Below are 130491 nucleotides of genomic sequence, written 5' to 3'. Positions count from 1 at the left end.
TTCTGCCCTTGAGAACGTTCCACGTGCACTTGAGATGAGTGTGTCTTCTGCCCTTGAGAACGTTCCACGTGCACTTGAGATGAGTGTGTCTTCTGCCCTTGAGAACGTTCCACGTGCACTTGAGTGTGTGTTCTGCAGTCTTTAGGGATTGTTCTCTACATACATATAAGTCACTTAAGTCAGTGTGGTCTAGTTTCTCGTTTAAATCCTCTTAGTTCCTTGTTGACTTTCTGTGTGATCTGTCCATTGGTGTAAGTGGGGTACTGAGGTCCCCTATTATTATTGTGTTGTTAATATCTCCTTTTAGATTTGTTGATAGTATGTACTTTGGATTATGTACTTTGGTGCTCCTGTGTTGGGTGCGTGTATGTTTATAAGTGCTATGTCTTCTTGGTTGGGTGTCCCTTTGATCATTACTGTCCCGCTTTGTCTCTCTGAACCTGTGTTATCTTGAAGTCTGCTTTGTCTGATACAAGTATTGGAAGACTTGCTTTCTTTTGTTTACCACTATCTTGGAGTATCTTCTTACATCCCTTCACTCTGAGCCTGCATTTGTCATTGGAGCTGAGACATGTTTCCTGGAGGCAGCAAAATGTTGGGCCTTGTTTTTTTTTTGTTTTTTTTTAAAGATTTTAATTTTTTCCTTTTTCTCCCCAAAGCCCCCCGGTACATAGTTGTATATTCTTCGTTGTGGGTCCTGCTAGTTGTGGCATGTGGGATGCTGCCTCAGCGTGGTTTGATGAGCAGTGCCATGTCCTCGTCCAGGATTCGAACTAACGAAACACTGGGCCGCCTGCAGCGGAGCGCACGAACTTCACCACTCAGCCACGGGGCCAGCCCCTGGGCCTTGTTTTTTAATCCATCCCACCACTCTGTGTCTTTTGATTGAAGAATTCAATCCATTTACATTTAGGGTGATTATTGATATATGAGCCCTCAATGCTTCCATTTATTGCTCATTTTCTTCTTCTTCTGCATTTCCTTTGTTTCTCGTCCCTTGTATTTTGGACTACCAATTCAGCTTGGTAGTTTGTCTATGATGGTGTTCTTACTCTCTTTGTTTATCATTTGTGTCTCTGTTCTGATTATTTGTTTTGTGGTTACCATGAGGTTTGTATAAAAAATCCCATAGATGAGATAGTCCATTTTCTTTCTTTTTTTTTTTTAAGTTTTTAAAGATTGGCACCTGAGCTAAAAACTGTTGCCAATCTTTTTTTTTTCCTGCTTTTTCTCCCCAAAAACCCCTAGTGTATAGTTGTATATTTTTTCAGTTGTGAGTCAGTAGTTGCTGTGGCATGTGGGGTGCCGCCTCAGCATGGCCTGATGAGTGGTGCCATGTCCGTGCCCAGGATCTGAACCAGTGAAACCCTGGCCCACTGAAGTGGAGCACATGAACTTAACCACTGAGGCACAGAGCTGGCCCCCACAATAGTCTTTTCTGATAGCCTCTCATTTCCTTAGACTAAGCCAATTCCATCCCTCCCCTTTTCCCTTTCTAAGTTATTATTGTCACAACTTATTCCATCTTGTGTTGTGTTTGTAGTTAAAATGACAAGATTATATTTATTTTTCGTGTTTTCCTTCCCTTTATCTTTAATGTTATAACTAAGTGTTTGCTAACCTGTTCTGGTAGAGAACTAGAATTTTCTGATCTTGTCTACCTTTTCATCTTCTTGATCAAGACTTTTAACTCCTTTATTTTTTTTAAGATATGAGGGCCTTCTTGAGCGTTTCTTTTATGGAAGTCTTGTGGTGATGAACTCCCCTAGCTTTTGTTTATCTGGAAAATTTGTTATTTCTCTGTCATATCTGAAGGATATTTTCGCTGGATAGAGTATTCTTGGCTGAAAGTTTTTTTGTCTTTTGGAGTTTTGAATATATTATTCCACTCTCTCCTAGCCTGTAGCATTTCTGCTGAGACTTCTGCTGGAAGCCTGACAAGGGTTACTTTATAAATTATTTTCTTCAGCCTTGCTGCCATTAATATTTTTTGTTTGTCATTTACTTTTGCCAGGTTTACTACTATTTGGCTTGGGAAGTTCTAAACTATTACTTCTTTGAACAAGCTGTCTGCTCTATTCTCATTTTCTTCTCCTTCTGGAATACCTATAATCCTTATGTTGCGTTTCCTAACTGAGTGAGATGTTTCTCAGAGAATCTTCATTTCTTTTTAGTCTTAGTTCTCTCTCCTCCTCCATCTGAAGCATTTCTGTATTTCTGTCCTCCAGACTGGTGATTCATTCCTGCATAATATCAGCTCTGTTATTCTGGGTGTCCAGATTTTTCTTTATCTCAACCATTGTGTTTTTCATCTCCAACATTTCTGATTGTTTTTTCTTTACAGTTTCGATCTCTTTTTTGAAGAAGTTCCTGATTTCATTGAATTATCTGTATTTTTTGTAGCTTGTTGAAGTTTTTTCTGCTGTAGCTTTTTCAAATATTCTGTCATTTAGATTACAAATTTCTGTGCCTTCAGGATTGATTTCTGGGTCCTTGTCATTTTCCTTCTGGTCTGGAGATTTAATATATTTTTTCATACTATTTGATGGCATGTATTTGTGCCTCCCCATCGTGATAGTATCTGGTCACAGCTTCTACCTGTTGCCGCTGGGTGGGGGTCAAGAGCTGTGTATTCTGAGCCCATCACGATCCACAGCTTGCTCGCTCACAGCTGCTACTTTTCTATCTTTAAGGGCACTCTGGCCCACTGGCTGATCTGGAGTGCTGGGCAGGAGGATGGGCACTTTCTTTTGCATGTGAAATCCTAGAGGCCTTCTCTCTGCCCTCACTATCTGCTCTCTTGGGGTGCTGGCTTGATGAAGACTCCCCTCAGTAGCTTAGTTGCCTTTGTGTGGGGCTTTCCCACATCTGTGAGGAAACTTGGAGAGCCAAGGAGTTCCTGCTGAGGTCTGCCCCTCCCCGCTTCCTCTCAGAGCTGTGCAGTCCCATGCCCTTGGCCACTGCCATTGGTGAGAGAGAGGAGATCCATTTATCTCCTTCCACTTCCTCCGAGGGCTCCAGCACCTCCACCTTCAGATATGGCTGTGTGGGTCTCTCAGATGTCTTTTGTGTTGTCTGAATGTCCTCTATTGTTATATGAATGTCCTTTTCATTGTATATTAGCGGGGAGAGTCTGAGGGGAGGGCTCACTCCACCATGATGCTGATGTCACTCAAGGAAATATTTAAGCAAGCAAAAAAGAATAATAGAGGGAAAGTATTCTCACCTGTTTTTTGGCTCCTTTCATTTCAATATTCTGATATCACTTGAAATTAATGTGTAAGGGAAGTTTTTACTTTTATTATTTTATGTTTTCTTTTGAAGAATTGCAGCAAAATACATCATTCATTGATGTGTTTTGATGCAGGGTAATGTGTTGGTTCTGAAATACCACAAGTTGTCATTTTTAGGTTAACTTAAACCCACTATGATATCACTTTAGAGTAGATATTCTCAGCTACTTTTCACAGGCAGGATGAACATTGGCTGGGTGATACTCTCAGGTATGCACTCTGATTACTGGTTGTGATGATAAAATAGAGTACAGAACATACAACTTCCAGATCACATGTCCTTCAGTGAAACTGCAGAACACTACTCATTAAGAACTGCTGCTTTGGAGAATAATAAATGTAACTTTGGGAATATATTTTGAAACTCTGGGTAAAGCATTTTAGTCAAACTTTCTTTCTGCCAGAGGCATAAAATCTTGTTCACATAGTCACCTCAGAAACAGGAGCTGATGGGTAAATAATTTGTATTTCTTAGAATATTTTAGCTATTATTCTGAAGCAGGCAAAAGTTCTTGGGTTAAAAAAACCCACAACTAATGTGTTTTGTAAAGAACAAGTTGCATTTTTATAAGTTCACTCTCAAATTTGTAAAATCTACTATTCTTGGGCAATAAAGAAATTGAATGCCTCCCAGTTACTCATAAGCAGGAATATTATTCTAAGCATTTATAAGTTATATGGACTCTTAATCTTAATGTATCTCTCTTTCTTTTAATATAAATGACTTATATTGAACATGTATTTTTATATCATATTACTTGGTTTACTCTTCAGCAGTTTAAAATTAGAAATCTTACTTTCTTTAAGAGGCTCTCTTTTCTATTTTACAGAACTGAAACCAGAACAAGTGAAGAATATGTCTGCCAGTGAGGTATACTGTTTTACAGTTACTTTTTCTTTGTTCTGGTTCTCTATATTGTAAGACATATCTTTTGTCTGGATTTTTCTAGTTTATTTGATTAGAAACTAGAAAAAATTAACTTCATTTCAAAATACAGAGGCCTATCAAACTAGTCTCATATGGTGTTCTTTGGTAATGGATAGAAAGTAGTGTACATAGTCATTAAATCATTTTCTGTGAAGTCACATTATGTAAATACCAAACAGAAGAAAATTATAGGAAACTTGAGGGTTTTATACATTATGAAAGTAACTTGTAATGGGTTAACCCCCTTGATACTCTGTTTTGTTAGTTTTTCACTGTTTGTTTTCCTTCTTATAAGAGCAATGCAATTACCTTTGTAATTTAACTTATTACATTTTCTTAATATGGTAGGCCCTCTTATGAGATGCTGAAACATACTTTTGGGTAAAATTGCCTGTAAAATATAAAATTGAATATGCAGACAGATCATAGCTATGTGAACAATCTTTTAAAATCAGACTTGAATTATATTTGTAATTTATCTGTCAGATTTTTTTTTACTGCTCCAGTTTCAACAGCTATTGAGGAGACAGTAAACTCTTAACAGAGAGTTCATATATTTGAGTACATCTTGGCAGGATTTTTTTTCAAGCTAAATAAACTCAAGGTTGTCTTCAGTGTCTTGTGCATGGTGGTTAATCAACTACATTACTCAGACAGTCCTCAGTGTTGGCTCAGGGTCTCTTACAAAGCTGTAATCAAGATGTTTGCTGGGGCTATAGTCATTGCAGGGCTCAGCTGGGGAAAATCTACTTCCAAGCTCACTCACGTGGTTCTTTGCCAGATACATTTCCTAGTGGGTTGTTAGGCTAAGAGCTTGTTTTCTCTGGCTGTTGGCTGAAGGCTGCTTTCAGTTCCTTGCCACATAGGCCTCTCCAGCAGAGTAGTTTGCTTCATCAAAACAAGCAAGCAAGGAAGGCAAGAGAGAGTGCCAGCGAGGTGGAAGTCATGGTCTATGTAATGTAATCCTGGAGTGACATCCATCACTTTTGCTGTATTCTGTTCTTAAGTCCAGTCTGCACTCAAGGGGAAGGGATTATAGAACGGTATATATAACAAGAGACAAGAATCATTAGGAGACATGTCAGAAGATGCCCACCACATCTGTAAATCAGTTATAATTTTTTTTATGTTTAAAGGGTCATAGTTAGTGAAATCTGCTTTTATATTAAGATCAGCCTTCTCAATACTACTTCAGAACTTTGAAAAGTGCCCTTGCTTCCTGGGAGCAAGACACGTCTTGAATTTGCCTATCCCAAGACATGGAGTCAGTAACTCTCTAGGAACCCTGGTTCGTTCTAATGGAGAATAATATTAAGACTCTTGGGTATAGAAATGCGTACCACTTTGTTTTTCATTAGTACTGATATTAAGTTAGTCCACTCCAATGACAAGAGCCTGAAAATGCACATATTTTTAAACTATCAAGTCATTCTGATAGAGTACATTTATTTTAATATTACAGCATAATAAATCTACTTGAATTTTTTAATCCCACCCCTAAAAATATAATTGTATCCACTGTTTTAAAAATATATGTCATAACATCATTTTAAACTAAATTTTAGATAGCAGTACTTAAAATTTAATAAAACTGCTAAATGAATTATAGGAAATAACAGTACTGGTGCCTTTTGTGACTATTCCTCTAATTGTGTGGTTACATTGTTATAATTTTTCATTCTCCTATATACCTTTATCCAGTTTGCTTTTAGCCTAATGGTTTTAGTATTAATAATTTGGTAGTACTTTTAACTGTTAGTCCTGATTTGTGAGTTAATATTTATAAAGCACTTAAAATAGTCTGATGGGGCTGGCTCCATGGCCTAGTGGTTAAGTTTGGCATGCTCTGGTTGAGCGGCCCAGGTTCACTTCCCAGGCATAGACCTACACCGCTCGTTGGCAGCCATACTGTGGTGGCAACCCACATACAAAATAGAGGAAGATTGGCACAGATGTTAGCTCAGGGCAAATCTTCCTCCGAAACAAAAAGTCTGGCAATAGTGAATACCATATAAGTGTCCATTAAATAATATTAAAACATATAAATACTCAATAATGGCATTTTATGATAGAGATTAAGAAAATCCATTCTGCCAGTTCCATTTATGAGATGAGAGGAAAACACAAGTAGTTTGATTTCTAAAATTGTATACTAGAATTTTATTCAGCCATTATTTTGTACAACTTTAATAACTAAGTGTATTATCAGGTACTGGTGTATATACACAAATTTAGGTGAGATAAACCCAATTTGTCTTTTATAGTTTATAAGAATAGAAACTCAAATAATTGTTTCAGAATTCTGTGTTTTTAAAAGCTAATACTGAAAATTGTTGGTTATAAATTTAGGGCATAATGTACTTTGCTTTTAAAGGACACAGTTTACGTCCAGTTTAATTTTTTTATTCATTATTTTGTTTTGATAAGACATCTTTACTATTTCTCTTTCCCTCTTTACTGAACTAGCTAACAGTTGCTTTTTCCTGTTGTATACATTAGTCTTGTGCTAACTTTAAAATATCATGTATAAATTTCATATATGTACATACACCAAACTATATACTGAAATTATAATTCCATGGAAAACTTTTAAAACCTTAATTTCTTTAACAAGTAAATTTTATTTGGAAATATCATGGATAATACCCACGCTACATTCATCATTCTTCTATACTTTGGGCTTTAGGAAGAGCCAGTGTGTGTTTTATAGTTAAATAAGAAACATGTAGGGCTCATATGGTGATTGTGTGTTAAAAATATATCCTTTTACTTTTTTGACTAAGATTTTTCAGATTAGGCTACAGGTTACAAGTCTGGGTGATTTTCTTGTTTGCTCATGGAGATATCAGAGAGGATGTGAAATAGTTACGTTGGATTTTATAAGAGTGATAAAAAGAAGAATATAGATAATAAATATTAGATGTTGACATTTTGTTTCAAATCTTCCTTTAACTTCTTATTTTGGGGCAAAATATACCTGTATATGCTAGTGACAATTTTTACTACTGCTTGTTTTGTGCTAAATTCCATTTTGCCTTTTAAAAATCCTTAAGTATATAGATATTAATTAGCTCAGCATTGTTTTACCAATCTACATTCTCAAAGCCAATTAGTAATATCAGAAAATGTGACCAAATTAATATAAAGTGCATTATAAGCAATATTAATATTAGAAAATTTCAGATACAAGCATCCTACATGTTGTAGTTAAAAAGCAATATTTCCTTGAAAGTCCTGTATGCTTCTTGTAAACCCTCATTCTCCTTTCTAATAAACCCAGCATGAATTTAGTTAGAGTATATATGTGGTAAGTGAGACTTGAGAATGCAAAATTCCCTGAAACTATCCACAGAAAAAAAATTGGACACAGATAAGCCAAATAGTGGTATTATATCTGAATGGTGGAATTATGAGTGATTCTATTTTTCTGCTTGTCTGTATTTGTCAAATTTTCTATAGTGAGTGTGTTTTGTTTTTATAATGTGAAAAAGTATACTAGTATAGCATTTTTGTAAGATTTCTTATTTAGTAAACTTGCTTAATTATAGTAACATGTAAAATAAGATGATCGGCATGATTTTCTAAGAATACATCTATTTATATTTATAATATTAGTAAGCAACAGCATCCTTACTTTAAACCCATTGTTGGGTTAACTAGTGTATGTGTTCATCTTTTTTATTGTCATATTTTTTTTTAAATCTAGATGAGAAATATTCGATTATCTGACTTCACTGAATCGTTGAAAAAGATAAAACGCAGCGTGAGCCCTCAAACCTTAGAAGCATACATACGTTGGAACAAGGACTTCGGAGATACCACTGTTTGAGGAAATATATTTGTAAGCCTGCAGAACATTTTACTTTCCAAGAGAGAGAAACACCATCTTAAGTGAATAGTTATCTCTTACAGAAACTCAACCTAAGTTTACAGGACTTTTCAGAGTCTTAACAATTATTTGTGCACCCCAAAAGTTGAACCATAAAACAAATTTGAATAAAATATATAATGCAGATTGAATATTTTGTTTAAGGCCTTCTTGCCTGATGGTCCTGGTTATCCTGATGGACACTGTAAGTTTACAGCACAACAAAAACTGATTCTGGTCGTCTTTGCCAATATAATCGTAATGTAAATAATAATTTGTATATTATGTTGCAGATGAAAGTATTCCAGAGACAGTGAATGGTAGAAGACACAAGAGCCTTTCGTTGTTTGTCTTCTGATATCTTTTCTTAAAATAGTCATTTTTCCCCCTTTCTTTTCCTACTGTTGTCTTCACTGTGGGTGACTGGAACGCCAAACATTCTAAGTTTTTATTTTCCTTTTTCTTTTTACAAATCCAGTGTGCCAAATGAAACTTTTTCCTATGTAATAACAATAGGAAAAAGTATTTTGAAGGTTTTTTTCTTCTTCATAAATCTACAGACATTAAACAGTTGTGTTCTTTTCAGTTTTTATTTTTCTGTTACTTTGCTACCAAACAATTTAGAAAGCAATTTGTTGATAGCAATTAAGCAAACTAGTAAAACAGAAAAAGAGGTTTGAAGGTTCAAGTCACTCTGTCATACAACATGTAGATCAATCTTCATGTGACGTGCAGTATTTTTTTTCTAATGCATTTGTCAGAAATCTGTTGTAGACTGTTAACTTATTCCTAATGGAATTTATTTTCTGCTAGCATTATTCTGATATTTAAGAAAGCCAATTTTAACTGCTGTCAAAGTGGTTCCCATGCAAGAGAAAGGAAGTACTGGGAGCTAAGACATTTCTAATTTATTGCTTATTACTTTCTTACTCTTTACAGAATAATTATAAGCCAGTGAATCAACCATCTTTTATTCTTAATAATTATTAATCCCTTCAATGAAATTTTAAAAAATTACTGAATTTTTATATATTGCATACATTTTATAGGTTTCTTGTGCTCACTTTGTTAACTGAAAAGTTGTAGTCTGTTAACCTGCCTTTTGTTTCCCAAAAATGTACAGTAATTCCGTTTTTTGTTTGTATAAGTATGCCTGGATTTTTATTATAAAAATGTCATTGTAGGAAGTAGAGACTCATAACATGGCCTTTTAAATATTGTAATAAAGGCAAATGGATATTTGCCCTTAGTTTACTGGTTAAAAGTTTGTTTACAGAAATTTTCTTTGGTGCTTTTATGTAAAATGTCGTGGGTGGAAAGAATAATTTTATAGTGGTAAGAAAGATTTTTCATTTAGTAAAAATATCTTTGGTTTTGAGAAAATGCGTTAAAATTTAAAACTTGCCCCTACTAGATAAGAATTTTATAAAGACATACATTCTTCTTAATTTTACTCTTGCTTTCGTTAGAGATTTATCTAAATAGAGAAGATGTATGATTTCTTAACATCCTATGCTGTTTGTAGCCATAACTTAAATCATGTCTCTTCTAATCATGACTTTAGAACTCCCTGGATAATAAAAGTGAGAGCTGAGATAAATAGAAAAAAATTTTTTTAAGCCAGAACCATGCGTAGTAATGTCTTTTAAAAGTCTCAAACATTGAAGCATCAGTTATAACATATTGATAATGAAAAATAATGAAATATACATGATGACAAGAATTGGCAGCATCCCAAATTAAAACATTTTCAGTAAAGCTCATAAGATTTCATTTTGCATTTTCATTTATAAACGGATTGTCATTGATGCTTGGATAACTAGTCAGTCATATTAAAGGTCTGTGTGCTTCAAGCTCAACTTTTAAAATAACTTTAAAGTTGTCATCATTCTGTCTTCAATAATGAAGCTCACTATTTTTATTCGGAAAACTTTTAGATAAAGATTTCAAATGTTAAAGGATATAAAAGACAAATTAATAATCATAAACATTGAAGCAGAGAATTATTTAGTACTGTATGAATATCCATCTGTGTACAGAACTTTCTCTGCTTTCCTGATCAAGTCTGAAGTTGAGCTTGGTCCTAGAGAACTATTTTCTATGACTTACTATGACCAAGTTTTACTTTAAGCTGTGTTTGTTTCATAGAAGGGCCATGAAAATAGGATAACGATATAGTAGGAGGTATAAGGGATTGGTCTGGTCTTTTTCAATTAAGATAGAAGTTGCTGAGGTTTTTCGAATTAATGTTAGACTTAGATTGTGACTTTTTTGCCTTGAGCTCTGTGTCATGTTACTTCCTAAAAGGTAATGCTTAAACATTAAACATTAATGTGTGCTCTTCATGTTAATATGGCAGAGTTTTGTAAACTAAATTAAAACTTAACTGATGATACTAGACTTTGAGCCAAGGGAAAGAATCAATATTCTCTCTCCAGGTCTTTTGAGGGTAAAAGTTTATTCTAAGACAGTCTGCCCATTCAGGCTATTAGATTTCTGACTTGCAAATATGCTTGTGCTCGGGAAGAATTGGAAGAAAAGCAGATACTAGAATTCTAATTTAAGTAAATATACGGCAGTCTTTGTTTATAGTGTAAAATTCTTTATATTTTGTACAAAAACTAATTCTTTTGGTAGAATGAACCATTTACAGTTTCTTTTTGGACTCTGGGTCAAAGAATTTTCCTTTAAATGCTTGTCTCAATTTTAATCTGGTCTTTTGTACTTTTCTTCAGAAGAAATGAATTAAAAGGTTCAGCTGCATAAAGTGGGTTTTTATCCTAATGGATTGGAAATAAATTATAAACTTTATTTTGCCTTTAATTTTTTTATTTGAAACTTTTTGAGATTTCAGAAGTTGCAGTCTGGTAATGAAAGAGTAGCTCATATTGGACTGTCTGGCAAATAACAATGATAAACTCTGAACAAAATATAAAAAGCAATGATTAGAAGACTCTAGGGAGCAATCAGAAACATGCAGAAACTATACAAAATCATATACTAGAAGAAATCCACATTAACTAGCTTTTACCCTGAGAGCAATTTCCAATTGTACAGTGTGCTTGGAAATAGAATATAAGCAGAATCTGACAGTCTTGCTGGGCTAGAGGGTCATTTGGGGCTTCTAGAACAGGTGGAAATTAGAAGGAAAATTTTGGAAAAGAGAGAACTTCAGAGATAGAAGCCCCAACATCTGCCTACAGAGTCCTTTTAAATCTTTGGTGGATTCCAAAATTGTACTTGTGCAGTGTGATATTCAAAGGAATCCAGCAGAAAGCAATAACTGAAGTCTAAGAAACTGAGCAGAGGTAGCAGCTGCAGGGGGAAATACAGAGTTTGAATTCAAATTCCACTAGGAGGGCTTTAGTTTGGGTTCCAAGGGGAACCCTTCCTAAGGAGGAAGGATGACATCCTAGAACTAAGGACTCTACTTTAGGACTAGGGATAAAATGGAAAGAAACTCACTGTAACAAAGCCTAAAATCAAGTTTTCACAGCAGCAAAGTCATCCATTAGTAATTTAACACTTAGCCAGAATGAAACAACATTACTTAGAAGGAAACAGAATCCAGAGTCTTCACAACATACCATCCACAAAGTCCAGTACACAATAAACAATTACTAAGCATAGAAAGAAAATTTATCTGATCCAGAATCAATAGAAAATATATAGAAGCAGACGCACAGATGATCCCTATGTTGGCATGAACAGAAAATTATTTTAAAACAGCTTTAAAATATGTTAAAGAATTTACAGGAAAAAAAGATGATGGATTAACAGATTGGGATTCTCAGCAGAGAAATGGAAACCAAAAGCCAAATGGATTTTTGTGATGAAAAATTAAAATCTGAAATGAAACAGAGTATCTGAAGTAAAAAATTTCACTGGATGGGCTTAATGGTAAACTGCACAGCAGAGGAAAGACAACTGGAAGATGACCAAGCAATTATCATACTAAAGCAGAGAGAGAAGGAAAAGAAACAGCAAAAATTGGAGACCTGTGGACAGTATCAGTCTAATGTACCTGTAATTTGAAGTCCAGAAGGAGAGGAAAGGAAGAGAATGGGGCAAAAGAAATATTTAAAGCAGTAATGCCTGAAATTTTCCCAAAATTGTTGAAAGACGTCAACTTACAGATCCATGAAGTTCAGTGAACTCAAGCAGAATAAGTACAACAAAGATCACAGCTGGGTACATCATATTGCTGCCCCCTACCCCCAATCTTAAAAGCAGCCAGGAAGGGGAAACGACATTACATTCAAATAAACAGCAAAGTGGTGGCTCACTTCATCAGAAATGATGAATCCAGAAAATGACAGAATGACATCTTTAAAGTGCAAAAACTAACAAAAATGTGAAATTCTATATCTAGTTAAAATGTTGAGAATATTAAGGCAAAATAAAAGCTGTTCCAGATGAACAAAAACTGAGAATTTGTTGCTAGCAGACTGACATAGAAAATGCTTTAAGAAATTCTTTAGGCTGAAAGACAATGATCCTCAATGGGAACCTGTATCTCCAAGAATGACTTTTAAGAACTTTGGAAGTGATAAATATGTCAGTAAATATAAAAGATAATTTTTTCTTAATTTCTCTAAACATTGGATATTTAAAAAATTTACAGTTTGGTATTTATAATAATATGTAGAAGTAAAATATAGGACAAAAATAGGACAAAGGATGGGAGAGGGCAGTAAATGGAATTACTTTGAAATAAGGTTATTATATTACCTGAAGTGGTATAGTATTAATGTAAGGTAGACTGATAAGGGTGCATGTTGTAATCTTTCACCCAGCCGCTGAAAAAATAGTATGGTAGATCTAAAAAGCCACTGGAGAAGATAAAGGGGATTATTAAAAACTACTTGATTGATTCAAGTGAAATCAAGGAAGGAGAAAAAAGGAACAAAGAACAGATGAGATAAATAGAAAACAATAGAATAGTAGAGCTGATACACAGCAATGTCAATAAGTAAGTGAAACTTACATGAATTGCTCTCTTACCCTCCTCCTGAACTACTCAGTTTTAAAGCATTAAGTGGTTGCGTCTTGAGGAGTATGTATAGATTTGATGCTTCACTAGGAGCACTCACAGACTCAACATAAAGTCATACTTGCAGCTATGATTTATTATGGCCAAAGATACAAAGTAAAATCAGCAAAGGTAAAAAGGGCATAGGGCAAATTTCAGAGGAAACCAGACACCAGCTTCCAAGAGTCCTCTCCCAATGGAGTCACACAGAATGCGCTTAATTCCTCTGGCCACAAGTTATGACTACATGGTGAAAATGTTAGGCCTAACTGTGTTAGGCACAGTGAGCCACTCTATCAGGTAGGGAATGGTGGGAACTCTCTCCCAAATTCAAGTTCCCAGATGCCAGCCAAGGGCCAACTTTGCAAGCAGGACTTTCTAAGGATAGCAGTTTCAGGCATGCTATTTTAACTCTTTTCTGCAAAGTGGTTCAGAACAGGCTTCACTGTGGGGAGAGGGGACGTGTGGTGGCCCAGCGTAGGGTGTCAGAGACCTCGTGGGATAAGGAGAGTGTCTACAATGATGGGCAGCTTGGTGTAGGGTTTTGGGGACAAACAGAGTGAAGAAGTTTTCACATGGTGGGTAGGGGCAACCTGGAATGAGGAATAAGTGCTCAAGCATAGAGAGGAGAGTGTCTCTGTGCGGGGAAGGTGTCAGCAAAGATGGTAGATTGGTTAGTACGGGAGACTTGATCCAATAAGTCAATATATTAACCATAGTGGAGCCACGTTTCTCACTGTCAGAAAGGTGTTATGAATACAGGAAAGGAGAAAACTAGGATGAAACGGGTGGGGTGGGGTTGGAATTGAATTTAATTGTATGAATTCATGTTATAAGATATATAAAAATAGATAAAGAAATGTAGATGTAAAGATATGAATATACACATATGTGGATGTATCCACATACATATATTCCCTGGTTCTCTCCATTGAGGTGGACTTGGGGCAGTTATACCCCAAAAGCAGTGAACACACATAACACCCATGTGTTGCCTTCTAAATTCTCAACTGTCTTAGTCTACTCAAGCTACCACATTTTTATGTGTTTTTTATAAAGCAGCACCCCACTTATTGGTATCAAAATATGTTTTAGTCTTCTGGGGCTGCCATAACAAAAATTCCATAGACTGGGTGGCTTAAACAACAGAAATTTATTTTCACAGTTCTGGAGGGTGGAAAATCCAAGATGAAGCTACCAGCCAATTTGGTTTCTGGTGAGAGCTCTCACTGGCTTGCAAATGGCCACCTTCCCACTGTGTCCTCATATGGCAGAGAGAGAGCAAGCTCTCTGGTGTCTCTTCTGATAAGGACACTAATTCCATCATGAGGGTCCCACTCTCATGACCTCATCTAATCCTAATTATCTCCCAAAGGCCCTGTGTCTAAATACCACCATGTTCCATCAACATGAATTTTAGGAGGACACAAATGTTCAGTCCATAACATTCACTAGAGGAACCAGGGCTCCTTGGTGACAGGGCCAGTATCAGGATTGGGTCAGAGAAAATACATGAACCTGGAATATCCTGTGCTAGAAAAGAAGGAAATGCTCAAAGAATGATGAGGATAAAACATTGATTTGAGGGGCTCCCACTGGACAAATCTGATCAGTGAAGTAATTAATTATATTAACGGGTTATAACACATCAGATGAAATGAGAAACCATGAGCCAATGTGGATATATAAATAAATACAAAAACAAGTTGAAAGTGTGATGAAGAATTGGATATTTACATTGTTTCAAAATACATCCCCACAAAATATTATTATTTAGAAAGAGTTACTTTATAGTGGAAAAACCCAGCAGATGCCACCTTGATGTAGTGGTGAAAGCTATCTTCATTAATGAGCCAAATTTCACAGAATAGAGTCAATGAGAAATATGCAGTGTCACTTCTATAATATTCCTGTCAAAGACTCATGACCTGAATCTACTCTAGGAGCATTCTACAAAATAACTGGTGTGTAATCTTCAAAAGAGGCAAGGTCATGAAAGTCAAGTAAAAACTAAGAAACTGTTCCAGACTGAAGGAGATTTATATAGAGTGACAACTAAATGCAATTTGTGAGTTAGAACTGGTTCCTTCTGCTTTAAAATACATTATTGGAACTGACAAAACTTGAATGGGGTCTGAGGATTAGATGACAGTAATGTATCATTGCTCATTTTCTGATTTTGATGGTGGTTATGTAGAAATATGTCCTTGTTTTTAGGGAATACGTACATGTTCAGGGGTGAAGGGGCATCAGGTCAGCAACTTCATCTCAATATTTCAAGGAAAACAAAGTTCTTTGCACTGTAGTTCCAGCTTCTTTGCAACGTTCTCACTGTTTTGAAATCTTTTCAAATAATGTCTGGAAGTTTCATGAGGTCTATTTTTCATTTTTATTTAGGCTACAATTTTGAATCTTTGGGTCAGTCGTCCCTTAAAAGATTCTGAAGTTGCCTTATGTAGTATATTTTCTACTTTTCTTTTTAAACTTCTATACAGCTGAGTTATTTAAATCTTCTCTACCCTGTTGGTGTAAAATGTTTTCTCTATCTGAGGAGCAAACAATTAATTGAATTATTTAGTACAGATCTGTAGTCCAGGACATTGTGTCCAAAAAATCCTGATTTCTGTAGCAAATTTTTTGCCTTTCTCTGTAAAGTTTAGGAAAATCTTTAATTTTCATAAACTCCCGGATTTTGGTTCTAGATTATGGCTTTTATTTAACTTCTGTAAATCTGACCTCTGGTCTAGGAAGTTTACAATGTGATTTTGCTTTTCCTGAGAAAACCCTGACGAAAAAGTGTCTCATGAAGAAGGTCAGGTACAGCTGAATAAAACAAGAAAAGTGCAAGGAGGGTAGGTTTCAGAAGGTTGCAAAATCTTTGAGAGAGACTGTCATGGAGTTAGAATTTTATTTTGAAGCCTCAGCATATCAACTAAAGAAGCTGACTGTCAACTGGTGTTTTGTCTTCTCATTTTTAAAATTGATTTTATGTATAAAGTTCCCAAATATTAATATTGTATGTTGACTTTTTCCCACTTATCAAGGAAAATGCAAGACTGGATTATAAGTGATTTTATGTAAGAGGCAGAAGTTCTTCTAGGAAGAGTTGAGACTTTGACATAGATAATCTCATGACACACAAAAAAAGAGAGGCCATGATGGTCATTTGACAGTGTGTATTTTGTTAGTGTCTCAGATTCTCTAACCGACCAGGAAGAGTCTGTATAATAAACAATCACAGACCCCACAGATCGTTGATCCCAGAATATGGACTAATTGAAGTGCTTTTTTTTTCAGAAATTGACAAGATGGGGAGTGTCCTCATGGGTTCTACAGAATACCTAGGCAAAGTTTGATCAATCACTTTTCAACAATTGACCACCAGTCTAATGAGACTTCCAGTTGTTAGTAGCTTTAGGGCTAGCTTAGATTGGATTGAAGACATCAGATTTTTACATCCATCTGTTTCCTACAGAACATTGCCTTGTACATTAAACAGAAGTAAAATAATACAATATAAACAAAACATGAAACAAGACTTTGTAATATGATAAACAATTGTAAAAACAAAAGCAACCAGAAGGAGAATAAGCAGGTTAATGGTAAAAAATATTTTCAAAACAAAATAATGTCTAATGACTTTGTACAAAGATCTAGGTCTATTTACAAAATAGTACACCTCCAAACTAAAAGGTCTGATTACTCCACACAAGAACTTGTATCTGTGGTTCTGTTCCTAGATTGTTGAGTGTTTTTTCAGGTAGGGATGTTGGATTTGTGAAACACTTTTTCTACATCTATTGTGATAATTCTATGGCTTTTGCCTTTTATTAATATGATGTATTACATTGTTTGATTTTCATATGTTAAACCAACCTTGCATTCCTGTGGCAATTCCCATTCATGATGTATGAGTTTTTAAATATGTTGGTGGATTCATTTTGCTATTACAGTTTGCCCTCCATATCTGCAGGTTCTGCATCCACAGATTCAACCAACCCCAGATCGAGTACTATGTTTACAATCTGCAGTTGGTTGGATCCACAGATGCAGAACCTGTGGATATGGTGGGCCAACTAAGGGACTCGAGCATCCACGGATTTTGGTATCCTTGGGTGTCCTGGAACCAGTCATACTCAGATACCGAGGGATGACTATATTTTGCTGAGGTTTTTTGCATCTATATTCATATGGGATGTTGGTCTGTAGTTTTCTTGTCTTTGTTTAGTTTTAGTATCAGGGTAATTCTGGTTTCATAGAATGAGTTGGGAAGTGCTTCCTCCTCTTCTATTTTTTTGGAAGGGTTTGCAAATGATTGGTGCTAATTCTTCTTTAAATGTTTGGTAGAAACCAGTGAAGCCATCTTTGCCTGAGCTTTTCTTTGTGGAAGGTTGTTTGTTTGTTTTAAACAAATTCAATCTTTTGTTATATGTCTAATCAGGTTTTCTATTTCTTCTTGAGTTAGTTTAAGCAGTTTGTGTCTTTATAGAAACTAGTCCATTTCATCTAGGTTTTCTAATTTGTTGGCATACAATTATTTATAATATTTCCTTCTTATCCTTATTTCTGTAAGATCAATAGTAATGTCTCCCTCTTTCCTGATTTTAATAATTTGAGTCTTCTCTTTTTGTTGTTCAGGCTAGGTAAAACTTTGTCAATTTTATTGTTCTTTTCAAAGAATCAATTATTAGCTTTGATTTTCTCTATTTTTTAAAAATTTCTAGTTCATTAATTTCCTCTCCAAGCTTTATTATTTCCTTCCTTTGGTTTGCTTTAAGTTTGGTTTGCTCTTCTTTTTACTGAAGAGGTTGATGAAGGTGGAAGTTAGGTTACTGGTTTGAGATCTTTCCTCTTTTTTCAGTATAGGCATTCAATATAGGCATATAAATCTCCCTCTAAGCACTGCTTTTTGTGGATCCCATAAGTTTTGGTATGTTGAGTTTTCGTTTTCATTTATCTTGATGTATTTTCCAAGTTCTCTTGTGACTTCTTCTTTGACCCATTGATTATTTAAGATTATGTTTTTTAATTTCCACAAGATGTGAATATCCAAAATTTCCTTCTGTTATGGAGTTCTAATTTCATTCCAGTATGCTTGGTGAATACAATCTCTCTGATTTTAATCCTTTCAAATTTATTGAAAATTGTTTATGGGCTAACATATATTCTATCCTGGAGAATCCTCCATGTGCATCTGAGAAGAATGTGTATTCTGTTGTTATTGGATGGTATAGTCTAGAGATTTGTTAGGTCTAATAGGTTTATAGCGTTGTTAAAGTCTTCTATTTCATTATTGATCTTCGGTCTAGTTTTTGCCCAAGATTTTATACTCAATTACCCAATTCCCTGTATTAGATTCTTTTTTTTTCCCTTAAAATAGCTTCAGAGATTTATTTTTGCTACGTATAAACCCAGACTGTTACATTTATCAATAAGGAATTAGTTAAATATATTAAGGCACAAACCTATGACTGACTTCTCTGAGGTCATTAAAACATTATTCTGGAAAAATTAAGATACAAGAGAAAAAAAGTCACAATACATCCTTACATGATGTAGGGAGGCTATAAATATGTACTGTTTGATTCTAATTTTGTTTAAAAAGACTGGAAAGAAACTTCAAAAATCAAGAATGATTTGCTCTGAGTGAATGAGGCAATAGTGCTCCAACTTGTCTTCCTGCTTCTAACCTTGTCCAAGAGCAGTAAGTACAGAGTAGCAGGTAAGGCTTTAGAATCAGGTTGTGTGGTACAGGGTTGCAGTTCTGCCATTGACTAGGTGTTTGACCTCGGCACACGATTTCCCAAGTAAGTGCTAATAACAGTACCTATATCAAAGGGTCATTATGAGGATTAAGTGAAGTAATACATATTGTGCCTACCACATAAGTACCTAAGAAATGTTAGCTATTACCATCCATCTACGTCCATTCATACCACAGCCACAGTGATCTTTTAAAAATGTAAAGGTCACTCCCTTATTAAAACTGTCCACTATTCTCTTGTCTCACTTTGAAAAAGAAATGCAAGTTCTTTACTCCCAGATTAGAAACTCCTGTTTGATGTGGCCCGTCTTTCTTCCCCTCAAGCACGAAGCTCAAGACATGCAACTTTCTTTCAAATCTTAAAATACCGTGCTTGTTTTTGACTTAAGTATTTGCATGGTTTATTATGCCTGGAAAATTTTTCACAAAAAGACTTTTGTCCTCACAAGTCAAATTTCATCCCCCTTAGAGAAGCTTTCTCTGACTACCACTCTAAATTATCAATCTAGTCACTCTTTATAGCATTACCCTATTTACTATATGACACTACTTATCAATATCTTTAAAGGTTTTCCTTCTCTCTGCTTGTCTTCCGTCTCGTTACTAGAACATAATTTTCATGAGACCAGTACCCGAACACACTTGTGCTCCATATTCAGTCTTTATTGAATAAATTCTATTTAATGTTTTGTTTTCCAAGTTTTCTATAATTAACATTACTTCTATAATAAAATTAATTTTATAGAGAATATAAATAGTTATTTCAGAAATCAGAACACAGTACTCTATAATTGGTCTGAGTTAAAATTCAATAATAGGTACTCCAGCAAACTAAATGTTTCTGGGCAAGGTTCTTATACTTACTGTTTCCTCACTTGTAAAATGGGAATACCATCTATTTCATAAAGGACTGCAAAAATTAAATCACACCACATGGTTAAAAGCGCTCCCACACTCAACGAAATTTTCCTAACATTACAAATAAACCCTAATTGCTCTTTGCCTGACAAGAGCCTCGGCTCTCAAGTCTCCACCCACCCTCGACAGGCTTGGAGGGGTAACTCTAGCCACCAATTCGCCACCATAGAACGCAGGGGCAGCCGGGAAGTGGGGGCGGGAACAGGAGTCCAGTACACGTACTTCCGCCCCCGCGATGCTCGCAGCCAATCGTCCCCCGATGCCCCACCCCTTCCGCTCCAGGGAAAAACCAGCTCCCAGAGCGTCTTCCGGCGGGAGCTGTGCTGCTTATTATCATGGTGAGTTGGCTGAGGGCATGAGATTTCCTGTCGTTGGTGTTTCCTCTTGTCTTCTCTCGTCCCGAAGCGGCCTTGAAATGCCTCAGCTGCCCGGAGGAGGGGTTGTCGGATCCGTGGTCGGGCCCCTCGGGAGAGGCTGCTGGCGTCCAAAGATTCCCCTCAGAGCCCTGATGCCCTCGCTCCCTTACCCCGTTCCTTTGCCGCTCGGGATCCCGGCCCGGCTCCGGGCCGAGCTTTCAGCTCCTGGCGAGTTTATGACTTCTGCCTGCCGAGATTTCCTTGATAGAGAGATAAGAGTGTTTGCCGGCGTCAGCGATTACAACCCAGCAAAAGATCTGAAAACAAGTTCGCAGCAGTAACGTCCGTAGTGGTGATGCTTACAGCAATGACGATAAGGCTGGCGTAAATAGAGAGGGTTGTGAGCAGGGTATTGAGGCGGCTGCCTCGCAGGTTGGCTTTATTGAGTGCCAGAAAGCCTGAAATTGCCGCAGCTTTCATGAGGCCGGTGGTGGAGAAAGTCAACGTGTTGGTAGAGCATCTTATTGCACCTTCTTTTCTTCTTTCGTAGATTTCGTGGGTTTGGGGATGTGGTGTTTAACTTTTGTTAGAGGAATTAGTCATTTTATGTCTTTGGAAATCAAATGTATAGCTCTCTGAATATTATCTAAAAAGCAGTTGTCATTTCGTTGTCAAAAGAGGTACATTTCATCTTATCAGAAATAATCATGGATCTCTTATTGATTGCCCAGAAAGGAGAAAAGGACCACTTTTCTGTGCCTAAGCCATTGTCACTCTAAGTTTTTTCCTTAAGGGGATATGGTTGAGAAACGTTATTTTATTCGCATACTTTCTTTGTCTTTTGTAAGTTTTCTGTAATCCCACTTTTACACACACAAAGTGGGTAAAACTACTTTTTTTTGGCTAATGACCAAATAGCCTCCAGCTACATTCTTCTTGAAAACATTCACCACTCTGTAGCCAGAGTTAATTTCTAAAATTTGACCATGCCGTGCCCTCTCTTAAAATCTTTTAATTTTTTTTTCTATAGCCCTCAAGATACAGTCCTGTTTAGCATGGTGTACAAAGCCGTTCATAATCAAGCTTCTTACTTTTACAGCCTCTTTCTACACGTATACACATCCATATTCTAGCCAAAGTGAACAGCTTCTAGATCTCTAAGAATTAGGGCTTTGTATCTAATTTGTACATGCTGTTCTATCTGCCTGAATCGTTCTCCATCTCCTACCCCCGTCCTTATCAGTATAACACTTACACATCCTTTACTCTCTTTCATAAGCCTTTCTGCCATGTCTCAAGATCCCGTTAGATGCCTCCTTTGTCCTCCCATGATAACCTGGTGCTTTTTACCAGTAACGTCTGCAGCCCTTGCCAGACTATGTGAAAATTGTGTATTTACTTGTCTTTGCCACTTCCTAGACTGTAAGCTCTTTGAGAGCAGGACCTATGTATTCACTCTGGTGTTCCCAGGGCCTTGTATGTACCTGGCCCAGAGAAAGTTTTCAATAAATATCTGTTTTATAAAACACTGAATAAATAACTATGGCACTATTTTTTTATGCTTGAAATATTAGTAATGCAGGGAAATAGTAGGATTTAAGGTTTATTTTAGAAGTTTTGGGGAAGAAAGGTTTTATGAGTCACCCATTATGTATTATTTTTTACGAACATGCTATGTGCAATGCACAGTGCTATCTTACAATGTGTGAAGGAAAGAAAGCGCTTGTCATTAGTGAAGTTACTGAAAAATTAACTTACGATGCAAGATGACAAGATGAAGCCTATCCCATGGTTAAGTACAAAGTAAATGTCATAAAAAACACTATAGTTTGGAATAATCTAAGAAGGCTTCACGTAGGAGATGAAACAAGCAACCAACTACTTTGTGCCTTACTCTAATACTCTTAATCTGCTACTCATTACTCTCATTTAGACGAGAAAACAGAGAGGTCAAGTAACTTGCTAAGTGTTACATGGCTATTAGAGCTTAGGTTAGACAAGTTTGGCCTTTTTGCTCTAGAGTAGTATGATCATGAGATTTGGGTACACCAGTCTAGTTGGAGTTGGGGATTCCTGTCTGGAGCAAGAGATCAAACTGGAAAGAAACTGAGGCAAAGTCATTGAAAGCTTTGAATTCTAGATTGTAAAATTTGGAGTTAATCCTGATAGCAATGGAAAGCCAATATAATTTTGGAAAGATTGACATGAACATTAGAATTTTAATTTTTCTTCAATATCAGAAATAGCCCTCTGCCTTTTATAAACTCCTTATTGATTGTCTTAACTTAAAGGTTAAAGTAACTTAAATAATTTAAAGGGAGTTAGAGTTAAAAGATGTCGGAGGATGGGGCTGGCCCCGTGGCCAAGTGGTTAAGTTCGCGTGCTCCACTGCAGGCGGCCCAGTGTTTCGTTGGTTCGAATCCTGGGCGCAGACATGGCACTGCTCATCGGACCACGTTGAGGCAGCGTCCCACATGCCACAACTAGAAGAACCCACAACGAAGAATACACAACTATGTACCGGGGGGGGGCTTTGGGGAGAAAAAGGAAAAAATAAAATCTTTAAAAAAAAAAAAAAAAGATGTCGAAGGATAACCGTATCAAGCAGAATTTATCTTTGGGACCAAAATGTCCCACACAATTCTTTAAAAAGAGAGGATACTCATTAACTTTAGCATTTATTAACATCTCAAAGGAAAATAGTATATTGCTCCGTTTCAACTGAATTGGGTAGCAGAGCTTTAGGGTTACGCACATACACTGGTCTTTATTTGCATACCAGAATTAGTATGCAAATAACACTTTCATGCTTTATTTTTACATTTTAAAGTATTTTTTACTTTATTGCTTTTTTATTATGGGAAATTTCAAGCATACGCCAAAGTAGAATATGGTGAACCCTCGCGTGGCCATCACTTGGGCTCAACAATTATCAATGTTCTGCTGTTTTTCTTATGCCAGATTTCTAGTGCTCAGCCTTATTTTCTCACTTTCCTGCGTTCCATGCAGTTAATGACGTATCTAAGCTTTGAAGAAGTGGGCTATACCTTTTTATAACAGATGAGATGTTTCTAGATCCTAACTGTAGGAAAATCATACCTCTGCTTGAATTGAATCTGAAAGTTTTTCACATTTTTAAATCTGACACCCAGTTCTACTACTTTCTGTGGAGCTTCAGTGTTTGAGTCAAATAGGCCAACTTTAGTGAGGTAGAAATGTAGTATGGTTGTTATGATGATTGTGGCTTTTACTGTTTAGGAAAGTATTTTGTTAAAATTAAAATCCAGTTATTTAAGTACATGGCACTTTAGCAATCATGTTGTTATGTATGACCATTGAAAATTGTGAAGAATTTTTTTCCCTGGAAACAATTACTCTGCTTCTGAAATAACAAAATTTTTTTCAGTTTATCTTTCCAGGGATTTTTTTTTTTTTTAGGATATTGTATTCCCAATGTGAAAGTATATAGTAAAATTGAGCAATTTTTTGTGGCCTCTTGGTTTTATATCCTACTAAGAAAAAGCTTCTCCAACTCCAAGATTATAAAGTTATGCATCCATAGTTTCTTCAAATACTCTATAGATTTATATTTTAATTTTAAAATAATAAAAAATTAAAGTAAGGAGTGCAGTAAGAATCTAACTTTACCTTTTTCCAAACACCGTTTATTGAATAACTCATATTTTCTCTCTCTGATGTTAGATACTGCTGTAATCCTAAGCTCATTTCTCATATGTGCTTGTACTCTCCTTTATGCTAAGGCTGTCTCACATGGTTTCCTGAACTTGAGTGGTAAATCCCACTCTAGTCCCCACTCAGTCTCTTCTCTCATGGATAACCCCACTGCCAGGCCCTTTCTCTGCTATCCCCATACTCTGTACTAGCAGGAGTCACAGAGGCTAGCTGGGATGTCAGATATTTTGAGTGCCTAAGAGAGAACCTAGACGTTTTACTATGGTAATAGTTGCCAAACTTTTCAATATATAAAGCTTTGATTAGATAAATTGTAATATTTTCTTTCCAGTAGAGCTATTTGACAAACTGTTTGCTTTTCTGGTTCAAAATTGCGTTATCCATTTAAAAATAAAGAATGTGGTCTGGAGCTAAAATGCCTCGATTTGAATTCCTGCTCAGCTATTTACTAGCATTGTACCCTTGGAAAACTTACTAAAAATTGTTTCCACCTCATAGGATTATTGTGAGTATTAGATAAATATATGTAAGGTGTCTAGAATAAGTGCTTGGCGTGTATTGAGCATTCAATAAATAAATGTTAGTTGTTATTACTGTATTGCATCACAGGAACTGTGAAGAAGATTAGATACTTAGATGCCATTTTATTTATATTTTGTTTGTTTTAAAGGGGACAATTCATCTCTTTCGAAAACCACAAAGATCTTTTTTTGGCAAGATATTACAGGAATTTAGACTTGTAGCAGCTGACCGAAGGGTAAGTTATTTTTATTCTTTGACCCTAATTTTAATTATTTCACAAACAGCATTATAACACAAAAAGTTAATTTTTAAGGCAATAGAAATCACTCTTGATCCCACCACACTTCATTTTTTTATGTTGGATAATTTTTTAATGTACAATTACAATAGTTTGGTATACAGTTGTTTTGCTTGGGAGGAAGCTGGGTTTCAGTTAAAATTTTTATTCTAATTCTAAAGAGTTTTAAAGAAAAACTGTTTTGTGACTGCCTTATTTTTATTTATTTTTAATTAAATGGGTGTAGTCTGAAGCCGTGTTTTCTTATTTTTAATGTAAGGCAGGAAAATATGCTTTGAGACTGTAAATCAAAAGATATAGTAGGCTTTCTTAAAGAAGAACAAACAAAGCACAAAGGCAGCAGAAGGAGAGAAATAATAAAAATCAGAGCAGAAATAAATGCTATTGAAACAAAAAAGGCAGTAGAAAGCATCAATGAAACAAAGAGCTGGTTCTTTGAGAAGATAAATAAAATTGACAAACCCGTAGCCAGACTTACAAAGAAAAAAAGAGAAAGCTCAAATAAACAAATTTAGAAATGAAAAAGGAGAAATAACAACAGACTCCGCAGAAATACAACAGATTATAAGAGAATACTACGAAAAACTATATGCCAGCAAAATGGATAACCTAGAGGAAATGGATAAATTCTTGGACTCCTACAATCTCTCAAAGCTTAGTCAAGAAGAAGCAGGCAATTTGAACAGACCAATCACAAGGAAAGAGATTGAAACAGCAATCAAAAGCATCCCAAAGAATAAAACCCCAGGACCAGATGGCTTTCCTGGGGAATTCTACCAAACTTTCAGAGAGGATTTAATACCTATCCTTTTCAAGCTATTCCAAAGAATTAGGGAGGATGGATCACTTCCTAACACATTCTATGAGGCCAACATCACGCTGATACCAAAGCCTGACAAGGACAGCACAAAAAAAGGGAACTGCAGGCCATATCACTGATGAACATAGATGCAAAAATTCTCAACAAAATTTTGGCCACCCGAATTCAGCAATTCATCAAAAGGATCATACATCACGATCAAGTGGGATTCATACCACGGACACAGGGATGGTTCAACATCTGCAAATCAATCAACGTGATACACCACATCAACAAACTGAGGAATAAAAACCACATGATCATCTCAATAGATACAGAGAAAGCATTTGACAAGATCCAACAGCCATTTATGATAAAAACTCTGAACAAAATGGGGTTAGAAGGGAACCACCTCAACACAATAAAGGCCATATATGACAAACCCACAGCCAACATCATACTCAGTGGGCAAAAACTGAGTACCATCCCCCTGAAAACAGGAACAAGACGAGGATGCCCTCTACCACCACTCTTATTTAACATAGTGCTGGAGGTTTGGGCCAGCGCAATTAGGCAAGAGAAAGGAATAAAAGGAATCGAAATAGGGAGAGAAGAAGTGAAACTCTGTTTGCAGACGACATGATCTTATATATAGAAAACCCCAAGGAATCTATTGGAAAACTTTTAGAAGTAATCAACAACTACAGCGAAGTTGCAGGGTATAAAATCAATTTACATAAATCAGTAGCATTTCTATACTCTAATAACAAACTAACAAGAACTCAAGAGCACAATACCATTCACAAATGCAATAAAAAGAATAAAATACCTCGGGGTGAATTTAACAAAGGAAGTGAAAGATCTATACGACGAAATTACAAGGTTTTTCTGAAAGAAATGGATGACGACATAAAGAGATGGAAAGACAATCCATGTACATGGATTGGAAGAATAAACATAGTTAAAATGTCCATTCTACCTAAAGCAATCTACAGATTCAATGCCATCCCAATCAGAATCCCAATGACGTTCTTTACAGAAATAGAACAAAGAATCCTAAAACTCATATGGGGCAACAAATGACCCCGAATTGCTAAAGCAATCCTGAGAAAAAAGAACACAGCTGGAGGCATCACAATCCCTGACTTCAAAACATACTACAAAGCTACAGTAATCAAAACAGCATGGTACTGGTACAAAAACAAGTGCACAGATCAATGGAACAGAATGGAAAGCCCAGAAATAAAACCACACATCGACAAAGGAGCTGAGGGCATACAATGGAGAAAAGAAAGTCTTTTCAACAAATGGTGCCGGGAAAACTGGAAAGCCACATGTAAAAGAATGAAAATTGACCATTCTTTTTCACCATTCACCAAAATAAACTCAAAATGGATCAAAGACCTAAAGGTAAGACCTGAAACCATAAGCCTTCTAGAAGAAAATGTAGGAAGTACATTCTTTGACATCAGTATTAGAAGGACCTTTTCAGACACCATGTCTTCTCAGACAAGGAAAACAATAGAAAGAATAAACAAATGGGACTTCATCAGACTAAAGAGCTTCTTCAAGGCAAAGGAAAACAGGATTGAAACAAAAAAACAACCCACTAACTGGGAAAAAATATTTGCAAGTCATACATCTGACAAAGGGTTAATATCCATAATATATAAAGAACTCACACAACTCTACAACAAAAAATCAAACAACCCAATCAAAAAATGGACAGGAGACAGGAAAAGACATTTCTCCAAAGAAGATATATAGATGGCCAATAGGCACATGAAAAGATGTTCATCATCGCTGACCATCAGGGAAATGCAAATCAAAACTACACTAAGGTATCACCTTACACCCATCAGAATGACAAAAATAACTAAAACTAATAGTAACAAATGTTGGAGAGGTTGTGGAGAAAAGGGAACCCTCATACACTGCTGGTGGGAATGCAAACTGGTGCAGCCACTATGGAAAACAGTATGGAGATTCCTCAAAAAATTAAAAATAGAACCACCATACGATCCAGCTATCCCACTACTGGGTATCTATCCACAGAGCTTGAAGTCAGCAATTCCAAAAGTCCCATGCACCCCAGTGTTCATTGCAGCATTATTTACAATAGCCAAGACGTGGAAGCAACCTAAGTGCCCATCAACAGATGATTGAATAAAGATGATGTGGTATATATATACAATGGAATACTACTCAGCCGTAAAAAAGAACAAAATCGTCCCATTTGCAACAACATGGATGGACCTTGAGGTAATTATGTTAAGTGAAATAAGCCAGATAGAGGAGGACAATCTTTGTATGACTCCACTCTTATGAGGAATATAAAAATGTAGACAAAGAGAACAGATTAGTGGCTACCAGGGGAAAGGTGGGGTGGTGGGTGGGCACAAAGGGTGAAGGGGTGCACCTACAACACAGCTGACAAACAATAATGTACAACTCAAATTTCACAAGATTGTAACCTATCATTAACTCAATAAAAATTAAAAAAAAAGATATAGTGGGTTCTCTTTTTGGTCACCAATGTAGACCTTCTAGTTATTGTTCTGTTTTCATTGTTGTCATTATTGTGTAAATTGTGCTGTAACTTCCTTAGGGCAGTGACTATGTCTCTTTTGCTCAATTTTTAATAAAAGTACAAAATAAGCACCCAATATATATTTGATGAATTTTAAGTAAACCTAGCTTCAATGGAATGTAATAAGCAGTACCAATGATATTGATCATGTGTTGTCGTACTAGACGAGAGACGACTTTTTTTGTTCTTTACCACTATATTTTCTGTTTTTAAAACTTTGGAATATAGTCAGAATTCAGTAATCCTGGTATTTGGAAATGTTATCGTGCCCTGAATGTTAAACTTCAAGAGCCAAGGTTAAGGAATTCATCTGCTTCTTGTGTATCTAGTCCATTTGAATGACCTCTTGAGAACAGAGAGATATAGCTCTATGCTGTTGATGGAACAACTATATTGCAGAATTAAACAGGAAGTTCTTTAAACAGTACACTTCATTGAAGCACAGTATACCAAAGAATGGGTAATTGGAACAAAACTAATTTAGTAACACCTGAATTGTGCAAATAATCTCTATTATAATTTAAATCTTAAGAGATGTATCTGGCTCATCTCTCTTCCCTACTACTCTTGTCTTGGTTCTCAGTGATTTCATATTTCATGTGGAACATCCTTACTTCTCAGTTCCTTACTTCCAGTTCACCACAAATAATCTTGTCCTCCTCCCCTCCCAGCCATCCACTCCTGTGGTCATACCATAGACCTCATAATTTATAATAACTATATCCTCTCATTGTCTCTCAGTTTCAAGCATTTCACTCAACAGTCACCATCTCTTCTCTTTCCAGGTCACTTCTTCTGTTACCCCAACTCCAATAATTCTTCAGTTTTACTAGGACCTCCAATCTATTGACTTCCGTATTTTCATTTCCCTTATCCTCATTTGCTTTCTTATCCAATTTAGATTCTGTGGTCCATCATTATCATTTCCTTGTATATGCCTTCAACTCCTTTGTGCCCCACCTTCTGTCTATCATTCTTCCCTGGAAAATCCTTAACCTTATTAAGTCTACTTTCTTTCTACTCTTTACCTGCACCCAAATGACTGAATGTAGACTGAAACACAAAACCATGCTGCCTGGTCTGGCTTTTAATTCATGATCAAGTGTGCCATTAGTGCTGCCCATACTATGTTTCCCTAGTTCATTCAGTTTCCCACTTTCCTAGTGACTATTTCATACCATTTTCTTTCACTTATATCCTCAAACTTTCAAAATCTTATCCATCCTCACTCTGACCTGTTGATCTTGCTTCCTGTTTCACTAAGGGAAAAGAGGTAATGAGAAGAAAACTTCCACATCCTATCGTTAGCACATCAACCAAGACACTGCCTTCCCTCCTATTTCTGTGAATGAACTATCTAGTCCGCTAGATAAGGCCAGTCCCTCCACTTGTTGCCTGTTCAAAGTCAGTGTTCCTGTAATTGTTCCTTCTTACATCATCCTCCTTCTGTTTCTTGCATCATAATTACATGCTGTATATTCCACTCTCATCTGCTGCTTCATTTCTCTGCTTCCTTTTATAGCAAAACTACTTTCAAGAATTGTCTTAACTCTCTTTGCTCACTTTCTCTTCTCCCTGTCTATGTTAAACATGTACTAGTCTGGCTCTAGTCCCCTATAATCCACAGAAATAGCTTTTACAAGGTAACTAATAACTTCTTTGTTGCCAAAATCAGTGGTCATCCTCATTTCTCATCTTACTTGACCTTCAACAGTGTTTGACAAAAATTGGTTACTTCTTCCTTAAAGCACTTTATTCATTGGACTCTGAAATACCACTCTTGGTTTACCTCCTACTTAATTGGCATTATGTTTTTAGTCTCCTTTGTCAGTTTTCTCTCATCTTTCTGACCTCTAAGTTTTGGAGTGTCCCAGGGCTTAGAGCTCCAGCCTCTCTTGTTTATGTTTATTATATCTAGGTAACACTTTCACTACCATCTATATACTGATGATCCTATATTTATTTGTTTATTTATTTTTTTAAAGATTGGCACCTGAGCTAAGAACTGTTGCCAGTCTTCTTCTTCTTTTTTTTTTCCCCTGCTTTTTCTCCCCAAATCCCCCCAGTAAATAGTTGTATATTTTAGTTGTGGGTCCTTCTAGTTGTGGTATGTGGGATGCCGTCTCAACATGGCCTAATGAGTGGTGCCATGTCCGCGCCCAGGATCCAAACTGGCAAAACCCTGGGCTGCCGAAGCGGAGTGTGCAAACTTAACCACTCCACCATGGGGCCGGCCCCAATATATTTATATTGTAATCCCTAACTTCTCCCCTACCTCGGATTCCTGTATATCATGGCCTTCTCAACATTTCCACCTGGATATCTAATAGGCATCTCAAATTTAATATTGTCAAACCAACCTTTGATTTTTTATGACTTCCTCACTAAATAGCTACTCTCTTCTTCCAAATGCTCAGGCCATAAACCTTGGAGTCATTCTTAGCCTTCTCTTTCCCTTCTCACATCCATTTTATAAGTAAATCTTGCTGGCTCTATCTTTGGTATAATACCAGAATCTGACTCTTGTCACATCTTACTGCCTTCAAAGCCACCATCATTTCCCACATAGCAATCACATTCCAAATGGTCTTCCTACTTCTCTCCTTGCCCATATGCAGTATATTGTTCATAGAGAGGATGAATGATCTCTTAAGAATGAAAGCTAAGGCACTTTCCATCTCATTTGGAATAAATCACAATTCTTTTCCTGGCATACAAGATACTACTTTGTGTAGCCCCTCACTGCCTCTCACCTCTCTCACCTAGCTGTCTTTAGCCAGGTACTCTTCTACCTCTGGGCATTTGCACTGTGGTTCTCATTTTCTCTCCCAGATAGCTGCATGCTTAGCATCTTTGCTGCTTTCAGATTTCTGCTGACATGTCACCTTACCAAAGGGGTCTTTTCTGACCACTGTATCTAAAAGAGTAACTCTTCCATATGTCCCATTCCTGTGTTCTTATCATACTTTATTTTTTCTTCTTAGCACTTGTCACCACCTGATTATAGTCATGCATCGCTTAATGACATGGATATGTTCTGAGGGATGTGTCATTAGATGATTTTGTCATTGGGCAAACATCATAGAGTGTACTTATACAAACCTAGATGGTATAGCCTGCTACATGCTTAGCTATCTGGTACTAATATCATGGGACCACCATTGTATATGTGGTCTCTCACTGACTAAAACATTGTTATATGGCGCATGATTGTATGTTTGCTTATTGTCTGTCACTGTGGATTATAAGGTCCATGTTTTTTTCAGTACTATATCTCCAGTGCCTAGAATAGTATCTGTTGCAAAACAGATGCTCAAATATTTTTTGATGAATAATTTGATTCAGTAGTAGAGCTTCAGAGAGTGTCATTTTCAAATTACAGGCTTTATCTTCCGTTTCTGACTATTCCTGAGTCCCTGTCCTGACTAGACCCATGACCAGTCATTTCATTAATGTCTTCACCAGTATTGGAGTCCCTTGTTCTGTTAACCTATCATATCAGCTCTCAAATCTCTAACATCCCTACCTCACCTGCTTGTCTGGTTTTGCTCTCTGGGTATAGAGGAAGTCTACCATAAGTTCATGGTGGTAATTCTTGGTCTTCTCTTTGATGATGCAGTAGTATACTTTCCATAACAGCTCTTCTGCAGATGCAGATTCTCCTGTGGATTTAAGTTTCCAGTCCTACTTTACCATATCCCTTAATTTTAGAAAATGGCCTTGCTGCTTCTTTTCTAGAGATTTATAGGCTGTTAACTCTGTGCTACTTTCCTTCTTTCTACCTGACAAGTTCTCTGTCCCTTCAGTCACCTTGTTCTTCTCACCTTTCTCAAAGGTGTTGTTCTCCCTTTCTGTTGAAACCATCCTATCCTGTACCACACTTGACCTTTGTAATTATAATCTGTTTAATTTTAACATCTCCAAATAACTGCCTTTTTCCTAATTTCTTTCACATCTACTGTCAAACAAGCATAGGTCTCCCTTCTTTGTAGGGAGTGGAGCAGAAAAATAAGAAAATGCTTCACTTGATCTCTTTATTTTTAGAATGCCCTTCCTCCTTCCTCTGACTAAATCTTAGCTATTTTCAAAGTGTATCTCAGGTCCTCCTCCATCTTCTGTGAACTGCTAAACCATGGTATTCTTTCCCTCTTTTGCAGTCCTATTTCATATGACTTATTAGGTAAATAACCAGGTACTGTCCCTTTTTTGGGGGGTGGGGGCATAACTGTGTTTTCGTATAATTTCAAACTTATAGAAAAGTTTCCAAATTAGTATAAGGAACTCTCTTATGCCCTTTACTCAGATTCACGAGTTGCTTTACATTTTGCCCGATTTGCTTTGTCATTGTCTCTATATACATACTTAGGGAGACAAAATGATATTCAAAGGGAGACAAAATGATATTCAAATATATGCATATTTTTCTCAACTATTTCAGAGTTTGTGTTTCAGAATTTATTTTCTCTTGAATAATTCCCCTTCTGAAGTGATTCTTTTAAATTTATATATTATAATTAGGACTTGGTTGATGATAATTTTGGTAGATTTAGAAAATGTGACACTGACTTTTTGAAGGAAGTTGTGCTTACTCCTTTGAATATCAGAGTGTTGAGTATTACAGCAACTTGAACAGACCCAGTGAAGCTTATCAGCACTATAAAAATAAGAATGATTTTCTTTTTCACAGTCCTGGAAGATATTGCTCTTTGGTGCAATAAACTTAACATGTACAGGCTTCCTGCTTATGTGGTGCAGTTCCACTAACAGTATAGGTATGTCACCATTCTTATTTTTATGAAGTTAATTATTACTTTCACTTTTATTCTGATTTTTTTTTTTTTTTTTGAGGAAGATTAGCCCTGAGCTAACTGCTGCCAATCCTCCTCTTTTAGTGAGGAAGACTGGCCCTGAGCTAACATCTGTGCCCATCTTCCTCTACTTTATATGTGGGATACCTGCCACAGCTTGGCTTTGCCAAGCAGTGTCATGTCCTCACCCGGGATCCAACTGGAGAACCCCAGGCCGCCGAAGCAAAATGTGCACGCTTAACTGCTGCGCCATCAGTCTGGCCCCATATTCTGATTTTAAAGAAACATATATCTTCCTTTGCATAGAATATATTATTCTGAAATATAACTCAAAAGATTTAATGAGAGAATCTATTTAAAAAGTGCCTTGTAAACTATAAAGTTTGGTTCAATTGTTAGATATTATCATTTTATTTTATTACTATTTTTGGTGAGGACGATTGGCCCTGAGCTAACATCTGTGCCAGTCTTCCTCTCTTTTGTATATGAGATGCCACCACAGCGTGGTTTGATGAGCGGTGTGTAGGTCCACACCTGGGATCCGAACCTACAAACTGCAGGCTGCTGAGACGGAGCGTGTGGACTTAACCACTACACCACTTGGCCAGCCCCTAGGCATTGTCATTTTTGTTGTTTTTTTAAAAAAAAGACCTGTTATTTTTTTTTAAAACTTGAAATCCATTTGAAACACTGAGATTCCTTTTTAATCTGCTAGATTAGTACTTTGATTTATGCAAAGTATAAGATCTTGAGATTATTGGATTTTCCTTGAAAAGGGAAATCTTTAATATTTTTCTTGCGTCTTGCTTGACCTCTTATATTTTTATTACCATTTTTTTCATTTTGCTATTTAAAGAATACGTGTAAAATAGTACGCAGATGACAGAAGAAGGCAAAAAAAAAAAAAGGTCATAGGGCTTTTGATCATATGCTGCTTCATTTTTCCTGATGGAGAAATAAGGTTCTAAAGTAAGCTTTTGTGTTAACCAACTGGCTATATATATTAATCAAATTTACTAGATAATTACTAGCAAATGAGGTTAATCAGTGAATCATAATTTTTTTTGGTAATGGATACCCCTGGTATGAACAGTTTTGGTGACTTGCTATATTTCCTATCAATAGATTCAGTAACATTTTAACAATCTTTTTGTTGTTTTGCAGCTTTAACTGCCTACACTTACCTGACCATTTTTGACCTTTTTAGGTAAGTTTTAAAAAATTTCCGTAATGTTTTGAAGCTGGTAAGTTATTTCTTGCACCAAATTTATGAAGTTTCTTTGCTTAAAGGAAAATAATCTGTGAAATATGTAAAATTATCAGCATACAACATATACACACTGTAACAATTAGAAGATAGACTGGAAGAAAATATCCTATTTATATAACAACAGAAAAGATAATAGCCAGATATTAGGTCAGGTGTTTCAGGTGCCTACTTGTAGATGAGTCAGCTGTGGCCAGGGAGCAGGGTCATGTAAAAACATACCAATTCCTACTGTGACTGTGTAGATGGGAAAAGAAATGAGGGACATTAATAACTGAGAAGTGAGTAATTGTGAGCTAGGGAGACAACCTATTGGCTCCCTGCTTCATAGAGCCTTTCATATTTCCATATAAGTGTTGCAAAATACTTACACCTTGATGTCTTCAGTTCCATGCCATAGAAGTATAAGAATGTCTTTTCATCAATCACGTAACTCAATCTACTTTATTGGTCTAAAACAGATAGTTCCCTGCGTTTCACACTGTAGTAAGTTTCAGAGTGAATCTTCACTATACTTGGAAAATGAACATAATTTTATCCCATCCAGGATGTTGTCAAGGTACTGTTAATATTTAGTTTAACTTTTAACAAAGATTAAATAAAGTTTATCAATGTTAAAATTTATTATGTATGCCCAGAATAAAATATATTGCTATTACTGTGTCATTTTTTGCATGCTCAGTTATGGAAACCATTTAGGGTAGATAACTTACTGAGTAGAGTAAGTATGGGTTTAGGTTCTGTTTAACTGACTTAATGATGTATCGTAACTCCTTGCAGTTTCTCCACATGTTAAAACTGTCACATTAAAATGCTTGTTGTGATTAGATGATAAATTATTAGAATAACTTATTTATTCTGTGCAAACAGTGATAACTTTCAGCAACTTAAGAATTCTGAAAGCTTAATTTCTTTCTGCGTTTTCTCCTCTAACTCTAGTTCTAATGCTAAATTTATTTTCATTTTTACTTAGTTTAATGACATGTTTAATAAGTTACTGGGTAATGATGAGGAAACCTAGCCCTGTCTATTCATTTGGGTAAGTTCAAATTATTTTATTTTCTGCTGATTTATTGCTATTAAAATAGTAGTTATATTAGGCAGTAAAGAGCTAGTTAGGGTATTTCTAGAAAATAAACTCTGCCTAGTCAGTGGAATGGTGATCAAATAGTGAAAGTAGATAGAACAGCATATTCCAAATGGAGTCTAGGTAAGAAACATGAATATTTAAATTTAAATCATATTAAATGTTTACATTAGGTTCTTTTCTATTTTATAAAACAAATATTAACATAAAATGTTCACATTCAGTTCTTTAATATTTTGGTTATCTTTTATTTTAGTTAGAGAAAATACAAAGGATTTTCATGTAAGCGTATCTTAACATTAATGAAGGGGTAGAGTTGTATTTTTATCTTAAGACTGGGTTTGTGATAGCAATGGATTAACCAAGAATTTGAGACTTCTGTTTCTACAGTTTTAGAAATTCCTGAAAATTGAAAGTTGGAAGATAATCTTCTATGTTAGAGGTTTTTTAATATATTAGAAAAAAATGAATTTCTTTCAGGTTCAAGGAAACAAGTTAAAGGAAGAATTTAACTTTGGTAAAGAAACTCTTAGACCCAACTTACCCTTCGTCTCCACCATACTTTCATTGGGATTATGTTCTTTTGAACAAAATCAGATTTTATTTCCTTAAACAATGGGACAAAGTAAATATGAAATTTTAATGCAAAATGAAGATATTTATAAATGTCAGTGAAATTTGATTGAGTTGGACTCTTACTATGATAATCAGCTGTAAAGTATAGATATCTATATATGAAAATCTATTACTCTGAGTCAAGGCTTTTTCTTGTAAATGACAGAAATCCAACTCAAACCATGGGGAAAAAAAGGAAGACTTTGGTAATTTATGTAACCAGAATTTGGGAAGACTGAGGTAACTGGCAGAGGGACTAGAACACTTGGGACATGTCCTTCTATTTCCTCTCAGGCCTCTTTTCTCTGCGTATCAGGTTCAGTTTTTCAGACCACTTTTCTCTACCCTTCTGGAGTGATAAATTCTAGTGACACCTTAACTTAAACCTTCTCACCTTCATCCTAGTGAGGAAAGGACTCTTTCCCAGCTCTAGTTCAGAAAATCATGAGAAAGAACTGTTGATTGGTCCGGCTTGTAATAGATGTTAGTCTTTAGATCATTTACTGTGTCCAGGAGACAAAGTCGAGTAGGGACATGACAGCTCCCCTTGTGACTCACTTGCTTAGAGTGAGCAAGAAAGGAGAGGGCAATTAAACGGTAAAATTAAACATTCAAATATAATTGCAGTCAATCACATAGCTTCAAATGTCATTTATATTTAGTAATTCTAAAATCCAGTTCTTTAGCCCTAAAATCTATCTTGTTTTAGGCTACCTTCTTGACAGCTTCACACATGTCTAATTGGTATCTTAAACTTAGGCTAGAATTCTTGTTTTCTTCCCCAAAAACCTGTTCCTCTGTTTTTCCCATCTCAGTAAATACACCAGCTCTCTGTTGCTCAAGCAAAATCCATGATTATTCTCTCATTACCACAGTTATCCATCAGCAAGTTATGTCAGGGTAACCTACAAACACATCTAGAATCTACTCTCATCCCCATTTCTATCCCCACTGCTACCATCCTAACCAAGCTACCTTCATTTCTTGCCTTAACCAATGTCCAGCATCCTGACTGGTCCCCATGCTTCTGTTCTTCCCCGCATAGTCAATTCTCCATATAGCAGCCAGAGTGTTTTCCTTTTTAAGCCTAAATCACTCTCCTCCTGAAAACCATCCAGTTGTTTCCTGTCATACTTAGAATAAAATCCTGACTCCTTTCTCTAATTCACAAAGCCCTTATATGAGCTGGACTGTGCCTGCTTCTCTTCGTTACTACTCTCATGCCCTCTATACCACACTGTCTTTCTCTCTGTAATTGTAACAGCTAACTTCTTCCTGCCTTAGGGCCGTTGTACAGGCTATTCTCTCTGCTTCAAATGCTCTTCACCTGATCTTTGCAAGATGACCTCTGTCTTGTTATTCTGACCTTAATGTCACTAAATACTAATGTCATTAAATGACTGGGTCCAATCTAAAATAAATTCTAAAATAGACCACCTAGTTAGCCTCTTGTCATGTCATACTACTCTAATTCTGTGTATAGGATTTACCAGAACTTATAAATTATGTCACTCTGTCTCCACCTTTAAAATATAAATTTTATGGTAGCAAGGACCACATCTTGTTCTGTCTTATATCCTTGTGCAGTTTGATGAATTTTAAAAATGAATTTACCTGTATAACTTCTATGTAGATCATAGTATAAAACATTGCAAGTTCCTCAAAAGCCTCTCTTCATGTGAAGTCAGAGTCAAACCTTGACAAAAGTAACTGGTATTCTGACTGCTTTCATTGCAGATTATTATCGCCTGTTTTTAAAGTCATATAAATGGGATTACAGTATATACTCTCATATACCAGTAATTCATTCTAGTTCATTGCGCTAATATTCCATTATATGGATATACCACAGTTTGTTTATATGTTAAACTGTTGAAAGGCGGTTAGGTGATTTTCAGCTTTTAGCTATTATAAATAAAACTACTCATGAGCATTATTGCACGTCTTTTGGTGTGTAAGACTTTATGTTGGGTATATGTCTTTGTGAGAAATTAGTCATAGGATTTGCATATGTTCATCATTAGAAGATAAGATAATACCAAACAGTTTTCCAGAGTGATTTTTCCAGTTTACACTCCCATTGGCAGGGGAGGAGAGTTCCAGCTGTTTCATGTGCTTACCAACAGTTGGTATTGTCTTTTTTCTTTTTTTCTTTTAAGCCATTCCAGGTATGCAGTGGTATCTCATTATAGTTTTAAGTTATTTTCCTGTTGACTAATTGAGCACTTTTTGTATGTTTATTAGCCATTCAGATTACCTCTTTTATGAAATGCTTGTTAAGGTGTTTTACCCATTTTTAAATTAGGTTTCCTGTTTTTTTCTTATTGATCTGTAGGAGTTCTTTATATATAAATATCTTCTCTCACTCTTAGTTGCCTTTCACTCTCTTAATAGTTTCTTCTGATAAATGAAACAAATTCAATTTCAATGACAAATTTATCAGTCTTATCCTTTATGGTTAATATTTTTGTCTACTTGTCAAGAAACCTTGGCCAGCCCCAACGTCATAAAGTTATTCTGCTCTATTATTAGCTAAAAGTCTTATTTTTTTTTCATATTTTTATTTCTAAATCAACTTATTAAGGTATAATTTACAAGCAATAAAGTGCACCATTTTTAAATGTAAAGTAGATGACTTTTGACAAATGTAAACACTCACGTTAACACCACCACATGGTAGGAGTATATCCATTTTACTTTTCTATTCAAAGGCCAGATTTAGGCTCTATCTATATTCTCTTCATACTTATATTTTATTTCTTTTCCTTCTGCTCTTTATTATTTGTTTTTATTATATAGTTCCTTCTGACGATATGAGGGAGAAAGGTTCCATTCCTCTCCCCTAGCATCTGGTGGTTTTCTGGCAATCTTTGGAGTTCCATGGCTTATAGATGCATCACCCCAATCTGTCCTCATCTTCACATGGCATTCTCCCTGTATGTATGTCTGTCTCTGTGTCTGAACTAAGTCTTATTTTTTGACCTTTCTTTTCTTTTTATTTTTTATTTTGTTGAGGTCATATTGGTTTGTAACATGTAATTTCAGGTGTACATTATTATATTATCACTTTCTGTAAAGACTGCATCGGACTTACTACCAGTAGTATAATTTGTATCTGTCACCTACATGTGTATCCTTTTACCTCTTTCGCCTCCCCCGCTTCCCCTCTTGTAACAACTACTCTGTTCTCTTTGTCCATGTTTTTATCTTCCACATATAAGTGAAATCATGCAGTGTTTGTCTTTCTCTGTCTAGCTTATTTTGCTTAACATAATACCCTCAAGGTCCATCCATGTTGTTGCAAATGGGACAGTTTTGTCTTTTTTTATGGCTGAGTCGTGTTCCATGGTATATATATACAGCGTCCTCTTTATCCAATCATCAGTCAGTGGGCACTTGGGTAACTACCAGGTCTTTACTATTGTGGATAATGCTGCAGTGAACATAGGGATGCATAAGTCTCTTTGAATGTTGATTTCATGTTCTTTGGATAGATACCCAGTAGTGGAAGAGCTGGGTCATATGGTATTTCTACTTTTAATTTTTTGAGAAATCTCCATACTGTTTTTCAAAGTGGCTGTACCAGTTCGCATTCCCACCAGCAGTGATGAGGGCTCCCTTTTTCTCCACATCCTCTCCAACACTCACTGTTTCTTATCTTGTCTTGTTAATTATAGCCATTCTGACGGGTGTAAGGTAATATCTCGTTGTAGTTTTGATTTGCATTTCCCTAATAATTAGTGTCATAGAACATCTTTTCATCTGTCTGTTGGCCATCTGTGTATCTTTTTTGGAAAAATGTCTGTTCATCTCCTCTGCTCATTTTTTGACCAGGTTGTTTTTTGTTGTTGAGTTATATGAGTTCTTTAAATATTTTGGAAATTAGCCTCTTGTCAGATAGATGATTTGCAGATATTTTCTACCTGTTGGTGGGTTGTCTTTTCATTTTGTTGATGATTTCCTTTGCCTTGCAGGAGCTTTTTAGTGTAATGTAGTCCCATTTGTTTCTTTTTTTCTTTTATTTCCCTTGCCTGAGTTGACATGGTATTCGAAAAGATGCTATTAAGACCAAGTCAAAAGAGTGTACTGCATATATTTTCTTCTAGGAGTTTTATGGTTTCAGGTCTTAGATTCAAGTCTTTAATCCACTTTGAGTTAATTTTTGTACATAGTATAAGATAATGCTCTACTTTCATTCTTTTGCATGTGGCTGTCCAGTTTTCCCAGCACCATTTATTGAAGAGACTTTCCTTTCTCCATTGTATGTTCTTGGCTTCTTTGTCAAAGATTATGTTTTATTTCTGGGCTTTCAATTCTGTTGCATTGGTCTGTTTATCTGTTTTTGTGCTGGTACCATGCTGGTGGGTTTTTTTGTTTTGTTTTGTTTTGAGGAAGATTGGCCCTGAGCTAACATCTGCCACCAATCCTCCTCTTTTCGCTGAGGAAGACTGGCCCTGAGCTAACATCTGTGCCCATCTTCCTCACTTTATATGTGGGATACCTGTCACAGCATGGTTTGACAAGCAGTGCGTAGGTCCACACCTGGCAAACCCCTGGGTGCCTAAGCAGAATGTGCAAACTTAACCACTGTGCCTCCAGGCCAGCCCCCAGTACCATGCTATTTTGATTACTGTAGCTTTGTAGTATATTTTGAAGTCAGGGCTTGTGATGCCTCCAGCTTTGTTCTTTTTTCTCAGGATTGTTTTAGCTATTCGGGGTCCTTTGTTGTTCCATATAACTTTTAGGATTCTTTGTTCTATTTCCATGAAGAATGTCATTCGGATTCTGATTGGGTGCATTAAATTGGTAGATTGCTTAGGTTCTATGGATATTTTAACTATGTTTATTCTTCCAATCCATGTGCATGGAATATCTTTCCATTTCTTTATGTCTTATTCAATTTCTTTCAATAATGTCTTATAGTTTTCAGTTTATAGGTCTTTCACCTCCTTAGTTAAATTTAGTCCTAGGTATTTTATTCTTTTTGTTGTGATTCTATGTAGGATCGTATTCTTGACTTCTCTCTCTGCTGGTTCTTTATTAGTGTAGAGAAATGCAACTGATTTTAGTAAGTTGATTTTGTACCCTGTAACTTTGCTCTAGTTGTTGATTATTTCTAATCATTTTCTGGTGGATTCTTTAGGGTTTTCTATATATAGAATCATGTCATCTGCAAACAGTGAGAGTTTCACTTCTTCCTTTCCAATTTGGATACCTTTTATTTCTTTTTTTGCCTTATTGCTCTGGTCAAAACTTCCAGTACTGTGTTGAATAGGAGTGGTGAGAGTGGGCACCCTTGTCTTGTTCCTGTTCTCAGAGGGATGGCTTTCAGTTTTTCACCATTAAGTATGATGTTGGCAGTGGGTTTGTCATATATAGCCTTATGTTGAGGTATTTTCCTTCTATACCCATTTTATTGAGAGTTTTTAATATAAATGGCTGTTGGATCTTGTCAAATGCTTTCTCTGCATCTATTGAGATGATCATGTGCTTTTTATCCCTCATTTTGTTAATGTGATGTATCACATTGATTGATTTGCAGATGTTGACCCATCCCTGCATCCCTGATATAAATCCCAGTTGATTATAGTACATGCTCCTTTTAATGTAATGCTCTATTTGGTTTGCCAATATTTTGTTGAGGATTTTTACATCTCTCTTCATCCGCGATATTGACCAGTACTTTTCCTTCTTTCTGTTGTCCTTGTCTCATTTTGGCATCAGGGTAGCATTGGCCTCCTAGAATGAGTTAGGAAGAGTTCCGTCTTCTTCATTTTTTTGGGATAGTGTGAAAAGGATAGATACTAAATCTTCTTTGAATGTATGGTAGAATTCTCCAGAGAAGCCATCTGGTTGTGAAGTTTTGTTTTTTGGGGGGTTTTTGATTACTGTTTCAATCTCTTTATTTGTGATTATTCTATTCAGATTCACTATCTCTTCTTGATTCAGTTTTGGGAGGTTGTATGAGTCTAAGAGTTTCTCCGTTTCTTCTATGTTGTCCAGTTTGTTGGCATGTAGTTTTCATAGTGTTCTGTTGTAATGTTTTGTATTTCTGTAGTATCCATTGTAATTTCTCTTCTTTTTTTTGAATTTTATTTATTTCAGCCTTCTGTATTTTTTCTTAGTGAGTATGGCTAAGGATTTGTCAATTTTGTTTATCTTCTCAAAGAACCAGCTCTTTGTTTCATTGATTCTTTCTATTTGTTTTTAATCTCTATTTCATTTATTGCTGCTCTAATTTGTATTATTTCCCTCCTTCTGCTGATTCTGAGCTTTGTTTGTTCTTCTTTTTCTAGTTCTCTTAGGTGTACTTTAAGATTATTTATTTGAGATTTTTCTTCTTTGTTGAGGTAGGCCTCTATTGCTATAATTTCCATCTTGGAACTGCTTTTGCTGCATTCCATAAGAGTTGGTATGTTGTGTTTTCATTTTCATTTGTTGCTAGGTATTTTTTGATTTCTCCTTTGATTTCTTCATTGATCCAATTGTTGTTAATAGCATATTGTTTAGTCTCCACATACTGGAGACTTTCCTAGCCTTTTTCTTAAGTTGATTTCTATAGTGCTAGTTTCTATAGCACTGTGGTCAGAAAAGATGCTTGATATGATTTCAGTCTTCTTAAATTTATCGAGGCTTGCCTTGTTTCCCAGCATAGGTCTGTCTTTGAGTATTTTCCATGTGCACTTGAGAAGAATGTGTGTTCTGCTGTTTTTTGCTAGAATGTTCTCTATATATCTATTAAGTCCATCTGGTCTAGTGTTTCATTTAAGGTCACTGTTTCATTGTTGACTTTGTGTCTGGATGGTCTATTCATTGATGTAAGTGGGATGTTGAGGTCCCCTACTAATATTGTGTTAGTGTCAATTTCTCCCTTTAGGTCTGTTAATACTTGCTTTATATACTTTGGTGCTCCTGTATTAGGTGCATATATATTCATAAGTCTTATGTCCTCTTGGTGGAAAGTCCCTTTTATCATTATATACTGCCTCTCTTGTTCTCTCACTACCTTTTTTATCCTGAAGTCTGCTTTGTATTATATAAGTATGGCAACACCTGCTTTCTTTTGCTTGCCACTTGCTTGGAGTATCGTCTTCCATCTCTTCACTCTGAGCCTGTGTTTGTCTTTAGAGCTGAGATGTATTTCCTGGAGGCAAGATATTGTTGGGTCTTGTTTTTCAGTCCATTCAGGCACTCTGTGTCTTTTGATTGGAGAATTCAATCCATTTACATTTAGAATGATTATTAATATATGAGGGGCTAATACTGCCATTTTATCTCTTGTTTTCTGGTTGTTCTATATTTCCATTGTTTCTTTTTCCTTATATTTCTGACTACCATTGCAGTTTGGTGGTTTCTGTGATAGTTTTCTCATTATTTATGATTTCTGGCTTTGCTCTGATTTTTTGTTTAGTGGTTACCATGAGGTTTGTATAAAAGAGCGCATAGGTGAGGTAGTCCATTTTTTGATAGCCTCTTATCTCCATTACCCTAAGCAGGTTCCATCCCTTTTCTCTTCTCCTTCTGAGTTATTGTCATCACAAATTGTTCTTTTCTGTGTTGTGAGTTTGTGACTAAATTGAAATGTTTATAGTTATTTTTGATGCTTTCCTCCCTTTGTCTTTCATGTTATAGTTCACTGTTCACTGACCTGTTCTGATACAGAGCTGCAATTTTCTGATTCTGTCTGTCTACTTATCTCCTTGCTCAAGATTTTGTAAACTTTTGCCTTTTAGTTTAAGATGGGAGGGCTCCTTTCAACATTTCTTGTAAGGCAGGCCTTGTGGCGATGAACTGCCTCACCTTTTGTTTATCTGGGAAAGCTTTTATTTCTCCATCATATCTGAAGGATAGTTTCACTGGATAAAATATTCTTGGATGAAAGTTTTTGTCTTTCAGTATTTTGAATATATCATTCTATTCTCTCCTAGCCTGGAAGTTTTCTGCTGAGAAATCCGCTGAAAGCCTGATAGGGATTTCTTTGTAGGTTATTTTCTTCTGCCTTGCTACCCTTAATATTTTTTCTTTGTCATTGACTTTTGCCAGTTTTAATAGTATATGCCTTTGAGAAGGCCTTTTTGCATTGATGTAATTAGGAGTTTTATTAGCTTCATGTACTTGTAAGTCTAGTTTCTTCCCCAGGTTTTGGAAGTTCTCAGGTGTTATTTCTTTAAACAAACTCTCTGCTCCTTTCTCCCCCTCCTCTCCCTCTGGAATATGTATAATCCATATGTTGATTTTTGTAACTGAGTTGGATATTTCTCAAAGAATTTCTTAATTTTTTAAAAATCTGAGTTCTCTCTCCTCCTCCACCTGAAGCATTTCTATATTTCTATCTTCTAAATCACTAATTCTGTCCTCCACGATGTCAGCTCTGTTTTTTATGGATTCTTGATTATTTTTTATCAGGTTAATTGTGTTCTTCATATCGAGAATTTCTGTTTGGGTTTTTTTAAGAGTTTAATCTCTTTGGTGAAGTCATCTTTCTGCTCATTAATTTTATTCCTGAGCTCATTGAACTGTCTTGAGTTTTTTTGTAACTTGTTGAGTTTCTTTATGATAACTATTTTGAATTCTTTGTCATTTAGATTGTAAATTTCTGTGAGTTCAGAGTCAGCTTCTGTAGACTTGTCGTTTTCCTTCTGCTCTGAAGTGTTAATGTAGTTCTTCATGGTGTTTGATGAACTGATCCTTTGCTGGTGCATTTGTGGTAGTATCATATCTCAGATTCCACCTGCCACCACTGGTGGTGGCAGGAGCTATGTTTTCTGATCCCGCTCTGTCCTCTGAAAGTTGTCCCAGTAGGACTTCTTTGCATTTGTGCACTGGCTGCAGCCACTTGGCAGGTCACACATACATGTGCATGTGGGCCTCTGTGCTCCACTGGCGGGTCACTCTGATGTGGGACCACAGCCCTTGGCAGGGGAGCAGCCAGTCTGGTGTGCTAGGTTGGAGGGGAGGGGCACTTTCTTTCATGTTCTGGCTAGCTTGTTGCTTGTGGGTGGCTTGGCTGAGCTGCTGCCCTTGGTGGGGGCTCCTCCATGGGGCCTGAGTCCTGCCACTCAGTGGGGAGTATTCCCACAGGTGGATCTGCTGTGGCGTGGTGGGCACTCCTGTGAGCCAAGCTGCAACTCTGAAAGCATTCTTCTGTGTCGGGCTGCCCCCACCTCCTCCTACAGCCACACCAACTGCTGTGTAAGGACCTATGACCTAGATTGCTGCCACTGGTGAGGGGAAGGGGTGTACTCACCTAGTTCCACGCCCTCCCAGGGATCCAGTCCACCCACCTTCAGATGCATGGCTACATTGATCTCTCAGACATTCTTTTGTGCTGTGCAGGGAATCTTCTCTTGGTTAATGAATGTCCATTTAGTTGTAACTTAGAGGAGAGACAAAGGGAACAACTCACTCCACTATGTTGCTGACGTCACTCTGCCCTTTCACACTTAAGTCTACAATCAAACTGGAATTGATTTTTGAGTGTGGGTTGAGGTACAGGTCAAGGCACATTTGTTTCTATATAGCTATTCAATTGATAAAAAACATAATTTATTGAAAAAACCCTTCTTCTAATGTTTTTATGTGCTACCTTTTTTATGAATCAGGTGACTGAGTATGTGTAGGTCTATTTCTGGATTCTCTTTTCTGTTCAGTTCAGTATATTTGTCTATCCTTACGTTAGTACTATACTACATTAATTACTGTAGTTTTGAAATAAATCTTGATATCTGGTAGTATAGATCTTCTAGCTTTGTTCTTCTTCAACTTATCTTTGCTTTCCTTCACCTTTTGTATTTCCATATGCACTTTAATATCAGCTTAGTTTTCACAGATAGCATTGCCATATTTACGTACTTTTCATACTTTTTTATAACCCATTTTTTTCACTTATATCCTTCCATGTCAATAATATATCTGTTATATTTTTAATAATGCACAATGCTCTGTTGTTCCTTTCAACATTTTTCCTTTATAAAAAGCAATGTGATGAAGATCCTTAATTATTTTATCATCTTTTCTGAAGATAATTCTTTCCTTGAGAATTTTAAAGCATTTATTTTTACCACAAGTATTGAATGCAGTTAAGCTACATGTTATGTAAAAAACTAAGATGAATAAGCAACAGCCCCTTGCCTCCAGCTGATAGGTTACAGATTATAAGACATGCTCATAATTAACTGCAGCTGTGTGTAGAAGTGAGAGACAGTATAATAAGTGGTTAAAATTATGAACTCTGGAGCAAGAGTGCCTGAGTTTGAAAACCTGACTCCTTCACTTGCTAGTAAATGACTATAGTTACTTTTCCTCTTTTGTGTTTCAAGTTCCTTATCTCTTTTTTAAGAAAAAGTGGATAAAGTAACCCTCATAAAGGGGGAGTTGAGATGAGGTAATATATTAAGCACTTTGACCACTGTCTAACACAACATGGGTCAATTGAGTTAGCTATTATTATGATAATGGTTATTTCTAGAAAAATAAGAACTATAAGTGGGTCCTGGGAATATATGTAGTACAAATAGGCACTTTCTAAAAAATTTGTGATGTGCATTGTTTATCATCATTCTAGAAATTCTGTAGTCTGTTCTAACAGTGTTTGGTTTATAGTAGGCATATATGTGTATTAAGTGAGTGAGTAAATAAATGCATGCAAATGTGTTCTAGAGATACTGGTTTGTGAACTGAAAGAATTATGCTGATCTAATTTTCTGATTTCAGATTTGAAAGATTAGAAGTCCTAGCTGTATTTGCCTCCACAGTCTTGGCACAATTGGGAGCTCTCTTTATATTAAAAGAAAGGTACATTTGTATACGATGTTACTGTCATTGTAAAGACCACCTATGCCACCTTTGGGGACATGAAAGAATCCAGTAAGACATATGTGGTTTGAAAGGTATACAAATTAAGATGAGCAGTACTGGAGTTTTTTTGATAGTACAATTTCTTTACATTTCAGATTTTTCTCCCTTCTTTTATTACCCTCTTTAATGCTACTAAATCCAACCATAGGTAGGTGTGAATGAAAGGAAAGGATTCAGGGGCCGGCCCCGTGGCTGAGTGGTTAAGTTCGTGCACTCTGCTTTGGCAGCCCAGGGTTCAGATCCTGGGTGTGGATATGGCACAGCTCATTAGGCCATGTTGAGGTGGCGTCCCACATGCCACAACTAGGACCTACAACTAAAGTATACAACTATGTACTGGGGGGATTTGGGGAGAAACAAGCAGAAAAAAAAAGAAGATTGGCAACAGTTGTTAGCTCAGGTGCCAATCTTTTAAAAAAAAAGAAAGGAAGGGATTCACATGTTTTAATGCTTAGTACAAACCCATTGAAATAGGTTTGATAGAGAAAGATTGACATTACATATTGAGGATAATTACGAGTCTCCTTGCCTCATCACTGCTAATAATCAACAGTTGGTTTCATATTCAAAGATTTTGTGAACTTACTAGATTAATTATATATTTAATAAAGCTTTTTAATTTTATAATTTATAGGACTTATTTAATACATTATTTCTTTCTTTTAGTGCAGAACGCTTTTTAGAGCAGCCAGAGATACACACGTAAGATTTTGCTTTTGACGTAATATATAATTTACTACTAAGTTTGATTCCCACTTGTTAATTGGTGTACTATTAAATAATGGTTACTTTGGCCAATATCAGAGTTCAGAGTGTGGCCATATATGTTTCACTGATATTTGTGTTTCACAAACAAAATGCCCAAATCCCAAGACTCCTTCTCTTCACCCTAACTGTTCCCAAGCTCTTATGTTTTTATGCTGCACAGAAAGGTTTTTCTACCCTGGCTTCATGTCCCTCATTATTTCCAGGCCAAGTCAATCCACTAAGCCAACCCTGTCTGGTCTTCTGTAATTTAAAATTTGATCCCCAAAAATCTTTTAGTAGAAAAGGTGGAATTGTTATTATCTACCACATAATTGCCACCTCTGTGGACTTACTCTGATCACTCTAATTCAGGACAGTCTGACCTGTCCAGTGTGCTGTAAACCAAATGCCGTTAGCATTTATACAAGTTTATAACAGCAATTACCTGTAAGAAGAGACTGTTAATGCTAAGAATATGGGTTTTTTTCTGTGCAAGATGGAGCAACATTAGACAGTACATGGGTTATGGGGCTAGAAACCAAGTTCAGATTCTCCTTCTGCCAATACCAAACTGTTGAAGCAGACCACTCCAGCTTCCCATCTCTTAGTCTCTCTACATGCTGAAATTACATATTGATATTACCAAGAAAAAATGATGAATGTTATTGTTCTTTTTAGGGGAAGATTATTAGTTGGAACTTTTGTGGCTCTTTCTTTCAACCTGTTCACGATGCTGTCTGTTCGGAATAAACCTTTTGCTTATGTCTCTGAAGGTATGTTTTTTATTTACCAGTAATGAAAAATCCAATTAATCGATCAGAAAAACAAGTCTTTTTTTTTCATTAACTCATAAATCAACAAGAAAGTATATCCTGAAGAGAAGAGAGAATTACCCCAAAGGTTCTTGTCTTCTCTAAACAGAATTATGAAACAAAATCTAATTATCTCAAGCTTTAAAATAATGTATTATTTAAAAACAGGCATAACTGACATATATATTGAATTATATGTGATAAAGACCCCATGGTGCAGAAGTTAAGTTTGCACATTCCACTTCAGCGGCCGGGGCTTTGCTGGTTCGGATCCTGGGTGCGGACCTACTACCAATTGTCAAGCCATGCTGTGGCAGGCATCACACATATAAAGTAGAGGAAGATGGGCACGAATGTTAGCTCAGGGCCAGTCTTCCTCAGCAAAAGAGTAGCATCGGTGGCAGATGTTAGCACAGGGCTAATCTTCCTCAAAAAAAGAAAAATTACCTTTGACATTCAAAAATTACCAAATAACATGAGTGAGATTTTAGATGTGTAACCTACCTACAAAAAGTCTATTGCAAGCATTTTAGAAGCATCAGTTTACTTAGAATAGTTGATGTGCTCATTGCAAATAATTGTATTCTGTTATTAAATAAGTTTGTTCCCAAGAGCTTCTCTGGCAGTGGTGGGTGGGCGTATATTTGAAAGTAGCAAAGTTTCATTTTTTTGAAATATTCTTTTATTTCAAAATCTGTATAAATTCAGACTGATTTTTCACTTCAGTGGTCTAAATTATTGGCATTTTTTCAGTAATTTCAGTGTTTTGGAATCCCACTAACCCACAAAGGGTTAACCACTGATTGATGGAGAAGTGAGGTAAAAACAAAAACGGGCTGTCTGCACAGACCCACGCTTTGAAGCAGAGATAGATGAGGGTCTTTTTTATTCTTACTGACTTGAACACCCGGTCAGTGGAGAGAAGAAAGCTTTCTGAAATGCTCATTCAAGTTTAAACAACTTCATGAGTGTCATGAAGTATGACTTGCATTTGTATGAATTAGAGTTTAAGAATTACTGTATGAAGTAGAAAATAATGGTATTTGCGATGACCAGAATTATTTTGAAAAAACTTCATAAATTATTAAAATAGTATAATGCTCACTCTAGAAATTTTAAAAAGATACAAAGATTTAGAGACGATATCTCTCGGTAAAGATCAGAAAGACACAGGAAGGGAAGAATGCTGATAATATCACAGCCTAGAGATAATATGTTAACATTTTTATTCCTTTCATTTTTTTCTATGCACATATATGTATATTTTTACATACTTAGAATTGTATGTATTTACAATTTTATGTCTGGCTTTTTTCAGTTAGTGTTATGTCTTGAGTATAGCCTTTCATTAAATACGCTTTGAAAAAATGACTTTTCAATGCTTACTTAATACTGTCATGAATTTTTTTTTTCTTTTTGATGCGGAAGATTGGCCCTGAGCTAACATTGTTGCCAATCTTCCTCTTTTTGCTTGAGGAAGACTGTCCCTGAGCTAACATCTATGCCAGTCTTCCTCTGTTTTGTATGTGGGATGCCTCCACAGCATGGCTCCGCACCTGGGATCCGAACTCATGAACCCAGGGCTGCTGAAGCGGAGTGTGTGAACTTAACCACTATGCCACCAGGCTGGCCCCAATATTTTTTTAACATTAGTCTATTCTTAAATGTTTCCAACTTTTCTGTTATAATCAGCTTCTTTATATCAAATTTCTTGTATGCATTTCTGATTCTTCTTAGGATAAATTCCCAGAGAAGAAATTATAAATGAGTTAAAAACACAACATTTTTAAGTCTTTGATATATATCGCCAAATTTATTTTCAGAAAGGTTATCTAGTTTGTATTTTCATTAGCTGGAAATGAAAGTTCCCAGCAACATCAAGATTTGTGACATCGGTTGAAATTTGAATGGAAAATAATATTGAGTACATTCTGTCTGCCAAACACTGTGCTAAATGCTTTACATAGAATAACTCATTTAATTCTCCCTCTAACCATATGAGGTAAATAATTTTATTATCCCCATTTTTCGCTGAGGCACTGAGAGATTAAATCATGTGCCCCAGGCCACACAGTTAAGGGCAGAGCCGGGTTTGAAGCCAGATATTCTGGCATCAGAGTCTGCTCTTAACTGCTCTGTTATACTGCTTTTGTATAAGGCTTGCCAATCTTTTTTATATCATGGTACACATAAAAAAATGAATATTCCTTTAGCACCTGGGATAAATGTAATGCTTGAGCCTGGAGGCTACTTATCCGGGGACAGTAACTGGCAGGCATCTGCAGGTAGCCAGGTCCCCACTTGGCCTTTCTGAGAGCTGTGGGAATTAATAGGTGTACCTATAACCCATTCTCAGCACACTGGTTAGGAAGCTCTGCTTTATAGTATACAGAGACTTTAAAACGTCAAATTAATGGTAACGATGACATATGTAAGTTCACTAATTCCCTCAGGTCAGCTATATATTGTAGTTAAAATTCTTTTGATTTAGTATCTTAAAGGCATAAAAGAGCAAAAAGTCTAGATATGAGGAGGAACATGTCCTTTTGTAGTGTTATCTGGTCACTGCCAAATTTGTTTTTTAAATTAAAGAAATCAAGTGTTTCCAGTAGTGGTTTATTCTATATAGATAATTTAAGTGTTTTCTTCTTTAAGCTGCTAGTACAAGTTGGCTTCAAGAGCATGTTGCAGATCTTAGTCGAAGGTAAGATATTATGGGGTTTTGTGATGTACATAATTTTTAAAGGAATACACAAGAAATACATCTGTCATGGGAACTTACATTATTCATTGCTGAGGTTACTAGATGAATCAGGGTCTTATCCTCCCTTTACTTTTTAATTGATGATACAAAAGAGACCTTTACAAGTGAGAAGCTTTGTTTCCAAATCCTCTTTGCTTTCTTTAAAAGATACGTTATATGATACTAAAATATGAGTCATCTTTTATAGGATTTTTATCAGTGTTACTGATAAGTTCTGATTACATGAGTTCTGCTAATGAATACTCTTTTTTGTTTTTTCATAGCTTGTGCGGAATTATCCCAGGACTTAGCAGTATCTTTCTTCCTCGAATGAATCCATTTGTTTTGATTGATCTTGCTGGAGCATTTGCTCTTTGTATTACATATATGCTAATTGAAATTAAGTAAGTATTTTTTATTGCTGTCAAGTGTGTTTCCATTCCTGGGGCCTGACTTTTAAGGGTCACAGTGGAATGGATAGGAATTAAGTTTTTAGCATGTTTGCTTATGACCTGTGTAACTTCCGTCAAGTCTTGTCCTCAAGAGTCTTCATCTGAAAAATTAAGGGAGTTGGATTCATTATTTTTCACCATAGTCTATAATGCAGACTGGAAAACTGTTTAAATTCCCTGCTGCTGACCTGATGAGTGAAACTGAGAAGAGGACAATGAAAGGGAGATAAGCCACAGCTGCTGTTGCTGAGAGAGGGAAGAGAAGAGGAATTAATTAGATGTGAAGTAGTTAAAAACAACAACAACAGTACAAGCATTTTAGGAAATAGACTTTACAGCTTCTTTTTAAGCTTCATATTTTATGACGTATGATTCTTTGACTCCCTACCCTTTAAATATTAGTGTTTACTAGAATCTGTCCTTAATTATCCTTTTTCTTACTCTCCTGGGAGATCACATACAATTATTTGTTTTTTATTTACTAACTCTGTGTGATTCCCAGGCCTTTATTTCTAGTCTAGATCACTATTGAATTCCCAAAGGCATATCTTACTGACTTCTATTCATGTCTGCCTCAACTGAACCTATTTTCCCTATCCCCCAAACTGTTTTTTCTTGTATTTCCCATCTCAGTGAATGCTACTACCATCTATTCCATTACATTCTTTTTTTAAATTGTGTTAAAATGTACAAAACATAAAATTTACTGTTTTAACCATTTTTAAGCATACAGTTCAGTGGCATTTTGTACATTTACACTGTTGTGCAACCATCATCACCATCCATCTCCAGAACTTTTTCATTTTCCCCAACTGAAACTCTGTACCTATTAAACAATAACTTCTCATTTTCCCCTCCCCTCAACCCCTGGCAACCACTGTTCTACTTTCTGGGTCTCTATGAATTTGACTGATCCACATATTTCATATAAATGAAATCATACAATATTTATCCTTTTGTATCTGGCTTATTTTGTTTAGCATAATATTTTTAAGATTCATCCATGTTATAGTATGTGTCAAAATTTCCTTCCTTTTTAAAGTTGAATAACATTCCATTGTATGTACATACCACATATTGTTTGCCAATTCATTCATCAATAGACATTTGAGTTGTTTCCACCTTTTGGCTATTGTGAATAATGCCACTGTGAACATGTTTGAGTCCCTGCCTTCAATTCTTGTGAGTATATACCAAGAAGTAGAATTGCTGGATCATATGATAATTCAGTGTTTAATTTTTTGAGCAAGTCCAATGCATTCTTAAATACCTACTTGTCCTCCCTAGCTCTCTTGCTTCTCCCCAAGCTAGTTCTAATTGGTCACCTAGTTTTGTGGGATTTTTGTTTTGTTTTGTTTTTTGGTTTTTTTCTAGTCACCATGCTGTATGTTACATCCCCAGAACTTGCATGTCTTCTATCTACAAGCTTGTACCTTTTCACCACCTTCACTCATTTCCCTTACCCCACCAACCGCCACCTCTGGCAAGCACCAATCTTTTCTCTGTTTCTTATGAGTTTGATGTTTTTAGATTCCACATATAGGTGAGATCGTACAGTATTTGTCTTTCTCTGTCTGACTTAGTTCACTTAGCATAAATGCCCTCAAGGTCCATCCATGTTGTTGCAAATGGTATTATTTCCTTCTGAATAATATTCCATTGTATATTCATACCACATTTTATTTATCCATTCATTTGTCGATGGATACATAGGTTGTTTCTGTGTCTTGGCTATTGTAAACAATAGTCTTGTCACCTAGTCTCATTTGATCTTTCCGTTTAATATTTATTTATCTGTCCCCTCTTTCCCATTCTCATTGCTGCTGCCCAAATTGAGGCCTTTATCATCATTTCCTTGGCCTAATTAAAATAGTCTTCTGGTTTTCTAATTTTCATTTTCACACATCTCTAGTTAGATTTTGTTTTGCTAGTAATGTGATCACTAAAAATTGCAAGTCTGGACCTAGTATTTTCCTGTTTCAAAATTCTCCCCTTTGCATATTCAAAAAAATTAGGAGTTGTTAGCATGATAAAGCCCCTACCACCCTTACTAGCCATCCATCTATCTATACTTAACTGTTCATAGTTTTGTTGCTGCATCAGGATTTTCATGCCCTTGGACGTGCTGCTTTCACTGTCTACAAAATCTTCCTCCCATCATCTCATCTTTGAAAGCTCAGCTCAAATGTCACTTCTTTTTATATTTAGCCTTTCTGGATTATCCCTATCCTAGTAGGCTTGTCACTTACTACTTTGTGCATCCATGCTACCCTGTAGGACTTCTCCTTTGTACCCACAGTGCTTTATTATGTTTTTCACATGTGTCTCCTGCCATTTCAGAGGCATGGACTGTGTCTTAACCTTGTGAAATTCCTGGGGAATTTGAAAATTTTTTATAGTAATTATTGGAAAGTTATTGTTTACAGGAAAATTGTTAGAATCACTGATGAAGTCCATAGGTCTCTATCAGAAATTACTAGATGGAAGTTTTTATTTGTCACAACAAATGACTATATATGAAATCTTTCCAGTTGAAAAGTAGATTGACTGAAAATACATAGTAGGAAATGCCCACATTATTTTCCTTCATCCTCTCTCTTCACACTAACATAATTATTTGTTATTTTCCGTCAAACTTTGGTGAGAAAGGATTCTGAAAACTTACTTTCCTTTGAGATGTTCCCATTGCCAGTAGTGGTCAATTGTGATAAAACAGTCTTGTTGCTTTAGGTAATTAGTGGATTGAATTATAAGAAGCCCAGTGAGGCATATATTTGAGATTTAGAATTTTTTTTTTCCCTTTAGTAATTATTTTGCTGTAGACACTGCCTCTGCCATAGCCATTGCTCTGATGACGTTTGGCACCATGTATCCCATGAGCGTGTACAGTGGGAAAGTGTTACTCCAGGTAAGGGTCTTTCAGTATGCATGCTAATATCAGCCATGTTCTTTCGCCAGATATAAAACTGTGTGTTCCTCTACCAGATAGTGAAATTTTTAGCCACTAAAGGGCCCTGTTAGAAATAAAACCAAGCAATAATCTGTAAAATTTATATAGTAAGAACCAGATGAAATTATATTGGCCATAAAATAGATACAAATCTTGCTGTATTTATAAGGTAAGACAAAATTAGCAATTAAAACATTTTTGCCTCTAATAATGTTTCAAGTAAAAACAGTTACTTAAAAATTTTTTTAGATATTTATTTTCCCCTAATAAATGTAGTTTGGCTATTGCATAATCTGGTTACAGTTGTTTTCTTATTTCCTGTCCTTGAATCAGTGAGACTTTTGAATTACAAACTTAAAATTAAGTGTGACAAAATGACTACTTATTGAAACAATAGGAACACCTCTGTGCAAGCTCCTGAATAGAAAGGTAGTTTCCCAGGACTGGATGTGTGTGCGAGCACTACTTTTCCTTCTCTCTTCCCCTCATGCCTTTTCTAAAACCTACGGGTAGAATCTTCATCTGCAGAAGCAGTAATAACAATAAGATCATAGTTGTATAGTGCTGTGCCGTATACAAAATGGTACTTTCTTAAAGATTTTTTTGTTGGTTGGTTCTTTAAGGCTTATATGGTTCCAGAGATAACAGCTCCTTTGTGGGATAAAAAATAAGTGTGGGATGATTCCTGATGTTGCCCCACTAGTGGGGCCAGTAAAAACCTCTTTTCCCTACACCAGGATAGGGCACATGTCAAACAAGGCCAAGGCTGGTATAAAATCCCATTTTTTTTGTTTCAGGACCAATATTGAAAAAAATTTTTGTCTCCCTAGATTCATATTTTATTTTATTTTTTCTCCAGACAACACCACCCCATGTTATTGGTCAGTTGGACAAACTTATCAGAGAGGTAAGATGGAATAGTAAATAAAATCATTTTAATTTATAATTAGAGAATGCAAGGAGTGGGTACAAATGATACTTTATTCAGTCCTATCTCCAATTTTATTTTAGGGGAGTTTGTGTTCTTTCTAATAACATAGTAGGATATATAACATAGTGACAGAAGTTGAAAAATTTGAGGAATTGCTCAGGCTGGAAGCCAAATTCACTTGAAATAAATGTGGAAGGTAATGGTCTAAAGACCACCCTATTAGCTATATAAATGCTGTGATTTTTATGATTCTATATTCAAACCTAGGGTTTTGATTAAGTTAATGGGCCACTCTTTTGTTTTTGGTGAGATTGGTCCTGAGCTAAAGTCTGTTACTAATCTTCCTCTTTCTGCCTGAAGAGGAATCATTCTCCGCTTTGTATGTGGGACACTACCACAGCATGGCCCCATGAGTGGCATACAGGTCCACGCCCAGGATCTGAACCTTTGAACCCTGGGCTGCCGAAGTGGAGCAAGTGAACTTAACCACTATACCACCAGGCTGGCCCATAAAGGGACACTTTTATATGTTGATTGCTTTACCACCTAACATCTTCATCTATAGGTTTAGATTTTGTATTGTTATAAATTTCCGCCTGTTAACTAATGAAGGAATAAGATAATTGAAATATTTGGCTGTTGAGAGTATTTTAAACTATTAGTTGTCAGTATCACAAAGGCCACTTTTACCAGTGTAGCTGGCTACTTGTCTCATCTAGTAGAGCCTATGCCTCTGTACCAATGGGCCACACACTATGTATCTGGCCTTGGAATTTCCTTTTGGCCCACATCCAAATATCATCCTATGTTGTGCAGAAATTTGTTAGAAGGAATCCAGAGAAAGAAATGATCGAGAAGACAAAAAACAAAAAATCTGATACCACAAGTGCTGGATATAAATATATGTCATACTGATAAAATGAAAAGAACCATACACTTACTGTTGAACAAGGTGGAGACGGGAGGAGTAAAGACCTGACTCTAGAAGGATTGGTGCAGACAAGAGACTGGGAAAATAAGGCCTAGTCTCAGTACTGAACGAGTAGAAATGGTACCTTGAGTGAGTGATCTGGGACTTCTCTTGGCTAAGTAGTGTCCTTGTGCGGGGTTTGGCCATGTCCTTTCTATGCTTAGAGCAAGTCCATAGTGTGACTGAACTGTGTTGGAATTGTCAAATACAAACAACCCTATTGCTTTCTTTTTGATTAGGTATCTACCTTGGATGGAGTTTTGGAAGTCCGAAATGAGCATTTTTGGACCCTAGGTTTTGGCTCATTGGTATGTTTTCAACATATTACTTTAGTTATAATTTAAAACATAGTTTATCATTTTTAAAACTGAAAGAAGTGTTTCTTTAAAATTTTTATAGAGTCTTTGATTCCCATTTCTGTTCAATAGAGTCTAAAATGTAGATGGATTCAGTAACCTAATTAAGATTAATTGAGGGCTGTTTTTCTTTTTCTTTTTCTTTCAAACTACTATTAATGATCTACTGGGCTGTCTAGATAAAACACATCCATAGTAATACATTGCTAAATATGAAAATGCTGCAAAAGTGAAAGGTGCAATTATTATTTTTTTTTGCAGTTCTAATTTTGGAGATTTTGCTGAATATGTTAAAGAGTTATAATAACACAGATTGCTTCAGCATAAAGTTCCATGTTTTCTAATGCAATTTAGACCTTATTCCCTGAAAGACTTTATTATGGTATAGTTTCATTCCTATGTCAGGAATGATGAGGAAAATTGAGGAATGTACACAGGAAAATAATTTTAATCACCATAATCTTATTATGTAGAGAAAACTGCTGTTGATATTTTGGTATTTATATTTATACCTTTACTCTCCTTAGAAAATGAGATCATGCTGTTTTATAGTTTGTTCTCTTCACTTAATATATCATGAACAGTTTTCTGTCTTTTTTTTTTTCCCTTTCCAAGAGCCCCCCCAGTACATAGTTGTATATTCTAGTGGTGAGTGCCTCTGGTTGTGCTGTGTGGGATGCCACCTCAGCATGACCTGATAAGCAGTGCCATATCCGTGCCCAGGATCTGAACTGGTGAAACCCTGGGCCGCCAAAGCAGAGTGCGCGAACTTAACCACTCGGCAAAGGGGCCAGCCCCTCTATATCATTTAATATTTCTCTTCAACAATATCATTTTTTAAAAAACAAATAGGATTTGATTTTTCTAACATAACACAAATTTCTGAGGTAGCCAGATTAGGCTTGGTCCAACAGCTCAATGATGTCACCACTTTGCAGCCTTTGGTTTCAGCTTTATGCTCTTTTAGTAGAAAAATGGATGCTTCCTCTCTGCCTTCTTCTCTTTTTCCCCTTTCTAGTCATTTTGGATGTCTAAAACTCATTCTTTCATAAAATTCTTAAGGAAGGGCCCTTGGGGAAAATAGTCCCTAAATTCTTGAATGTTGAAAACAGTTTGTGGACATAATAATTAAAAGTCAGTTTGGCTGGATATAAAATCCTGACTATTTTATTTTATTTCCTTGGGTTTCTTAAATATGTTACTCCCTCTACCTCTGACACAAAACATTGCTGTAATAAAGCCTAATGACTTATAGTCTGATTTTTTTCCCTTTTATGTATGATTTGATCTTTTTGCCTGGATGCTCCCCCCCAATTTTTTTTTTAAGTCCTGTAGCTAGAATATGACTTGATGTTGATCATGCTGAGTCAGTTATCTCAGGTATGCAGTATACTCTTCCAATAATGTTATTTCAAAAAGATTTTTTTAAAACTTTCAAGAAAGTTTTCTTTAATTATAGTTCTTAAATATTTATTCTGTTCTCTTGTTCTGATTTCCTTCTTTGGGAACTCCTATTATAAGTATGTTGGATCTTTGCCTTTCTTTTATATTTGTTACTTTCCTTCAATTATTATCTCAATTTATTATATTATCTCAACTTCCTTTTGATTTTTAAAACTTTCCTTCTTTTCACTTTTTATTTATCTTAGACTATACGTTATTTATCTTAGACTATACCTACATATTTATTTGCTTTTATGTTCTTTCTAGTTTAGTCTTCATCTCTGAAGTGCTTTTTTTTCTTCTATTTCTAATTGTCATCTCATTCTGAGGTTTTCTAATTCTGATTTATATTGTTCTTGTTTCATGTTTTTTGGCTGTTTTGGAAAAGTTCATTATAGTTCTCATCAGTTTTTTTCCTTAATTATTTTATTGACATCATATTGGTTTATAATAATGTAATTTCAGGTGTACATTATTATGTATCAGTTTCTGTATAGACTGCATCCTGCTCACTAATTCTCATCAGTTTTGTAGGTAAATCTTTCTGGTCATCTTTTATAATCTGTTCTGTATTCTCCCCCCCCCCCCCCTTTTTTTTTTGGTGAGGAAGATTGGCCCTGAGCTAACATCTGTGCCAATCTTCCTTTATTTTGTATGTGGGACGCCCCACAGCATGGCTTGATGAGTGGTGTGTAGGTCCATGCCTCTGATTTGGACCCACGAACCCTGGGCTCCCGAGGCGAAGCATGTGAACTTAACCACTACACCACCAGGCTGGCTCCTGTATTCTCTTTTTTTAAAATAATTTTGTGTGGGATTTGGATTCAGTCCTTTTTTTGCTCCCTTTTATGTGATAGCAGTTTTCCTGGACTTTATAATAAGGAGGAGTTTAGGGTAGTGTATCTGAATTCCTGGTTTTAGAGCTTTTTCTTCAGTGAGTCTGTGAAGAGAGAGTTTTTTCTTTTTCCTGGCTCTGTTCCTCTCCCGTTTGTATCTGAACCTTCTTTATCCTTTGTCTCTACTGTGCTGCTCAGTTTGGATTCTCTTCCCAGTTGTTTCCTCTTAACGTGGGGCTTTGTACTGGAAGGGAGCTTTGCTTGGTTACTTTTGAGACCTCACAGGGCTCAGACTACTGCAGCTCTTCATATCTTATTGCAGACCCAGTGTACTCACCCACTATTGAAATGTGCAGAACCCCTCCCAGCTTCCCACCTGCCTTTCTCGAATTCACTGTCCTAGATTTCCATTAAGTACTGATTAGCTGCTTTGGGGTTTTTAGGTCAGTCAGATCCCTAATGCTTCCTTCTCCACAGATGCTGATAGGTGGCAGGTCTTATAGCTTTTACTTCTTGGGGTGCCATGTTATTTAGTTTTTTTGTAGATGTTGTCTGTAGGTTTTGGATTTGCTGTCTTAATTTCTCTTTTTATGAGGATATTTGGGGCATTTCAAAAAAGTACCACCACTGCTGCTGTCTTCCAAGAATCCCAACATAATTTTGTTTTGTTTTCTTTTGTTTTTACTGGGGAGGATTTACCCTGAGCTAACATCTGTTTCCAATCTTCCTCTTTTTTTGCTTGAGGAAGATTAGCCCTGAGCTAACATCTGTGCCAGTCTTCCTCTATGTTGTATGTGGGATGCCACCACAATGTGGCTGACAAGTGGTGTAGGTCTGTGCCCAGGATCTGAACCCACAAACCTGGGCCACTGAAATGGAGTGCCCTGAACCCAACCACTGTGCCATGGGGCTAGCCCCCAACGTGATTTTTAATGGCTGCAGAGTTTTGTATTATATGAATATGCTGTAATTTATTTAATCAGTCCCCTAATCAACAAGTCGTTTGCCATTTTTCCCATGTAAGCAAGGCTCAGATTATTTTTGTGGAATAATCTTTGCATATACCCATGATTATTCCTTAAGATTATTATTATTTTTTTTTTTTTGGTGAGGAAGGTTGGCCCTGAGCTAACATCTGTTGCCAATCTTCCTCTTTTTGCCTAAGATTAATTTTTAGAAGTGGTTTTTTGAGTCGGAGGATATTCACATTTTTTATGGCTTTTGATGCAAATTGCCAAATTGCTTTCCAAAAATGGTTATACCAATTTACATTGTCTCAGTAATGTAGTTCATTCCTAATCATTCTTTTCATTGCACTGATATAGTTACTAGACAGGTATTTATTTAGCTAGGTGGCTTATAAACACAAAAAATACAATCATCGCAGCAATTCAGAACTTGGCCATCTAACATCCTGATTAAGACCAAGGAAATTAATAAAACAAGCTTTTGAGCTGCTGAGAAAAGTTGTCACTAAAGCCATAGATTAATGTAAATACCATAATTGTGGGAAACTCTGTTTAAGCTCATGCTTGGAAATGGTTTTCACTTATTTTAATTACTTTGATTTCCATATCAGACTGAAAGAGGATACAATATCTTTAATATTTTATAATTTTTTATAGTGACGACTGTGAGATGGTAGTGGCAAAACAAAGGAGAAATCAAAGATGACTTGATTTCTAGATATGGCTTGTCTTACCTAAAAGCAATAAACTACAAGTCAAATTCAAGCAATATAGACATTTTCTCTATCCCATGATTGACAATTTCCCCTTATTTATTTCTCTTATTTCTTATTTCTCTTATTCTTATTTCTGCTCATCATAGATTCAGGCACATTGTAACCAAAGCAGCTGTTTGGCTAATTTATGTGCAGTTTATGCTTTGTTATAATTTTTTCTTTTTTGAAAATCTGAGTTTATCTAGAAATCAACGTGGAATTTCTTGTAGATATTTTATTTAATTTTGTTTATTACATATTTTTAAGTTTTTATTATATAAATAGTACTTGATTGATAGAAAAATTAGAACTTATAACTCAAAAAAAAAGAGAATAAAAATCCTTAGTAATTCTACCAATCTAGAGATAAGTGCTGTTATTCTTGGCATTTTTCTGTGTGTGTGTATTTTAACCAAAATAGCATCACTATTGTACCTACTATTTTATTATCTACATTAAAAACATGATGTATGCTAAACGTCTTTTCAAGTTAATAAGCATGCTTCTAACCATCATTGTGATGCCTGGTGCTCTCTGTCTTCCTAGTAACCTCGGCTAGAAACCTTGAGATCATCTTTGATCCATCTCCCTCGTCCATTACATCCAGTTGGGTATCAAGTCTTCCCACTTCTAACCCGTGGAGTCTCATGAATCCATCTGTCTCTGTCTGCTTGCACTGTATTTGTCCTATCTCAGCCCTCCTTATCTTTAACCTAGAGTGTTGCACTCATTTCCTGCCAGATTACCAATCAACCATACCTATAATTTTTCTGAACCCTGAGTATTTTACTTCTCTGTGATTGCTGCTGTTCAAACTCCTTGTCATGATTTTTAGAGCACTCTGCTAACCTTTCTTTTTAACCTTGTTACCAACCTTTTTTCTTCTCTCCATTTTTTTTCCCTTCTGTTTCCCCCGTCCTGTAATCTTCCTTCATTCCTTCCTTTTCTCTCTTTCTTTCTTTTTCTACTCCCTGAAATATTTGTACTTCTTTATATGTTAGTAATACTGCTTATTCTTGCCCATACATGCTATGCATTTTAATTGATATTCTCTCAGCTTAGAATCCCTGTCTCCACCTTTTGGAATTTCATTTAACCATCAACGCTAGATCAGATGCCGTCTTCTTTTGAAGTCTCCCTCAATTGGAATTAATACCCACCTTTTCTGCCCTTCCAGTGCATTTTTTGTATAATTCAGTTATATTCTGCCTTGTGTCATAATGTGCTTGTCTTCCTCCTACATGGATTTCTCTCTTTTTTTTTTAGTGCAGTCATGTGTCACTTAATGATGGGGATGTGTTCTGAGAAATGTGTCGTTAGGCAATTTTGTTGTTGTGCAAACATCGTAGAGTGTACTTACACAAACCTAGATGGTATAGCCTACTTCACACCTAGACTATATGGTACTAATCTTATGGGACCACCATCACATATGCAGTCTGTCATTGACTGAAATGTCGTTCTGCAGTGCATGACTGTATTTTAAAAAGTCACGTTTTGTTTAAAGAGTCACAAATTACTTCATTAACTCTTTACATTAATAGTCACTAAGTAGTCTTTAAAAAATATCAAGACATTAACCTTTCTCTTGTTTTAAAGAAAATACCAACTACTGTTATAACCAAATCATAAATAAAATGTTTGTTTCTATTGGAATTTTTAGCGGTATAACTCTAAGCAGTCTCTTTCTTATGATTCTGCCCCTTTTAGGCTGGATCAGTGCATGTAAGAATTCGACGAGATGCAAATGAACAAATGGTTCTTGCTCATGTGACCAACAGGCTGTACACTCTAGTGTCTACCCTGACTGTTCAAATTTTCAAGGATGATTGGATTAGACCTGCCTTACTGTCTGGGCCTGTTGCAGCCAATGTTCTAAACTTTTCAGATCATCACATAATCCCAATGCCTCCTTTAAAGGTTACTGATGATTCGAACCCTGTCACATCAACTCCAGCTAAACCTAGTAGTCCACCTCCAGAATTTTCATTTAACACCCCTGGAAAAAATGTGAGCCCAGTTATTCTTCTAAACACACAAACAAAACCTTATGGTTTGGGTCTTAATCATGGACACACGCCTTATAGCAGCATGCTTAATCAAGGACTTAGAGTTCCAGGAATTGGAGCAAGTCAAGGCTTCAGGACTGGTTTTACAAATATACCAAGTAGATATGGAACTAACAATAGAATTGGACAACCAAGACCATGATGTACTCTAACTTAATTTATTTTTTTTTTTCAGGAATATTGACTCCTTGACTTCCAATTTATTTAGTAATCCAACTTTGCATTGACTGTTCAGAGAATAGTAGGCTTGTTCACATTTCATGAAACCAATGAAACTATATTTTTGTAAAAGGTGTTTGGGGCAATGAGAACCTTCTAAATGTTACAGGCTTTAAATAGGCTTCCTTTAGAAAGCGTGTTTCTCTAAATTTGAATATTGCTATCTTTGGTTTTGTAGTTGATTACAGTGTGATATGACATTTCCTTTATAAGAGAGCCACTTGATAGAGTAGATCTGTCACATTAAAAATATAATATTTTCTTCAGTGAAATTTGTAGACATGCTTCTTGAATAATGATACACATTTCAGGAAAGGAAAAAGGTGTCCATTCTAAAAGTAAAAGTCTCTTTTATAGCTTTTCCGAACTTTTTCTTTGAAGTCCTCTTGCGTTATGTCTTGCAAAGTAAAAGCAAAATTTTTATCGGGAATTTTAGAACATATTCTACTGTCTAGCATAATTTAAAATTTTTAGGTATCAGTTTTTTAGTAGTTTTTCTCATTAAAAAATTTCAATACGTTTGTAAGTAGTTCATGGTTCTCAAAGTGTTTTATTTTGGTTAAATGAATACCAAATTCATTGGTGATGTGCAATGAAAGAATCCCAGTTTTCTGTCTTACATTTAATCAATTAATGACATAATGATGAATTTATCTTTTTTGTCACCTGTTCATTGGTTGACTTTTTAATTTCTCATTAACAAAATATATCAAATATATTACTGAAATATATGGAATTTCCTACATAATATGGAAGTTGATATCTTTTCAAAGTTGCATAAACAATTTGAATTTACTTTATATAATTTTACCAAAACATAATGGATCTTAGGTTATAGAATACAGTATTATTAGATCTGTAACAGGCAGTTTCTAATTTATTTTGTTTTGCTTTGTCAAAATAGTGAATTGTTAACTGTGATAAAGTGTGAGAATCATGTAGCTTATTTTATTTTTGGCATATTTTCCAAATGCAAATGTTAAGGACTTTCCAACACGGCCAGTATGACTTATGAAAAGTATAACAAGCAGCAGTCACAAATTACCTATAAGGTTTTCTTCATTTTATCATGAGTTTTATAATTAGGCTTTGAAAAGGGGATTTTGAAAGTGGATTCACTTCTCCTAGAATTCAGTACTCCTGGAGCTTTATGACTTTTCCGGCTATCAGCCAGCTGTCTAGAGAAGATTTTCGTTTTTGTAGAATTTGCAAGTTTCTCGAATCAACTTACCCTCTTACATATGAGCAGCACTTCCAAACCCTGTTTCTTCACAGTGGAATAACAAACATCCAAGAAGCCATCCCTGTCAAGCAGAATTGTAGTCATCCTGCAATAATAAGTGACCATGTTCCAAATAACTCTTGCTTGGTGAGGAGTTGGTCACTGTCTTTGACATCTGCAGCTCTGTTCAGGCATTTGACCTGCTGAAGAAACAGAGCCCGTACTACATTGACTGCTGGGGAAAATGAAACTTTGTAAAATGTAATAAGGCAACCTTTCCTTGTCCTTTGTCTTATGTTCTCCAACTATTACTATAGCTATTATTGGTCTACTATTACAGGATGATTTTTCCTCCATTGTCCTCATCTAAATGTGAATTCGGGTTACGCATTGAAATCTGAAGGACTGCCATGTACTGAGTGATGATTCAGAGGTATGTGCTGCCACCCTGTGCATGTCTTCACCATTTCCATGGGATTTTAAACTGTCCAGGTACTGAACACAGTTCTGTGTGAGATTAAAGACCTGCTTCCTCCACACCTATTCAGAGGCAACACCTATGCACTTGTCCCACCAAAGGTGCTTTTATACCCACCTACACTATTTGAGAAGTTGCCTGTGGGTTCTGAAGGAATTGGCTCAGTTGCTGAAATTCTATAATGCCAACAGCTGCAGGTGACATTGGTCCATGCAGTATTATATAGAGAAGCCTTATTTGCCAAGCTCTGGCCAGGTTCTGGATATGGAAACAAGAAACTTGGCCAGCATAGGCCTATAGTCAGCAGCCTTACTGGTAAATCTTGCCACAAAGTCACTTGAAACTAGACTGAGAAGGAAGTTTGAATTAAATACTCGGCCCATGGTTTGTGATTAAGAGCAAGCTCCATGGAGTGCGATTAACCCTATTTGAGAAATCACTGTATTATAACGGAAAAAACACTGGACTTGAAGGCAAAAGATTTAGATTCTAATCCTGCTGCTACCATTATGTAAGCAGTTTTGTAGTCATGGACAAGTCATTGAACAACTCTGGGCTTTTGCATCTGTAAAGTTAGGATGTAGAATGAATTAGTTGATTTGTAAACTGTCAGCTCTAAAATTTTATGACTAAATCTGTAGAATATATGCCCACTTGCTATATAGAACATTGTGCCCAGAATTTCTTTCCAGTGACTACCTCAACATGCAGGCCAAGTGTTACCTACACTAACACCCAAGCCATTAATTTGAGGTGCCATGAGAATAGAAGGTAAACCGCAGGCTAACACCATTTAAAATTTTATTTCAGAATTGCCTCGACTTAAATCTGTTTAAACTAAACAGGTTTATCTTAGACTTATTTCTTTGTGGGAAGGATTATGTTTTGGAGTGTTGAAGAAAAGATTAGGACAGGGTACCCTTAGGGTACAAAAGAATGGGGTCTATTTTTTCTTTCTTAATCTCTGAAGTCACAGTTGGAATTACAGACATGTATCAGCAACTGGAGAGGACCTGAATTTCAAGCCTCTGATTTAGCTGCTCATAAACTGTCAATCTTTTGCTTGACTAGAAAATGCTGATCTTATTTGGGGGTCTGATCTTCTTATATAAGAAAATGCTTTTTACATTCCAAATTGTTTGAATTAAACTGTTTGAATAAAGAACATATATTGAGTTTTCTCTCAGATTTTAAATAATGTTGGCTTGTTTTCTTTATTTAATAGCTATTTATCAATAATTTCATTATTTCATATTCAGCAAATACTTGTTGAGAGTCCAGTACATGCCAGGCACTGTACTAAGTAAATATCTGTGCAATATACCAATTTTGGGGACCTGCTATTCTTGACACCCAGGGGAACACAAAGATGAACAAGAGTCCCTTTCAGGTAGCTGATAATCCTAATAGAAGAGGTGAGACACAGAACTATTGCACATGTAATCAAATTCAACTCCCTCCCACTTCCTCCACCTCTTTGGCTTAATTTTCCTGGCATCCTCCTTTCTTCCTCCTTTTTACCTGAATGATGAGACTAAGGAAGTAGATTTTCATGGAAGAGGCCAGCTAAGGAGGTGATGGTGCCACACATCATCCTGATACCAGGAAAGAAAGAGAAAGTTTAGAAGGAGTGAATTAGGCAGTGACTGTTGAGAAGGAGAATTTTTAGGTGTATAATGGATTGCCATATACTTTCAGACTCTTAGACTATATGAGCAAAGATTTTTAAATCACCAGGCTGAAAGTAATGAGGTCCCCAGAGCATTCATGGGCTTAGAGTGCCCTTTATTTAAGCAGTTACTAATTTAAAAGCACCTTTAATAACATTGACATCATCATCATCAAATTGCCACCCAACAAGCCTAGCTTCTTGCAAAAAAGTTAACTTGGATAACACTTGGCTAAGTTTTCTGACTAATACTGCATCAGGTAAAAATCTTTCAGTACTGAAGTCAAAAAACACTAATTGCTTGAGATGCTCAAATACACCCATGAAGGCAAGCCATCCATCACTGCTCACACAATTTCCCGCCAAATCCAACTGCCGGAAGTTTTTCAGAAGGTTCTTTTTAAAAAATGCACCTGAGTAGAAAAATAGAAACAAGTATGTTAGTTGGAAGCAAAACAGTTTTTTAAGAGAAATGGCCGTATTTGAACCAGTGTTTTGCTTCAGAAAGAAATTAGAGTTCTCTATAGATACGACAGTGATCATGAATCTGGTCCATTGTATTTACAAATTATGTTTTTCCTAAAGTGTAAGGGAATCTGATAAATAGTAATTAGTAGTAGTATAGCAAACCAATATAAATTACATACTTTTTCCCTTTTCCTGACTCTTTCAGGAAGATTGCTTAAAAATTGAGGTGTGAGAGATTCTATTAAATATTCAGTATTTGTTTTAAAAATTGGAGTCAAACTGGCAATATTAGGTCATTTCCTCTCCTAGAGAAGTAAACACCACCTAAGTATTATTTCGTTGGGTGTGGAATCTTCCTCACTGTAAACTTCAGTAAGTGAGCCTCCTTTAGTATCTCAAGATTTAAGGGTTTTGGCTTGTGTTTTTTGTGAGGTTTTTTTTTTGCTGAGGAAGATTCGCCCTGAACTAATATCTGTGCCAATCCTACTCTACTGGTGAGTGGAGTAGGCCTGCACCTGGCATCTGAACCTGCAAAACTGGGCCGCTGGAGCACAGCGCGCAGAACTTAAACCACTCAGCCACAGGGCTGGGCTCTTTGGTTTGTTTTTGTTAACCCTCCCTAGACTTTTCACAAACTTCCTCCATTCCTTAGAGAATAGGACATTCTAAAGTACCTCCTACAAAGGTAAAGTGCCTATCCTAGCCATGTCCAGGGAGTCAAAGTTAACACCCTAAGGAATGGAAGAGTAAAAAAAGGAGGTTTCTGAAAGAATGCACAGAGCAACGTCACCCCACCTGCCTGGACTGCTCACCTCTGGACTGTTACGTGAGGGAAATAAAGCTCTGCCTTCTGTAAGCCGTGGTGTAGTTAGGTCTCTTGTTATACCAGTTTAGCCTGTGCCCAGCCTAACTCGTACATAGGGCCTCACTTTCTTCTCTCTTCCTCCTTCCCACAAGGACCCTTCTTTCTTCCTTGTAGGGTGGCTTTCTCCTTGCTCTCTCTTAGAGCTCATGTTCATGTCCTTTCTGCCTCTGCCTCTTTTCCATGTGCTTCTCAGCATGGCAAGCACTCAGTCGAAATGCTGGTTGCCAGGTAGTGTGTCTATATATCAGTCTCCTTCCCCAAAGAGCAACTTCTTTTCTCCTCGACTAGCAGAACAGATTTCACCACCTAAGAGGACCTTAACGAAGAAGAATTTAAAGCCCGTTCTACCCTCCCAGGGCAAGCTATTTATCCAGGCTATCTGCTAAGGTTTAAGAATGATATCCACTTAATGAGAGAGCTTCTTGGATAATTATTAGAATGTATGCAAGCACAGGAGCCAAGGAAAAGCAACATCATCCATAATCCAAGGGCATGCATTTTGTCAGGTTTTTTTTTTGGGGGGGGGGGAAGATTAGCCCTGAGCTAACTACTGCCAGTCCTCCTCTTTTTTGCTGGGGAAGACTGGCCCTGAGCTAACATTTGTGCACATCTTCCTCTACTTTATATGTGGGACGCATATCACAGCTTGGCTTGTGCCAAGTGGTGCCATGTCTGCACCCGGGATCCAAACCGGCGAACCCTGAGCCGCTGAGAAGTGGAACATGCGAACTTAACCGCTGCACCACTGGGCTGGCCCTTGTCAGGTTAATTTTCAGTGTTTTTGTCATCACAACAAGCAGACTAGGTCTGAGAGGAAAGGAATCTGACATTTAGAGCTATAGGCTGTACGTGGGATGTGAAGAATACAAGTGGCTTGATCCAAATTCCAGGCAAAATCTCAAGTGCTCTTGGTATAAGGATTCTGATCCTTGAAGGGTTCCTGCATCCTAAGCAAAACTCTAGTATTGCCGGAGACCACCCTGTAGTTCACCTGACCCAGAGCTCTTAGCATTTATTCATTCATCAAACATTTTTGAGTGCCTACTGTGTGCTACAGATTGTGCTGGGAGCTGAGGATATGTGAAAAGGACAGACATGGTCCCTGACTCTTGGGGTTTACAATATATTGTGAAAACATACATTGTAAAAGTAATTAGATGGGTGACAGGTGCTGTGGTAGGTCAGGGTGCCCAGGGAGCACACACAGGCAATAGGCCTTCCAATCCCACTTTATTCCCAGAACACTGGCCATTGGGCTTATGTGCTCCAGGAGAAAGACTAAAGGATCCTTCTTAGGAGAAATTGAACTGCCTCCAAGAAAAGATACTACAAAAAAAGAGCCATTTTGCTTTTCTGATCACAGTGAAGCTAACCAGTTGAAAATTCACCCCCTCCCTCAGGCACACGGAGCCTCCTGTCAACTTGTGCCCCACTCTAAAACGTGAAGAGAACAGTAGAGGAATACCAGAGACTTGAAAAGAGCCTCCCACAAAGAAGACGGAGACTAAAAATCAAAGAAAAAACTCAAGAAATGAGGCAACATAGGGAACAGGAAAAACAAACTTGAAGAACTTAATTCTTTCCAGAGACCTTAAAAAGTTACTTCATCTACCCAACAAAAGTAAGATGCTATTATTTAAAAAGTGTAATTGGAGAACAAGAAATAGTGCTTGGAAAATAAAAATATGATACCAGGATCTGTGTGGCAGAATGATTGGACCCAGGATTTAACAAAGATTCTAGAACATGAATAGGGTATATGATGGTTCTTTTTTTAAGAACAAACTGGATAATGGAGTTCAGCTGTGATGGCTGTCTTTTTGAGAACGGGATGGATAGAGTTCAGCCTCAAACCTTTACATTGAAAGATGCCATTTAAATGAAGGGTTTTGTTAGAACAGGTGAAATATAGATTCTTGAGCTAGCAACAATTTCTATCTGGTGGTCCCAGATTACTGGTGGGCTAGAAACAAAATTTTGGGAGTCATAATCAAACAGTGGCGATTAAAGCTTTAATATCAAATGCAATCTGTGATGAAGAAGGGCAGAGATCCCAGGACCAAGCTCTAAGGAAAACTGGGAGGATGTAATATCCGGGTGCAGGAATTGCCATTGCAAAGGAGATCAAGAAGTAGCCAAGGTGGCATGGAAATCAAAAGAACATTTCGAAAAGGAGGGAATGTTCAATGTCAAGTATCCTACTCCTACTTGAGTAGGACCTCAAGTTAGACACTTTCAAAAAGTGTCAACTGAAGTAAGACATGTACAGGTGTGTAGAGAGTCAGCTGGAATTAGTAGAAAGAAGTGGATGACAGGGAAATGGAGATGTACTGAGGGTACACAAATTTCAGTCTTGAAGGAGAGGAGAGAGAATGATAGCCATAGGACGAAGACAGGATTCAGGAAGAGTTTTATTTAAAATGAGAGAGATTTGAGTATCTTAAAATTTTATAGGAAAGAGCCGGTAATGAGGGGCATACTTGATGAAATGATGTCCGTATAGGAGAGCAAAGCCAGGATCTCCAACACTGCTAGAGCAGAGACTCCCCTTAGATAGGAGGAGAAGGAGAGAAAAAAATCACATCCACTGTGAAATAGTGAAAGACTGGTGGATTAAGGAGAGTAAAGTTTGAGATAGTTTATGTAGAGTACTGCATACAGAAGCACAGTAAGACTGCCAGGAAATATTGAGAGAGATTGCATTTATTGCTTTAATGGGCCTTGGGTATTCAGAATTGGATCGCTAATTTACCTACTCACTCACTCACTCATGAATCTATCACCCAGCCTGAGAACAAGAACATAGACAAAAACTTGGACCTACTATGTGATATCCCCCTATTCTACACATCCGCCTCATTCCTGACCCAAAGGAACTATTATTCTGGATGTGGAGTTTATCATTCTTTTGTATTTTAAAAAATATGATTTTGACAAAGACTATGTCTAAAATATATTGCTTAGAATATACTTTGTTTTTTGATATATAATCCACATATGCCATAAAATTCACCCTTTCAAAGTATACACTACAATGATTTTTAGTATATTCACAAAGTTGTGCACTATTTAATTCCAGAACATTTTAATCACCTGCAGAAAGAAACACTGTAGTCATTAGCAATCACTCCCATCTCCCAACGCGCCCCCCCAACCCTGACCCTGGCAACTACTAATCTACTTTCTGTCACTATAGATTTGCCTATTTTGGACATTTCATATAAACAGAATCATACAATGTGTTTGATCATACAATAGTTTTTTGTGACTGGTTTCTTTCACTTTGTATGATATTTTCAAGGTTTAGCTATGTTGTAGCATGTTCCAATACTTCATTCCTTTTTACAGCTGCATAATACTCTGCTGTAGGGCTAGACCACATTTTGTTCATCCATTCATTAGTGATGGACATTTGGGTTGTTTCCACTTTGGTGCTATTAAAAATGCTGTAAACAAGTTTTTGTGTGGACATAGATTTTCATTTCTCTTGGGTACCTAGGATTGGAATTGTTAACTCTGTATTTAACCTTTTAAGAACTGCCAAAATATCTCCCTAAGTGGCTGTATCATTTTACATTCCAGTCACCAGCATATGAGGGTTCCAATTTCTCCATGTCCCTGCCAATACTTGTTATTTTCTGTCTTTGTTATTATAATCATCCTAGTGGGTAGGAAGGAGCATTTCATTGTGGCTTCGATTTGCATTTCCCTGATCCTAATGATGTTGAGCATCTTTTCTGGTGTTTATTGGCCATTTATATATCTTTTTTGGAGAAACGTCTATTCAGATCCTTTGCTTATTTTAAAAATTGATTTGCCTTCTTATCAATGTGTTGTAAGAATTCTTTATATATTCTAGATAGTAGTCACTTATCAGGTATATCATTTGCAAAAATTTTCTCCAATTCTGTGGGTTGTATTTTCACTCTGGTTTGTTTGTTTTTTTTTTTTTTTGGTGAGGAAGATTGGCCCTGAGCTAACATCTGTTGCCAATCTTCCTCTTTTTGCTTGAGGAGGATTGTCACAAAGTAACATCTGTGTCAGTCTTCCTCTACTTTATGTGGAATGCTGCCACAGCATGGCTTGACAAGCAGTACTAGGTCCACGCCTGGGATCCCAACCAGTGAACCCCTGGCCACCGAAGTGGAGGGCATGAACTTAACCACTATGCCACCAGGCCAGCCCTGTATTTTCACTTTCTTGATGGTGTCCTTTAAAGTACAACTGTTTGTACGCTTGATGAAGTACAATTTATCTATTTTTTTTCTTTCTTACTTGTGTTTGGTTGTCATATCCAAGACTTTGCCTAACCTGAAGTCATGAAAATTTACTCTCAGATTTTCTTCAACTTTTTTAATAGTTTTAGCTCTTACTTTTAGATCTTTGATGCATTTTGAGTTAACTTTTTGCATATGGTGTGAGGTAGAGGTCCAAATTCATTCTTTTGCATGTGGATATTCAATGGTCTATAAATCTGTCCTTATTGCAGTACCACACTGTCTTGATTACTGTAGCTTTGTAGTAAGTTTTGAAATTGGGACATGTATGTCCTCAGCTTTGTTCTACTTTTTCCAGATTGTTTTAGCTATTCTGGGTTCCTTGAATTTCCATATGAATTTTAGGATTAGCTTGTCAATTTCTTCAGAGAAGCAGCTGGAATCTTGATGGCAACTGCCTTGACTCTGTAGATCAATGTGGGGAGCGTTGCCGTCTTAACAATATTAAGTCTTCCAATCCATGAACACAGGATATCTTTTCATCGATTTCTGGTTTAAGGTTTTCTATTGTAAAGTTGCTATTTTTCCTTTTTAAATTGATAAATATCTTGGATAAGATACTAACATCCTGAAAGTTTTGCCCCTGATTTTAGCCTCCACCAGTTAATGTTGCCGGTAACAATTATTACTACAAGGTTTGCCTAATGGTGAAACTTGCCAAAAATATATCTCGGTTCAGTTTTTTTCTTTATGGAAAGAAGTTCGAGTCTTCAATTTATAAGATAGTTACAGGCTTATTTAGATTTTTCTCCTAATTCTTGAATAAGTTTGGTAAATTGTATTTTTCTAAAAACATGTCTTCTTTGTCTAAGCTTTCAAATTTGTTGGTATAGTTGATGGATTTCTATATCTTTTAAATCTGTGGTTTATCTGTAATTATCACTCTTTTTTTACCTTTGATTTTTTAATCAACTGTATTTTTTAGAGCAGTTTTAGATTTACAAAAAAAATTGCAGACATAGAACAGAGTTCCCATACACTCCACACCCAGCTTCTCCTGTTATTAACATCTTACCTTATGATGGCGTATTTGTTGCATTTAGTCAACCAATATTGATACTTTATTAATGTAAGTCCATAATTTATTAAGATTTCCTTAGTTTTTACCAATGTCCTTTTTCTGGTCCAGGATCTCATTCATGATATCACATTACATTTAATCATCATTTCTCCTTAGGCTCCTTTTGGAACCGCTTGTCTTGTGATGGTTTCTCAGACTCTCCTTGTTTCTGCTTACCTTGACAGTTTTGAGGTGTATTGGTCAGCTATTTTGTAGAAGCCCCCTTAATTAGAACTTGTCTGATGTTTTTCTCATGATTAGACTGGGATTATGGATTTGGGGGAGGAAGATCACAGAGATAAAGCACCATTTTCCTCACATCATGTCCAGGGTACATACTATGAACATGGCTTATCACTGCTAACGTTAACCTTGATCACCTGGCTAAGGTAGTGTTTGTCAAGTTGATCCACTGTAAAGCTACTCTTTTCTCCCCTTTCTGTGCTATCACTGAGGAAGTTACCATGTGCAGCCTACACTTAAGTAGTGAGAATTATGCTCCGTTCCCTGTGGGCAAAGTATTTATGTAATTGTTTGGAATTCTTCTGCATGGGAGATTTGTCTCCTTCACCATTTGTTTATTTATTCAATAATTTATTTATGTTAGTACGGACTCATGATATTTATTTTATGCTTTGGGATATAACCTAACACTGTTTTATTTATTTTGTTGCTCAAATTGTTCCTGCTAGCCACCATGAGCTCTTTTAGTTGGCTCCTGTGTCGTTTTGACATACTCCCATCATTGTAGGTGTTTTTTTGGTTGTTGGTTTGGTTTTTGTTTTCAACATTTCCTTACTTTTCTGGCACTACAATGTGCCCTAGGTTTACCTTAAATATCTGTATTTACTTGTATGTTTATATTTTATATAGCCTTGTCTTATCTTATATATTTCCCCAGTCCTAGAATTAGCCGTTTTGTCAAAGCACCCTGGTTCGTTTTATTGGAGAATGGTATTGGAAACTTAAGATCTGGGTACCATGAGTGCCCATTGCTTCTGAGGTGCCATTGCTTCTAGGCCCTCTCAGCTGACAGAGCAAAGAATATGTGTATGTATAAGTGTAAGAAAAACTCAATTCTGTCTACCTCCTGTTTTTCTCCTGTGCGTCTCCTTTACTGCTCATACAAAACACTTCAAACACTTCTGGTCACCAAATATGTGGAGGTTTTTCCCCACACCAAGCAGGTCGCTGCAATACCAGCTGGTGTCATACAATTTAACTCAGTTCTAACACTAACTGAAGATACTGTCAGCCCCCACAGATTCAGAGCTCTGTCCCACAAGACTGTTCCCACCCTCCTTCAGATGCCAATTACAAGTAGTAGGTCCCCAGGGTACTCACAACTTCTGTCTGATTTGACTACAAATCAGAGGTTCCCATTACCCCGTCCTCAGATTCCATTAATTTGCTAGAGCAGCTCCCAGAAATCAGAGAAACACTTAATGTTTCCCAGCTTATTAAAGGATGTGATAATGGATATAGATGAACAGCTAGAAGAAGAGACACATAGAGTGAGATCTGGGAGGCTCCTAAATGTAGGAGCTTCTGTCCTTGTGGAGATGGGGTGCATCACCCTCCTGGTGTGGATGTTTGCCAACCTGGAAGCTCTCCGAACCCCCTACTATTGAGGTTTTATGGAGGCTTGCTCATATATGCATGATTAATTATTAACTCCATTTCCATTTCCAGCCCCCTCCCTTCTCTGGAGGGTGGGGAGTGGGGCTGAAAATTCCAGGCTTCTAATCATGTTTTGATCTTTCTGGTGACCAGCTCCTATCCAGGAGCTCACCCAGAGTTGCCTCAATAGAGCAAAAGATGCTCCTAGTGCTCTTATCACTTAGGAATTTACAAGGGTGTTAGGAGCCCTGTGTCAGGGATGGGGTCAAAGACCAAATATTAGAACAAGAGATGCTCCTAATGCTCTTATCACTTAGGAAATTAAAAGGGTTTCAGGAACTCTGTGCCAGGAACCAGGGGCAGAAACCAATATACGTTTTCTATTACCTCATAGTATATTAGTATACACATAATATACTATATATAGTATATACTTAAATATACTATATAAATATATTTATATACTTAAAAGTATATAGGGGCCAGCTCCGTGGCCAAGTGGTTAAATTCGCACACTCTACTTTGGAGGCCCAGGGTTTTTGCCGGTTTGCATCCTGAGTGTGGACATGGCACCGCTCATCAAGCCATGCTGCCATGCTGAGGCGGCGTCCCACATGCCACAACTAGAAGGACCCACAACTAAAAATATACAACTATGTCCCAGGGGGCTTTGGGGAGCAAAAGGAAAAATAAAATCTTTTTTTAAAAAAAGTATATACACATGTAAATACTATATATATATATATATATGTATTTCTGTATGTAAATATCTATATCTATATTAAGCTAAACATGAGATGAGTTCACACTGATGTCTCCAAATCTAATCCATTACCGCATGGATCATTCCAGCCTCCTCATCTTGCTGTCAATTCCCACCCCAACAATGAGAAACCTAGTTCCCACCATCTGCCATCCATTTAATGAACTATTCAATACCAGTGTATATGTATAGCAGTATCAGAATTGCTAACCTGTATCCCCATGGGATATAACTATCAGTTGGAGTACAGTGCTAATGTAGTTTGTTTGCCTTTAGTTTTACGGGCCACTCATTTCCAAAGTTATTTGGGTCAATACCTTTCCCTTCATCCTCTTCAGTAAGGTGGTTTTATAGTTTGTAATACAATTGGATTGCTTTGCATTCTGCATTCTATGCTCAGGTTTCCTTGACCTCCTAAACGATTTTTTAGTTTGAATGTATTAAGGTTCACTCTTTGTGTTGTAAAGTTCTATCGGTTTCAACAGATGCATAGTGTCATGTATGCACAATTACAGTATCATACAGAATGGTTCCACTGCCCTAAAAAGTCCCCGCCCTCCTCTCCTCTTGAGCCCCTGGCAACCACTGAGGTTTTTAATGTCTCAATAGTTTTGCCTTTTCCAGAATGTTATATAATTGGAGTCATAAATTATGTTGCCTTTTCAGACTTGCTTTTTTCATTTAGCAATATGTATTTAAGTTTCCTGTACGTCTTTTCGTGGCTTGATAGCTCATTTCTTTTTGCCACTGAATAATATACTATAGTATGACTATACCATAGTTTGTTCATCCATTCACCTATTGAAGGACATCTCAGTTGCTTCCAGTTTTTGGCAATAATGAATAAAGCTACCACAAATGTTCATGTGTTTATGTCTCCATTTTGATTAATGAAATTATTTATGTCACTCTATTTTTTTCTTGATCAGTCTTGCTTGGCTTTTACCTATTTTGTTACTCTTTTTAAGGAACTGACTTTATTATTAATCTTTTTTGCTATATTTTTGTTTTCTATTTCATTTATTTATACTCATGTTTATTATCTTGGGGTTTACTCTGTTGGTTTTCTGCCTTCTTAAATTAGAAACATTAATTTTCAGCCTTTTTTCTTTTCTGATATAAGTATTTAAGGCTGTGAGAATTTTATTCAAGCCCTGCTTTTGCTGCATGCCACGTTTTGATATATAATGTTTTCTTTCCATTCAGTTCTAAATATTTTTGTTGAAATTTGTCACTATAAACTTGCCAAATTGTATGATTTTTTTTTCCCCAGCAGCCTGAGTGTAGGTACAGAAAAAGTGGAAAATTAAGGACAATCCAGGCTTGGAATTTTGCCAGGAAAGTACACCACAACCACTGTTATCTAATTTCATAGCTCACATCCACATCTCATTTTCTCCCTGCATCTCATTAGGTAGTCTTCCTTTAATTAGAGACTCCATCTCCCATTACACTTTCTTCATTTCACTATTGCATCTATCACACATATCCATCACTAAATGTCGTTGCCTAAATTGACTTGTGATACTGTGGGCCATGAGAATTTCAGCCCTTGTGACAAGAATGTTTGCAAGGATGGAGGATGGAATCTAAACTAGGTGGGAAAGGGAAGTCAAGATATATGGGGGCTATTAAATGGGTGGATATTAGTGGGCTCAATGGACTAGAAGTCCCAATGAAGTAAAATGACCTGATGATAACGAATTATTAAGTAATTAAGATGGAAATGTAGAAGGTTGTAGTTTGAGAATGAATTATCTGAATTTAATATCCTGGAGGTAGAAAAATTTTAAGTGAATTATCATGAGCTGATAAGTCCATGCTCATAGAGCGGATGGGTGAAGGAGAGTGGAAGGGAAGGTCACTGAAGAGGAAGGTCCTGTATGTTGGTTGAGTAGTTTCAGATAAAAAGTGAAGTTTTCTAGGTTGATGACCAGAGTGAGAGAGTGAGGAATTCTGTCAGACAGCTGCCAAAGTCTTCAGTGAATAAATGACAAGAAATTCATAGTTCTGCAATAAGAAGGGACAGAATGTAGTCTAGTCAAATGGCCTAACCCTCGTGGAAGTAGGAATTTTCAATGAGGTTGGAGAAGGAGTGTACTGGAAGGGCAGTGAGAATCAAGGAGAACCTGACCTTGTTTTTTGACTCTGAGAGGCATGAAAATTAGGAGAATAAAAATTGACTGCTTAAGAGAGCTATAGGGGAGAGCCAGGTTTCAGTTAGGGCCAGGAGGTGTGTAAAACCTTTGGTAAAAAGATACCTTTCTCAAAATACCCCCTATGTCTCCAGTGCATCTCAGCCACCCTGTGTCTCATTATACATTGCCCATCTCATGACATATTTCCTCCCTACTTCTTCCTCTGTAGCCTTTATTTCATTAGACTCCCCATCTCTTATTACCAGTCTGCATTTTATTATCCCATCTCAAGGAATATTGCATCTCATCCATGATGTATATCATCACTAAATGGGGATGAGAATCTAAAAGCCAGGTCTGATCCAGGGGAGGTATTGTGGAGGTATTTCCAGAGCCAGGAAACTTAAGCTACAGGATTTCAGTTTGAACAGTCACTTGGCTGGGATATTATAAAGAGGTTGTGAAATCATACAAGTGTGTTAGAATTTTTGTATGATTATATATAGGAAAACAGCATTTACTATAACAAAACCTGAGGTTCTAAAAGCTCAAGCTAGCTTATACCTCAGGTCAAACTGTGGAACTCCTGTAAGTTAATTTGCTCATTCATACAACAAGTATTTATTGAGCATCCCCTGTGGGATATACACTCAATACCAAGTCTAATGGCATGGGCCCTGTCCTCAAAGGGCTCACAGTTTAGTAGGGCAGATAGACATATGAACACATTCTATAAATCCAAATGGTAAGTGCTCTAATAAAAATAAAGCACTGTCTGTGTGTAATAAAGAAAACCACTATTTTTTAACACTGGAATTGAATACAAGAACATTGGAAAACTGGCATATCTACCAGAGCTGAACATATGCTTGCCTGTTATCTTTACCTATACTCCAAATGAACTCCTAGGTATATACCCAGCAAGAATGTGTCCCTGTGTTCACCAAAAGATATGTACAAAAATGTTCAAGGCAGCACTACTAATAGTATTCAAAGCTAAAAATTACTCAAATGCCTATCAACAGTAGAATGGGAAAATCAGCTGAGGTATACTCACACAATAGAAGATTTTACAACAATGAGAATAAATGAACCACAACTACACACAATAATATGGATGAATCTCACACACATAATGTTGAGCAAAAGAAGACACAAAAGAATATATACCGTATGATTCCATTTATGTAAAATTCAAAAACAGCCAAGACTAATCTATAGTGTTAGAAGTCAGAATAGCAGTTGCCCTTAGAGAGAAAGGAGCTATAGAGCTGGTAATCTTCTGTTTCTTGATCTGGGTCCTAGTTACACTGGTATGTTCACCTTGTGAAAATTCATTGTACTATCTACTTAGGATTTGTGCACTTTTCTGTGGGTGTGTTATACTTCAATTAAAAAGTACAAAAACAAAATGAACCCTAACACTGACTTCTGCCTTCTGACATGATTCCTATAATGGGGAAAGTAAGTCTGTTCTTCTCCGCGCTGTTTGGAGAGCCTGGTGGTGGAGGGGAGCAGGTGAGACCTGGAACTGAAACCCACTGTTGATGGAGCACTTGTGAGTCTTTGGATATGTAAAGGACGGTACAGAGCTGAGTTTGGCTTTAGGGGACTAGATATAATGTAATTACTCTTCGTAATAAAATGGAAGGAATTTTTTTGGAATTGCTGGGGAAATGGGAAGAGGACAAGGCAATTGACAGGCAACTGGTGCCTGAATTGGCAAAAATGTTTGTGTCTCTTTGAGAATGGAAAGTGCCAATATTAAATTTAACTAATCTGCTATTTAGAACTATCATGTAATCCCACCCTCACAATTACCCATAAGCACTCAGTAAACCTGCTACATCTGTAATTACACTGGACCTTTTTGTGGAAATTAAGGACAGGTGACTCTTCTCCCCATGTGAGTGACTTGGAGAGTAGGGAAAAGAACCACTGCAGGAGGCAAGATGATAGATCTAGAGACACACAGGAGCAGAAATTCAGAGGAAGAAACCACGAAACCAGGGAAATTCAGAGCCAGAAGTGACTACGGAAACAGAAGCCCTGGATCTAGGTTGACATCCTGGGCAGTATGTAGATTAGGGCAGCATTTTTTCTAAGCTGCAGGGCCTCCCCTCCTTTAGAAGAACATGAAATTTAGTGGGTTGCAATCAGGATGTTTTAATTGCAATAGGATAGAAAGAATAGATAATGAGTGTATTACACATAGCGAAAAATAATTACTTTTTGTGAAACTTTGTAAATGTGTATGTACGTATTAGATCAAGAGATAAAATGTATTTATAACTGTGGGTCATAGTCAAAAAAAGTTTGAGGGCTAACTCGGTGGGAGAGTGGTTGGATTCATGCACTCTGCTTTGGTGGCCCAGGGTTTACCAGTTCGGATCCCAGGTACAGACCTACACATGGTTCATCAGGCCACACTGTGGCAGTGTCCCACATACAAAATAGAGGAGGATTGGCACAGAGGTTAGCTCAGTGACAATCTTCCTCAAGTAAAAGGGGGAAGATTGGCAACAGATGTTAACTCAGGGCCAATCTTCCTCACCAAAACAAAAAGTTTGAAAGACTCTACACAAGAGGCTTAAAGCAAACATCTAGGTTCCATGTGGGGGTGCAGAAAAGGGAACATAGGGAAAATATTTCACCAAGGAGAAGATATTTAAGTTAGGTCTTAAAGTGACTATAGGAGATGGTGAAGGACATTCTAGAAGGAGTACATATACAAAGGCATTTTGGGGGAACAGCAAGAGGTCCATGAGGATGGAACCTCACGCGGGTTGGGAAGTGTGGCAGAAGATGAAGGTGAAGAGGACGGTGAATTGAGGCTTCATTGTAAAAGGTTTTATATATTAAAAATGAGCAGGTTGTCCTCTCTTTTCCAGGCCAAGGGAGCCTTTTTTAAAAGGAAGATAACCTTAGTTTCTGGCTTGCCATGGAATCCACAGAGGATAATGATCACAGTACCATTTACTGAGCATATACAGTAGGTCACTGTTGAACTCCTTACATTGTATGCATTAGCTCAATTACTGATTAGCACAATGACCACTAATATGATCGGTATTGTAATTATCCTCATTTGACGGATACGGATGAGTAAACTGAGGCTCAGAGACTTTAACTAAGTTGCTGCAGATCAGACATCCATAAAATGAAAGGGGCGGGCAGGTCTGTCTGACTCCAAAACCAATGCACCTAACCATTTCATAAAGGTGGAGCCGCTAGAGGGGCCTGACAGCTATCAGTCTCTTCACCTGGCTAGAGAGCAAAGGCAGGAAATGCTTGGCTCTCACTCTTCAGCTTTACCTCAAGCCCAAGCAGACTGCTTTCTGTACGTCTGTGAAGTAGAGGAGATGGCTTGAGGGGAGCAATGCCAGCACCTACACTCTCTCCCCTTTTTCACCAACTCGTCCTCTTCTGTCTCCAACCCTTTTCCCAGCTTTAATATGACAACCTTCTTATGTCTCTGTTTCTTCATAAAAAAGGAATAATAATAGTTATCTTTTATTAGGGATATAATGATAATTCCACAAATTCTTTTAAAAAAGACTTTGAGAATAAATTAGTTACTACTGTTGATTTGTACATTTTGTCTTTTTTTTTTACTTGCCTTTTAGGGCACATCATTACTGCTAAATTTCAAAGAGTCACTTGCCTTCTGTTATGCTTATTTTTATCATTTACATATGGAGGCTGTAAGGCAATAGGCAATTAAAGTCAAACGGCAAATGACTCCCTGGCTTCCTTCCTATTTCGTTAAACACACCGTCTCCTTCTCTGCTCTCAAAGGACATCCTCAGAAGTGGGCAAATTAGGCAGCTACCTACTTAAAGATCTGAAAGATGCTAAAAGGTCTCTACCTAAATATGCCTCCCTCGCATGTAATTCTAATTCTACACGCTCCCCAACAGCCTTGAAAAGACACCTCCCCCTCCATCCTTAAGGTATGAGGTTACCAGAGAGGGATTATTTATTAGCTAACTAATTACTCTGTCACTGAAGCCGCTTGCCTCCAACATCACTCAGAGTACAGGAGGAGCCTGAAACAATAACAACCAGGATGATATGATTTGATGGGTTAAGGGAGTGGTTAGAAGAGGTGGAAGTGGAGTTAGGAATTACGGGAAGGAAAGATCCAGAACTTGAAGCACCATTAGGGAAGACAAAACCATTAGGGCAGCCTAAGGACTTAGAGACATAAGCATTTCTAAGAAAGAACGTTTTAAAAAGAGGAGCAGGGGGGTAGTTAGGGTTTAATGGATACAGAGTTTCAGTTGAGGAAGATGAAAAAGTTCTAGAGATGGATGGTGATGGTGATGGATGGTGCAAAAGAATGTGAATGTACTTAATGCCACAGAACTGTACACTTAAAAATGGCTAAAATAGTAAGTTTTATGATATGTATACTGCAAATACATTATAGACAATTTGTGAGGGAAATGAAGGCAGTCAAGGTTGTTTTTATCAATCCTTTGCTTTAGATAGTATGGTAGTCAGCTTTCAAGATGGCTCCAATGATCCTCACCTCCTAGTTTTCACTCCCCTATACTGTCCCCTCCCATACTTGATAGGGCTGACCTGGGGAACCAATAGGATACAGCAGAAATGAGCAGAAATGACCTTCCATGGGTGGGTCATAAAAGACACTGCAGCCTCCAACTGGGTCTCTCTTAGATCTCTTGCTCTGGGGGAAGTGAGCTGCCACGTTGTGAAGACACTTAAGCAGCCTATGGAGAGGTCCAGGGATGAGAAACTGAGGCCTCCAGCCAACAGCCAGCATTAACTTACCAACCAAGTGAGCAGCTGCCTTGGAGGCAGATCCTTCGGCAGCCCTGGCTGACATCTGGACTGCAATCTCATGACAGAGCCTAAGCCAGAACCACCCAGCTAAGCTGCTCCCAAACTCCTGCCTGACAGAACCTGAGATTATGTTTATAGTTGTTTTAAACCACTAAGTTTTGGAATAACCTGTTACACAGGAATTGATAACTAATACAGATAGCATAAGGACCCTTCATCAACTGCCTGAGGCTGGTAGTGTCTTTAGTCATTTATATATCATCATGCCCTGCATAACAACGTTTCACTCAATGATGGCTGCATATACGATGGTGGTCCCATATGATTAGTACCATATAGGCTGGGTGTGTAGTAGGCTATACCATCTGGGTTGGTGTAAGTACACTCTATGCTGTTCGCACAATGACAAAATTGCCTCATAATGTATTTCTTAGACTGTATCTCCGTCCTTGAGTGACACATGACTGTATCTCTGTTTCTTCTTGGATTTTATCACGACTACTTAAAGATATTCTGTGACCTCATTTAGATAAAGTTGCACTTATATTTACACTTTTTGAATACTCAACAGGTGGCTTAAAAATATTTTCCCAGCTTGGAGGGGCATTGTTGAATTTCAGACAGTTAAGGCTAGGAAGAGCAGTTCGTAACATAAAACGCCTTGTCATATAATGTGAATGCTTTTTCTTTAATACTGTAGGTGAAATGCTTAAAAATCTGAAGGCAGGCCAGTGTTTTGTTTTTATTTTTTTTAAAGATTGGCACCTGAGCTTACATATGTTGCCAATCTTCTTTTGTTTTTTTTTCTTCTTCTCCCTGAAACACCCCAGTACGTAGTTGCACATTCTAGTTGTAGGTCCTTCTGGCTCTGCTATGTGGGACACTGCCTCAGCATGGCTTGATGAGTGGTGCTAGGTCCGCGCCCAGGATCCAGACCAGTGAAACCCTGGGCCGCCAAAGCAGAGTGCTGGAACTTAACCATTCAGCCACAGGGCAGGCCCCAGGCCAGTGTTTAAATTGTTTAACTCCTTAACATGTGTGAACTCTCTTTAAATATATTTGTATAACAAAAGAGGAGGCAAAATAAATAAATAAATGAAAGCACTAAATAAATAAATAAAACCAACTTAAGAACTTTTTTAGGGCCAACTTGTTTTCCCTTGGCTCTGTGTATGTGTACCTACCTAGAATTCTAATCTCTGCATCTGCGAGTCTCCAGTTTTTCAGCCCAAGCTTGATGAGCTGTGGGGCCCCCTCCAGCTGCTCCAGTAGACTGGTCAGGCTGACTCGTACATCACTCCACCAGGGCAGCATCAGCACAGTTAGCTGTTCCAGGATGTGCAGCCTGTCAACTTGAAGAACCACAGAGCAGTTCAGGAATGGGATCCACCTCAAAACTGATGAAGGATGAAGGGATGTGGGAGAAGGAATGGTCTTTATCTCTGCAGCCTACTCAATGTGCAATGAGAATCTACTTGGTTTTTGGTTAATATTTTTATGGAAACTGTTCAATAATATACAAACATTATGCAGAATAGTATAATGAAACTATACGTACTAATAAGCCAACTTTCAACAAACATCAAATCATGGACAATCTTGCTTTGTCCTCACCAAATTCCTTCCCTTCTATATCATTTTGAAGCAAATCTCAGACCATAAGTATCAGTTCTTTTATTTTTTTTTTTTAGCATAATCACAATATCACTATCACCCCTTAAAAATTGTATCACTAACTCCTTAAGCAAATTTGTCTTGAACATCACTTACTCTCAGACACTAGCTCCCTAGAAGAAAACAAGCAGGTGGGAGCCTCAGGTGCAATGAGCATGTGAAAATGTGTGACTCAAAAGTCATGGGCCTGTGTTCCTCAAGGGCAGTTTAAGAAAGGGCTAAATGACTTCCTTAAGGAACATCTAGCAAGACAATTGTGGGTAAAAGAAATCTCAGGGCTTAGCCTATGTTTTTCTGACTATCCACACATAAATCCAAGTATCTGATCTTGGCTAGATTGTCATTCTTACTCAGTTCATGCAGAGCTTCATTTCCATCCTTCTCCAGGTGATTTTCAGATAAATCAAGAATACTCAGTTTGGCCAAATTGTGAAGATTCCGAGCTGGAAAAAAATTTAAGCCAAAGTAAAAAGAATTTCAGGGAACTATAGAACCCTAGAAGAATTCTGAGTTCTTGTCTTCTTTTTTGATAGTATACAAACCGTTATTTGACTTGATTAATTTAATTATTCCCAAAGGTATCTGGATAGGTTTAACCCCCAACTCCCATGACTAGGAACAAATGGACAGATATTTCCTGATCCTAAGTTCTGACTAGTAAACTTCAGTTCTCATAAAGCAGCATGGGATATAGTCGTTATGTCACTATGGGAAAGTTACTCCATTTCTCTAAGCCTCAGTGCCTTCATCTTCAGAATGAGGAATTTGAACTAGATAAACTGTGAGGTTGCTTCCAATTCTGAAATGCCCTTATCATGCAGGAGAAACAAAAGAACAAAAACAGATGAGCTGAGCTGTTCTTTGTGAACTTCAGTTTAGATGATCTTTTTAATGTCATAGTTGTTATGTTAATAATAAGAATTTAGAAAGAAAAAAAAAAAAAGATGAGAAAAATAGGAAACAAATACCAAAAAGGCAGATGGAAATCTAGCCATATCAATAATTACATTGAATGTAAATTGACTAAATACTCCAATTAAAAGGCAGAGATCATAAAACTGGACTTAAAAAAATTTTTTTTTTGGAGGAAGATTAGCCCTGAGCTAACTGCTGCCAATCCTCCTCTTTCCTTGCTGAGGAAGACTGGCCCTGAGCTAACATCCATGCCCATCTTCCTCTACTTTCTATGTGGGATGCCTACCACAGCGTGGTGTGCCAAGCAGTGCCATGTCCGTACCTGGGATCTGAACCAATGAACCCCAGGCCGCCAAAGCAGAACGTGTGCACTTAACCGCTGCACCACCAGGCTAGCCCCATGGACTTTTTTTTTAAAAGTAAGACCCAACTCTATGCTACCTACAAGAGATGTATTTTAATGACAAAGATACAAATATACTGAGGTATAAAATATGGAAAACTATTTTACATGCAAATAGTAATTATAAAATGCCATCACTGTAGCTAAGAACTGCTTAGTTCTTGTCTTCACTTCAGATATTTATCATGGTTGCTTAATCTAGTTGAAGTTTTTCCGATCAAGACTGATTAGAAAAAATCTCTTTGAAAAATATTAATCAAGTTTTTCATGACTATATACTCATTATAATGTTAGCTATTATTATTTTTAATCAATCATATGAACCTTTTTTTTAGAGTAAAATACCTTCTGGGGTTTGGTGCTTTAAAATAAAAAACCCATGGAATGCCTCTTAAAAAGGGTGCAGTTGCCATTGTTAGTTCTAAATCTGTCTCTCCACAGTGGCAAATAGAGAAGTGAAAGGGTGCGTTCATCATTCTCATGCTCCCAGTGTTTGTCCAGCCTTTTCTAATCATGGATTTCTCTAGCTTTTGATGAATGTTAGCATACAAATGGCTTCCTGAGTAATCTTTACAGACTCCAAGCAGTTTTATATTCTGTTTTTAAAAGGGCTAGACCATCTTTTTTCCCAAAATCTAAATTTAAAAAATATCTGAATTGAACATATCCAGTTGATCCAAAAATACGCAAAAGTTTCTCCATACTTGGTATGCACATCCTTTGGGAACTCAAAAGACTCCACTCTTATATTAATGTACGTTAACTCCATCTTAACAGGGCAATGGGTAAGAATTGGAAGGCCTGAGGACATTTAAGGAAATCCTTCTCTAGGCTTCTCAATCATTTATTTAACCATTCATTCAAATATTTATTAGACAGTTATTATTCAAGCACCTATTTCTTTTCTTTTTTTTATTAAGGTGACATTATATAAATTTCAGGTGTACATCATTATATTTCAACTTCTGTATAGACGACAGTGTCGAGCACCTGTTTCCTATTTTCTTCCTCTTCCCCTTCTCTTAAAATGATCACATCTTCAATTACTCCAAAATTCTCTCCTATTATCCATCTATTATAAATTTTCATTCCAATTATGGAGAAAGTCATTAAAAACAGGTGAGATATTACCTAGAAGTCTTTATTATCTTTTCCAATTTCTCTAAAAATTAAATTTCCATTCGAGAGACTTGGCATGCATTAGTATAAAAGTATCACATGTTCTCTTACACTGCTCTCCTTCAGTTAATGCAGGCAACAGTTACCTAGGGTTTTCACAGCATTTGCCGACAGGCAGCAGGAGACTAATTGGATTTCTTCAAGGTCACAGGGTTCGGCTGACAGAGACTTTACGATGTGATCCATTCCCTCCCCAATGTCAGACAAGTGGGTCAGACGAAGTAGACACATCTTCTTCAGGTTTGTCAGACCTTCACCTGCAAAAAGATGGGAAGAGAATGTATTAGGACACCAAGTTAATCTGATTTAAGCATGGATTAATGGACTGAAAAGAAGGCAAAGAGCAGTTGCCCAGAGAGCCATGTTCTTTCTGTAGAGATCCTGAATTATAAAAAGCCAGAGAGAGTTGTTTTTCTTTCAGCTATCACTTTCTAGTCTCCTGGACCATACGAAGTTCACTTATGTGGAGGCCATTCTCTTAGCAGCATGAGAAAAACTATAGTAAATGCGTAGTATTTTAATGGGTATCAGCATGTACCTTTACTATGAGTTTTTTTCATAGAATGAAGTCTTCTGAGTGAGCGCTCTCCCTTTAGTACCCTCCAAAGTCTTAGAAGGGGTAGAGGCTGAATTCGGAGGGCAGCATGGGGACTTCAGTTCCCTGTTGTGCTTCTAGTAAAACTGTCTACAGCCTTAAAGAGGCCCTGCTTGTGACTGCATGGTATGCGGCCTGCCTGATGCTTCACGATGACGACCACATCCAAGGCAGCATGTTTAACCAGGAGAAAGATTTGTCTGATATCAATAGTACAATGGAAAGCATTCTAAAATGTCCCTCATTCTTAGGTCTAAAGCTGATGTGGAGTTTAGGATTAGTTAGGCATACATTTTTGTCATTAAAATATTTCCTTATCTTGATGGGACTCTAACCTATAGGAAAGAAATATACAGTTTTAATAATACCTATCTTGCACAACTTTGGGAGGGTTACGGATAGTCTATGTAACATATTTAGTATGGCGCCTGGCACATAGTAAGTAAATATTAATTGTTGTTACAGGAGTACACGTAGCTTAAAGGTTATGAACATGAGCTTTCAGTCAGTTTGATTCCTGGATCTCATACCTAATAACTGTGTCAACTTGGACAAGTTATTCGACCTTTCCACTATGGCTTCAGGGATAGCTATACCTGTGTGCAAGGACCATTGTGAGGATTCAGTGAGAGGGAGTATGTAAAAGTGCCTAGTATAGTGCCTAACCCATTGCACAGTAACTCTTTAATAGATAGTAAATTTAGACTGATTTCTTGAAGCCCAGACTTTGATTCCTTAATAGTAGAACCAGATTGTCTCAAATAGGTATTTCTGAACCATTTCTACCAATTGGTGAGAGCTTGGTCAAGTCAGCAAACTGTTCCAGGTGCCAGTGTGAGTAAAATGAGAGAGTAGAATCAGGTGCTGTCGGGCTCCTTCCAGCTCTGATATTCTGTGTAACTCACAGGCACCCAATAGCTGTTTATTGCAAAGTGAATTAATTTGAGTATTCTCATGTAAGCTATTTAATAATAATAATAATAATAATAAAAGGTCAGCCATGTTTTAATTATAGGATAGGATTGTCTTTAGGCAGGAAGCAGAATGAAAACAACAGAGCTGAGGAGCATTTAACTGAGGGCTTAAACAGGGAAAACGAAAAGCCAAAAAAAAAAAAAAAAAAGCAGGGACGTTGGGAAGACAGGAAACAGCTTCAACAGGAATCCTCCTTATCCTGGAGGACCTGGCTCCCTGTGATAGACTGCTGTTCTCCTTGTGTTCCTGTAGTTTACTTGATCTACATTCATTCTTGTGTTCCATCCATTTGTGAAGTTTTATTTAATTATGAAACCACAGTATAAACTTTTTACATTGTCTCTATGCTTTAAATACAAACATAGTCAATCATCCAGAGAGATAAAAAACTATTGTGGCTCTGTCCGCAAAAGGATTACAATCTAGTGGTGTGCAATTTACATAAATTGGTGCTGAAGCATTGGAATGGGAGTGGAGAAAAGTGTCTAGAAAAACCAACGTAGTCACAAGCACATAAAGGCATCCTTGCCTTGTATAGATACAACCAGTGTCAGAGTCTTAACTATTCTTATTGTTATATTTGTATTAATAAAAATATAAGAGAAAACAAAAAATCTGACCTAGATTTATAGCATCTTCCTCACTCATCTTAACGTTATCCAGTATAAGCTTCACAAGGTTCTTCAAATTACCCAAGTTGTCAATCAGACCACCTGCCAAAAGAAAAGAGATTGAACTGTGTTCAGTTCTCATTTACAAGATTTCTATTGCCAATCAAAAGATTTTAGTTGTCACCATAGGCAAGAAATGTTCATGAAATTGACACAAAAATATATGTTTTGGTCAGAGATGGACGTCTTCCTTACCTAAAGGCATGTTCTCCAAAAATAATGGAATTAGACTAGAAAACTATAACAGAAAGATAACAGGGAAATCTCCAAACACTTGGAAATTAAACAACAAATTTCTAAATAAGCATATATCAAATAGGAAGTCTCAAGGGAAATTAGATAACATTTTGAAAAATACAGAAATAAAAATAAAACATATCAAAATCTGCACCTAACACAGTGTTTAGAGGGAGGTTTATAGCGTTGAATGCTTTTATTAGAAATCAGGGAAAGTCTCAAATCAATAACCTAAACTTAATACTTACGAAACTAAAGAAAGAGTATAATAAAACCAAAGTAAGAGGAAGGAAGACAATAAAAAGATAAGGACAGAAATCAATAAAAAATTGCAAACAGATAAACAATAGGAAAAACTCATTTAAAAAAAGCTCTATCTTGGGGCCAGCCCAGAGGTGCAGTGGTTAAGCGCACATGTTCTGCTTCGGTGGCCTGGGGTTTCCCAGTTCAGATCCTGGATGCAGACATGGCACCACTTGTCAAGCCATGCTATGGCAGGAATCCCACATAAAATAGTGGAAGATGGAAAGAAGAACACAGCTGGAGGCATCACAATCCCTGACTTCAAAACATACTACAAAGCTACAGTAATCAAAACAGCATGGTACTGGTACAAAAACAAGTGCACAGATCAATGGAACAGAATTGAAAGCCCAGAAATAAAACCACACATCTATGGACAGCTAATCTTCGACAAAGGAGCTGAGGGCCTACAATGGAGAAAAGAAAGTCTCTTCAATAAATAGTGCTGGGAAAACTGGACAGCCATATGTAAAAGAAAGAAAATTGACCATTCTTTTTCACCATTCACAAAAATAAACTCTAAATGGATCAAAGACCTAAAGATTAGGCCTGAAACAATAAGTCTTCTAGAAGAGAATATAGGCAGTACACTCTTTGACATCAGTTTCAAAAGAATCTTTTCGGACACCATAACTCCTCAGACGAGGGAAACAATAGAAAGAATAAACAAATGGGACTTCATCAGACTAAAGAGCTTCTTCAAGGCAAGGGAAAACAGGATTGAAACGAAGAAACAGCCCACTTATTGGGAAAAAATATTTACAAGTTATTTATCTGACAAAGGGTTAATCTCCATAATAAATAAAGAACTCACACAGCTCAACAACAAAAAATCAAACAACCTGATCAAAAAATGGGCAGGGGACATGAACAGACATTTCTCCAAAGATATAAGGATGGCCAATAGACACATGAAAAGATGCTCATCATCACTAATCATCAGGGAAATGCAAATCAAAACTACACTAAGTTATCACCTTACACCTGTTAGAATGGCAAAAACATCCAAAACCAAGACTGACAAATGTTGGACAGGTTGTGGAGAAAAAGGAACCCTCATACACTGTTGGTGGGAATGCAAACTGGTGCAGCCACTATGGAAAACAGTATGGAGATTTCTCAAAAAGTTAAAAATGGAAATACCTTATGACCCAGCCATCCCACTACTGGGTATCTATCCTAAGAACCTGAAATCAGCAATTCCAAAAGTCCCATGCACCCCTATGTTCATCGCAGCATTATTTACAATAGCCAAGACGTGGAACCAACCTACATGCCCAGAAACTGATGATTGGATAAAGAAGATGTGGTATATATATATACAATGGAATACTACTCAGCCATAAAAAAGGACAAAATCATCCTGTTCACAACATCATGGATGGACCTTGAGGGTATTATGTTAAGTGAAATAAGCCAGACAGAGAAAGACGAACTCTGTATGACTCCACTCATAGGTGGAAGTTAACATATAGACAAAGAGAACTGATCGGTGGTTACCAGGGGAAAGGGGCGGGGGGGGAGGGCACAAAAGGTGAAGTGATGTACCTACAACATGACTAACAATAATGTACAACTGAAATTTCACAAGGTTGTAAACTATCATAATCTTAATAAAAATAAAAATAGTGGAAGATGGGCATGGATGTTAGCTCAGGGCCAGTCTTCCTCAGCAAAAAGTGGAGGATTGGCAGTGGATGTTAGCTCAGGGCTAATCTTCCTCAAAAAAAAAAAAAGCTGTATCTTTGAAAAGATCAATAAAATTGATAAATTTCTAGCAAGACTGACAAAGAAAAAAAGAGGAAAAACAAATTACCAATATCAGAAATGAAAGAGAAGATATCACTACAGAAATTACAGATGTTAAAAGGATAGAGAATAATATGAACAAATCTACACACATAAATTTGACAACATAGCTAAAATCACCCAATTCCTTGAAAGCCACAAACTGCTAAAACTCACCCAACATGACATAAGTAACCTAGATAGTCCTATATAACTATTAAGGAAATTGAATTTGTAGTTTAAATTTTTCCAAAAAAAGAAATCTGCAGAAACAGAAAATTTAACTTGCAAATTCTACCAAACATTCAAAGAGGAAATAACATCCATTCTACACAATCACGTCCTGAAAATAAAAGTAAACACTTCCTAACTCATTTTATGAAGTTACAATTTACCAATATGAAACTCAGACCAAGAGAATAAAACAAAAAAAAACACTTCAGACCAATATTACTCACAACCATAGAAGCAAAATATCCTCGACAAAGTATTACCAAGGAATCCAGCCATATATAAAAAGAATATTATACTATCACCAAGTGCAGTTCATACAGGGAAAGTAGGCCTGTTTCAATATTTAGAAATCAATCCATGTAATTCACTATATTAAAAGTCTAAAGAAAAAAACTACATAGTCGTATAAATTGATGCAGAAAAAACATTTGACACATCCAACATCCATTCATGATAAAAATTCTCAGCAACCTAGGAATAGAAGGAAACTTCCTCAACCTGATAAGAGGCATCTACAAAAAAACTGTAAACATCATACTTAATGGTGAAGGTCTGAATGCTTTCTCCCTACGATCAGGAACAAGGATGTTCACTCTCACCTTTCCTGTTCAACATTGCACTGCAAGTTGTAATTAATGGAATAAGGCAAGAAAATGAAGTAAAAGGAATACAGATTGGAAAGGGAGAAATAAACTGTTCTTTCTGGAGTGAGTTTAGCAAAGGTGCAGATTATGAGATCAGCACAACAAAATCAATTGTATTTCTATATAGTAGTAATAAATAATGGGCAACTAATTTTTCTAAATACCGTTTACAACAGCTCCAAAAGAAGGAAAAAGTTAGGTATAAATCTAATAAAATATATACTGGATCAACATGATGAAAACTACAAAATGGCAATCAAAGAAAATCTAAACAAATGGAAAGAGAAACCATGCTCATGGATTGAAAGATTCAACATGATAAAGATGTCAGTTCTCCCTAAATTGGTCTATAGATTTAATGTAATTCCAACCAAGATCCCAGGAGCTTTTGATGATATAAACAATGCGAGTCTAAAATTTATATGGAAAGACAAAGGAACTAGACTATAAAAAATTATTTTGAAAGAGAAGAATAAAGTTGAAGAAATAATATTAATCAATTTGTGATTTACTATAAAGCTACAGTTTCTGAGACAACGTGATATTGGCAAGAGATAGGCAAGAGTATTGGCAAATGATAGATCAATAGGAGAACAGAGTCCAGAAATACACCCATACAGTTATAGCCAAATGAGTTTTGGACAAAGCTACAAAGGCAATTCAAAGATGAAATAGTCATTTCAACAAATAGAACAACTCGGTATCCATATGCAAGAAAAATGAACCTTAATCTAAACTTCACACCTTATACAAACATTAGCTCAAAATGGATCATATATCTAAATGTAAAACACAAACCTTTAAAAACAAAAGATAGGAGAAAATCATTACAACCTGAGGTCAGGCAAAAAGTTCTTAGACGTGACACCAAAAGCATGATTTGTAAAAGAAAAAATGGAGTGCAACAAAATTTAAAACTTTTGTTCTATGAAAAACACTGTTAAGAGAATGAAAAGACTAACTACAGATTGGGAGAAAATATTTTCAAATCACTTATCTTATGAAGGCCTTGTATCCAGAATATATAAAGAACACAAAACATTGAGAGAACAACCCAATTAAAAATGGGTAAAAATTTGAACAGACACTTCGCCAATGAGGATATATAGTTGGCAAACAAGCACACGAAAAGTTTTCAACTTTTATCAGCCAACTATGATGAGATAACACTACATAAAGAGTTCCAGTTGCTCCACCTCCTCATCAGCATTTAGTATTGTCTGTTTTTTTTTTCTTATTGCAGAATGAAAAAAATAGAAAAACACAAAGAATACTAAGCATTACTGAGAATACAGAGCAACTAAAATTCTCATATATTGCTATTGGAAATGTAAAATGGTACAAACTGGAAAATAGCTTGGAAGTTTCTTAAAAAGTTAAATAAGCACTTGTCATATGGCTCAGCAATCCCACTCCTAAGTATTTACCCAAATGGACTGAAAACTTCTTTTCACACAAAAACGTGTGTAAGAATGCTTATAGTAGCTCTCTTCATAATTGCCCAAACTGGAAATAACCTACATGTCTTTCGATGGTGACAAGATAAACTGTGGTACATCCATACAGTGGAATACTATTCAGCAATAAAAAGAGATGAACTAAGGGGATTTTGAGGGCAGAAATAGAAACCAATCTTGGGCGTAAATGACAGGGAAGTGGATTTTAGCTATAAGAGAGAATGAGCATTGATTTAAACTCAAATGTCAAAAAGGACCAGGGAGATAATATTATTACAAGAAGTAGAACAAGTGGGCTCTGTGCCCAACCAGAGATTATGTGTCTCGTCTGAAGATCATAGGAACAGATCATGAAGCTCTGGCCGATCATTACCAAGTGAGGAAGTGGGCCCATGGTTGCCAAATCTGCAATTTTCAAGAGAAATGAGAATCCTATATTTTCACAGGATATTCCAGAATTTCAAAATGCTGGCAACTCCTTCAGGGAGATGAGTCATGGCTAGAGGGTGGGGAAGGAAAGGAGACTTTTCATTGTGGATTATTTTATAATTTGGACCATGTTACTCAAAAAATATTACTCAGATATCAAAATACCATATTACTCAAAAAATAAATTAGATTTAAAAAATTAAGAACAAAATATTGGCAACATTAAAAGGAAAATTCTAAACGTGTAGGCCAAATTCAGCACATAGGTGGCCAGATTGCAAGATCAATCATCACAAAGGAACAGCCGTCAAGAGGAGATGATGAGCTTCCTGACACAGAAGCTAGTCCAATAAAGTGTGGGTGACTATCCAGAATCTTATAGAAGGGATTCCTGCATTGAGTAGGAGTTTGCAAAGATTATCTGTACAAAAGGGTCTAGATTCTTAAAATGATAGAAAATTTCCTCTACAGGGTGACAAGTGAGAGAGAGCAGAATGGGAAATCACTCGTGGATGAAAATTAATCCAGATTGCAGTCAAGTAGAGCAAGGCTCCTGCCGCCCATAGCCTCACACCACATAGTAGCCTCTGCTCCGGGCAACAGGGCCCATCTACACAAGTGGGCTGTCTACTTGGAAGGCAGACACTCACCTTTAGTGCTATTTTGAATTTGGGAAAAACTCCCCATAACCCAGAAAGATTGCCTCTGCATGTGTGTGTTTGAACTCTGAAACTTCTTCCTGCTAGAAAAAATCTGTTCCCCAAATCTTCTTTCAAAATGAATGCTACTTGGGGTGGAAGTGGGGTGAGTGTGTTCTGGAATTTCCTAGATGAGAATCTAGTTACACAATTAGCCACTAGTTCCTGTAGGTGATTAGTTTACAGGCTGGATTCCTCCAACACTTAAAAGGGGAGAGGTACCACTTGGCAGGGAAGCAGTGGGTGTTAGGTGGAGATGGAGATGCTGACAAGGGGGAGGGTTCAATGAAAACAAGCTTAACCTACTATACACACACACAAACAACACACTTTACCAAATAAATTATATAGCTATTCAATCGGACTATATAGTTTCAGCTCTGGGAATCCTCCCTAAGATGGATCTGACAGCCTTCCCCCAACATGGACCTCTCTCTCCAGCCTTCCCACCTCCCTTCCAAGTTCTGACACCTGGCAGAAACTAATAGAAAATTTAAAGCAACACTATATGATGTCTAATATTTCCACAGTACCGAACCAGGCTTGATTATAGTTTAATCTGCTGATGTTTACAATACCCGGCAGCCGTTGAGCCTGTAGGTCATGAATACTCAAGGTTTTCAGGTTTGTCACAGATGTGATGTGCTGCTCATCTGTTAGGGTGAGGGGACTGGCTTCTACCACGAGGGAATGAATGTTCTTACAGGTGCTAAGGATGGAACTGAGGCTTCCAGCCACGCCAGCACATCTCTTAATGTACAATCTGAGGCTTGTAGCAGAACTGAATATCTTTCCCAGATATTTGATATCTTGCTTATTCAACTTGCTGAAATCCCGGAGTGTGACCTCCAGAGTCTTGAATTCCTGCTTCCAGTTGAAGAACAAAGACACGGCCCTGCTGGGAATGTAGGTTCCTGAGGACTCTTCCGTGTGGGTCCTGCTTGTGTCTTCTGTGGTCTTGTTCTGCGAAGCTGTAGCTCTCCCGTAGAAGTCCAGTTTAACGAAGTCCAGAGCACTTGCACAATTAGGCAAGAGTTCAAAGAAATCAAATAAGTAATCAGGGATGTTCTCTGAGTTGATATATAAGCTTTTACCGCAAAAGAAAGCTTCAAATTCTTCGCTCAGGGCTGATTCGAATCTACTTTCATGGAATAAATTAATGCCACACTCTGTAAAGGAATTGATGTTTATGGCTTTCAGAGTTTCTTGCACGGTGGTGTTTTTCACATTTTCCTTAGATTCCTGCCTCCAGAGAGGTCTCTTGGTGATGGAAAGTCCATGGAGGCTGCCATGTTGACACACTGCTGCAAGGTGTCTCAGAACAGTCCTGGTGGCTTCGGCAGATGATCCGCACGTGTACAGGAGCAGGTTGCTATACTTGGATGTAATGTCTGAAATGAAAGCCATTTTCTGCAAGTGACTGTTCCCCTTGGTCACCTCTTCTGGCTCTTGGGAAGTCAATAAACTGCTGAGTCTGCGTCCCGCTACATACTCCTGGAATGATTTATGAAAGAATTTATACTTTGGCTTGAACTGTTGAGCTGTGTATTTACAGAGGAGTCCAGCTTTCAGTAGGACATCCTCGTGCACACTGGACATGTCCTCCGGTTTGAAATCAAACTTGTGGGAGAACACGCCCTCCAGAGCTAGGTCTCCACAGTGGTCCAGGCTCCGAGTGAAGTCGCTTGCAGCCACCCCTTTACATTTGTGCTTATTTTTCTGTATCAGCAGATCGTAGAAGGTCTTGAACAGCCTTGTTTGTGTATGAGAGTGGAACTCACTCTCCCCCATCTGGATTGCACAAGTTATAACGACAAAGAGAGGAGTCTTCATCAGATTCCTCAAGCACCTGGATTTCTGAATTTGGAGCAACAAGCCTTCAGCGAGCTCCTTTATCAGCACCTCCTGGATGAGAGCCTGGGCGCTGTCCTCCGTCATATCCCCCACTTCGGCAATCAGGGCACCAAACTGCCTGATGTGCCTCAGACACTCAGTGGTGGTGGTAACAATGACCATATTCTTGAAATGGTGGTTTTCCTTTATCAGGGCTTCAATTTCTGGGCAGTTCTGGGCCTTGAATTCATTGTAGCCATCAAGGAGAAAAAGAACTCTCTGCCGTAGCTTCAACAGCTTGGCCATGAAAGTCTGCTTCCTGATCGTGTCAGGGATACCCAGGAGTTGATCACTCAGGGTTTCAAAGAGTCCACCCTGGGCCCTGCTCAAACGGAGAAAAAAGACTAATTTGAACTTGGTCAGAGCCCTGCACTTTCCAGAGGCCCAGAGCATGGCGATTCGCTGTAGCAGAGTGGACTTCCCTTTGCCAGATTCCCCTTCGATGATGCAGGGGCTCTGAAGAGTGTCTAGCAGACCGCTCAGGCTCAGCTGCTCCAGACGGTGATGGTGGTGGTCTTTCCTCCATAGAACAGGTTCTGTGAAAGTGCTCTTCAAATTAAAAATAATGTCAATATCTTCACCCAAGGGATAGAAGTTCAGAAAAGATGGGGTATGGTAGAAATCTTTCAAGTCTTGAGCCAAATCATCTAAGTCTCCTTCTGACATCTGATGGAAAAGACCTGTTAGAGAAGAAGTGACGTTAAAAAGGACCCAATTCTGTGTCTCCCCAGAACCTAGAATTCAGGAGGATGAAGGGGTGGGGGGAGGGATACTGAGACTCTTCCTTTGATAACTTTACCTGCCCTAGTTCTGAACTGGCACAAAGGGTTCCAAATATTTACTCCTGCTTTTCCCTGTCAGCTTTTACCCTTCTTCCCCCCCTTTTTTTTTTTTTTTCCTTTTTCTCCCCAAAGCCCCTCAGTACATAGTTGTATATTCTTTGTTGTGGGTCCTTCTAGTTGTGGCACGTGGGACGCTGCCTCAGCGTGGTTTAATGAGCAGTGCCATGTCCGCGCCCAGGATTCGAACCAACGAAACACTGGGCCGCCTGCAGCAGAGTGCGCGAACTTAACCACTTGGCCACGGGGCCAGCCCCTGCCCTTCTTCCCCTTTTGCCTTCTGCTTCCTCCTTTCCACCACCAAATCTTGTAGCAGCTGATTGGCAATGGGAGGAGCCTGTGTTTGGGTTAAGGAAAGTACATGAGAATGGTGGGGATATGGCTGAGAATAATGGTTAGGGGTAACTTTCAACAGATCAAGCCTTAACCTTGATTATAATCTGTCATGAAATAATTTAATAATTTAAAGGAATCAAAACTAAATTAATATTTCATGAAATGCAGAATCATGCTCCGTTAGTCAGTCAGGCTGTCTTTGCCATGGTGCCTGGATCATGGGTAGGTAGTCAACTGGACCACTCAACCACAGATGGTCCTCACCAAATGAAGGAATGTTGAGAACCACTGCTGCCTTGACTTCTTAAGTGCCTTCATTGTCCAATTTGATTTTTTTAAAAAGATTTTATTTTTCCTTCTCCTCCCCAAAGCCCCCCATTACATAGTTGTATATAATTTAGTTGTGGGTCGTTGTAGTTGTGGTACGTGGGACACCGCCTCAGCATGGCCTGATGAGTGGTGCTAGGTTCGCGCCCAGGATTCAAACCCATGAAACCCTGGACTGCCAAAGGAGGGCACACGAACTTAACCACTCAGCCACGGGGCCAGCCCCTCCAATTTGATTTTGAAGTGAGACTATATACTGAATCATTCGCCAACCCTGGAGTTACTTGTTTGGCTTCACCATCAAGTGATTTAATGGGAGTTTTTTCTGATAGTGTCTGAGCTTTTCCTTAGCCTGACCAAAGCCCACTGCCCCATGATATAAAGATGGAGGAGAGCAGAGGCTCTGTCATGGGGATTGTGGGTCTTCCCCATGGTTTATTCTATTTGTAGAACAAATGCAAGCAAATTGATACTTACTTTGTCCGTTCAAGTCTTGAAACAGAGGATAGTTCCACTTTTCAAGGGATTTAAGAAAGAGATTACAGGCTTCTGAACCCTTCTTCAAAATCATGTGAATGAGTTGTCTTGCAGCATCCTGCTCAACCTTCTCGCAGCAAATGATGTTTACTTCTTCGTAATTCACAACATTCCACACAAATAGCTCATCCACAACTTGCTTTATAACAGTCATTCCCATCCTTTGAATGAGGGCTTGGCTATTGTCCTTTATGAAATTCACTGAGGAGGTGGAGAAAAATATACACATTTATTTATTTATAAATAAACATAAATTGTGCATATCAGCATCGTGTAGCCAGAGCATTCGGATCACGCGTTTTTTTCCTTTGGACCCATCTTGAGTTATGGAGATGCCAAATGATTGAATTCCAAGCCCTCAAGAAAAGCTCTGCAAAGCCCCTCATCCCTATTCCTAGAGTCCTTGGTGAGCAAGATGGTTTTTCTTTGGTAACGAAGTAAGACAAGCAATCTTGTCCCCTCAGTATAAAAGGGTCCTCAGTGAGGTCATAGTGGTAAGACTATGGGCTTTAAAGTGATAAGACTGGCCTAGGATCTGTCAGTTGCTAACATCTGTGTAACCTTGGCAAGCTGCCAAACCTCTTTGAGGCTATTTCAGCACTGTGCTGCTAAATGTTGAATAAACTGGTTCTCTGTGGGTAAAGGCCCTAATCTGTAGCATTTACCAGTCTCTGTGTTATAAATATTCCCACCATGGCTGATTTCAAGCTAACAGCATATGTCAACTGGCTAACAAAAATCATGAAAATTCAACAATCAGGTCTCACAAAACAGTACGAAGCAGCTCCAGTACACCACTCGTGCCTTACCTGTACAATGGGATCGAGGACAGTATTTAATTTAGGAAGTTGTTATGAGAATCCGTGTATGCTATCTTATACGAATAGCTCAACACATGTTAGCTACTGTTTTTGGCCATTACTCTGCTGTCACCACTAAAAGGAGTAGTACCTTTTATCTCCCATAGAGTTTGGTCATTTCTGAAGAGTATGACTGCAAAACAGCTGTTTGTGTCCAGTGTAAGCTCCCACCTCTCCTCATCCCTGGGGAAGCTGTGTCATTTCTGTGTCTGGCTCTCCAAGATCTAACTCTCAAATGCAGACCCAGGCAGTCTACGACAGCTCGGAGAAATGTCTCCCTGGTTTTTCACTCTCAGATGCTGTCTGCACTAGTTGTCTTGCTGGGCTGGGCTGCTCCTGGTTTTCAAATCTTTCTGGACTCATCCAAGTGGATGTGGTCCTCCCAAAGGCCCCAAGCCCTCTCTGGTCTGAAAGGTACCATCAGGCACTCCAACTCCCGGAATCCCACCCAGCTTCCCTTTCTCTCTGGTGCAGATCTCTACCACTAGCCTCAGCTGGAATGTTACCACATCTTTGTCTACATGTCCTGTCAGCGAGTCTCATGTCTCTCCCTCTGGGGTCTCATCTGTTCTCCTGGCTTCTACATCCTCCCTCTGGAGATGACCTCTAAGTCTGGGTCTAGCCACGATCTTCATTTTACTGTTGAAGAAACGTCACCTAGGAAAGTCCCAGAGACCTCTGCAAGGTCATAAAACTATACTTTTTGAGGCTACATTTCTTCAGCTATAGAACTAAGACATTGATACTTTAACTATTAACTGTCATGAAAAATATTGACTAAAGTCACATTCATAAAAATGTTTTAAAATTTGAAAAGTGTACTGCTATGTAACTGTAAGATGTCCTTATTAGTAACCATGGTATAGCTCCCTGTGTGTGGACTATCATACCCCTCTCTTACCAAGAAGTCAGATAAACACAAGCTGTTCGTTCGTCCACTCAGTATTCATTCTCATCAGAATGTCTCTTCATCTAGACCACCACTGTACAGTAGAATTTCTGATATGATGGACATGTTCTATATTTGCGCTGTCTGAGAGAGTAGCCATTAGCCACATGTGGCTATCGAGCACTTGAAATGTGGCTAATGTGACTATGCAACTGAATTTTAAATTTATTTAATTTTTATTTATTTAAATTCACATTTAAATAAACAACGTGGCCAGTGGCTGCTACATTGGTTAATACAGGTCTACACCCAGTCATCAAAGTGTTACATTTTGGTTACCACTTAGATCTACACTGTGTTTCTTCAGAATGATCTTGACAGGTATATCTCTCTGTTTTCTGGATAGAAGGATATGGCTGAAGAGGTGATGGCAGGGGACCAATATTTTAAAACATGCACCTTGTCACTCTTTGTGTGAGTCCTACCCTATTTTTGGTTCTGCCTTTTATCACGGGCTGCCATGTTCGTAACTGAATTCTGAAAATCACAGAAGAATGTTTATCAGGACTTCCACATATAACTAGTCGGGGGAAGGCATGAATTGATTTTCTATTCAATATCATCAGTATTTGGTAGCACACTATATAATAAGGCAGATTTTTTTTTTTTTTTAAAGATTGGCACCTGGGCTAACAACTGTTGCCAATCATTTTTTTTTTCTGCTTTATCTCCCCAAACCCCCCAGTACATGGTTGTATATCTTAGTTGCAGGTCCTTCTAGTTGTGGGATGTGGGACACTGCCTCAACGTGGCTCGACGAGCAGTGCCATGTCCGCACCCAGGATCCAAACCCTGGGCCGCGGCAGCAGAGCATGCGAACTCAACCACTCGGCCATGGAGCCAGCCCCCAGATTTTATTTCTAGTGCACTTACTTGTTGTGAATAAAAGCTCTCCACCTTTCTATAACTCAGTAGATGATATTATTTCCAAGTGGACAGGTCAAAGATGATCCCAGTATTGTCCTCTTCTTTCTGTAAAGCTGCTCCTCATTCTGTAAAACTACCAAAACAGAACCAGAAACTATCAAGCAGCAACCATTGTCACTTCTGTACTTCTTTTTTTTCTCCCCACACCAAATAAGGACACAACATACCTAATGTTTGACATTCATTTTTTTTATTTACTATATTTTTGAGACCTTTCTATATCAGTTAAGTATTAAACTGCCTCATTTCTAAAATCAACCTCTTCAAAGTATGATTTACATGCAATAAAATGCAAAGAGTCTTTGACAAACATATACACCCAAGTCGATAATACCCCTGTCAAGATTTAGAATATTTCCATCACTACCGAAAGTTCCCTTGTGTCCCTGTATGGTCCATCCCTCCTATTCCCCACCAAAGCAACCACTGGTCTGATTTCTTTAACTATAAATTAGTTTTACCTGTTTTAGAAGTACATATAAATGAAAAAATACAGTATGTGCACTTGTGTCTGGCTCCTTTCACTTACCAGCATGTTTTTGAGATTTGCCTTATTGTTTGCATGTGTTGGTAGTTCACTCCTTTTTGTGGCTGAGCAATATTCCATTGTATGAACAGATTAGTTTACTTATCAATTCTCGTATTGATGGACATTTAGTTTGTTTCCAGTTTTTGGCTATTATGAATGAAGCTGCTATGAACATTCATGTACAAGTATCCTTTCATACATATGTTTTCATTTCTCTTGGGTAAAATACCTACAAGTGGAATTCCTGGGTCATATGTAAGTGTATGTTAATTTTATAGAAGGTGCCAAACTGTTTTTCAAAGTGGTTATACCATTTTATATTCCCACTGGCATGTAAAACCAACAGTTCCAGCTGTTCCAAATCCTTACTAGCACTTGCCATTATCCATATTTTTAATTTTAGCCATTCTAATGAGTTGGTAGTGGTATCTCATTATGTATTTTTAGTTTTCTTGATGACTAATGATGTTGAGCATCTTTTCCTGTACCTTTTTGTTCGTTCATAAATCTTTTGTAAAGTATCTGTACAAATCTTTTGCCCATTTTACAAATTGGCTTGTCTTTTTATTACTGACTTTGAGTTCTTCATAAATTCCGGATGCAAGTTTTTTGTCAGATATATGTGTTGTGAATATTTTCTTCTAATCTGTGGTTGTTTTGATGGTACCTGGGATTTAATTTATAGAGATAACTGAGTGACAAAATGGAGAGGTCAATGCCAATGAGAGAAGTTTTATTACTTACAATTCCCAAGAGAAGGAGGACGTGCCATGCCATACAGGGTCCCACAGGACCACACAGGGAAGTACCAGAGTTGATCAGGAGGCAGAAGGAGCAAAGGAAAAAAGCTTAGCCCAGAGCCTCTCTTACAGTTTTCATAGGAAGGAATGAGTGAGGCAAGGTAGGCAAGTTTGAGCAAGTTTAAGATTGGGTAATTTGAATAATTTCAGCAGACTGTGGGCTCTACAGGGTAGCCCTGTAGTAATTTAGGCCAGGGGATATATTGGTGTTTGGGTGTGAGAGTTAGATGAAGTTAGTGGCTGGGGATACGGATTTCGGGGTTGATTGGTTTGTATATGAAAGGCACACTCACAGGCAAGTTTTTTGCTATCCCTAGGAAATTGCTAGCCCTGGTAGGGGCAGTCTCTCCCAGCCAGCAAAGCTCCCAGGATAGCAAAGCATCATAAAATATAGAAAATTTAAAACATGATTAATACAATGGCTTGCCTTTCCATTCACTTACATCTTTTGAAGAGCAAAACATTTCCATTTTTATGAAGTCCAACTTACTTTTTCTTCTTTGATTCATGCTAGTTGTCTTCTATCTACAAAATCATTGTTGTCTTGAGCCACAAAGATTTTCATGTAAGTTTTCTTCTAGAGGTTTTATAATTTTAGCTTTTACATTTAGGTCATTGATCCATTTTGAGATAATTTTGGTTTATGATGTGAAATAAAGAGTTGAGGTTCATTTTTTTCCCCATAGGGATATCTGGTTTTTCTAGCATGATTGGTTGAAAAGAGTATCTTTTACCCATTGAATTTGTGAAGCTATTCCTGGATTCTATTCTGTTCTATTGATTTATATGTCTGTCCTTATTCCAATATCACATGGTCTTGATCATTGTATCCTTAAAATAAATCTTAAAATCAGGTAGCGTAAATACTTTAATTTTATTCTTTTTTAGAATTGTTTGCATTTCCATATAAATTTTAAGATTAGTTTATTGATTTCTATTTTTAAAAGAAGCCTTTTTGACTTCTGGTCTCTGGTCTGGCATGTAAGGAAGTTGTTACTCTAACCTAATATCAAGTAAAAAGCTGAATAAACTGAAAATCAGTAATTCTCTTTAGATATATCAGAGAATTGAGGTCACAGGCAAATTGCTGCCCTAAAATTGGAGAGACAGTCAGGTGGATACAGAGAAAGAGAATCACAATTTACTGGAGCAGAAACCCGCAAGGAGCAGGAACTCATGAGCAGAAACCTCTGAGGAACCAGTATCCTGTTAGGAAACCCTAAACCATGATTGGCAAATTGCTAGAGGCTCAGTGTAGACAAGTATGAGAATTAAAACCTCCAGGAGAGGCTAGTCTTAGGAAGGCCCCCAGGCTCTTGTGAGTTTTACCTCCAAGAGTCCTGCCAAGTTCTCATAATGAAGATTAGAGTGATGAGAAATTTTCACATGTTGAGATGTATGGGATACCTAGTCTGGTTTAAACCTGATTTGGTCTCAACTAAAGGAGCCTGACTTATGGCCTGTGAAACATTTGTGGTACATCTGCTTTAACTGCTGAAGTAAAGAATGGATTAAACATTATCTCAAAGTAAAAGAATGCAGTCTGAGGATAAGGATGCATGCTTCCTTTCCTATGGTGCCAGTATCAGTACTTCTGAAGATAAGCTTCCTTTCCTGGACATCAGGGTCATGTTCACCCGCTAATCTACAACTAAATATCTCGTTGAAATTTCGATGAATGTGTATCCTGGGCATGTTTGACGTCTGTTCTTTGTTCTAAAAAGGTATAAAACTGTACTGAAAACCGTGCTTCTCTGGAACGCTTTCTTCCTTTGTGGAGACTGCCTTCCCGGATCATAGTTCTTAACCTGGTTCAGGTAAAAGTCACCTTCTCTCTCTTATCTATAGAATGGTTATTGGTTATTTTCATTGACAGAGAAAAATCCTGTCTCATGCTTCCAGCAAGGGGAAGGGAAAAGTAGCCATTTTGAAATAGACCCAGAGCATTCTATTCTTCTTAAAAAGGACTGCCCTCAAGACAAATTTTACCAGAGCCTCACCTACAGGGCTATTATCAGAGCCCAGCTGACCTGGGGATGGGGAAATATCCAGCTTGAGCCTCCTCTAGGTTTACATATGGGAGATCTTTAATTAATTTATTAATTTTACTACAGACTTTAGTGACTTTAAAAGTCACCACAATCAATCCCAAAGAAACAAAGGCATACACCATATTTCAAGTTCTGGAATATAATATGAAACAGAATGTTTACGAATTTCTGCTGAACTTATCCTTATAACTATTTTTTTATGTTGCCTCATTTGAAAGAAATTTTTTGAAATTAAAATTTTTAGAAAGTGTTCTTCATTTAACTATGAGCTAAGATATATTGAAAATTCTGGTATTACTGTCTCTTGAACACAAATATGCACAATGATCAGGTTGCTAAAGTCATTGACAAAGTTGCAGAAGGTAAGGTTTGAAAAGGGATTTGATTATTCATCACTATGCTGGACCAATATGTAGGTATAAATTTTTCATTTTTTTTATACTGCAGTGTTTACTCTAGTTTATTTATTTATTTTTACTGCTATGATTATGCACACAAAGTTTAATAAAAGAAAATTATCACTATAAAACAACAACAACAAATAAAAAACTAGATTCAAAAATGGGCAAAGAGGGGCCAGCCCTATGGCCTAGTGGCTGAGTTCTGCACACTCTACTTTGGTGGCTCAGGTTTGGTTCCCAGGTATGGACCTACACCACTTGTCTGCAGCCATGCTGTGGTGACAACCCACATACAAAATAGAGGAAGATTGGTACAGATGTTAGCTCAGGGTGAATCTTCCTCAGCAAAAATTTTTAAAAAAAGAAAGGGGAAAGAATTAAGTAGACATTTCCCCAAAGAAGATAAACAATGGCCAATAAGCATATGAAAAGATGTTCAACATCACTAATCATAAAGGAAATGCAAATCAAAAGCACAATGAGATATCACCTCAGGCCTATTAGAATGACTACTATTAAAAACAAAAAACAACAACAGAAAATAACAAGTATTGATGAGGATGTGGAGGAATCAGAACCCTTGTGCACTGTTGATAGGAATGAAAAATGGTGCAGCTATTATGGAAAACAGTCTGGCAGTTCTTCAAAAAATTAAAAATAGAATTACCATAAGATCCAGCAATTCCACTTCTGGGTGTATATCCAAAAAATTGAAAGCAAAGTCTCAAAGAGATATTTGTACAACCATATTTATAGCAGCATTATTCATGAGAACCACTTGGGTAGAAGCAACTCAAGTGTTAAGTGACAGATGAATGAACAAACAAAATGTAGTATATACATAAAATGAAGTATTATTCAGACTCAAGAAGGAAGGAAATCCTGTCACAAGCTACAGTATGGATGAACCTTAAGGACATTATGCTAGGTGAAATAATCTATTCACAAAAAGATGAATACTATATGCTTCCACTTATATGACATATCTAGAATAGTAAAATTCATAGAAACAAAAAGTAGAATGGTGGTTGCCAGGGACTATGGGGAGGAGAAAATGGGGAGCTGTTGCTTAATGGATACAGAGTTTCAACTTTGCAAAATGCAAAAGTTCTGGAGATTGATTGTACAACAATGTGAATGTGCATAACACTACTGAATTGTACACTTAAAAACTGCTGAAGATGAAGGGCCAGCCTGGTGGTGTAGCAGTTAAGTTCGCATGTTCTTCGGCAGCCCAGGGTTTGCCAGTTCAGATCTTGGGTGCGGACCTACGCACCACCTATCAAGCCATGCTGTGGCAGGTGTCCCACATATAAAGTAGAGGAAGATGGGCACAGATGTTAGCTCAGGGCCAATCTTCCTCAGCAAAAAGAGGAGGATTGGCAGCAGACATTAGCTCAGGGCTAATCCTCCTCAAAAAAAAAAAAAAAAAGGTTAAGACAGTAAGTTTTACATTACATATATTTTACCACAATTAAAAATTAAAAAAAAAAAGAAAATTGTCACTGTCTGGGCTTCTTTTCTGGCCATTACTATCATTAATTTGTTATATGATTATTATTGAAAATAGCGTTGTATAAAGGAGAGGGATGTTCAAAATTATTTGCTTAACTGTCAAATATGCTAGGTACACCCAACCAAGGTACAAATAGTCATGCTCTTAGGACCAAACTTTTCATCACTGGACAAATAAGATCAAAATGGGGGTCTGGCCTGGTGGTGTAGTGGTTAAGTTTGCACGCTCTGCTTCAGCAGCCCAGGGTTCACAGGTTAAGATCCTGGGCACTGACCTACACACTGCTCATCAAGCCACGCTGTGATGGTGTCCCACATACAAAATAGGGGAAGTTTGGCACAGATGTTAGCTCAAAGATAATCTTTCTCAAAGAAAAAGAGGAAGACTGGCAGTAGACGTTAGCTCAGGGACAGCCGTCCTCACCAAAAAACAAAAAGGAACTTCATCTTAGACAGCTAATGGATATGGCATTAAAGAACTGGGCCCCAGTGTGTCTGTGTGGGGAGCCAGAGGATCCAAGGCTTTCAGAGATGAGCGAAGCAAGAAAAGCTGTCAAAGGAAGAAAGAGTGTCTTCCCAGGCAGTTTTTCAAACTGGTCAACTCATTAGGAGGTCATGATATCATTTTAAGTGGGTTACAATTAGTGCATTTTTAAAATATGAAATAGAATTAAAGGTGAAATCAGAATGCATTGTATTTTTTCATGAAAGTTTTGTTCCGGTTAATTATATATCCCAGCACTGGGTGCTGATGTTAAGATCTGTTTCTCATTGTGAGTTGTGATCAATAAAAGTTTGAAGGTCAGTGTTCTAGGGGAACCCTGCAGAGGGATATTTAATTCTGCCTGGAAGAGGTGACTTTTGAGTAGTTCTTGAAGGAAACCAAAGTTCACCGGCCTGTAAAGGGGAAAGGCTATTTCTGGGCAGAGGAAGCAGCTCTTTAGGGAAAGAGCCATCGGGCAACCAGCCTGAAAATAAGGATTGGGTAGCACAGGAGTGTGAGCAAGGGCCTATTTTGATGTCAGGACTGAGTTCAGATTCCAGCTCCACCAGTGATAGGCTGGGAGACCTCGACCAAAGAATAGTGACCGGCACACAGAAAGGACTCCGTAAATAGCAGCAACTATAGTTTCTTCCCTCCCTTTCTACCCCATCAAAAAGGGGTGGGTGTGAGAGGAATCAGACCTCCATCAGAGGTCGTGGTCAGAGTTTAAGTGAAAACAGAAAAAAGAGGAAGAAGGTAGAGGAAGGAGCCAAGAAGTTCCTTATATTCACATGTAAACAGATTAAACTAGCCCCAGACCCGGCCATCCAGTCACTTTGCTAAAATAGTCAATTATAATTGCTCCGTGGATCATCAGGCAGGAATCTCAGCTGAGGCTGAAGATGCTAAAAATTCATATTCAGTTTGGATACTGAAAGTATTCTTCCTACCCACAGAGAGAGTCTGTGACCGGATCAGGGAACCAAGTCAGTGACAATTGACTAGTTATTGGCTGCTCTCGAGAATAAAATCTACGCATAGTCTGAAGCCCAGATAGTTCACTCTCAGTTACCCACTGGTATGAAGTACAGGGCTGTGACCAGTTTGCTCCCCTGCATCACGGCTATGGCTCTGAACACTCCCCACCCCAAGCAAGCTGTCTAGTAAACAATTGAACTGCGTGGAAGAAATCCATTTCCTATATTTGTACTTTGGAAAATAATATTTAGAACTAATTCTAAAAAATGGGTATTTTCTTCCAAATGGTTACATGAGCTCCTTAGAGAACTGAAGTTTCTTGGGACCCATATAACCCGCGTCTATGGAGTCATTCCCACAACATATGGATGAAATGAGAGAAAAGTTATATATAATGGGAGCAGAGAGGCACCACACAGAAGAGGAAAATGTGTGTGAACTTTGGCCTTGCAGTCCTGAATTCAAATCCTCACTCTGCAGTTTATTAGATGAGTACCCTTACTTCTCTGAGTCTTGCTTTCTTTATCTGAAACACTGACATGAATAAAACTCATCTCCTAGGACTGCCGTGAAGATTAAATGGGAAAGCAGTTGGAACAGAGACAGTCAGTGGGTGTTATCTGTCTTCCTTTCTAGTAAGAAGGTTCTAGACTGGAGTGTTCTTAGATCTCAAGTAGACTCCAGCAATCTCACATGTTATTGTTAACATTAGTGTTTTGGGCTACATTGTGTTCCTTCAAAATCGTATATTGAAGTCCCAGCCCCTGCCACCTCGGAATGGGACTGTGTTTGATGATAGGGCCTTTAAAGATGTACAGACAGTGCCTGACTGACTTAGAATCTTTCAACTTTACAACGGTGTGAAAGCGATACACATTCAGTAGAAACTATACTTTGAATTTTGATCTTTTTCCGGGCTATTGATATGCAGTATGGACTCTGTCATGATGCTGGGCAGCAGTGGCGGTGAGCCACAGCTCCCGGTCAGCCACGTGATCACGAGGGTAAACAACTGATACACTTACAACCATTCTGTCCCCGTACAACTGTTCTGTTATCTGCTTTCAGTGCAGTACTCAATAAATTACGTGAGACAGACAACACTTTATTATAAAATAGACTTTGTGTTAAATGATTTTGTCTGGCTGTGGACTAATGGAAGTGCTCTGAGCGCATTTAAGGTAGGCTAGGCTAAGCTATGACGTTCTGTCGGTTGGGTGTATTAAATGCATTTTTGACTTAGGATATTTTCAACTTACGATGGGATTATTGGGATGTAAACCCCCATCATAAGTCAAGGAAGATCTGTAATTAAGTTAAAATGAGGCCATTAGGGTGGCCCTAATCTAATCTGACTGGTATCCTTACAAGAGGAGATTTGGACCCACAAAGAGAGACCCCAGGGATGCACGCCCAGAGGAGAGACCATGGAGGACGCAGGGAGAAGGCAACCATCTGAAGCCAAGGAGTGCAGCCTCAGAAGAAGTCAGACCTGCAGACACTTTGATCTTGGACTTCTAGCCTCCAGAACTGTGAGAAAATAACTTTGTGTTGCGTAGGCCACCCGGTCTGTGGTATTTTGTTATGTTAGCCCAGGCAGACTCCTGCAATTAGTATTACAGAAGTGTCCTGACCTGTTAAGAGAACAGTAATAGGAGCCTGTGTTCTATCCTAGTTCTGTAGACAAATTAGCTGCGTGACTTGAAGCAAGTCATTTAATTCTCTCCACCATATTTCCCCCTCTCTAAAACCAGGGTTGTAAGGATTAACTGAGATAAAGTATGTAAAGACCCCATCAATAATAGGGGTCCTGTAAACAGTGGTTTCCTTCACTTCTCTGTCCAGATATCAGGTTTCTTGTCAGTAATTCAGAGGAATGGATGGACTGAGTTGTCCCCCCAGGTCTTTTGAGCTCTGATCTTCAACTCTAACAATAGTCTAAGGAACAAGAGTAGGTTTCATTTCTATAAGGCCAAAAATTATCTCAAAGTCCTTCCCTTCACTTTGTCTCATAGTAAACACAGATTCATCCCTCTGACTTAAAGTGCATTTATACAGCAATTCCAAGGGACTGATGAAGGCCCCCAGATCAGACTGACTGCCCCTAAAAGTTTCCCTGCAGGCAAATCCAGCCAGCCATGCGAAACCATGTTCTTTGGAGTTAAGGTTTTTATACCCAGCAGACAAAAGCTTTAAACGAATGTAAATCCAAATTTCAATATTTGGTTGCAAAACCCACTTAAAAATCCCACTCTTGGGGCTGGCCCCGTGGCTGAGTGGTTAAGTTCATGCCCTCCACTTCAGCGGCCCAGGGTTTGCCAGTTCAGATCCTGGGCATGGACCTACACACCATTCATCAAGCCGGCATCCCACATAGAAGGACGAGAAGGATCTACAACTAGGATATACAACTATGTACTGGGGCTTTGGGAGAAAAAACAACCAAGAGGAAGATTGGCAACAGATGTTAGCTCAGGACCAATCCTCTCCCCCCCCCCCCCCCCCCCCCAAAATCCCATTCTCTCTCTCCATGGTACCTGGTTGAGCAATCCGGTTGCTCTCTCTTCTTGGTGGATAGAAAGCCACTCTTAAAGTAAAATTTCTGGGGCAGTCCTGGTGTGCCATGGTTAAGTTCGCATGCTCGGCTTCATTGGCCTGGGGTTCGCCAGTTCAAATCCCTGGTGTGGACTTACACACTACCCATTAAACCATGCTGGGTGGCATCCCATGTATAAAGTACAGGATGTTCTCACAGATGTTCACTCAGGGACAATCTGCCTCAAGCAAAAAGAGGAAGAATGGCAACGGATGTTAGCTCAGGGTCAATCTTCCTAAAAAAAAATACAGTTTCTTGTTATTTGCTTTCTGTTTCACAATAAAGCCTACCTTTTCCTGTAGATGTGGCAAGGGATCGTAAAAGAAGTTCTTTTTCTTTTCTCAAATCATAGTAAGAATGGTTTGGACAGAAGTACCACCAGTTTCGAAAAAGAAGATGTATGTAAGCAGACGCAGCCAGGGAAAGAAGTGAAACGAGCTTAAAGACGCAAGAGCTGGATTCACATCAGGAATTCATGCAAGCACATCCTCCATGTGGCTGCACCAGTTCCTTCTGCAAATGGATTTGCAGTCAGGTGTTTTCAATGCATTTGGAATAGATAATTTACTAGAAATTTTGGCATCCTGAGTAAGTGCCAAGAGCTACATCCCTCGCCCTTTTGCTCTTCCTCTCAGTCTCTCCCACCCCTTGTTATCCTGGGACTGTGGCATAGTGGAAATGCCCAGGGCTCTGGAGCCAAAAGACCTGAGTTCAAGTGTGGATTCCATCTTGCAACTAAAATAAGTCACGTAAGGTTCTTAGCAGTAAAATGGTGGCAACCCAGCTTGCGCCAGGATTGTTATGAATATCAACTTAGATACTGTATCCAAAAGCACCACATCAGTGCTATGCTGTGACTTTAAGCATTTATAGATACTCATGCTTTTCATTCCCAGTTTAATGGGAAAGGAGGGAAAAAGTCATAATATTTTTTCTCTCTGGGGCCTATAATTCATAACTCTAATAGTTGTTCTAGAATTTTGCTAGTGTTCTGCCCTTATAGTCAGTGGCAGGGGAGGTTCTTGGGTCAAGTCGTGCTTGGCAACTTCCTAATATGCCTTAGGAAAGGAGGGTCAAATCACCTTGAGTAATTCCTTCAGGAAGTAGGGGTACATTGTACCTATTATCTTCAGCTTTATATATATGATATTTATGTAAAATATATATAAGTACATCTGTAATTCCACATCCTCACCCCTTACAATTAGACTGTCTCATAATTCAGATGTACTATATAAGAGAGGCTTCAGTAGAAGAAACTAAATGCTGGAGGACAGATTATTGACTTTCAAGGGTACTGAAATCCTGTCCTAAAATTAACATTTGAAAAAACTGGAAATATTTGGCAAGAAGAAAAATCTTTAAGAAGATTTGATATTAGTGCTCACATATTTGCAGAGGCATGGCATAGGGAAGAGGGGCATGTTTCAGATGTTCATGACAAAGAAATGTCATTTACAAGGAGCCAGTGTTTCATTCAAAATGTTAAAGAAGCCCAATGATAATGCCCTTCCTCAGGGTAGTCATGCTTTTTGCTTTGCATTTTTGAATGCCCTTCCGGTGTTTGGGTACAATTTCCAAATTGTGAAGCCCACAGCCCAAAGTAGAAGCCAGAAACCTTTTTTCACTGCTTCCCTAGAAGTTAGTGTGCACACAGCCCCAGGGTTCTGCTGACTGGAAGCCAATATGAGACTGCAATTTGGAACCAAGGTAGTGCCCATGCGAAAGCCGCCCAGGTGAAAGAGCAGGGAGACACCCAACTTGCGACTTTCTTTTGGAAGCAGCGGCACAGCTGCTCCCTCTCTAGCGTCCTGCAGAGCCGGTGGCAACAGTGGCGTTTCCGTTTGAGGGATCCAGCACTGAAAAGACCTGTTCTTGCCTGCATAACCTCCCAGTCTGGTTCTCTGGACCCTCCTGAAGACTCTCTGAGCTATCTGATATCCTTGATAAATTTCTTTTCTGCTTACACTCGCTGGAATGGGTTCCGTTGTACCTTGTCACGTCAAGTATTGCCTTAGGAGCTAACTGGCACGGATTCTTTAGGAGGTCAGTGTTTGCCTCATGTGGGAAGTGGGATTAACTCTGACGTCTCTCTCGAATTTATAATTCTAGGAGTAAGAGCAGTAAGAGAATGGGATGTCGGAAACTGGGTAAGTAAATTTGACTAGTGTTCTACAAACTATTTGCAATTACTTTTCCACTATGGGTGATTTAAAAGTCTAAGCAAGAGTGTAGGGGAGATGGTTAGGCCAAAGCTTACCTAATATTCCGCCATTAGTTACACAATAATTTGTTTAGACAAAGCACAGCCCTCTCCACTCAGTTCTTTTTTTCACAATGCAAATATTTTGAAAAGAGTAACTTATGACGACTCTACTGCCTTTGTTTGATTTAGTGTATGAATTTCACAGTAACAAACTCAGGTGTGAAAAAAATGCAAACTTTATTTCTCTATAAATCCAGTAGCTTTCTGACACAATCTCCACTTCAGTTGATGGTAGAAAACTAATCCACCCATTTTGAGGTAAACTTCTCCAGTTCAGTGAGCGCTTAGTCTATTCAGATTTATAATTTAGTCACATTCCAACCTAAAACTCCTTCGATCTTTTTTCTTTCCTCTTTCCTTCCTTGAATGTGTTGTAAGTTTCTGGGGGCTTATGCAAGAGCTGCCTCTAACACAATGAGGAGGATCAGAATCCTTTTCTCTACTCAGTTCCTGTGATGGAACTTGTCCCTCGTGTACTCAACCCGAGTGTTCTCCTGGGCTCAAATTCCCTCTCCTGATGTGGATTCCATCTGGCCGCCAGTTGTCACCAGACTGCTAAGATATGGGTACTTTCTCCTTCTGTTCCACGTCAGCAGTCTATATCTCAACCTTTGGATATGTGTTTTCCACCCCTGGCTGACATATTGAGTCTCTCTCTCTCTGCTTCTCCCATTTCCACACGGAGGACTGGGAATTTCAGACTTCCTCAATGCTACAGGGAAGACTCTGGAAGCTAGGGGGGTGGGCTTCCCCCTCCCAACCACTGATGCTCTAGATTTCTGGGTCATTGGACTCAGGACCATTGAGAATGATCTTGAGGAAAAAAAAAAAGAGACTTGGGGCCGGCCCCATGGCCAAGTGGTTAAGTTCGCACACACCACTTCGGCGGCCCAGGGTTTCACCGATTTGAATCCTGGGCGCGGACATGGCACTGCTCCTCAGGCCATGCTGAGGCGGCATCCTACATGCCACAACTAGAAGGACCCACAAATAAAAATACACAACTATGTACCGGTGGGCTTTGGGGAGGAAAAGGAAAAATAAAATCTTAATAAATAAATAACACTAAAAAAAAAAGAGTAGGGCTTGCTAGTTAATATCTAAAATAATTCATCCACCATACTTTATTGAGAATAGTCCTTGCTTAGCCTATTTATGTTTGAAAAGTAAACATGCTGTTTTCTAGTTTTTAAAAAGCTTATACTGCAAAAGCATTTTCGTATGCAATTAATGAGATAATTACCTTCTTGGCACAATGAAGAAAATATAGCAAGCACTGCATAGGATGCACTTATATGCCATTTGAAACTAATTAATCTCATCTTTTAAAAATATTTTTTAATTTAAAATATACATATTAATTTCAGAAAATTTGGAAAACACAGAAAATCTTTAGTATAGAAAACACAAAAGCCACCCATGATCCTGACACTGGCTAACACAAGGTTGACATAAGGGGAGCCATATTATAGAAAGGGAACCATATTGTAACTTTGAATGACCCCTGATTAAGTAACCCAGCGGAATATGCACCCTCCAGGAGATGTACACCCTCTGTAGATTTTACAGCCCCTGCCAGCATTTGTACCTCCCACCTGTGATAAAACAATAATTTTTTAAGTTCCCTAGGAATATAATGAGCCCCAGATGGAAATTATCAATGACAGTTGAAAGGTCAGGTGTGGCGGCTCCCAGTCTGCAATGCCAGGGGGTCAACCTTCCTGACTCCCTCTTCCTAGGCCAGTAGCCCTATATAACTGCTTCAAGATTCTGTACCCCTTTAAAATGGTTCTAAGGACACTAATCCACCATTTTCTGATCAGTTAGCTGATCACTTAATAAAATGCCCTTTCTCTGCCCCCATCTTGCCTCTTGTCTGATTGGCTTTCGTCTTGCAACAAACAGATCATGCCCCTTGCGCAGTAACAGTACTACCCGAAAAACATCTCTGTTGACACTTTGAGATGTTACTCTTTCAGTTATATACAATATATATTGCATATTGGGATCATATACAAATTGGGATCATAGTATATTGTTTTACAAATAGATATTTTTCACTTCATGAAAAATTTTGAGATTTTTCTCTCCATGTCATGAAATATTCTAAAAGATGATTCTTAATGAATAGCTGTGTATCATTTCATTAAATGGATGTACCGTAATTTGTTTACCCATTCTCCTATCACTGAACATTTAAATTGTATCCAGTTTTTACTCTGAGATAAGTGTCCTCATGCATACATATGTGCACACTTGTCTGAATATTTCCTTAGCAGAAATTTTAAAAAAATGGAAATTTGTGTCAAAGAAAATGTACTTTTTAAAGATTATTTATATAATTTGTCAAATTGTTTTTGAATAAGGGTGTATCTATGTAAACTACTATTACCAGTGTCATAAGAGGAGAATCATTCATACCCTCACAACATTGGGCACTGTGTTATCATTCTTTTTTTTTTGGTGGGGAAGATTGGCCCTGAGCTAACATCCATTGCCAATCCTTCTCTCTTTTTTCTTTTCTCCTCAAAGCCCCAGTACATTGTTGTATATCCTAGTTGTAAGTCCTTCTAGTTCTTCTATGTGGGATGCTGCCACAGCATGGCTTGATGAGCAGTGCGTAGGTCCACGCCCAGAAACTGGTGAACCCTGGGCTGCCAAAGTGGAGTGTGCGAACTTCACCACTACACCACCAGGCCAACCCTATCGTTCTTTTAAAAGGCAAAAGATTATTCTATCCAAAGAGAAACAAAACTTGTGTTATCATTCTTTTAAATCTTTGCAAATCTAATAAATCTAAAATGGCATCTCACTGTTACTTGAATATGCTTTTCTTTAGATTATTAGTCAAGTTGAGTTCTTTGCTGGCAATTCTGAGTCCTTATTGTATGAATTCCATGTTCAAGTCCTTTGCCTCTTCTTTTTTTATAAATCAACTTTATTGAATTATAGTTTACATACATGAAAATACACCCATTTAACATTGTACAGTTGGATGAGTTTTGATAAAGATCACCAGAAATGTAATACAGAAGATTTCCATCACCCTAAAAGGTTCCTTCAGGGGCCAGCCCTGTGGCCGAGTGGTTAAGTTCTTGCGCTCTCCTTCGGCAGCCCAGGGTTTCGCCAGTGGGATCCTGCACATGGACCCAGCACCGCTCATCAAGCCATGCTGAGGCAGCGTTCTGCATGCCGTGACTAGAAGGACCCACAACTAAAAATATACAACTATGTACTGGGGGACTTTGGGAAGAAGAAGGGAAAAATAAAATCTTTAAAAATTTTTTTAAAAAGTTCCTTCAAGCCTCTTTGTAGGCAGTTTCCCTGCCCATCAGCTCTGACCCCAGACCACCACTAATCTGCTTTTTGTCACTGTAAATTAAAATTTCTCTTGTTTAGAATGTCATATGAATGGAATCATAAAGTATATATTCTGTTGCCAGAACATTGGGTTCTTATTGTCCCCCAGGATGGAAATCAAGAGAGACAACACATGGGAATAGAAAAGTAAAAGTTTATTAGCTTGTGCTCAGGAGAGGCACAAGGGAGCCCGTACAGAAAGGAAAGGGGCAGGTGACTGGCTCATTAGGGAGCAGGACTGTGGGGTTTTATTAGGCAAAGTCTGGGGAGGAGCGCCTTGTCATGGCGTGTAGAGGTGGGGTTGTGCTTGCACCTGCGCTGTCACATAGCATGCTACTACATGTGGTGCATGTATCATTAGCATGCTAGCTCTCCACCCCTGGGTGTGATTTTTAGTATGGTAATGGAGTTAGGGTCACCTTCAGTGGACTTCTGGGTGTTAGGGCGCATGCGTAAGCCCAGGAAAGTCCAGAGGCTGCAGAATGTGAATCTTGGTGGCCTCTATCTGATTCTCCTAGCTTGCCAATTGGTTAGGGGCCTTATCCTGTTAGGCAAGGGGGCTTGCAGACAACCCTGTCGCGTTAGGCTGGTTCCTGTCTCATTTCTTTTCTGTCTGTCTTCTATCACTCAGTGTAAGGTTTTTTATATTCATCCATGCCGTTATACATATCAAAGTTCATTCATTCAAATAAAAAAAGTTCATTCCTTTTTATTGCTATTATTCCATTGTATGGATATATCATAATTTATTTACCCACTTGTCCATTTTTCTGTTGATAGACATTTAGGTTGTTTCTAGTTCTGGGCTGCTATGAACATTTCTGTACCGGTCTTTGTGTAAACATAGGATCTAATTAGGTAAATATTTAGGATTGGGATTCATGGGTCACATGGTAAGTACATGTTTAACGTTATAAGAAACTACCAAACAGTTGTCTTTGTGTAATAGAGTTCCAATTGGTCCACATCCTCTCCAATGCTTGGTGTTATCAGTCTTTTAAAATGTAGTTATTGTAATGAGTTTGCAATAGTATCTTATTGTGGTTCTAATTTACATTTCCATTGTGACTAATGATGTTGGGCTACTTTAATGTGTTTATTGGCCAAATGAAAATCTTCTTTTGTGAAATAAATCAAATCTTTTGTCTATGTATGTCTTAATGACAATGAGTTATAAGAATTCTTTAAGTATTCTATGATTAAAACATTTGTCAGATATATGGATTGTGAATATTTTTTCCCAATTTGTGATTTCTCTTTTTATTGACTTAATGTCAACAGTTTTTAATTTTTATGAAGTTCTATTCAGCATTCATATCTTTTAGGATTTGTGCTTTTTGTATCATATTTAAGACCTTTGTTAACCCAAGAGAGCAAAGATTCCATCTGCAATCTTAATTCTCCTTTGCCATGTAACAGAACATATTCACAAGTTCTGGGTATTAGGGTGTGGACATCTTTGGGGGGCCATTATTCTGTCTACCACATATGTCCATTATCAGAATGAGGACGTGCTCTTCTGTTCCTAGTTTGCTGAGTGTTTTTTATCATGACACATATCTAGTGTTTACTGTGTACCAACCCCTTTGCTAAGTGTTTTATGCATATTGTGTCATTTAACCCTCACCTCTGACTTGATTATCATCCTCAATTTACAGAAGAGTAACTGAGGCTTAGAGAAATGAAGTAACTTCACCAGAGCAATATAACTAATAAATGGCAGAAGTAAGATTTGAAGAGAAATATGTTAAAACTAAAGATCAATTAGTGGTTACTGGGGGAAGTGGGGTGGGGCGTGGGCACAAAGGGTGAAGGGGCGCACCTATAAGATGACTGACAAATAAGGTACAACTGAAATTTCACAATGTTGTAAACTATCATAATTTCAATTTAAAAAACACTTAAAAACACCCCTAAAGATCAACCTTTCACTACTAAAACTAGAGATTTCATGTTAATCATTTGCTGCATAAGGTCATTCACTTATCTTTCTTAACAGCTTTATTGAGATATAATTCACATACCTTACAATTCACTCATTTAAAGTATAGAATTCAATAGCTTTTAGTATACTCTCAGAGTTGTGTATGCATCACTACAATCAATTTTAGAACATTTTCATTACCCCCTCTCGAAATCTGTATGCCTTAACTATCACCTTTAACACCCATACCCTCCAGCCCTAGGCAACCACTACTCTACGTTCTGTCTCCACAGACTTGCCTGTTCTAGATATTTCACATAAGTGGAATTATAATATGAGGTGCTTTGTAGCTAGCTTCTTTCACTTAACATAATTTTTTCAAGGTTCATCCATGTTGTAGCATGTATCAGTACTTCATTACTTTTTATTGATAAATAATATTCAATTGTATGGATATACCAAGTATTATTTATCCATTCATGAATTGATAAACATTTAGATTGTTTACACTTTCTGGCTATTATGAATAATGCTGCTATGAACATTAGAGTACAAGCTTTTGTGTGAACATATGCTTTCATTTCTCATGGGTTCACACCTAGGAGTGAAACTGCTAGATCACATGGTACGTCTATGTTTAGTGATTTGAGGCACTGACAGGCTGTTTTCAATTAATTTTAGATCAATGAGAGTAGTGTATGACAGTCCTAATTTCTCCACATCCTTGTTAACACTTGTTACTATCTGTCTTTTTTATTATAGCCATCTTAGTGGGTGTGAAGAGGGATCTCATTTGGTTTTTGTATTGATTTATTCTTTAATTTATTCACTCCTTTAAAAATAAATAAGTGAGCAGATAAATGGCATAAGGACATTTTGTGATAGGCGCTGGAAATAAATAACCAGGGTATTATAATACAGACTAATGTGATAGTCAAGGAATCTAGGAAGGTTACATTTAAGCTGAGGTCTAAGGGTGGATAGAACTAGCCCTGAAAGTGCCAAGGAAGAACTTTCCAGTCAGAGAAGAGCAAGCACAGAGGCCTAGAGGTGAGAAAGAGCTTGGCTAATTCTAAGAACTGAAAAAAGACTGAGACGACTGATAGCAAGTGAGAGACTGGAATGAGATGAGGGTGGGGAGGTAAGCACGAGATGACGGTAAGGAGTTTGGATTTTATCCTAAATACAACGGGAAGCCACTGAAGGTTCTACATTGAAAGAGGCATCATGGTGTTCATGTTTAAAAAGATCACTTTAGCTGCTGCGTTGTAAAACCAGTTAAAAAGTGATTACAGTTGTCCACGTGAGAGATAATAGTAACTTGAACAAGAGTTGCAACAGTGAAGATGAAGAAAAGTGCTTTCAAGCTCTATTTGAGAGGTAGAACAAGCAAGACTGGATAGGACTTTGGTGAGTGAAAGTGGGGCGTCAACAATGACATGCAAGTTTCTAGTTTTAATGACGGGGTGAAGGAGGGTGTCATTTAGCAAGATAGAACCAACAAGTTAAAAATGAATTAGATGACATGGCACACTGGTCCTCATGTAATGACTCTACAGTATGCTTAAATAAATCCTGAGAACTTTCAATTCGGTTTTTCTGGAGTTATTGTCCATTTGTTTAAGTGTATACAACATCTGCTTCCTTGGCCATAAATTTAATGACAATTGACTGGAGTCTGGGATTTATTTATCTTTCTACTACAATTTGTTGCATTACATTCATCTTTCACTAGTATTAATTCGAAATTTAAAACACTTCCTTCCATTCGCATCCAGAGTGTCTCTTCCACCCACTGTTTAGATTCTGTCCATTTTTCAAGTACTCTGAAAAGTGTAAAGTAAGTTAATTGAAATCAATGAAATGAAAATTGAAACAACAAAATATGCAACACCCCCCAAATTGGAATGTTTTAAAAAAATGATTATATCCAGTGTTGATAATGGAGATAGGAGTAGGGAAAAAAATACTTTTACACTCTGCCAGTGGAGGTACAACTTGTTACCTCTTGGACAAATTACTAATATGTATTCAAAAACCTCAGACATTTGTACCCTCTTTGACCTCAGTTATTCTTCTTTAAAAAATTTATCCCAAGAAAACATTCATGAATATGTACAAAGGTACAGCTACAAGGTTTTTTATCATGGCACTGTTTCTAATTACGAAAATTTGGAAAGAATCCAATGTCCAAAGATAGGGAGCTGGCTTTAACAAACTACAATAATCCACTAAAGGAAACAAAAGGCAACATTAAAAATGTTGTACAAAACACATGGTGATGTTGGAATTTTTTTTTTTTTCTTGCTTTTCCTCCCCAAACTCCCCCCCAGTACATACTTGTATATTTTAGTTGTGGGTCCTTCTAGTTGTGGCATGTGGGACGCCACCTCAACATGACCTGACAAGTGGTGCCATGTCCGCACCCAGGATCCAAAACACCGAACCCCTGGGCCACTAAAGCAGAACACACGAACTTAACCACCTGGCCAGGGGGCTGGCCCCTGGAAAATCTTAATGTTATAAAACAATGTGTATGGAATAATATATTTTATATATTAAATGCTTAGAAAAAGGATTGTAAGGATTTACACCAAGGTGTTAATAGTAGTTACCTTTATAGGTAATATAATAGGCTCATTTTTCTTTTCTATTTTCTCTAATAAGTATGTATTAATTTTAAGATAAGAAAAAAGTTATAAACATAAAAAAAAAAAAAAAACAAGGCATGGGTTCCCCACTTAGGTTTGCAGTAGCTTCAATGAATATCACAGTTGAAGTTTCTTAGTCTGAGTAAACTAGCCCTCTTAAACAATACGTAAAACATTAAAGTCAGATTAGCAAATTAAACATATCATTTGTACCACTCCTGGAAGGTCAATAAACCCATTATTTAAAGAACCAAAATAGGACATGAGCTCCTGAAATAAGATTCCAGAAACAAGAATCATAGCCTGAAAATATCCTGAGCTCAGCTGCCCAAAGTCTGGACTAGAGAAATGGATGTCTACAATTTACTAGGATTATACTCTCATTGACAAAATGGTTACCAAGAATGTAGAGCACCTGTGTAACTACATCAAAAACTGTTCTAAATTTTGTTCTGACTACTGCAAGTTGATTGCTAAAGTGTCAAATTCAGTTGACAACCAGACCTGTGTGAAGTGACCCATTAACTTGGACAGAGCCAAAAAAACAAAAAACAAAAAACTTAAGCATTGAAGGGGGAATAATAAATTCTGAAGCATAGCAAACAACAGTGGGGTTTCACAGTATTGTGGTTGGGACTCTGGAGTCAGATTACTAGGGATTACATCCTGATTCTACCACTTAGTATCTCTGTGATCTTTGGCAAGTGACTAACTTGTTTCTGCCTCATCATCCTTATTTTTAAGGTGGGGAAATAACAGTACCTAGTTCATGAGGTTGTAATGAGGATTAAATGATTTAATGTAAAGCATTTACAACAGTACCAGGCACATAGTAAGTGCCATGAAACTGATAGCTGTAAGAATATGTAGGTGTTACCTATTACTGTTATACATCTAATTGGAGTTTCAGAAGAAAAGGAGAGAGGATAGAACAGCAGTAATATTAGAAGAGATAATAGCTAAAAATTTCAAGAACTGAAGAAAGACAACAACCTTGAGGTTCAGGTTACCCAATAAATTACAAGCAGTATGAACAAAAAGAAATCAATACCATACTCACTTCAGTATCCAGTCTCTGAATACAGAAAGGCAAAGACACAGTAAAAGCAACCTAAGAAAACAGAGAAATAATCTTCAAAGGAATGAAGCTCATTTCTCAATAGCAACTGGAAAACAAAAGACAGTGGAATATCTTCAGTGTGCCGAAAATAGTAACTTGACTCATAATGATATTCTCAGTACAAATATTTTTTTAAAACACAAGCAAAATAAAGATATTTGCAGAGAAAACTGACAGAATTTTCCCACCAGTAAACCTCACTAAAGGAAATCTTAAAGTCTGTGGTTTAAACAGAAAGAAGTAGAAAATTGGAGATGAATAAATGATGAGCAAAGAGAGTTTAAAAGTTTTTTGGAAAATCTAAACAAACACTGACTATATAAAACATAATAACAATTTTTGTGGGGTAAAATATAAGCATGAGCCAGAACTAACATACATAACAACAATAGTTTCTAAGTTGTTTGGGGGCTTACCAAAGTTAGAGTGCTCTAGGGTTCTTGTATTATCTGGGAGAGAGTAAAGATATCTATTAACTTTAGACTGTGATAAGTCAAGTACACATGTTAAAAGTTCACTGTAACTGATAATGAAATAGAAATAGAGGGTATAACTTCTAAACTAGTAAAAGGAAAAAATAAAATGAGAGAAAATAATCAATGTAAAGAAATAAAACAAAATTCAAATATTAAATTCAAAAGGCAGAACAAATAGAAAGTACAAAGTAAAATGGAAGACATAAATCCAATGTACCAATCACTACAATGAATGATATGGACTCAATGCTCAAGTTAAAAGGCTAAGGTTGCTATACTAGGAAAAAAATGCTATTTACAAATGCTATTTACAGATAGCTAGACCGTATGGATATAAAAAGTTAAAATAAAAGGATGGGCAAAGTGGAGTAAGGAGCTCAGCAGACACTCTCCCCAATAAAACAACAACTTAACTCGTAAAATTATTTTTAAAAAACAATCATTTAAAGTCGTTGAAAATTGTCCTAAGGGCATAACCAAATGAAGAAACATTCATTTGAGAAAAATCTATTAAATTTTGGTGAGAATAGTGAGAGTGGAGATTCCATGCAGAGAGGGGCAAACTGTAAAGACCAGGGACTGCCACAAACCCAGTGCCCACTCATAAAGAAGGGGTGTCACTTTAGGAAGAGCAGGTCTCTGCCTGCAGCTCTGATGCAGTCCCATAGGCATTCTGCCTAGGCAGAAAGGCACACCATAAAGACAAAGAACTCCATAATTCTGCAGGGAAAGGACTGACTTTATTCAGAATAACACCTAAGACCGTTGAAACAATAGAGATCTTCATGGTGAGCATCCATCAGGATATAAGCAAGGCAGAAGAGCCAGAAGTTTAATGAAAGAACTAGAGAAAGAGATATTCAAGAAGAGCCCTCCTTGGACCTGGAAAGCTATGTGCACATGTCAGTTTGTACCTACTTAGGAGCAATCAGAGCTGAACGTGGAATAGACTCAAAAGCATTCCCCAACCTATACACAAACCCATCAACACAAGATGGAAGCCTCCCTAACATAAATGGCTTAAATACAACCTATCACCAAACTCTTACTGAACAATAAGGTACCATGACCCAGGGGCAATTGCTAAGAAGCTAGGCTTAAAAATAAAATCATGTCAGCAAAATGGCAGACTAGGAAGTTCCAATCCCTCATTCCCCCAAGGAAACAGCAAAAGATAACCAGAAACTAGTTGAACTAACCTTATGGGAGCTCTGGGAAAATCAAAGGTCTACAACAACCAAGTGAATGCCCAATGAAGAAAAATCCACCTTCAAAATGGTAGGAAATTTTGTGGCATTTTCACTTGCCTTTGCCCCATCAGCTCCCTGGCATGGTACCATCTTGGTCTGGAAAAGGTGGCAGCCCAATTCCAAGTTCCCTCCCTTGAACTGAAGGGAGCAGAGTAGACCTTATGTGCAACATTCTAACCTGTCTAGAGGCTGCCTGAAGGACTGGTCTTTGCCTGGCCTAACTTGAGTCTCATACAGGGAAAAGGTGCAGCCACGGGTCATGGGAAAGCTGCAGGGGGACTGCAGACCTGCAGACACCTGGAGCAAGAGATTACAGGTAGAAACATACAATAGCCCATCTAAAGCCCAAAAGGGAAGCTGAGCTGAGACTTTATGGGGAATTAAGACATTCAGAAGCAGCCAGGTCTAAGGGAGAATTGAGAAGCCACAGGCAAGCCCAAGCAAGACACGTGCTCAAAAGAAAGATCTGAGGTCTTTTGTTCCATATAAATTTTAGGATTCTTTGTTCTATTTCTGTGAAAAATGTTGGAACTTTGATAGAGATTCTGTTGAATCTATAGATTGCTTTAGGAAGTGTGGACATTATAAAGATGTTAATTCTTCCAATCCAAGAGCATAGAATATCTTTCCATTTCTTTGTGTCTTCTTCGATTTCTTTCAACAATGTTTTATAGTTTTCAGTGTACAGATCTTTCACCTCTTTGGTTAAGTTTATTCCTAGGTATTTTATTCTTTTTGTTGCATTTGTACATGGGATTATATTCTTAATTTCTCTTTCTGCTACTTCACTGTTAGTGTATAGAAATGCAGCCGATTTTTGTATGTTGATTTTGTATCCCGCAACTTGACTTTTACTTATTGTTTCTAAAGACCCCAAATAGCCAGACGATTCCTGAGAAAAAAGAACAAAGCTGGAGGTATCACATTCCCTGATTTCAAAATATACTACAAAGTCATAGTAAGCAAAACAGCATGGTACTGGCACAAAAACAGACACACAGATCAATGGAACAGAATCGAGAGCCCAGAAATAAACCCACACATTTATGGACAGCTAGTATTCGGCAAGGGAACCAAGAGCATACAATGGAGAAAGGAGAGTCTCTTCAATAAATGGTGTTGGGAAAACTGGACAGCCACATGCAAAAGAATGAAAGTAGACCATTACCTTACACCATGCACAAAAATCAACTCAAAATGGATTAAAGACTTGAACATAAGACCCGAAACCATGAAACTTCTAGAACAAAACATAGGCAGTACACTCTTTGACATCGGTCTTAGCAGCATATTTTCAAGTCCCATGTCTGACCAGGCAAGGGAAACAAAAGAAAAAGTAAACAAATGGGACTACATCAAACTAAAAATCTTCTGCACAGCAAAGGAAACCATCAACAAAGCAAAAATACAACCTAACAATTGAGAGAAGATATTTGCAAACCATATATCAGGTAAGGGGTTAATATCCAAAATATACAAAGAACTCATACATCTCAACAACAAAAAAACTCAACAACCCAATTAAAAAATGGGCAAAACTAAAACAAGTCTCAATAAATTTAAGAAGATCGAAATAATACCATGCATCTTTTCTGACCACAAAGGTATGAAACTGGAAATCAACTACAGAAAGAAAACCAGAAAACCCGCAAAAATGTGGAGATTGAACAAAATGCTACTGAACAAATGATTGGGTCAATGATGAAATCAAAGAAGAAATAAAAAAATTCCTGGAGACAAATGAAAATGAAAACACGACATGCCAAAATCTGTGGGATACAGCAAAAGCAGTTCTACGAGGGAAGTTTATAGCAATTCAGGCCTACCTCGACAAAGAAGAAAAATCCCAAACAGACAATTTAAAAGTGCACCTAAAGGTACTGGAAAAAGAACAACAAACAAAGCCCAAAATCAGCAGAAGGAAGGAAATAATAAAAATCAGAGCAGAAATAAATGAAATAGAGACTAAAAGAACAATAGAAAAAATTAATGAAACCAAGAGCTGGTTCTTCGAAAAGATAAACAAAATTGACAAACCCTTAGCTAGACTCACCAAGAAAAAAAGAGAGAAGGCTCAAATAAATAAAATCAGAAATGAAAGAGGAGCAATTACAACGGACACCTCAAAAATACAAAAGATAATGAGAATACTACGAAAAGCTATATGCCAACAAATTGGATAATCTAGAAGAAATGGATAAATTCTTAGAAACATACAACCTTTCAAAACTGGACCAAGAAGATATAGAAAATTTGAATAGACCGATCACCAGTAAGGAGATCGAAACAGCAATTAAAAACCTCCCAAGAAATAAAAGTGCAGGGCCAGATGGCTTCCCTGGTGAATTCTACCAAACATTCAAAGAAGACTTAATACCTATCCTTGTCAAAACTCTTCCAAAAAATTGAAGAGGAGGGGAGGCTTCCTAACTCCTTCTACGAAGCAAACATTATCCCAATACCAAAACCAGACAAGGACAACACAAAAAAAGAAAATTACAGGCCAATATCACTGATGAACATCAATGCAAAAATCCTCAACAAAATTCTAGCAAATCAAATACAACAATACATTAAAAGTATCATACATCATGATCAAGTGGGTTTCATTCCGGGGATGAAGGGATGGTTCAACATCCGCAAATCTATCAACGTGATACACCACATTAATAAAATGAAGAATAAAAATCACATGATCATCTCAATAGATGCAGAGAATGCATTTGACAAGATACAGCATCCATTTATGATAAAAAAAACTAAATAAAATGGGTATAGAAGGAAAATACCTCAACGTAATAAAGGCCATATATGACAAACCCACAGCAAATATCATTCTCAATGGAGAAAAACTGAAAGCTATCCCTCTAAGAACAGGAACCAGACAAGGATGCCCACTGTCACCACTCTTATTTAACATAGTATTGGAAGTCCTAGCCAGAACAATCAGGCAAGAAAAAGAAATAAAAGGGATCCACATTGGAAAAGAAGAAGTGAAACTGTCACTCTTTGCAGACGACATGATTTTATATCTAGAAAACCCTAAAGAGTCCAGTAAAAAACTTTTAGAAATAATAAAGGAATACAGTCAAGTTGCGGGATACCAAATCAATGTACAAAAATTGGTTGTGTTTCTACACACTAACAACGAAGTAGCAGAAAGAGAAATTAAGAATACAATCCCATTTACAATTGCAAAAAAATAATAAAATACCTAGGAATAAACTTAACGAAAGAGGTGAAAGATCTGTACACCGAAAACTATAAAAGATTGTTGAAAGAAATCGAAGAAGACACAAAGAAATGGAAAGATATTCCATGCTCTTGGACTGGAATAATTAACATTGTTAAAATGTCCATACTTCCTAAAGCAATCTATAGATTCAACACAATCCTTATCAAAGTTCCAACAACATTTTTTACAGAAATAGAACAAAGAATCCCAAAATTTATATGGAACAACAAAAGACCCCAAATAGCCAAAGGATTCCTGAGAAAAAAGTACAAAGCTGGAGGTATCACACTCCCCGATGTCAAATTATACTACAAAGCCATAGTAACCAAAACAGCATGGTCCTGGCACAAAAACAGACACACAGATCAATGGAACAAAATTGAGAGCCCAGAAGTAAACCCACACGTTTATGGACAGCTAATGTTCGACAAGGGAGCCAAGAGGATATGATGGAGAACGGGGAGTCTCTTCAATAAATGGTGTTGGGAAAATTGCACAGCCACAAGCAAAAGAATGAAAGTAGACCATTCCCTTACACCATGCACAAAAATCAAATCAAAATGGATTAAAGACTTGAATGTAAGACCCAAAACCATGAGACTTCTAGAAGAAAACATAGGCAGTACGCTCTATGATATTGATCTGAGCAGCATATTTTCAAGTCCCATGTCTGACCGGGCAAGGGAAACAAAAGAAAAAATGAACAAATTGGAGTACATCAAACTAAAAAGTTTCTGCACAGCAAAGGAAACCATCAACAAAATTAAAAGACAACCTAACAATTGGGAGAAGATATTTGCAAACCACATATCAGATAAGGGGTTAATATCCAAAATATACAAAGAACTCTTACAGCTCAACAACAAAAAAACCAACAATCCAATTAGAAATTGGGCAAAAGATCTGAACAGAGATGTCTCCAAAAAAGATATACAGATGGCCAACAGGCATATGAAAAGGTGCTCAACATCATTAGCTATCAGCAAAATGCAAATCAAAACTACAATGAGGTATCACCTCACTCCGGTCAGAATGGCTATAATTAGCAAGACAGGAAACAACAAATGTTGGAGAGGGTGTGGAGAGAAGGGAACCCTTGTTCACTGCTGGTCGCAGTGCAAACTGGTGCAGCCACCATGGAAAGCAGTTTGGAGTATCATCAGAAAATTAAGGATAGGTCTACCATATGATCCAGCTGTTTCACTGCTGGGTATTTATCCAAAGAACTTGAAAACACAAAGGCATAAAGATACTTGCACCCCTATGTTCATTGCGTCATTATACACAATAGCCAAGACTTGGAAGCAACCTAGGTGCCCATCAAGGGACAAATGGATAAAGAAGATGTGGTATTTATACACGACGGACTACTACTCAGCCATAAGAAATGACGAAATCCGGCCATTTGTGATAACATGGATGGACCTTGAGGGTGTTATGCTGAGTGAAATAAGTCAGAGGGAGAAAGTCAAATACCATATGAGCTCACTCATAAGTATAAGATAAAAACAACAAACAAACACAGAGCAATGGAGACTGGATTGGTGGTTACCATAGGGGAAGGGGGGTGGGAGGTAAAAGGGGTGATTAGGCTCACATGTGAGGGGATGGATTATAATTAGTTTTTGGGTGGTGAACATGATGTAATCTACACAGAATTTGAAATATATTATGATGTACATCTGAAAGCTATATATTGTTACAACCCAATGTTACTGCAATTGAAAAAATTAAAAATTAAAAAAAAACCTTATTACCACCAATTAAAAAAAAAGAAAGATCTGAAAAGACCTTAAGCTTTCACCTCAGGCTGATCCCTAGGCTCAGCACACACCCAGCTAATGAGTGAAGGACTGCCCTGACACAGAGCCAATAGTCATAGGCTTGGAAAGGTGGATGTTTTTTCAAATGCCTGATTTTCATTGAAAAATCATAAGGCATACCAAAAAAAGAAAATACGGTCCATTTAAAGGAACAAAATAAACTGGCAGAAACCATCCCTGAAGAATCACAGAAATTGAATTTACTAGACAAAGACTTTAAAACATCTGTCTTAAATATGTTCAAAGAGCTAAAGGAAAATACAGACAAAGAAATAAAGGAAATCAAAAAAGCAATACATGAACAAAATAAGAATATCAACAAAGAGACAGAAATTATAAAAAGGAACCACACAAAAATTTTGGAGCTGAAAAATATAATTACTGAATTGAAAAATTCACTAGAAGGGTTCAACAGAAGATTAATCAGGCGGAAGAAAGAATCAGAGAACTTGAAGACAAGACAATTGAAATCATTGAGTGTGAGGAGCAGAAAGGATAGAATGAAGAAAGGTGATCAGAGCCTCAGGGACTTGTGGGATACCATAAAGCGGACCAATTTACATATTATGGGAATCCCAGAAAACAAGAGAGAGGGAAAGGGATAGAGAAATTATTTGAAGAAATAATGGCTGGGGAAGTGCAGATCTGGAAGAGGGAGTTGAAGGACTAGAGAAATTAGTCAGCAACCAATCAATTTGAGAAGTTAAGCACATCCAACTGCTGAGGTGATCCTGATAAGGAAAATCAGTTGATCTGGGTAGCTACCAGCTCTGTGGGGCCATAGCTAACTGTCTAGTGGCCACTGTTGATCAACAGAGTTGTAGTAGACAAGAAGTGTTGAATGCAGACCATAGGAGTATTAGGATAAGCTGAGTCCATCGCATTTGTCCATCACCATATCTGACTAAGAAGATGCTCAGAGTGTAATGGCAACTGCTTCATTTCCACCACACAAATCTTGTGCAAGCTTTTCTTTTGAGAAACTCTAACCTGAAGGCATATAGGTAAAGGAATTCTAGGAATCATAGTTCCAATTTAACTGAGTTGACCCAGTATAAATGATCACGTCCTTCAAGTCTTTGCTCAAACGTCACCTTCTCAATTTTGCCTATCCTCACTATCCTATTTTAAATTGCAACTCATCCCATCTCCTTTGCAGGTCAACCCTCCCTAGATTGCCACTTAAATGTTGGTGTTCCTGAGAGTATCATTCTTGGCACTCTTCTCTCATTCAGCACACTCTTCCTGGGCAATCTCACCCATACTTATAGATGCAATTATCAACCATGCACTGACAACAATTTTATACCTCTAGTTCAGACCCCTACTCTGTGCACTGGGTCCTTATTACCCAAAGAATAACTAGACAGCTCAATCTGCATGTTCTTAAACTCAAGGTGTTCAAAACTTTCCCCTTTCACCAAACCAGCTCCTCTTCTATTTCCTCACTTCATGAATAACACTTCTAACCACTAAAGCAAGAAACATGAAGTCATTCTAGGCTCTTTCCTGTTCTTGATTCCCAGTCTTTTCCCATTGATCACTTAAGTCCTGTGGATTCTTAAACTTAATATATCTCATATCTTTTTCCTCTTTCCCATCCCCAATGCTGCAACTCTAGTCCAAGACTTGCTTATACTTCTGTAGAAGTCTCATACGAGTCTCTGCCCTCCAAGTCAAAATATCCACTAAGTATCCAAATAAGTAATCATTCTAACAGGGATATTTGATTTGTCATTCCTTTGCTCTAATTCTTTTAATGGTTCCCCCTACATTTTCAGAAAAAAAAATTTAAGTCTTAGAATAGCATGCAAGATTGTTTATGATCTACTTTACTTATTCATGCA

The 130491-nt window shown here is 37.4% G+C and overlaps 3 protein-coding genes across 9 annotated transcripts in view; 2 read left to right on the top strand and 1 right to left on the bottom strand.

Annotated features, from left to right (window-relative positions):
- Window positions 1–10900, top strand: part of SPAST (spastin) — a 78665-nt gene extending 67765 nt beyond the window's left edge. For all 4 annotated transcript variants that reach the window (XM_046662962.1, XM_046662960.1, XM_046662961.1 and 1 more), the window contains 2 exons: window positions 4124–4164; window positions 7928–10900. In XM_046662962.1, the coding sequence (XP_046518918.1) occupies window positions 4124–4164; window positions 7928–8050 (164 nt within the window). In that variant the 3' untranslated portion in view covers window positions 8051–10900. The remainder of the gene's footprint in view (window positions 1–4123; window positions 4165–7927) is intronic.
- A 9191-nt stretch (window positions 10901–20091) lies between these two features.
- On the top strand, window positions 20092–65832 carry SLC30A6 (solute carrier family 30 member 6). Of its 2 annotated transcripts, XM_046662597.1 has the most exons (14): window positions 20092–20141; window positions 24523–24609; window positions 32749–32833; window positions 34034–34076; window positions 35110–35175; window positions 46552–46632; window positions 47362–47397; window positions 48121–48215; window positions 50910–50958; window positions 51282–51401; window positions 54255–54357; window positions 55259–55306; window positions 56540–56608; window positions 62369–65832. In XM_046662597.1, the coding sequence occupies exons 1-14, from the start codon at window positions 20139–20141 to the stop codon at window positions 62867–62869; spliced, it is 1386 nt and encodes a 461-aa protein (XP_046518553.1). In that variant the 5' UTR covers window positions 20092–20138; the 3' UTR covers window positions 62870–65832. The 2 variants fall into 2 exon arrangements, with proteins under 2 accessions (XP_046518553.1, XP_046518555.1); XM_046662599.1 differs by lacking the exon at window positions 32749–32833 and having other exon boundaries at window positions 20116–20141.
- Window positions 65833–66425: 593 nt separating this feature from the next.
- NLRC4 (NLR family CARD domain containing 4) lies at window positions 66426–110643 on the bottom strand. 3 transcript variants are annotated; one of them, XM_046660479.1, is made up of 9 exons: window positions 110481–110643; window positions 101132–101258; window positions 98390–98650; window positions 95096–97090; window positions 88677–88769; window positions 86573–86743; window positions 84340–84432; window positions 83500–83712; window positions 66426–66728 (listed from the first exon to the last, which is right to left on the bottom strand). In XM_046660479.1, coding segments are annotated over exons 2-9 (3120 nt in total). In that variant the 5' UTR covers window positions 101133–101258; window positions 110481–110643; the 3' UTR covers window positions 66426–66435. The 3 variants fall into 3 exon arrangements, 2 of the variants coding, with proteins under 2 accessions (XP_046516435.1, XP_046516437.1); XM_046660481.1 differs by having other exon boundaries at window positions 83500–83667; XR_006888532.1 differs by lacking the exon at window positions 66426–66728 and having other exon boundaries at window positions 83637–83667; window positions 86538–86743.
- Between the last annotated feature and the right edge of the window lie 19848 nt (window positions 110644–130491).

This window comes from Equus quagga, chromosome 5 (assembly GCF_021613505.1).
Source record: "Equus quagga isolate Etosha38 chromosome 5, UCLA_HA_Equagga_1.0, whole genome shotgun sequence".
NCBI lineage: Eukaryota > Metazoa > Chordata > Mammalia > Perissodactyla > Equidae > Equus > Equus quagga.
This window is presented reverse-complemented; position numbering and strand designations above follow the sequence as displayed.

What these genes read in the sequence shown, in the direction of transcription:
- SLC30A6 (XM_046662597.1), top strand. An exon ending in TTGTAGCAGCTGACCGAAGG is followed by an intron (nt 24,610 to 32,748) that starts GTAAGTTATTTT and finishes TCTTTTTCACAG; the next exon opens with TCCTGGAAGATATTGCTCTT. An exon ending in GAGCAGCCAGAGATACACAC is followed by an intron (nt 47,398 to 48,120) that starts GTAAGATTTTGC and finishes TGTTCTTTTTAG; the next exon opens with GGGAAGATTATTAGTTGGAA.
- NLRC4 (XM_046660479.1), bottom strand. An exon ending in AAATGCTGTGAAAACCCTAG is followed by an intron (nt 84,433 to 86,572) that starts GTAACTGTTGCC and finishes ATTTTTTTCCAG; the next exon opens with CTCGGAATCTTCACAATTTG. An exon ending in TGAAGCTCTGCATGAACTGA is followed by an intron (nt 83,713 to 84,339) that starts GTAAGAATGACA and finishes ATCCTTCATCAG; the next exon opens with TTTTGAGGTGGATCCCATTC.